Genomic DNA, 143214 nt, shown 5'->3' on the forward strand with positions numbered 1-143214 from the left:
GGGAGGCTGCCTCTTTGATTCTCCTGCACACTGTTATCCTCCTGTACATTAGCCCAGCTCTGCTAATGGGGGTTCCTGGGCACCCCGGCCTTATGGGCTATGCATGGCTCCAGCCATCCCTTTACCACACCCCAAGCCTCACAGATGTACCGGACGTCGTTCAGTCAGTCTTGCTCTCACAGCCCCCCTTCTGCCTCAGGACGCTTATCATGTGGCCCCCCTGCTCTGGGGTTATCATAGCCTTGGGGCTCAGGTGGCCATAGCCATACCTGGCCTCAAGTCTCCTCCTTGGGGTCTCAACCCCCTGCTTGGCTCAGGTGGCCTCAGCCTTACCTGGCCTCCAATTCTCTGCTCCCCTTTGCCTTGGGGCTGGGGTCAGTACACCCCCAGATACAGCACGCTCTCTGGTGTCAGGGTCCCCACACTACCATGGAGCCCCTATGAAGCCTCCTCCAACCCCTAATAGCCTCACCAGGTCCTCCAGTATAAACCACAAACACAAAGCATAAGCCCCTGGGCTATAACACAAATTCTAGGCACCTAGCTGGAATATTCTTCAAGCCACCCAACAAGTACTCCATCTCTTCCCTAGTATCAGCCTGCTCATGCAGTCCAGCTTCTCCTCTTTACTGTCATAGGTAGAGGTTTTCTCTCCCTTAGCAACCGCACACACTGGCCTCAAATTTGTGGTTTATAGATATAGGTACCAGGCCCTGCCCCTTCTGGTCAGCTGACCAGGCAGGTGTAAGTCCTTATCCTCATTAACTGGTTGGCCCTGGGTCCTTATCTCTGCTTTCAAAGTAGCAGGCACCTTAGTGTCTTGCTACATACTGTTTTAGTATTGCCAAAACTGATGCAATATTATGTTAATAGACAACCAAGGGATATATCTTGATATGTACTGCCACCCAATGAAATGATATAAAACTACAACTCTACATACAAATCTGCTGAAGTCTATTGGTAAAGTAATGTCACACAGATGTGCCCAAGGCACTGTGGTGTTACTGATATGATTACTGATTTCTTTAAACTTTTTCAAAACTATTTGGAAAATTTATATCTAGGAAAGCTTTCCCTGTTATACAGTAAAGCTTTTCTTTCAGGAAAATAAAAAGTGTGTTCTGCCTCGAACTCATTTACCTGCTGTGAGCTTATAGAAATTTGCCTAGCTTAAAGGCTTATCTTTTAAACCATTCTCTTGTGCCCTTCTTGGTGGAAAGTGAGTGCACAGGTACTCATAGTATGACATGTCCCTTGCTTTCTTATGTGCTTCGATGAGCTGTGATAAAGTTAGCACCCCCATGGGCACCTGAGTTAGCAGATGCTGAAATGAATGGAGTAGATCATGCTTCAGAGCTATTACTTCAGGCTCTCTGAAAATTCAGGTAGGCATCACAACTTCAGTTGCAGATCAGACATACCTATAAGGCTTTCTCCAGAACTATGATAGCTAGAAACTCAGGGCTATATTTTATTCCACTTGGCATATCTAAATGGCATGGATATAGCCCCAAACTGAAGTTTGCGGGCAACTATGAATAGTTCACAAGTCAGAATTGTTCATGCTGGTCTATTGAACATGAGGAAGAGAAAGAAGTGATTTGTAGCTCAATAGTCTTATCGTTCAGACACTTGTCCAAAGAGCAGGAGGTGTAAATTTTTGGTCTGCCTCACCTAAAGGGGGTTTTCATTTTATGCTTCCCCATTAAATACTCTAGTCTCCAGCCTGCAGGCCAGGCATTGCCCATACCCTTCTTCAGCTCTCCCCTTGAAACTGACCCACTGGCCAGACAAAACAGGGAGATATGTAGGGTTAGGAGGAAGAATGCAGGCCAAAGGGTGTGTGCCTCTGTGAGATGGTAGTTGCCCTAGAACAGAAGGGGCTTTGGTCCAAGTATAGGCCCTGTTCCCAATCAGACAGGATATTTTTTTCTATGCTGATTGTCCAGTAATATTGAATGCAAGGTACAAAAGGAGGAGTTTCAACAGGAGGGCTAAAGAGGGCTTGGTCAACATGTGACCCATGGTGTGGTGGTTGGACAATACCTAAGATTGCATTGAAGGGGAGAGGTATTCCCTGGGTTTCCTGATCCCCAGGCAAGTGGCCTGAATTGTGGGAGGCCTGCCCCTCCTCCATTTTACTTCCAGCATGTATGTGCGCAGGACAATTCTATTTCACCACAGTGGGAAATAAAATCTATAACTAAAGGTAAATCCCCCAGTAACTGTTTTTACATGGCTGCCAGCATGTCACTTAGGCATGTAAAATGAAAGTTTTAGCCCTTACTTTTTAAAACAAATTAAAGCTGAGGTTCTGCAGAATAACTGTTATGTCTGTCTCTAAAACTTTCTCTGCTGGCTAGTCTGTTATTTCAACCCTAGATGGTGTACCACTCATTTGGGGAAACAATGCTCATGGGGCAGATAATACTGATATTTATTCCCTAACAAGTAAAGACGCTTCATGTAATAGTGTAAAAATGGAAACCCAGTACCCTAATAGCATGATCTGTGGCCCAAAATTGTGTTAAATGTAATTATTCCTAAAAGATCCATTGAAGTGTATTTTTATAACATTAAGAAGAAGGGACAGCATCTGTTTTTAGATTGATTATATAAAGTCTAGGGATTGAGGGAGAAGAAAACTCATTTTTTACACAAGAGTGTTATTGAAATAGTTCAGATTTTGGGAATATGCCCAATGCCCAGTTGATGGAATGGGCAAAGCCTCACATTCCTGGTTGATTCCTTGTTGCCTTGCGTAATCAGAGAACACCAGCTTCCAGAAATGTTCCCCTTTGCCTCCAGCTTGCTTGAAAACTTAATTCCTTCTTCTCAGACAAGGACATGCCCAGTAAGTTATGCATTTGGCACCTTCAGGCTGGGTTACTGTAACTCCTTGGATCAGAAAGGAAAGGGGAACAGGATGCTCAGGCTTCTATGGGTGAATAATTTTGCTGGCGACTTTCTTCACTTTCTTATAGTTTCATAGTTTCTAGGGTTGGAAGGGACCTGAGCAGATCATCTAGTTCGACCCCCTGCCATGGCAGGAAAGAATACTGGGGTCAAACGACCCCAGAAAGATGTTCATCTAACCTCCTCTTAAACACCCCCAGGGTAGGAGCCTGCACCACTTCTCTTGGAAGTTGGTTCCAGACCCTAGCCGCCCTGACTGTGAAGTAGTGCCATGACCTAGGCTTCTGATCAGCTTCTGAGTTTGTGGAACTCTGACCCTAGTTCTTAAAGGAGGTAATGGATCAAATTCCACCTAAATCAAAGACTTTATTTTGGTCTCTGAACTCCAGTGAAGCTGCACTCCTCTGGGACATACCGCAAAAGCTAAGGTAAAGGATGTGAGAGCTGAGGACAACACTTTTGCTCAAGGGGTCCAACTATGGAACAGTCTTGCAGAGATCAAATCAACCCAGCATGACTGTCTTCAGGAAACATTGCAAAACCTTCCTCTTTGTGAAAGCTGTCCCACCATAAGAAACACTCATATAACATATACCCCTTCCATTTGCAGTCCTCCACCAAAATCTACTGGAACTCTCCCAAACCCTAACATCTATCCCTAGAAGAATTTTAACCCCCCAAAAGGGAGAAGTGGAGAAAGTACTAGGAGGTAATTTGTGACTACTATTGATTTTTATCTGGATGGTGTTCAGGTCCGCAGTGATGAGTGGCAAAATAAGGTAAAGTCTGCTGATGGACTGGTACTTGGTCCATCTTCTCCCACTCTCAGAAATACTAGGACCAGCCCTTTTACTATGTTGATGGCAAGATACTTCTGTAATTTTGCCTGTTGGACAAACCTGGATCTGTTGTGCTAGAACCACTATAGCAGTGGTTTTCAGTCAGGGTGCTGGGGCACCCAGAGGTGCCTTGAGATCCTTTCAAGGGTGCTGTGGGATGCCACACTATTAGCACTGTTAGGTGCACAAACATGATTCATAAAACAAGCCCAGAGATTTCAAATCAGAATCATCATAGTGTTAAAAATGTTCTGACTTGTAACCTTTCTTGCTCTATAACTTTTCTTTAGTCCAAAAGGAATGAAAACTAAGAGCTAGTATTTTCCCAGCAGTACCCTGAATTTATCAAGGGATGTCTGTAGTCTATCAAGGGGTGCCTCAAGTCTTAACAGAATCACTGCTCTAGTGCAAGGAAACCAGGATTTTGCTCTCCCTTCCCATCCTGATACTTTTTCTTTCTTTCCTATTTTGTGAACTTTCTGTTCTCCTTTCTTTTAAGAGACCACCAATTTTAATATCATACTGCTGTTCAGAATATTTTTCTAATGCTGTTGCAAAATACATAAAAATGCTGTTAACTGAAAGAGATTTTGAGAAAGATGTATTTACTGCATTTTTCTCAATTTATGCATTCAGTAGCCTGTTAAGCTATAGTCAGTGTCACCATTTGCCCTGTATAGTTAGTAATACCTTCATCCTGCTAATGCTATAAAAGTACATGTGAGTTGTCTCACTGAAGCCAGAGTTAATAGTGTGCTTGCAGACCAAGGGCTTTGGTTAGTCAGTTTGTGCTGAGCTATTTATGTCTGGTGGAGCAGCACCAGGCCCTGTTGATAGAGGGAGGCCCTGTCTGCCTCTTCCTTTCTAGAAAGATGCGTTTCCCTTTCCACTGCTCTCTTCCCTCCACAGGCCAAAGAAGGAAAGATCCTACTGTTTCCAGCTCTCCCTCTCATCAGGGGAAATGACAGACACTTCTGGATCCTACCTCACAGCCAGACTCCACAGGAAACAGACTGGCTCTGTCAGTGCCTATTGATGCTTTCCACTATATAGCTCCATATTTAGTATGTGCAAGTGGCACGCACACACACACATTTGTCTGCATCTGGATCTTTATGTAGACTCTTTTTAGATCCCTCCATTTCCCTTCTCTCCATGCTCTTCCCCCTGCCCTATGCCATCACACAAAAATATGCATTGTGTCAATCTGCCTATTCTGCTAGTTGTATGTAATGTCACACTCCGACTCCTTTTTTAATCTGCTTTACCCACTGGTGGTGTAGACATTCCTTACTTGCAGGTAGGTCCAGCCTGTGGAAAGACTCATCTGAGTTGGAAGTGTGCAACAGACAGTGTAGACAAGCACAGCTGAGGGAGATTTACATTCATTTCATAATGAGATGCAGATGAGTGTGGTGTTGCTCGACATTTTCTGGGGCTCTCTGGGTAACCTGTTCCAGGTTTTACCACTCTTCCAGGGAGAAAGTTTCAGTGTTGCCAACTCTCATGATTTTTGGCATTGTTCTTAAAGTCTATGCTTCAGGAATGTGCAAAACTTAGCTCTTTTATCTAGATAGGTAGAAGAAAGAGCTGGCTATCTAACTATCTAAGTTTTTCAAGCTCCTGAAGTGCAGACTTTAAGAGCAATGCCAAAAATCACGAGAGTTGGCAATACTGAAGTTTTTCCTCATCTCTAACCTACACTTCCCTTGCTGCAAACTTGAAAGCGTTGCTCCTTGTTCTGTCATCTGTCACCACTGAGAACAGCCCGGCTCCAGCCTCCCTGCAGCCCCCTTCAGGTAGTTCTCTCTTCGCTCCTCTGGCAACCATCACATACCAACTTCTGCCATCTGCTCTTCTGGCATGCAGGCAGGTGAAGCTGCAGTGAACCGTGCCCCCGCCTTCAGTCCCTCCTCCAGCCTCAATGAACGCAGCTCAGAGCAAAGGAGAAAGGGATCCCCGCCCTTGTGGCCGCGTCCCTGGTGCCAGGCTAGAGCCGGCCCATTTCTGCCGCCCGCACCGCGGGCAGGGCCGGGGCCAGGGCCAGGCCGAGCGACATGTCGCGCTGCTGGGGCGCGGGCTCGTGCGGGCAGCTGGGGCTGGGGCCGGCGGCGGCGGCGGCGGCCGTGTCGTGCCGCCCGGGGCCGGCGCTGCGGGAGGCGGCGTGCGGGGAGCGACACACGCTGCTGCTGCGCCCGGGGGGCACCGTGTGGGCCTGCGGGGACAATGACCGCGGGCAGCTGGGCAGGCGGCCGCCCCCGGCCCGCAGCTACGCGCCAGGTGAGCGGGCACGGCGGGAGGGGCTCGCGGGCTCCTGCGGCGGCTGCCGCCCTTGGGTGCGGGCTCTTCCCCCCGGCCTGGGAGCAGCAGCTCTGTGCGGATCCAGCCCCAGACATCCCTCGTGAGGATGATTTCATTCTCTTCTAAAGCAGGTGACATCTTTTATTAACCAGACCCACTAAATGGTTGGGAAAAGTCCTCGGTGAGCTTTTGGGCTTCTCCAGGCGTTGGGAGATTGCTTTTATTTTTGTTTGTTTGGGTAGTGTTTGTGCCCGAGAGCTTGCAAAGAACTTCCTCCAACTATTTAGTTGGTCTAATAAACGAGGCCACATCTACCCGAGGAACCTGGCCTGCCTGTGTCCTGAGACCAGCGGTTGGTTCCCAAACTCTGGCAGATTGCACACCACCAACTTAAAATGATACCTCCTGAAGTATCGCCAGCAAATTTTTTCAGTTCAGCCTTAAATATCACCAGCAAATTTTTGTCATATAGTCATTATACTCAATCTCTTAATGTGTACCACTGACAGGTTGTCTGCTTGACACTGGTGGTACATGTACCTCAGATTGGGAACTGCTGCCTTAGATCAACAGGGCTACAACCAACAGCCTCTTCTGAAGTGAAGGGTTGGCTCTCTTCTGTTCTCTACTAAAATGACACACAAAAAGTCTGGTCAACTGAAACTATTCACCTAGTTTGAGTTATGAAAAAAACAAACCCGTGGGGGCAGGAGGACATATCATTTCAATATATGCCAGATGTTCCAGGAACTGGATATACAGGAGATGGGTATCTTTCTGGAAGCTGGGGTCCCCACTAGTGCTGCTGATGTGCCAGCGGGGTGGCGCTGCCCAGAGGGGGCACAGCTGGGATTGTTTTCCCAGGCTCTGGGTATCCAGACACAGCTGTACAGGCAAAGGAAGTGCCAGGCACATAGAACAGCACAGGCTTTCCCAGACCCAATGCCCGGGGCGGGGTCACAGGTGGCCTTTTTTTTTTTTTTTCTTAAAACTCCTTTGCCAGGTTTGCCCACCAGCCAGCTATCAGACTGATTTTATTATTTTGGGAGGGGGATGTGTCATCACCCTGGAGCTCTGTACAAAGCACAGGGGCAGTCACTAAAAGCAGATGTATGGACCCACATTCAGTAGCTGCAAATGAGGAGGGCTCAGGTTGAGATTTTTTTTCTGTTCTGTTTTTTTCCCCCACTGTTTTGGTTTGTTTCCTCTCTCTTTTTGCATCTGCCCAGGAAGGGAAGGGACAGAAGAATCTGCTGCTGCTGCTGTTGGTGCTGCACTGATGAGTTTCGATTACTGCCTGGGCTGCAGGTTTCAGCTTCCCAGGCTCCAGGGTTTTCAGCAGCTGGCTTCTTTCCAGGGCCCTGCTACTTTCAGTTTCTTTTTCTTTTTCTGTTGCCTGTCTCAGTCATCTGCTGAGGCTCAAAACTCTGCGTCTGCTGTTGTCTTTCTTGCCTGTGTCTGTTGATCACTCCTCTTCTCCCCAGCACAGGCACAGAGGTGTAGTCCGACCTGGGAAAGGATGGATCCACCCCTAACTATAGTCTCACAAAAACTCTGAATGGGGCTCTGTATTAAATCTGCCCCATCATATTATCTCCTTCTTTTTCTTCCCTGAATGTATTCCAACATGTACTGTGTGTGTACATAATACACACACACACACACACATGCTAGCCAATTGCCCGTCAAGAATGACGGGAGGGGCCTGGGATGTAGTACCACCACCTAACGCCCCATGCTGCCGCTGTTCTGCTGCTGTTCTGCACTGCTGGCCCCTGCTCCCCCTCCCCCTTGCAGGGAGCAGGATGGGGGAGCCTTGCCTCAGGTCCCCCACCCTTTGTCCGGTCCTCAGCACAGCTTTGGAATCATGGCGGCACTCCCCAACACTTGGAGCACTCCGGCTGTTTCCATCAGCCAATCGGAGCGGGAATAAAGCGTTACAGACAAACAGGCGTAGGCTTTTATAACATTAGAATAATACACACACACACACACACACACACACACACACACACACACACACACACACACACACACAGAGTATATACTATAGTATATATGCATACAAGGTTCGTCGGGTGAATCTGATATCTCTTATTATACCAACTTAAAAGTTGGGAAAAAAATTTAGCAAGCTTTCAGGTTTAAAAACCCTTCATCAGGCTGAGGAAGTCTCTGTAGTTGGTGTGTGCTCTTCCTGGATGGAATGAATAGTAAAGAAGCCAGAGACTGAGCTGGTATTCATGCAAGATAGGCAGTCAGTGAAGATTTAAACTGAAAGAACCTTGCCTGCCTATGTCAACCAGTACAGCTACAACCTACACCCCTATACTATACACGCACACACACACACACACACACACAGACTCTTAATTAAAAAAGCACAGACACAACAGTAAGCATTAAGCAAAGAAAGCTCATATATCAATCGATAGATATTTCTGTCTACCTTTGCTTTCTTTGTTTTCTTTGCTTTCATATGTATCTATATTTATATAGATATATGAGCTTTAAGCAAAGAAAGCTTTTTCTTTATATATATATCTGTATATGTGTGTATGTGTGTGTGTGTGAGCTTTCTTTGCTTAATACTTGCTGTTGTATGCATGCATTTTTCTGAGTAAGGGCATATATGTTTATGCTCCACATGGCTTTCACCAACTTGAAATAATATCAGATGACAAGAGCATTTAACACTGTCATGCATATTAGGCCTGTGCAAAGTGGCTAGTATTTGCTTTCGATTCGGATTTGCCCAATTTGGAGGACAGTGATTTGATTCGATGATTCAAATCACTGTCCCAAATCTATTCAGCTGAGTCTGATTTGGAGATTCATGCTGGTACTTAAAAAAAAAAAAAAAAAAAAAAAAGCCCTGCCAGGTGGAAGGGTTGGGGGGCAGGGGAACGATCCTTGCTGCCCCCCACTGCGCTGCATGGGGGGTTCTGCCACGAGTCCCCAGAGGCCCTGATGGCCGCTGCAGCAGCCAGTGATTGCAGGGCTTTTTTTTTAAAGCACCGGGATGCTGGGGCTGAGCAGGGCATCCATTGACAGGGCTGAGCGAGTGGGTGGGAGTTGGGTGGGGGTAGTCTTGGGGGTTGGGAGAGCAGGCAGGGGATGGAGTCTGGTGGGGGGTCCCCTCCCTTCTCCTCCAGCCCCCACTTTTCCTACCACTTACCAGCACAGAGTACAGGTCTAGCTCCCTGCAGTGGCAAGTAGGGACTGCCCGAATCTCCAAATCTCTCTGAATCTTTTCTGAATTGATTCAGAGGCTTTGAATCAATTTGGCTGCCAAATCTGGCCAAATTTCCTCTGAATCGAATCAGCAACTGAAGCTTCGCAGAGCCCTAATGCATATACATATATGTGGGCGTGCGCACACACCCACACACACACAGAGTCTTATAGCTGGAATGTTGTCAAGTTTCATATAATGCAGACAAGATGACTCATATTTCAGCAGAGAGTGTTATGCTGTTAACCAAAGGCTGTGTCCCTAAAGATTAAAGCAGAGAAATCAATAGTTGCATGGCACCATAGACTTTGCTGTATGATTATGGATAAAAAACATCCAAACCACAGGGTGTCAGAATCATTCTAGTGAAACCACATGAAGTATAAATGTATATGCCCTTAGTTAGAAAAGTGGACACATACAACAGCAACCATTAGGCGAAGAAAGTTTATCAAAAAACATCAGTTGGGATTTTTGGTATAAAGTATACACATATATTCTCTGCTAAAACATATTAGTGATATTGAGGAAGATACGTGCATGAGGAGTTACAGTTTTAATAAAAATAAAGTCTCCTGAAAATTTGTATTTGGCTGAGATAGTAGCCATATTTGGCACTATAATGAGAAAAAAGGCTGCTGATAATCTCTTTTTTACAGATTGCCTCCTGTCTTGCACACTTCTATTGAAGTATAATTGGATTATACACTGTAAATCCCTGCATGGATCCCTCCTTTTTGAGGACTGTTGCATTGGTAATACCAAACTATTCACCTTTACAAACATGCTGTCAACTTCTCTGATTTACAGGAGGGTTAAAAACATGCCCCAGGGATCCATAATAACCTTTTTATACGGTTTTGAAATGCCTATTATAAACTCTTCAGTTTGTCTAGTCAGTAAACTGAAAGTCTTGTGGTTTACTATGGGTTATAAATAGCTCTCTGCCCTTGTTCATATGTTCACTGTTTCCATGATACCATAGGAAGTGAGTTTTCTTCAAAGAACTGAAGATGATTATGAGTTGAAATTCCTTCAACACAAACCCTGGAAGCATCCAGTGGAGCATCAGTGAGTTGGCATTGGCCTGAGTGGTCAAGTTTGTAGGTAAAGTGTCAGTTCGTAATTAAGGTTTCATATTAAGATGACTTGGTGCAGGGGGAACCAGATCGACATGTAGTCACCACAGTATCAGAGTAGTATAAACTTCAGATCAGCTCTTCAAATCTGCTGGGACTTAGGGCAGATCAGTGTTACCTTAAGACCCCAGACCTCCAAGTTTTTTTATTCCGGTAATCCAGGGTACCTGGCCTTCTCTCTATGTGTATCTTAGTTTGTAAGTAGAACTGAGAATTGAGTGATTAGACCTGGTTTTGTCAGGACCTGAAATGTTTCATAGCAACATATCCAGTTCCATGAAGCTTTGATGAACCACATGCAGGATTCCTACAGAATCATGGCTTCCAGGAAAATTTCCTGCTCCTGTATATTAGCTTTTCTGCTAGCTCATCTGGTGGATTGCTGGGGAACCAGATCTTGGATGCCATGGTTTGGGGTATTATGAACATATGATGAACTGTCTCTGGTATCAAAGATGAAAAGTTAGCTTTTTAAATAAAAATACTATACAATTTCTGATGAACAAATACAGAAAAAGAACAGAAAACTTGGGAAAGGTGAATTAAGATTTTAGTCTGATCACACTAAATATTTCTGTAGTATCAAAGTCTTGTAAAGTTCTTCCAACATTGCCACAATATTCTTTTTCTTCTAGGCGCATAACTAATCTTTTGCTGTAAGAAGGTATGTTTTTTTAACATGACTTTTCTTTTTGTAACTTGTATTTTTGTCTCCACTGAAAGAGCAAGTCCAAGCATTGGAAGCACAGATTATTACTCGTGTGAGCTGTGGGAAAGAACACTCGCTAGTTGTTAGCAATGAAGGAAAGGTTTTTTCCTGGGGAGCTGGGTCTGAAGGACAGCTGGGCACTGGAGAATTTAAGGAACAAAGTTTTATTCCCAAGTAAGTAACCATTTAAGCATAACACTTCCGACCCACATCATGGTCCTTTTTTTTGTGCTCATTGCTCAAGCCACTCTAAAATCTGACAGTGGATAACATTGGTCACAGTTAAACAGGCAAAACCGAGAATTTAGGATGGAATTCTGGAGGTAAGTTTGCAGAGTATTTAATATCATTGATAGTTGTCTTTAAAAAAGGTGTGCATGAAATGAGGCCCTCCACACAAGTTTCCACACCTGAGAAGTTTGTGTGGATCTAAGGGGAAAGAAATTGTATGCAAAGAGAAAATTATCATAAACTACCAATTAGAGCAACACGATAGAACCTGTATTGCTTGTAGCTTGGTTGGAAGAGATTTTTCTGCTGCATACAATTCATTTAATTTAAGATGCCTAGAGGAAACAATTGCTTGAGGATTTCACGTATTACACTTTTTTAAAATGCACTTACAAAACTTACTTGTAAGTCATTTTATCAACTTGTGAGTATAGGACAATACTGGGCCTGATACAGGCAGATATCATATGAGTAAGTGTCTTAGAAATGTAGAAGCGCAGAACTGGAAGGGACCTTATGAGCCATTGAGTTTTGGCAGGGAGCTGCTGTCAATAGCAGCCGCACAATATGATCCCATTTACTGTATTTACTCAATTGTAAGATGAGATTTCCTCCCTCCATTTAATATGGGGGGAAATCCCCTTATCTTAGAAACAAGTATGAGGGCAATGGCAGAGCAGGTAACTGCTGTGGCTTGGGCTGTAGCCTCTACCCAGGGTTGTAGCCCCCACCCATGCACCAGACCCCACTACCTCTGCACCCTGTCATCTGTTCCCTGCAGCCTCTTTCTCCTATCTTCTCCCCACCATCTGTGCAGCTTCTGCTCCCCCACCTGCCTCTCAGCAGAGGGCGGGGGCAGGAGGGGGAGCAGAGGTGGATTTCATAGACATTAGGTCTGAAAGGTACCTCAGAAGATCATCCAAGTCAGCTGGGGTCATAGGATCCCAGCAAGATAAGCATCCAAATTTCTCTTGAAGGCGTTCAATGTGGGTGCTTGAACCACCTCTGATGGCAGGCTATTCCAGACCTTGGAGGCTCGGACAGTAAAGAAATTCTTCCTTATGTCCAGCCTGAAATGATCTTGATGGAGTTTATAACTGTTTGACCTTGTCATCCCTTGCGCTCTGGTGAACAATTGTTCCCCCAGATCCTGACAAAGTTTATCCATGATAAACTTATAGGTAGCCATCAGATCACCCCTGAGCCTGTGCTTTTCCAGGCTAAAGAGCCCCATAGCAATGATGAATTGTACTATCCTCACCATGAACATTTGGTTTTAGAAAAGAAAAAAAAAGTACTTCTGATGGGCTAGGTACAGAAGTTACATATAAACCAGTTTAAGTCATCAGAAACTCATATAAACCTGTATCAGAACAGAAGTTTAGTGCACATAAACCAGTTCCAAAATGGCTGAAACTGGTTTAAGATAAACCTGGTTGAATGTAATATCAGACTTAACTGATTTGTGTCAAACTGATTTATATCCCAGATCCCTCTGTCCCAGACCCCTTCCTGGTTCATGTTAAATCACAGTCCCTCAGCATCCCAACATGCTCTCCAGCCCTGGTCTGGTCTGTACGATCTGCTCCAACCAAGAAGGATTGTGGGGGGAAGGGGGGAAGATAGGGACTGCCCTCCCTGTCAGACAAACCATGGCTGGGGGCTGTGGCCAATGGGGCGGGTTAAACACCTCTTCCCCCACTCAAACTTACTGCTGGCTGTAACTGGAGACTACAAATCCCTGAGGCACCTGGAAGCAGGAAGAGGAAGTGATGAGCAACCCTGCAGAGTCCTACAGCTGTAATTCTGGACTGTAAATCCCAGAGACCTTGGAGGTAACAGGAAGAGGAAGAAACATACAGCCTATGTTGGCTATGTGCCAAAGAGCCATGCACCAGCGGCCCACAGCTTCTGGCCTGAACCACTGGAGGCTGCAGGGAGAGAAGGCAGGGGACAGAGGTGTTGTGAGGGCAGGGGCAAATTAGTTGACTTCCCCATATCACCTGCCTCCTGCAGCAGTTGGGGGTGGAGGATGAATTAAAGACAATTCTCCAATAATTAAATTATATACATAGAAAATTATAACAGAATTATAAATTTTCCATGTAAGAATCTAATCTAGTCTTAAATTCATTGTTACCTTAGATTCAAGTAAATGTTTATCAAGTTAATGGGAATTGTGTCAGAGCAGGATTTGTGCCTTGACTTTTGGGTCACAAGTTAAAGCAGGAGATACCAGTCTTATTTGCATACCCAAATTAGTGATCCTTGAAGGTTAAAAGTTTTCAGCCTCTGTGAATATCAGAAGAATGGATGTATGCAGCAAAGCAAGGTAACTTCACTTATGTGATGTGTGATTTACATTACCATTCCTGTTAGTGCTGAATTTGACCCAAAACACGTACTGTAAAACTTGTGGGCACCTAGGGTGTTTATACACATGCTCCAGGAGTGTGTGTGTTTGGGGGGGGGGGGGCTTTAATTAGAGTGGCCCTCTGAGACGCTCTAATTAAAGCGCCCCCTCCAACACCCCTGGAGCACATGTAAAAGTGCTCATGATAGATTTTTATCAGATCACAAAAGAGTCAGACCCATGGCCAGTCTTCAACTAAATTTGAAAATTTTATCCCAAACTGGTAAAACACCAGATCTCTTCAAAAGATAAAAATAAGGCTCATGATGGTAAAAACGCAGCATATTTATTTTCCCCACTTTTTTACAGTAGATTAAATATCAGAATCATATTCACTTAAGTATTCCTAAATATATTCACAGTTGGGCAGAAGCCAGAACCTAGAAAGCTTAAGCCCTAAGGGTGAAAGCTTGGCAGAGCTACAGGCAACTGAAGGGACACTTTTAGCATGGCAGCATGTTGACAGTGTTTAACTCTAGCTGCTGCTGTACCCTCCAGCTGTAGTGCTTACAGAGTTTATCAAATGCTTGTCAAAAAGACTACTTAGATTGCTGTGGTTAAGTAAGCAATCCATTGTGAATGCTTGTGGGATATCATGAGCTAGTGCCTGCTTATTTCAGCATGAATATCAGACAGCTGAACAACCGGACAAATTACATTATAAAGAAAGTAAAAATATTATGCTTATATTCATGTTATCATCTAATAGTGAAACAACTACATGCAGAAAACTCTGACTGGCTAATGAGCAGGCTTGGAGGTACTGCAGATTTAAATTCATAGGTCTTATAAAGCCTTTTTATTTTTTTTAAACATAATTGAGTTTTTCCTATTATCTAGAAGCCAAGTTAATCTGGTTATCCTGTGATCTGTTGCAGGAAAATAGATGTTTTATTGAATCACAGAGTATTACAGGTCACCTGTGGACACTATCACTCACTTGCACTAACACAAGGTAATAAACATTTTATTTTTAAATTACTTAGAGCAGGGGTGCTCTACCTCCAGCTTGTGAGCTAAATGCAGCCTGTGGAGCTTTGGAATCTGGCCCACAGGTCTTCTGAAGGGTTGGGAAATTTGGTGTCACCCCTCCCTGCTGCCAAAATCCCAACTCTGGGGAGTGGGTGAAAGCAAGGCCATAATCCTTCCCCTGCACAACTGAATTGGGACTTAAATGCTCTTTTGCGCCCCTTTATTAGTTTTGCTGTTTGCATGTTTGGTGGTGTATTCTGCTTTAATGCCATTGCTGTTTGCATGCTCAGTGGCGTGTTCTGCTTTAAATGGGTTCGGTGTGTAGCAAAATAAAACACCTCCGAGGGGCTGTGAGACCCAGCAGCTCCACAGAAGAAAAAAATTAGAAAGCAGCAAGCCTGATCTTTTTTTTCCCTCTTCCTGGAGCCTGCCTGAGCTGTGCAGGAGCCCAGTGCTTCCCTCTGTGGCTGCAAAGGGTGCTTCCCCCCGTGGTTGCAGCGACCCCCAGGACCGCCTGGGTTGGGTGCCAGTGGGCAAGTGCCACCTGGGGTGCTCCTGAGCAGCTCAGGAACTATATGGAAGTTAATGTGGGTGCAGTTTACTCCTGTGGGTCCTGACTGAGTGATACAACTTTACTCTTGTAGTTCATTTAGTTCATCTTAACATCCTACTTTTTCATAGCTCTTATTGCAGTAATTCAGCGGATGTCAGTAGGGGTGAACAGATAGAGATTTTGAGGGCTGCCCAGCCAGGCAGAACAGAGCGTGTGGGGCGGAAAACATGTGCCCCTGGGTCTGCATAGGGAGGGGTGGGCAGGCTGAAGCTGTGGGCAGGAGTTGTCTGTGCCACGTTCTTCTCAGTGGGGGCTGGGCTGGGGTGGGCAGTGGCAGTGCTGGGAGGAGGGCTATGGTGTGGGGGCTGCAGCCACCCCAAATTTTGCCATAGGCCCCCCTTACAGCGTGGCGCCGCCCACCTGGAAGGCAGCTCTGGCTCAATGCTCCACCTCCACCCATGCACTGGGAAGAGCTAGGGCTGCACCGAGTGGGCAGCAGAGGCACTGGGAGGGGAGGCTATGGCAAAATTTGGGGTGGCTGAAGCCCCCCCCCCCGTAGCCCCTTCCTATCACTGCCGCTACCTGCTGAGTCCAGCCCTCACCAAGAAAATCCCGGCACAGCCCCAGCTGCAGCCCGCAGTTATAGCCCACCTGCCCTGCCCTATGCAGAACCAGGGGCACATTTCCCCCTCCTTGCACCCCCCGGATGAGCTGCAGTTCCATCCCGTGCTCTACCCTGCCCGGCTGGGCAGTGGCTGCCCCTACCCTTGCTCCACTCCCTTCCTTACCGTGGGAACGTTGATCTGCCCCCCCCCAACACACACACACTCCTTCCTTCCCCCTTCCACCACAACAGCCTTACCAGCTGCATGCAGCTCTACACATTGCTGGGCTGTGCTCCTTGCCTACATGCTGCACTGTGGCTGCGTGCATGCATGGGCATTTATCGGCGAAATTAAATTCCGGGCCGATTTCTAATACAGACAATTTTTTTTATATCGGTGCCGATCCAATATTGGACTGATATATTGGTACACCTTTAGTTGTCAGCCTTCCTTAGGTTCAGGGCACCCTCCCAAAACTTTTCAAAATGTAGTGGCACTCCATTAAAAAACTAATATAACTATATTATGAATAGTATAATATAAACATTAGAATTATATTATTAATTAATGTGTTATTCATAGGTTAGATCATTATAATTCTGTTCACTCCACTGCCACTGCCACCACAGCCAGGTGAAATTGCACCACGTGCCTTCTTTAGAGCCAGATCAGGAAACTGATCTGGCAGGAGCGCATGCTTTTGCTGCATTCCTTCTCAGGCCAACCCTGGACTAGGGATGTAAATACCAATTTAAAAAATATCCATTTAACCTGTTTTAATTATACTGATTTAACAGTAAATCAGTATGGCAGCAGAGAAGAGGGGACAGGGAGAGAAGACTAGTACTTATAGCTAGACTTTGTGGACCTCATTGCAGCTACTTGGAGGCTCCCTGCTGCTTGCTGCAAGCAGCTCAGGCTCTGTGGCAGGCAGCTGGGGGCTGCCTAGAGCCAGGCTGCCCATGGCAGGCAGCAAGGAGGCCGCAAGCAGCTGCACCAGGGTCCACGAAACCTAGCTATAGGTACTTGTCCCCCCTCACCTCCTCCTCACTTCTCCCTCCATCTCTTCCTCCTTGCTGCCTTCTGGTTCCCTCTTGGGTTCTGCATGGCTTCCCTTCCCCACCTTCCCTGCTAGTCTACACCCTACCCCATGCTAAACAATAACCAGTAATGTATCACTGATCTTACTAGTTAAACAATTAATCATTTAATCGTTCACATCCCTACCCTGGACTGTGTCTCCTGGAAACACATGGGGCAGGTGGAATTTTTCCACTCAGCTGTGTTTTCAGAAGGCATGTGGGAGCTGAACTGACAAGCATCTGCAGCAAAAGGTGTTCCTGCTTGCATTACAGGCTTATCTGCAGGCTTATTTAGTCTGCAGAATTGAAGACTGAGGGGTGATTTGATAGCAGCCCTCAACTACCTGAAACGTGGTTGCAAAAAAGTGGTTGCAAAGAGGATGGAGCTAGACTGTTCTCAGTGGTGGCAGATGACAGAACAAGATGCAAGGGTCTGAAGTTGCAGCAAGGGATGTTTAAGGTTGGATATTAGGAAAAAAAACTTTCTCCCTAGGAGGGTGGTGAAGCACTGGAATGTGTTACCTAGAGAGGTGGTGGAATTTTCATCCTTGGAAGTTTTTAAGGCCCAGCTCGACAAAGCCCTGGCTGGGATGGTTTAGTTTGGGATGGCCCTGCTTTGAGCAGGGGGTTGGACTAGATGACTTCCTGAAGTACCTCCCAACCCTAATTTTCTATGATTACAGCATGCAGGTAGGTGCGTTGTCCTGCTGCAGCCCTTTCTGGTTTGGCTCTTATGGCAGTGGCAGCCTGGAGATCAAAGTCACTGCCACCAGGCAGAACTGCTTGAATAACGTAGGATGTGCTGCAGCAGAAAATAGCATGCCTGCCTGAATAACGTAATGCAGGCATGTGTGCCTTTCTGTTGTGGCCGCTTCTCAGGTTGGCTTTGATGTGCCTTCTGAAAACAGAGGCACGTGAAACAGCTTCACTTCACAGTGGCAGCAGCGGGGGCACCACTGGCAGGCTCTCATGACAACCCAGTTAAGAACTACTGAACTAGTCTGTGTGACTCTTACCTGAAGGTGTGGATGTCTCTCTCTCTCTCTGTCCTTCTCCTTTTCCCCGCCACTTTTTTTTTTTACATAAAGATGGCAGAGTCTTTTCCTGGGGGCAGAACAGCCATGGCCAGCTGGGTCTAGGGAAAGAATTCCCTTCTCAAGCCAGCCCACAGCAAGTTGCATCTCTCAATGGAATCCCTTTGGCACAAGTGGCTGCTGGCGGGGCACACAGCTTTGCCCTGTCTCTCTCAGGAGTTGTGTATGGATGGGGAAGAAACAGTGCACGGCAGCTGGGATTAAACCAGGCCAACACCAAAGGTAATGCAATCCTTTCTTTTCTCAAGGAGATGCCATCTTAACTTGGATTTCTACTTGCTGTATATACTTCCCTGTGATAAGAGGTTGGAATAGACCTAGACTGCTCACTAGAATGAATCATGATTTGAGTTTGGTGAAGGAAAGAGCATGCAATTTGTAATTTGTATCTGGAAGGAAAGGGATTCCATGCTTTTCTTAGCAAGTGACTTTACTAGCAAAAAACTCAACAAAACAGCAAACCTGAAGCAATTATTCTACTATATTTGCTGGAAGCATATATCCCATTCAGATCCAGGCTGAAAACCCAGTTTCAAAGTTATGCCCCCCCACCCCCACCCCCCCAAAACAGAATTTGTAATATTGAGCTTTCACAGGGAATTCCTTACAAATAACCTACAGCGTAAGACTTCTTGCAGAAGTGAATTATCAAGTAATGTAAATAGCAATATGAGAAAAATAATAGGAGAAAGGGAAGGATCTTTTGGGGCAATATCTTTTATTGGACTAACTATGTAGTTGGGATAAAGTTAGACAAGCTTTTGAATGCAAAGATCACCTGAAGAAGAATGCTTTGGATTCAAAAGCTTGTCTGACTATCCCAGCTATGCAGATTGTCCAGTAAAAGATATCACCCCAAAAAATCTTTGCCTTTTGCATAATTCCTAGACCATCGTGGCTACAACATCACTGTAATGCTACCAAAAATAACGTAAGAAAAGATAAGATGAAATAAATAAATTCATCCAACTTTCACCAAAACACTTCCATGGCTCCTCTGAAAGGCCCACACGTCAAGCAGTTGTGGAGACGCTACATCTTTTCATAACTAGAAAGGATGACTAAATTATGTTCAAAAGTGGAAATATAAAAACAGCAGAATAATATGATGGTATTCTGCTTATAAGCTATGGAATTACCTTAGTCTGTGTGTGTGTGTGTATAAACTTGATAGAATGTGGAGGTGTGTTGGTTTTCAGTCCAGGTAGCTATTTCTGCAGTTTTCAATCGCCAGAGCCCTCTTTCAATTTTATGTTCAGCCTGTGAATTTTTCCCATTATCAGCCCAACTTTTCTCCTCCGTTACAAAGCAATGACAGAGACCTCTTATGTTTCCATTTCTGACAAGGTTCAGTACCCCTTACAGTAGTTGGAGCTATATATCGGTATTTATAGGAGGAAACTAAAGCACTGCTGATCTTAAACTTTTGCCTTAAGCATCCCCCAGATACTCTGAAGTTTTAAATATTTTTAATGTATTAGATTAAATGAAATTTCAGAGGGCAGGATCCTGGAATGCACCATCAGAGTAACTAGATAGCTGGTGCTTTGAAAAAGAAAAAGGCATTTAACATGTTGCAGTAATCTTGTTTCTCCAACAGAGCAAGTCTTCAAGCCTTGGTCAGTAGCTGCCCTGAAGAGCATTGGTGTGATCTATATAAGCTGTGGAGATGAACACACCGCAGTCCTCACGCAGGTATCTTCCCAATCCTCCTGTGTGCCGATAGCGGAAAGCTAGGCCACCACTGTTTCAAAAGGAAATGCATTCGTTTAGTTTGTCCAGTTGGGCTTACAGGTGTTTAGCTGAGATATTTAGTAGGGAGAAAAATACAGTTGTCTGGAAATAATTGCTGCAGTAACTGACATTAGAAACACGTTAAAGTTTTTACATGACAGAACAAGGGGCAGGTTAAGCTTATGAGACTGTAGCAGAATTGTCTGGCTCTTTAAATCGGGTAACCAGCCCCAGGGTAGAAACCAAACTGTGAGTGATTAGCTGGCATTTAAAAGCCCAAGTGGGGAGGGAGCTGGGGCCTTGAGCTGGGGAGGGAGCAGTTTGCAGCCAGGAGGCAGACTGAACCTAGAAGAGCTCACTTCCAGGAAGGGCCAGAGCTCAAGGGCCCCCTCCTGCCTTCTAGAGAAAAGCCAAAGGTTTTTCTTTGCTTATTTTTTTTGGTGTTTTGCACGAGGATTATTGTTTGTTAAGGACTATTGTTTGAACTGGAGGAGGGGCTCCTAAGGGGAGCAGGCACCCCAACCCACTTGCAGAGTGCCTGCTCCCCATAGGAGCTCCTGTTCAGCTCTGTGGAAAGATCTCCAAATATCCAGTGGGACTACTTACGTGAGCAGGGCAGCAAGCAGGATTTGGGTTAGGGGCTATATAAAACCTACAGATCTTTGTTTCTTGTAGTTAATTCCTGAAGCTGAGTTTCCTAACATGAGCTTTGGCAAACGCTGTAGTTTGAGCTGCTGTTTAACTGTTTATCCCTTAATGCATAACCATTTCTTTACATTAAAAGACATTTATAGTAAGGTTTTTTTCCCCATTAAAAGCAAAAGAGCTTCTGGAAGTTTAGAAAAGAAGACGTAGTTCACTGATGAGATTAGAAATGGAATAGCTAATTTTCTTTTCTGATTCTAAAAGAAATGCTAGCTTGTGATTAAAAACAGCTGTTATCTGATGAATAATCAGACATAAATGGAAAGCATGTGAAGGAATGCCTACACCACTGCACTCCTTCCAAGTCAGAGAGGTTCTCTGGCATTGCCATGAATCTGTTCAGCAGGCTGCTTCTCCACACATCAGTGTGCTTACAACCTGCATTAAGAAAGCTTGTTCCCCTGTCAGTGGTTCCTTCCAATTAATGGTTTATTAGTATCATAGTACTTAGGGTCTGAAGGGACCTAAACAGTTCATTAGGTCTGACCCCCTGCCCTGGTCAGGAATGGGTGCTGGGGTCACATCACCCCAGTCAAGTATCTGTCAAGCCTCCTCTTGAAGACCCCCAAGTTAGGAGGGAGTACCACCTCCCCTGGAAGCCCATTACAGAGCCTGGCAGCCCTAACTGTAAAGTAATGTCTCCTGATGTCCAGCTTGAACCTTCTCTCTAACAGCTTGTTGCCATTATTCCTAGTAACCCCAGGTGGTGCCTGGGGGAACAGAGCCTCCCCAAATTCCCACTGGCCGGTGAGTTTGTAAATGGCCACCAGATCCTCTCTCAGCCTTCTCTTATGGAGGCTGAATAGGTTCAGGCCCTCTAGCCTGTCTTCGTAGGGCTTGCCCCGCTGCCCCTTGACCATGTGGTGGTCTTCCTCTGGACCCTATCAATGCTAGCCACATCTCTTTTGAAGTGTGGTGCCCACAACTGAACGCAGTGCTCCAAATGTGGTCTGACCAGTGCCGCATAAAGGGGAAGGATCACCTCCCTGGACCTGCTTGTGATGCATGTGTAGATGCACGACAAGGTATGGTTAGCCTTATTGACTGCTTCCTCGCATTGGCGGCTCATGTTTATCCTGGAGTCAACAATGACTCTAAGCTCCCTTTCTGCCACTGTGTTGACAAGAAGGGTATTCCCCAGCTTATAGGTGTGTTAATGGTTCCTTCTCCCTAGATGCAGCACCTTGCATCTGTCTGTGTTGAATTCCATCCTATTCTCATCTGTCCACCCCTGTAATTTGTCTAGATATAGCTGGATTCTGTCCCTCCCCTCCAGCGTGCCCATCTCGCCCCAAAACTTGGTGTTGTCAGTGAATTTGAACAGTATGCTTTCCATACTCACATCCAGATCACTGATAAAGATATTGAACAGTACAGGCCCCAGGACTGAGCCCTGGGGGACTCCACTGCCTGAATCCCTCCAGGTCAAAAATGACCCATCCACCACCACCCTCTGGGTGTGACCATCTAGCCAATTTGCCATCCATCTGACTGTGTAGGCATCACTGCCACAGTCACCTAGTTTTTTTAAGAGAATGTCAGTAACCATGTCAAAGGCCCTCTTAAAGTCCAGGAAGATGACATCTACCCTGATGCCCTTGTCCAGGGACTTTGTGACCTGATCATAAAAAGAAACCACATTTGTCAGGCAGGATCTGCCCTCAATTAACCCATGTTGGTTGACCCTGAGCATTACCTCCCCTGCTGGGCCCTTGCAGATGTGCTCCTTGATAATTTTCTCAAAGGTCTTCCCAAGGACCAAGGTAAGACTGACTGGCCTATAATTGCTGGGGTCCTCCTTTCTCCCCTTCTTGTAAATGGGAACCACATTGGCGCTTTTCCAATCCTCTGGTACCTGGCCAGTGCCCCAGGAGTGCTCACAGAGCTGTGCCAGGGGCCCTGCCATGACCGCTGCCAATTCCTTCAGCACTCTCAGGTAAAGAGCATCTCAACCTACTGATTTAAACATGTCCAGCCCCTCCAAAAGTTCCCTAACTAGGTTGTCTCTGACCCTAGGCATGGCGGTGCCTCCCCTGTGTCCATCCGCAATTCTAGTGGGGGAGATGTCCTGGTCCCTGTTCAGGAATATGGAGGCAAAAAATTTGTTGAAGAGGTCAGCTTTTTCATTTGCAACAATCACCAGATTGCCAGGCCTATCCTGTAGGGGGCCCATATTACCCGGTGCCTTCTTCTTACTTCCTATGTATTTGAAAAAGGACTTTTTATTATCCTTAATTCTGGTCGCTAGCCCTAACTCCATCTCTGCCTTGGCCTTCCTAACAGCCTCCCTGCAGTCCCGAGCAACGGAGATATAATTCTCCTTGGTTATAGCCCGTTGTTTCACTGTTTGTGTGACTCCTTTTTTTGTCCTCAGGCATCCCTGGATGCCTTTCCCAAGCCATGGGGGCTTCTCAGCACTCCTGCCCCCCTTGGTGCACATTGCGACTGACTACTTTTTTGCTCAGAGGATATTCTCTAGTGTATTGCTGCTTTCAGTTTGAAGGGTTAGCCCACTAGCTTGGGGGTGGCATCATATGTCCCATGGGGTGGATCTGGATCCAGCCTGTGGAGCCTGGGGTTTTTCTGCAAACCATGCTGTGGGTAGGGGAGGGAGTGTTGGCCATGCCACAGCCAAGTGGCAGGAAGGTCTGGCATGCAGACCACTGCAGCTGGGTAGCAGGGAGAAGCAGCAATGGGTGGGGTTGGGATCACCTGCCTGGGCCCTGGGACTGAGTTGATCCAGCCCAGGGCTCCAAAACCTTGCCAGCAGCTGTTTTTACTCAAGCAGCAGAGATATCCCAGTTGAGATATCCCAGGCTCAAGCCATGCTGATGGTCCGTGGTGTTGGTCCAGTATCTGGGCATCTATCACTATACGTGATCTTACCTTCATTTTTCTCTCTCTCTTTTTTTTTTTTTTTTTTTTTTTACTTTTCCCAAGAGTGTTTAGGTTTTTTTCAATATCATTTGAGGTTTTTTTCCTGAAGCCACTGTAAGTGTGAAAAGCTGCTTCTACTTTTGTTTTGCACAGGATGGCAGTGTATTTACATTTGGAGATAACAGTGCTGGACAGCTGGGGTATCATTTTTCTGCCGTGAAAACTGGTCCACAAAAGGTTGAAGGGATAGATGGTCCTGTTTCCCATTTAGCATGTGGAAGGTGAGTATTGTAGCTTGTATCTTGTTAAACCAGTTATATTTTGCCAGAGAGAAGGGGAGTATTGTTTTTGAAGGAAGATAGACCTTGAGCATTCTTAACCAGAAGTGACTGTATTGAAATAAAATACACCAAAGCAAAGCCAAGGTTGCACAGTGAAACCCACAGGGTCAGGAAATGCAAAAAGTGCTTTCCAGTTGTGTGAGACTATGAGCACAGAAAAACACTCCAGCTAATCTGGCCCTTAGGACATAGGTACAGCCATTTGTACATGCAGACTAGGTACTCATGGATTCTGCTTTCTGGGGTTTTTTTGTGGATGATCTCCAGACAGCAGTTATTAGAAGGTGCTCAGGCCAGAAGTGTGCTATAGTATGACACAGAAGTATGCAGTCTACTTTTACGATGTATAGAGCACTTCATTAATGGGTCCAAATGCAAGCCAAGGGAAGTCAAGTAAGTAAAGCAAATGAGATCTGATAAGGATGCAGTAGTATTTGTAATGGATTTCATAGACATTAGGGCTAGAAGGGACCTCGGAAGATCATCGAGTCCAGCCTCCCGCCCAAAGAGCAGGAAGTCAGCTGGGGTCATAGGATCCCAGCAAGATAAGCATCCAATTTGCTCTTGAAGGTGTTCAGTGCAGGTGCTTGAACCATCTCTGATGACAGAGTGTTCCAGACCTTGCGGGCTCGGACAGTAAAGAAATTCTTCCTTATGTCCAGCCTGAAACGGTCTTGCAGGAGTTTATAACCATTCGACCTTGTCATCCCTTGGGGCACTCTGGTGAACAAACTTTCCCCCAGAAACTGGTGGTCACCCCTGATAAACTTATAGGTGGCCATCAGATCACCCCTGAGCCTGCGCTTTTCCAAGCTAAAGAGTCCCATGGCTCTCAGCCTGTCATTGTAAGGTCTGTTTTCCTGACCTCTGATCATGCGCGCGGCTCTCCTTTGGACTCTCTCAAGCTTCTCCACATCCCTTTGTTAGAAATGCACAGCTTGCATCTTGCTCCTGATAAGAAAGAAATACTGTCCAAGGCTCCTCTCCCCCATCCTCCTTAAACTTTCTCATACTGATTACAGAGACTGGAATTTAGCTGTATGGCCTTGGGGTATAAACTTTTGAACTCTTGTAGCATTGAGCAGGCTTAATGAACTATTACGTTTTTACCTCTCCGCCCCGTATACTTAAATAGCTAATTATACTATACATGCGATGTATGTAATGATGTAGTTACATGTATGTTTGTATGAAACGGAAGTAAGCTGCAAGAATTCCTGTGTCTGCACACGTGCCCAGGAGAGAGAAGATAAATACCTCTTACAAACACATTTAGTTTGCCAGAGGTGATCTGAGCTTCAAAGCTCCACTCTCTGACCTTTGTTTGCAAACAAATACATCCTTTTGTGTCGACTAATGTCTGTGTGTCTGTGATCTCTGCGTTGCCTCCAGGGAAACGAACCGCCTTTGTGCAACACCTTTTTGAATTGCGGAGCCCAAAACTCGGAGCCCAAAACTGGATGCAGTACTCCAGCTGCAGCCTCACCAAGGCCGAGTACAAGGGGAGAATGACATCCCTGGATTTGCTTGAGAAGCATTTATGGATGCAAGCCAGCATTTGGTCACTTTTAGTAGCCACAGCATCGCATTGCAGGCTCATGTTCATCTTGTGGTCAATGATGACCCCCAAGTCTCTTTTTTCCATAGTGCTAGCCAGTGTAGCACTGCTGAGCCTGTAAGGATGCTGCACGTTTTTTTTCCCAAGGTGGAGAACCTTGCATTTTTCAGCGTTTAAACACCATCAGGTTCTTGTCCAACCATTTGCTGAGCCTGTCCAGGTCAGCCTGGATCACCCGCCTGTCTTCTGGTATGGATGCTTTGCCTCAAAGTTTGGTGTCATCGGCGAACATGGCCAGTCCGCTCCTGACTCCAATGTCCACATCATCATTAACGAAGATGTTGAACAGTATGGGTCCAAGAACAGAGCCTTAGGGGACCCCACTGGTCACAGGACACCACGATGAGTGACTGCCATCAATTACAACCCTCTGGGTCTGACCACAGAGCCAATATCCCAGCCAGCGGATCATGGTGGACCCAAGGCCACAACTGGGCAGTTTGGCCAAGAGGTGATCATGGGATACCAGATCGAAGGCTTTTTTGAAGTCAAGATATATGACATCAATCTCTTCTTGGTAATGACCAAGGTATTCCACGGCATTCCACAGCCGTGGTTAGAACAGGGTTGCTGCCAGGTCCACACTGGAGTTAGAGGACTGTGGAGGAAGCTGCACAAGAATTGGAGGAAAGGCTGGGGAGCAACCAGCAACAGAACCAGTACAGAGCCAAGTGTCAGGCCTTAGGTCTGGAGTCAAGAATCAAGGCCAAGAAAGACCACTGCCACAAATGGACATAAATACTGCCCTGCTATGCCTTTCAGCTATCAGGTCACTCGTTTTTGAGGCTGAGTCTTCCTACCTGCCTGTGGTTTCCTTTGGCAAACAGGCACACGGCAGTGCAGTGAGACTGACTTCCCAAAGGGCATGCAGGAAGTTGGCTGTTGTGCAGAATACAGACCACAACATTTGACTCCCAGTAACTGACTTTCACCACTAGGTGTTGCAGTGGATTTGTATTTTTAATCATGTTTCCAACACTGATGTAGAGAGAACACAGTGGTTTCTGTAACCAGGTTGTGACATATCTGCACTTCTCTTTGGCAGCTACCACACCCTGGTTTATATCTCAGCTTCTGGCCAGCTTATGTCTTTTGGACGTGGACCTCAAAGACCTGCTGAAAATGAAACAACCAATAGCCAAGGAGTGCAAGTGGAGAGTGTGGACATCAGCAGCCTGGTTTCTGCTAATGGTATTAATCATAAGTGGGATTATATTTTTTTATGCTGTGTATAATTAACTCTTGGAGCTTACTGCTACAAGATATAATTGAAGTCAGCCACATAGTTGGTTTCAGAAAAGGGTATGACATTTACCTGGATAACACAAACTTCCTCAAGAGTATTCAAATACCTATAGCTAGAAATATAATATCCTAATATTGTAGAGCAGGGGTGGGCAAAATACGGCCTGTGACAACTCATCAAAACTCTGTGGCCCCCAGGCCCAAATAATTTCCCACCCCTGCTGTAGAGCTTAAATCAAACACTAGCAGAGACCAGAAAGAAACTTCAGCTGATTCCATAATTAGAAAAAACTTCTCCTGATTTTTCCGTAATTGTAATACAGTAATTCCAGGTAACAGGAACTCACATGAAGGTATATCCGGGGTTAGGTGTTATGGTGCTTCTGCCCTGTATATATCTGAAGCATCCCCTGGAGCAGTAGTTCCCAACCTGTGGTATGGGTATTACCAGTAGTATGCAGACAACCAGCCAGTGATATGCATTAACAGATTTATTATAATTACAGGTTTTCCTCACTTTATGCTGTATGTGTGTTCCTGGAAAACAGCACGTAACTCAAATTTGCATAAAGGGAACCCATTTTACAATGTAACATAGGGATATGTTCCAAGACCTCAACTGTACTGACCCCCCAGACCCATTTCTACCACGTTTACAAGACAGTTTTGGTACTTACCACCAGCAGACAGTACAAACAAACACAGGGCACCATCATAATGAGGATGGCAACTGCAGAAACACACGTCACAGACAACAAGTGAAGAACACAGATCCACAGAGGAGACTATATTTTGGTGTGTGTCACTCCTACAATGCACTGCACAAAGCAGCTGACTGCAGGCTTCCGCCACATTGATTGCATAAGAGTGAATTTACCTTGCATGTAACAAATTTTTGGTCTAAAAAGGGTTATTGCATACGAGTGAATTTGTACATACAGAACCTGCATAAAGCGAGGAAAACCTGTACTTTATATGACTAAAAATTGCTGGTGGTATTTAAGGTTGTATGTAAATTGGTGGTGTGCAATCTTTCAGAGTTTGGGAACCGCTGCTCTAGCATCTAGTCTGGTCAGAGGTGTAAAAATCAGCTTGTGCCTTGGGCAGTAGAGGCATCTGGACGGGAGGCAGTTGCTACTGTTCTTGTTCCCTGTCTAAGCAGGTGTCTTGGGCTAGTGCCCTGGTCACTCACTCCTAATTACATTATTGCAGGTGTTCCCAAAGTTTTTATGCTGTGGCCAAGCAAACTGCAGCCTGGAAGTGGCCTTGGCCTGGCAAACCATGGCCTAGCAATCACAGTCAACCATGGCAGGAATTGCTGGCCAGACGACAGGTAAAGATACTCCCACTCCCTCAGGCTGGGGGGTGGGCCAGACCCTGTGCTGCCACAGATCCTACAGAAGAAGCCACGGCCTCTCTGCCCAGCTCTGAGGGTCCACGGTTTTTCTGTCCACGGCCACTTCCAGTCCGGCAGCCGACTGTGCTGTGGACCAGCAGCTGGCCTGTTGTGGCCTGGCACCGGGCTGTGGCCCAAGGATTGAGAACCCCTGCATTATCGTGTCACATACTTGCTTCTTCCTAATCTCTCAACTGCCTTGGCTTGGGCTGGGCTTTGTTGGATCAGTACACAAGAGAACAGAGCAGCAATATAAACTGCAGGAGGAACCCAGAATCAGCTGGGGTTGATCAGATTCATGTCTTCACAGATCTGTGTGGCATTGGGGTGAAAATGATTTTTGCTGGAGCATATGTCAGTTTCATCAGCATTCTTCAGTCCCAGGTAAAACTAATTTCTCTTGGAGATTTTATTTCATCTAGCTTGTTTTTTCCATCATAGAAGGCAGTACTGCCAGCAACTGTTCAGTACCATGTTAACACCTTTGGTTTTGACTCATTTTAACGCAAAACTTACTTCTTTCTAAATAAGAGGTTGACAGCAGCAATGGTTTTAGCAGGAACCAGGTAAAGCAAGCAAAGCACAAATAGAAAAGTGAGGTTTTGTAGCTAGTTATGACTTGTCTAGACCTGAACAGAAGGCTCCAGTGCTATTCCTTCACAAAATGTTAAAGTGCTCTTGGCTGCAAACTATAAAGGCATTTATTTTCAAACCATAAAAACCTTAATTTTGGGAAGTGTTCAGCTTTAATAAAGGGGTTGCTACCTCCTCCCTGAAAATCTGTACTTTGCCTTTTTCCCCGAAATCAAACATATGTGCTCAATCCTTAGATGCTGTAGGTAAGTACCAGTTTCTTGATTTCAGTTAAACTATGTTAATTTGGTATGAGACATTGGCACAGTATTTTTTTTTTATAGAAAATAGCAATCTACTCCATAATTGGTCTTGAGTACATGAATCAGTATTGTTTTAAAAGGAAATGTGTACAGTAATAAGTTTATATCCCCAGAATACACCAAGAACAGTAGATAGAACACCGGGCTTAATTCTTACCATAATACTATATAGAGGGTGAGCTTGAAAATCTTCAGTATGAGCTAACATTTGGTCCATCTTCAGAGTTTTTGGAAGCACTAGCTACCTATAGAAACAATGATAATTCATGGCTTTGAGCCATATGGTATAGACTGATGGTTCAGAACCATGAGCCCTTCTCTGAGAAGAATAAAGTTCATGTGAGGATGGAAGTAGTGTAAGGACAGTGTGAACCCAACAGGTTTATCTGTGTTGGCAGGACTGGTCCAGAAGAGACAAATAAGCAAAGATGGTCCTCAGGCTGTCAATTCAGGGATTTCTTAGGCAGCTCACTTTCATAGTCAGAGAATCAGTATCCATAAATACCAAGTAGATAGGGAGGCCCATGATGGCTGATTGATAAATGTATCATGTATCATAAATGTATCACAGATACATTTGTGATAGATAAACCTATAATAAAAGATGAAATCTATTTATCTGATAGATAAAAGTTTTCGAATCCTTTCGCACTAAACGTTAACAATTTTAATACTCCAAGGCTCCCTCCTTAAAATCCCTCTTTCCTCTCTTTAGCACTCTATAGATTACTACATCTGAACTTACTCACATGAAAGTCAATAACAAAACTCTCATTGACTTCAGTGGGAGCATGGCTAAGCTCTTACTTTTGCCAGCTCTGGCACAACATGCCATAAGCTGCCCTGTCTTTAAAAGATCCTCCAACCACTTCCAGCTATGACCTCTGAGTTTATCATTTGTTGCTATCTCAAAGATTATGTTGCCATAAAGAAGCTAGACTGACAGTGCAGAATTCTCCAAACTGTCCAAGCTTTTCTTTTTACCAGTAACTGGGTACACAGAAAGGGATACTGTCAACTAAGAAAATGGGACCTCAAGAAGGAAAAGTTAAGTTTTGGGAGTCCAACCTCTAAAAGTTTGTTCCACCTCTAAAAGTTAATTATGTTGGTCTTCTCTGCTTCATATTCCAAGTAATTCAAGCCAAAAAGGAGTTGCACATTCTATTAGTCATCTTCTGACTATCACAAGTGTAATTCAAAATAAAAATCACTTTAATCCATTTTTCCTTAGTTTGGGGGTGCCAGGGCTTATTTTGCTTTGTATTTTAAAAACAAACAATTAAAACAAGTTTACTTTAATCCCAGGAAGTTTGTTACAAGACCAAGAGTTAGTTCTTTTACATACCAGTAACTTGTTGCATTTTGACCTGCCTCCAGCTAATATGTCAGCTGCCGTTTTGAATAGAAGCATCAATAGATTGGATCAAACTGGTGGATTATACCTTTGTAAACTCTGGTAGGAAATTAGACTTGCATTAGATTTTATTACTGTGTTTTTGCTTTTGTTTTCATTTTTAAGTCCCCTGAGCATGCAAGTGGAATCTCTTTTATGGATGAGTTGCCAAAGATTAGCAAGATTGATCGGACTTGGATTGAAAAATGGCTGGGAGTGACATCTACCAATAATGAATTGCAAGAAGCCAAAAGGTTGTTAATTGTCATTTTCCTATATCATTCCTATTTTGAAATCTTTAGAATCTGTGTACAAAAAAAGAAATGTTTAAATAAAAATAGGATCTGATCCTACTGGCTTTATTAGGTCCTTATGAAACCCAACACAGGGTTGTTTAACAATTTAGCCAGTCACATATGAACTCTATTTGACTACAGTCGAGTTACAGCCATGTTCACTTCCCAAAGTCCCTTCTTTAATCTCTTTTTTTAGCTTAGACTGATTTGCTGCTAAATGAGAATGGGAGTTCCCATTTATAATAATTGGAAAAACTCCCAATAATTTTAGAATGTGTCAGGTTGCTCTGTAAGGATGTGATGCAAAGCCTAGTTGCTGTACTGGGCTTTAGATCATGATCTGAGAGGGAGATAAAGATAGTAAAAACCATGAAGAAAATAGTATCTTCTGTTTTATGATGGGGCCCAATTTGGAGCATCTTTTGGCAGTAGAAAATTCATCATTCAAAGAAGACAGAAACAAATATGCTTAAATGACAGAGCTTAAGTAATAGCCTAACTACTTTAAGGGCACATATACACGTCACCCTACAGTGACGTAGCGATCAAGTGGGTCTCTATGTGATCACAAGCTACGTTGCCATAGTGGTGCACTCCCTGAATATAGTGTGCCACTGTGGCAACACAGCTGGAAATATAAGCATGCACCACCCACATGGTGCAGTAACAGCCTGTATTGTGCTGTGCTTTAGTACATCCAAAAGGAAATAGTAAAGTGTGGCAACGTGTAGATGTTCCCTAAAATCTGTAGTTACTTGAGAATGAAATTTGAAAATGTCTGGGTGTAATGGCAGATTACACAAAATAAGTGTTTCAGTCCTACTTGCTTTGTTATTATTCCTTTTTTTGTAGGGAAATAGAAGAAATATTTTCTTCTCCTGCCTGTTTAAGTGGAAGTTTTTTAAAACCAAGGTAAGTAATATTTTTAGGTGCAATACAAGGCTATGAAAAACACTTAGGCAAAACTAAACAAGAAGTCAAAGTTATAGATCAATTGAATTCTTAAGGCAAAACCTTGCCCTCCTTTGCAGTTGTGGGAGTTGTACATAGTAGGGTTGTGGGGAAGATGAATGCACAGCATTTTTGAGCTCCTAGAGTTGTAGTGCTGTCATAGGCTAAGATGAAGATCTACAGGGTGGTGTGACAATGTATGCTTCTTTAAGAAAAAAAACATACAGCAAATTGCACCATCTCCACCCCATGCCACATACAATATCATACATAGTAGGTAGCAGGGGACCCAAGTAGGCAGACCATGTGCCAGTGACTGGTCAGATTACTGGGCATCTCATGGCCTTCCCAGGATTGTTAAGTGCCAGGTGAGAATCCTGACTGACTGGCTGCCTACTGTATGGGAATGCTAGGTGTCTATCACAAAATGCTCCTCGTGCCCCTTCCCACTTGTGCCCTCTAGGCAGTACAGGTTTTAGTTCACAGAATTCACTTGAGTTTACTAACGACTTAATTTTTAAACACCATTGTAAGAAGTGCAAAATGACAGCTGATATAAAATTTGTAATCTTATACCACCTAGGAGCCTATGACAGCACTACAACTCTGTTCTCCTGTTCTTTCATGTAACATAGCAAACCTAGGGCTCTGAGACAAACATAAATCTTTTGACATCTAATAATTGTTTTCACAGACCTGCAACAATTTGAAGTTTGTTGATAAAAGCAGGTGTACTCTGATTTTTCGTGGAGTTGTTATTGGATCATTGAGCCTAAGGAATCACTAGCTCGTTACCAGTCTGTGTAATAAACAGTAACTGGAAGCTGCCATCTGAAGACTCATGGCATAAGCCGTAGTTCATTTCCCATTGGACACTGGTCCAAGTCACAGTTAGAACTGACCCTCTTTAACCAGTCTCAGCAAAGAAGCTAAGTGTTGAATGCATTTAGAAACTCAACTGCCTTCTTGTTTCTTTAGGTAGTCCTTGATTAAGGCACACAAGTGGGGCATTGTGGGAGAGTTTGTACTGCTCTGGTCTGTGTTGCAGATGCAAAAGGGCATATTCACATTAAAACCAAAACAAAAGCTCCATCCATGCTTATTGCATAGAATGATGCATGTTTTTTCCCCCCCTTAATCGTGCTAGATCTGCTCAGGGAGCAAGTCCTTTTGATGTTGATCTACAGAAGGCAAGGGATGTGTTTGATGAACTAACCAAAATGGACTGGATTGCTAATACGGTAAAATAGTTGGCAAATTTGTATACAAAGTACAGCCAGCCTATAACTACATTTTAATATGGCCCCACTTCTTAATTTTGCTTCATGATGTGAGTGAGTATTTCAAGTGGTTGTGTGCATGAGCACACCCTTGTACAGACACATGTCTTTTGAAGGAAACACAAAGAATCTGTAGAGCTATCAGTCAAGGGAAATCTTTAGCTCCAGCTCTCTTCCCTGTATCATGATGCACTGTATTTGTCCTATATTCCTGATAGGCTACTAGTCTCATTATGACTGGTTCATTAAGCCCTGAAAGTTCATGTCCTGTGTATGAATAACTTTTTAAATATGAAAATGAGGCAATTAACAAGTACTCCAATCCCAGAGTCTGATGTAATTTCAAAAGTATTTGAATACAAAGTAGCTATTTTGTAGTTTTAGAATTGGGAGATAAACAAGAAACAAAGTAGCTGCCCAAACACATTCCAGATACTTTGGATAGATTGGCCAAGTAGTGTAATAATAAGTGTAAATAAGCATATTACAAAGTAATACTTGTAGGGTTCAATTTTAATGGATCCTTACAAGAACTTGTGCATAACAACTGTAACAAACACATGCCCTGCTTTTTCCCTTTATATCCCATTATTAATGTCTTTCTGGTCAGTTTAAACCACATCTGAACTCTGCATATCAGACCTTTCTGTAAAATTCCAAGACCAGCAATATGCCAAATTAAAAGGTCTTGTCTTTATATTACACTGCAAATCATAGTCTAATTGCTTTATCTCTCTCTCTCTCTCTCTCTCTCTCTTTTAATTTCATGCAGATAAGTTGCTGTCTGAGGGAACATCTGATTCCCAGTCTTCCACTGCACTCAGTTCACCAAGAGGCTATGTCTATTTTCCTTCTCCTGCCAGAATGCCCCATAATGCATGCAGCAGAAAACTTAGAGTCTCTGGTTCTGCACTTGGCAAAAGCCATTCATAGCATGAGTGACCGTTCTTCAGACCTTCTGGGTAAGCTTGGTTTGCTTCGCTTTGAGCAAAAGAAGACACTGCTTAAGATAACTAGAGCACATGTTGAAAAATTACTTAGGACTATGGCTCAATTATCTGTGCAAAATTACACACTGGGAGTTTCTCTCTATCGCTTCACCATTTGTACACCTTGCTGTCATCCCAAATTCATGCAGGTAAAAGCTTTGAGGCCACAGAATTGGGACATTGTGTGTATTTTTATTCTCCTCAACACATTTTTTAGCATTTCATAGACATTAGGGCTGGAAGGGACCTCGGAAGATCATCGAGTCCAGCCCCCTGCCCAAAGGGCAGGAAGTCAGCTGGGGTCATAGGATCCCAGCAAGATAAGCATCCAATTTACTCTTGAAGGTATTCAATGTAGATGCTTGAACCACCTCCGAAGACAGGCTATTCCAGACCTTGGGGGCTCGAACAGTAAAGAAATTCTTCCTTATGTCCAGCCTGAAATGGTCTTGCAGGAGTTTATAACCGTTCGACCTCGTCATCCCCTGGGGCACTCTGGTGAACAAATGTTCCCCCAGGTGCTGGTGGTCACCTCTGATAAACTTAGGGGTGATCTGATGGCCACCTATAAGCCTGCGCTTTTCCAAGCTAAAGAGCCCCATAGCTCTCAGCCTGTCATTGTAAGGTCTGTTTTCCTGACCTCTGATCATTCACGTGGCTCTTCTCTGGACTCTCAAGTTTCTCCACATCCTTTTTGAATTGTGGAGCCCAAAACTGGACATAGTGTTCCAGCTGCGGCCTCACCAAGGCTGAGTACAAGGGGAGAAGGACATCCTGGGATTTGCTTGAGAAGCATCTATGGATGCAAGCCAGTGTTTTGGTTGCTTTGCTAGCCACAGCATCACATTGCAGGCTCATGTTCATCTTGTGGTCAATGATGACTCCCAAGTCTTTCTTCCATAGTGCTAGCCAGTGTAGCATTGCCAAGCCTATAAGGATGCTGCAGTTTTTTCCTCCCAAGGTGGAGAATTGCATTTTTCAGTGTTTAAAAACCATCAGGTTCTCATCCGCCCATCTGCTGAGCCTGTCCAGGTCAGCCTGGATTGCCCTCCTGGCTTCTGGTGTGGATGCTTTGCCCCAAAGTTTGGTGTCATCAGCAAACTTGGCCAGTCTGCTTCTGACTCCAATGTCCACATCATTAATGAAAATGTTGAACAATATGGGTCCAAGGACAGAGTCTTGGGGGACCGTACTGGTCAAGATATATGACATCAATCTCTTCTCCCTTGTCCAGGTGATAGGTCATCTGGTTGTAGATGGAAATGAGATTGGTTTAGCAAGACCTACCTGCAACAAACCCATGCTGGCTATCCCACAGGATGTGGGCGTCGGCCAGTTCATTAAGGATGGCCTCTTTAATAAACTTTTCTATGACCTTCCCCAGGACAGAAGTCAGGCTGATGGGCCTATAGTTAGCTGGATCCACTTTCCTCCCTTTCTTGAAGATAGGCCACATTGGCCTTCTTCCAGTCTTTGCGTACTTCACCAGAGCGCCAGGAGTTTTCAAAGATCTGTGCCAGGGGCTGGGCTATGATGCTCGCCAGCTCCTTGAGTACTCTGGGGTGTAGATTGTCAGGGCTGCTGACTTGAAGGTATCCAGCTTCTCAAGGTGTTCCTTCATTAATGGAGGGCAGGGGATCTCCCTCACCCAGACCTCCGTGTCCCGTAGCGGGCCTGGGCATCCCACGGGACTGATGAAAGACTGATGCAAAGTACCGATTTAATAGCTTGGCTTTTTCCTGGGCGTCAGTTGTCCCATCTGGTTTAGCAGGGGTCCAATGTTGCCCTTGCTTTTCCTCCGGCTCCCCACTTATCTGAAAAAGGACTTTTTATTGTCCTTGATACTCAAAGCTAGTTGGAGTTCAGTTGCAGCCTTGGCTTTCCTGGTTTGCTTCCTGTAAGACCGGACCAGTGCAGAATATTTCTCCTTGGAGGAATCCCATCCTCCGTCCTTTGTAGGACTTTCTTTTTAGCCTCAGGAGGTCTGCTAGGTCTCTGGCAAGCCAGGGGGGCTGCTGTGCCCTCTTGCTGCCTTTCCTCTGAGATGAAATAGACTTAGCTTGTGCATTGAGGATCGCTTCCTTGAGGAGCAACCACTCTTCCTGAACTCCCCTCCCTCTGCAGTTGAGGTCCCTTAAGGCCTCACTGATAAGCCTCCTGAGCTTGTCAGAGTTGGCTTTCCTGAAGTCAAGGACTTCTGTGTTGCTGACTGACTTACCAGCTTTACGGTGGATGGCAAAGGTGATCAGCTCGTGGTTGCTGTCACCCAGCTTCCCATCGATCACTAGGTTGCCGATTAGGTCATCCCCAGTAGCCAGTACCAGGTCAAGCAGCACTTTACCTCTCGTTTGCCCGTAGACTTCTTGAGTCAGGTAGAGGTCATCCACACATGATAGGAAGCTTTGCGACTGCTTGGATTTTGCTGAGTGGCATTAAAGTGGCATACATGCTGGTGTGCGGAGGGAACTGCTTGTCATACTGTCTAGTATTATATCACTTTTATTCTCCCTCAACTTTTTGAAGCTATCAATTTGTCTGTCACATATCTTTGATCATAAACCCTTTGGAGCTTTTTAGGAAGCTACTACAGGTCTACTACAGACCTCCCACTCAAAGTCCCGAGCTTGACCAGGAGTTCGCCTGGGAACTGACTGAAGCCGCTTGCTCCAGGACCTTGGTTGTCATGGGTGACTTCAATTACCTGGACATCTCGTGGGAAGATCACTCAGCTAAATCTGAGCGGGCGCAAAGCTTTCTCTCGTGCGTGGATGACCTCTACCTGACTCAAGAAGTCTATGGGCCAACAAGAGGCAAAGCACTGCTTGACCTGGTACTGGCTACGGGGGACGACCTAATCGGCAACCTAGTGATTGATGGGAAGTTGGGTGACAGCGACCACGAGCTGATCACCTTCACCATCCGCCGTAAAGCTGGCAAGTCAGTCAGCAACACAGAAGTCCTTGACTTCAGAAAAGCCGACTTTGACAAGCTCAAGAGACTAGTCAGTCAGGCCCTCAGGGACCATGACCACAGGGAGTTGGGAGTTCAAGAAGAGTGGTTGCTTCTCAAGGAAGCGATCCTCAGTGCACAAGCTAAATCTATTCCAACACGGAGGAAAGGCAGCAAGAAGGCACAGCGGCCCCCCTGGCTCTCCAGAGACCTAGCGGACCTACTGTGGCTAAAAAGGAAAGCCTACAAAGGATGGAGGACGGGATTCACCTCCAAGGAGGATTACTCCGCGCTGGTCCAGTCCTGCAGGGAGCAAACCAGGAAAGCCAAGGCTGCAACTGAACTCCAACTAGCTTCAGGCATCAGGGACAACAAAAAGTCCTTTTTCAGATACGTGGGGAGCCGGAGGAAAAGCAAGGGCAGTGTTGGACCCCTGCTAAACCAGATGGGGTAACTGACAACTGACGCCCAGGAAAAAGCCAACCTATTAAATAGGTACTTTGCGTCAGTCTTTCATCAGTCACACGGGATGCCCATGCCTGCTATGGGACAGGGAAATCTGGGTGAGGGGGATCCCCTACCCTCCATCAATGCTGACCTCGTGAAGGAACACCTTGAGAAGCTGGATACCTTCAAGTCAGCTGGCCCTAACAACCTGCACCCCAGGGTACTCAAGGAGCTGGCAAGCGTCATAGCCCAGCCCCTGGCACGGATCTTTGAAAACTCCTGGCACTCTGGTGTAGTGCCCGAAGACTGGAAGAAGGCCAATGTGGTGCCGATCTTCAAGAAAGGGAGGAGAGTGGATCCGGCTAACTACAGGCCCATTAGCCTGACTTCTATCCTGGGGAAGATCTTAGAAAAGTTTATTAAGGAGGCCATCCTTGAGGGACTGGCCCAGGCTAACATCCTAAGGGATAGCCAGCACGGGTTTGTTGTGGGTAGGTCTTGTTTGACCAATCTCATTTCCTTCTATGACCAGGTGACCTATCACCTGGACAAGGGAGAAGAGATTGATGTCATATATCTTGACTTCAAAAAAGCTTTTGATCTGGTATCCCATGATCACCTCTTGGCCAAACTGCCCAGTTGTGGCTTTGGCTCCACCACAATCCGCTGGCTGGGAAATTGGCTTTGTGGTCGGACCCAGAGGGTTGTAATTGATGGCAGTCACTCATCGTGGTGCCCTGTGACCAGTGGGGTCCCTCAAGGCTCTGTTCTGGGACCCATACTGTTCAACATATTCATTAACGATGTGGACATTGGAGTCAGGAGTGGACTGGCCAAGTTCGCCCATGACACCAAACTTTGGGGCAAAGCATCCACTCCAGAAGATAGGCGGGTGATCCAGGCTGACCTGGACAAGCTCAGCAAATGGGCAGACGAGAACCTGATGGTGTTGAACACCGATAAATGCAAGGTTCTCCACCTTGGGAGGAAAAACCTGCAGCACCCTTATAGGCTCGGCAGTGCTACGTTGGTTAGCACTACAGAAGAAAAAGACTTGGGGGTCATCATTGACCACAAGATGAACATGAGCCTCCAATGCGATGCTGCGGCTAGTAAAGCGACCAAAATGCTGGCGTGCATCCATAGATGCTTCTCGAGCAAATCCCGGGACGTCATTCTCCCCTTGTACTCAGCCTTGGTGAGGCCGCAGCTGGAATACTGCGTCCAGTTTTGGGCTCCACAATTCAAAAAGGATGTGGAGAAGCTTGAGAGAGTCCAGAGGAGAGCCACGTGCATGATCAGAGGTCAGGAAAACAGATCTTACGATGACAGGCTGAGAGCCATGGGACTCTTTAGCCTGGAAAAGCGCAGGCTCAGGGGTGATCTGATGGCCACCTACAAGTTTATCAGGGGTGACCACCAGGATCTGGGGGAACATCTGTTCACCAGAGCGCCGCATGGGATGACGAGGTCGAACGGTCACAAACTCCTGCAAGACCATTTCAGGCTGGACATAAGGAAGAATTTCTTTATTGTCCGAGCCCCCAAGGTCTGGAACAGTCTGCCAGCGGAGGTGGTTCAAGCGCCTACATTGAACACCTTCAAGAGTAAATTGGATGCTTATCTTGCTGGGATCCTATGACCCCAGCTGACTTCCTGCCCTTTGGGCAGGGGGCTGGACTCGATGATCTTCCGAGGTCCCTTCCAGCCCTAATGTCTATGAAAATCTATGAAATAAATCTATGAAATCTATGAAATCTACCCATGCAAGGACTTCACTAGAGAACATTGCAGTGAAGCATGATGTACTTGTGCAAGATGCACCCCAAAATAGATGTGACATAGCCACCTAAATGAGGCTCTAGCCATAAGTGCCAGTGAGCTCACACTCTCAAGAGTGTTTATGGGTATATTCCCAGTGCTGCATGAAGGCAGCTGCATTACATCTCTTTCAAGTGGTAGCATATCCAGAGCAGAGATGCTGTCCTTCACTGCAGCAGTCCTTCTCATTTCTTTAAGGCTGTTAACATGCCCTTCCTTTCTTTCTCTCAATACATTATGTGGACAAGATTTTCCACAGATAATGACTGTTCCCTTTAGCTAAATTCAGAATAAGCCACTATGGGAATGCAAGTCAAAAGTAAGCTTTTTGTCAGGGTGTCTTTTTGCTCTGTATTTGTATAGCACCTAGACCAGTCGGGGTGCAGGCCCATGACTAGCTCTCCTTTGTGCTGTGGTAGTGGAAATAATAATGATAATCAAGGAAACAAGCAGATAAGTCACTACATCCGTCTGCAGAGTGAACAATCGTAGGTGAACGAAATCGCTGGCTCATCACCTCTAGTTCAGTAATATCTCTTTAGTCACTCACAGATCACATACTTCCATCCTCATCCTGAACTAACAGTGGGCACTCTTGATGTCTGACCAGGACTATTGGTCATATGTTCATGTTTTTGGTCAGTGTGTCACAATTTATTACAGTTTTTTGTGTGTCTTGGTGATAGAGCATGTAAATGGGTGGTGTATAATGTCTAACTGCAAATAATGGTTGCATGCTTTCCCTCAAACCATTTACAAACACTTATCAGTATATTTCATGAAAATCCTAGCTGAAAGGTAGATGAGCATTATTGGTGCCTCTTAGGGTGTTTTATTTTGGTTTTGTTTTTTCTGGCAGAGAAGTTTCATTTACATGAATATTTTTCTTTTACGTTTCAGAAAAATGTTGGTTGTCCTTGTCAGCATCATGTTTGGACAATATGGTACAGTTGTTTAAAAAGGCAGTAGTTTCTCAGTTAAAATGGTATTATACCTACCCTTTCTGTCAAAATGCCAAACCTCTTCTGGAAGTGCTGAAAAAGCTGTACCGAGTAAGTGTGTTAATATGAGCAAAGAGAATGGTCTGATTCTAAGCCAACACATGCATCCTAACTCAAATTTTATTCCCATTGAAGGCAAACAAGAAAGCTAAGTCCACCCTGCAGTTAAGTAATTTTTACATCCCTGAAATCTCCAGCACAGTTAATCTTCAGGAGGATGTAGCCAGGTGGCGCAGATGGCAAGCTACAGCTGTAAGTATGAGACTGGTTTCCTGAGGCAGGCAGATGCTTACTTAAGTGGTTATTCCCTGTGTATAATTATTAACTTATTGGTGTTATTGAAGTACTTAAGTGTCTCCAATTAGCATGAGGCCCTTGTCACTGTACGGATCCATAAATAAAGATGGTTTGTGCTCCAGAAGGCTTACAGTCTAAATCAAAATAGGCCATGCGTGGGAAGGGAAACTGAGGTATAGGGTGGTGAAGTGACTTCCTCAAGGTAACACCCCTATTCAGTGACAGAGGCAAGGGAACAAAGGCCCTGTGCCCGTGGTGCAAGAGGTTTGGAGAAGGGATGATAATTCTTTTCTTTCAGGCATCATCTGGGTAAGAAAGGGAAGGAAGCTGTATGTTTACAGCTATAACTAGAGCTTGGGCAGGAGAATCAGTAGGTCAAGAAAATGAAAACTGGAACTAACTTTGCATCCCATTCTCTCTTTGGTAGAATTCTGCTGGTGATGACAACACGCTTGTCACATTCTGCCGCTTTCCTTTTGTCTTTAATTTGGTTTCCAAGATTCAAGTGTTCCGCACTGATTCGGTACTCCTCCAACAGGTATGACCTGGTCTTACAATACTCTGAAACACACAGTAGCATTTTTAGTTTGTGGATATGAAGGTGGTAGAATTTTAGAATTTTAACAGCTTTTTCCTGTATCTCACTCCTTTTCCTCAATGGAAACGATTTGGGTTAAGTATACTACACCTTTAGGGTAAAAATAGATGTTGGTTTATCCCAGGTATGATTGTCCGAGGCTTTGACTTGCATCAAAACAAGTATGGGATAGTCATTTATATACACAGCTTGAATGACAGTTAACTCAAGTTAATGCCCTCCCTCTCCTCCTTGCATGTTTTTAAGACCGAGCTAGACAAAGCAAGCTTTGGCTGTGATGATCTAGTTGGGATGGTCCTACTCTGAGCAGAGGGTTGGACTAGGTGACCTCCTGAGGTCCCTTCCAGCCCTAATTTTCTATTATTCTATGTTGTCCAGTACGGGGGAGAGGAGTGTTATTTTGGATACTTCACAGGCACTTAAAAGAGCTTGTAGGTCTCTGAGGATAAAAGGCTTTGTCCCAGAAGAAATCTGATCCGTTTTTAGCTCTACTGTTCTGAAACTGAGGTTGAGAGCCACTGCCTTAATCACTTCTATCAGATTTACCTGGACATTGACTCTTCTTGTAATGTAACTCATTCACATGTTTATATGATTCTTTTTATTAAAGACGTTCTAATTACACAGTCTGATATGAATACCACTTTCTCCAAAGAAGGTACACTTGACATAAAAATGCAAAGTAGAGGGGAAAATACCATGGTCCATAGAGAAGAGGAGGAGGTTTGACTTTATTGGCAATGCTTTTTTCACAGCAAGGGACTGAAAACATTGCTGTATTTATTAATGTACTATTTTTCTTTTAGGGAGCAAAGGTAATAGCCCAGAACATAATCATACAGAATCAGCTGCTGAGAAATAGTGACCTTCCCGACTTTCCTATATTTCCTCTTGAGGTTAATCGCAACAACTTGGTTGAAGATACTTTACGCAAACTATGTCTGGTAGAGGATAGCACTCTGAAAAAGCAATTGATGGTACGGTATTTAGTCATACTTCAGAGGGTTCTTTTCAGTCAGTTACAGTAAGGGAATTTGTTGGTGAGCTTGGAAGCTTGTTAGAATTATGGCTGGTAGAAAAACTATCCCCTGAAATTGTTTCTCCATAGAAAATGGGGTTTTCAATTTCCAGGAATTATTTATAAAAATTTTGTTTTCTGCAGAAATATTTTAAAGCATCGTAGAAAAATCCAAAAGTTGTTGGCCAAAAACTGGAAACTTTTTGATTTCTGGCCAAATATTTTCAAAATTTGTTTTTAATGAAAAATCAAAATCTTCAGGGGTGACAATCAGTATCTGGGGGAAAATTTGTTCACCAGAGCACCCCAAGGGATGACGAGGTCAAATGGTTATAAACTCCTGCAAGACCATTTCAGGCTGGACATAAGGAAGAATTTCTTTACTGTCCAAGCTCCCAAGGTCTGGAATGGCCTGCCATCGGAGGTGGTTCAAGCACCTACTTTGAACGCCTTCAAGAGTAAATTGGATGCTTATCTTGCTGGGATCCTATGACCCCAGCTGACTGGACTTGATGATCTTCTGAGGTCCCTTTCAGCCCTAATGTCTGTGAAATCTTTTGAAATCTATGAAAATATTTTCTGAGCGGTTCTAGCTATAATACATCTGACAACACCTGCCTAGTGGGGCAGGCGCAGATCACAACACATTAATGTGGTTCTAAATTATAAATTGGATAGACTGCTTCTGAAATCTCCATGAGGCTTTCAAGACTTTAATTCTATGACCCTCATAAGCAAAGACTAATGCCACAAGTTTAGTGACTTCAAGTGTGCATCACTCATATAGGGAACATTTACTCCATGTGCTAACGTTGCCTAGCCCTGAGTTACTGTGGAACCAGACCTTGTGGTCCTTCATTGGAATTTAGGTTAATCTGGTGTGGCCTGGCTGTTGCTTGGGACTGCAGAGACAAGGTGAATCTGAATGGTAGTTCTGGTTGTCTTGAGAGTACAGGGAGCAATATGGAAGTTGGGCTTTCAGCCTCTTAGCAGGCGTAATACATTTGACTATAGAAATTTGTCACCAGTATCACTTTAGAAGTTGAGAGGTATAAGTGGCAGTTTGAAAGATCAGGGATGATGAAGACCTCCTAAATCATCCCTGTTCCTGTTTTTTGGTCTGCAAAAGGTCTGACTGTTACAAACCCATGAGCTAAGCAGGCAGTTTGTCTTCACGTGGAGAGATGAGTGTTATTTTTCCAGTTGTTTGGGAATCCTTGTCCGTTAATATCTTCAAAACAGTAGCCAAGGGGAACATCGGTCTGTCTGTATCATTGCAGGTGGCCTTTAAAGGAGAGATTGGCCTCGATGCAGGAGGAGTGACAATAGAATTCTTCCTTACCTTGTTTGAGGAAATGGTTCATCCGGACTATGGACTGTTCATGTATTGTGAGACCACGTCCCCCATGTGGTTTCCTACCAATGTAAGTCAGCATCAGCTCAAACTGTTTTGGCCCAAGAGGCCAAGGGCATGTGAACTTTGATTCCAGACTTTCTTCTCTTTTGCACAGAGGTTGCTAGCAAGCTTGTTGGAAAGCAGTGGAAATTTCCAAAGGAGTGAGTCTGCACCAGCTGGATGTTTGTTTGTGTGTAGGATTTGAGGGGATTCAAAGGAGAACAATGACAATGAGCAGAGGTGTGCAAAACTTGCATGAAAGGAGATTGAAAAGACTGAGATTGTTCACCTCTGAAAGAAGATCAAAAGGAGGGGACAAAATAAGAGAATACCCATAAAGTAATAGTTTAGGGAAAATAAATTAAGTATTTTTTTATAGCAGGGTAGAGATTTTTATGTCATGATAATTACTTTGCACATGGCCAGGCTAAATTTATTGCATGATTTACTAGTTAATTGCATGATAATTAATTGGTACTTTTGGGGGGTCTTAATTTGCATGTGTGACCAGTTTAAATTTATTGTAATATATGTATCATGTGGCAGGGGCCTTAGAGAGCACCACTCTATCTTGGCAAAGTTTTTTTTGAACAGTTTTACCTCTTGTATTGGATATTTCTCTTCTACTGGAAGGATCATTTTAGAAAGGCATGGTAAAAAGTGTTATATATTTTACCTTTGACCTTTTCCAGCTCCATTTAACCTGGCCACTAACATTTTTGATGCTTAGAAATGAACTAAAAGGTTTCCTCCTTGTATGTTTGTTTTCAGTATGTTTGTTTTCAGAGTTTCTCAGATCTGGTTTGCCTGTTTTCTTTTCCACAATGATCTTTTAATAAGTTGGAATAGATGTTTTAAAGGTGCAAAGTTTTGGGATTTTTTTTTTTCAGCCTTCAATAGAGAAGAAAAAGTATTATCTCTTTGGGATCCTGTGTGGGCTAGCTCTCTTCAATGGTGTCATTGCCTATATCCCTTTTCCACTCGCTGTTTTTAAGAAACTTTTGGATGTGAAGCCGTCCTTGGAAGATTTGAAGGAGCTGAGTGCTGTTATAGGGAAGTAAGTTATTTTGGCTTTGGCTTTGGTTTTGGTTAGCTGTGTAAGGGGTTGTGTGCATTTCCCACATGTATCAGTAGGCATGAAAGCTTGTTCATATTTACTATATGTTTATATAAAATTGAGGCAGGATGGTGTGCAGTGAAGTGGGCCTTGAGATAGGATTCATTTTTCAGCTCTGCTGATTGGGGAAGTTACTTAAGTTCTCTGTGCCCCTATTCTCTGTGGGCACTATTTCCCTGAAGAGTGGTTGAGTGGATTAATTGATGCATTGATTAAACTGGAAACGGAACCATACAAGAACATAAATAGCTGGAAGCACTGGTGCAGCTGATGTTTGTTTTTATGCTTTTTCAGTGCTTGGTTTTTGTCATACAGTCTGCCAACCTGACGCCCACACTGGAAATATTTTTTTAGGACCCCCTATTTCTCTTACAGGAGAGTAGATTGCAGCTTGGATCAAGTGGAGTTTTATATGCAGGGGGCTGTTATTTCAATTGTCTGTGAAATAGTCAAACTGAAGATTGCAGCAGGGAATATAATAGAACTCACACTTTAGTCAATGATGTCTGCTTAGTTCTGATCTATGATCCAATATCTCTGTGAGAGTAGTTTTGGACTTGTGGATTGAGAACATGGCTTGTAACTGGAGGAGGTGCTTTTATGAATATGTATCAACCCACTGTTTAGGGAGATATAGTACCTTCAGTTATATGTCTGGAGTAGTACATCCTACTGTAAATTCTATCTTGTACACTGTGCTGTCTATTTGGAGAGGAAGAGGAGAATACAGCGAAAAGCAATCCTGAAATATATTACATGTGTTTCACTATTGGGAGTCTATCAGTGTAACTAATAGTGCAAAGGCTGAATCGCTTATATTGTCATCAAAACCTAGAGATTGTCAAGGTTCATTGTTAAGACATGAAGAATGGACAAATTACTGTTACTAATAATTGATGTGAACAATAGCAACATGTATATAAGCACGTGTATTTTATATTGTGGAATTCCTTTTGGCTGCTAAGAAATAAATACTAGATATTCTGGGGGAAAAACATACTTGAGATGCAGGTTTTTGCTGGATAAATATTAACAAAACAAAAATTCTTAGCTTGAGCTGAAGTTATGGAGAAAACAGAGACTGGTAGGAAAAACAGAACTCAGGACATAAAGCTGAGAAAATGCAATAAATGGAATAGAGCAAGAAAGCAGGTGTAGGTTTTCTAAAAGTTTTGGTGGCCTTTCTCCCTGACCAGGTATGAAGTCTACCTTTTGAATATGCACTTCACAAAGTTTGGTTTCTGCAGTTAGAAGTACTCTTACTTTCAAAGGTTGTTTAAGTCAGGTAACTGTGGCAAGCTTTATGCAGTAAATAATTTTGAACAGTGTCATATTTGAATGATGGCAGTTCATAGTCGCAATCAGTAATAAATGTTTGAAATTTCACTTCTCCAGATGCAGGATAATTTGTTGTGTGATCTGTAATCTAACAATTTGTAAACGTATTTTGTTTGTTTTAGGAGTATGCAGGCAATTCTAGATGATGAACATGATGATATTGAAGAAAATCTTCAGCTAAATTTTTGCGTGAGTACTGCTGGAAACTATCATGATGCATGTCCATTTAATTTACTATATACAAAAGTACGTACAGTTATCAGTACTTTTGGAAATATTCTTTACTTCCCACAATGGACTGAAGTATTGCTAACTCTCATACTGGGGCTGGGTCCTTTTTCTATTACTGGACTAGTTTTGAGGAGCTTTTTATTAAATTGCTTTCATTGCTTATTCATGTATTTCCCCAACGTGCTATCGAACTAGGTTAATACCCAAATTGTATGCTGTGGGAATACAAACAGTGATACTTAGACTGTAGCTTTTCAGTTTATCCCTAGGGGCTTTTTGAAATATTATCAGAAGGAGTTTTTTGCCCTGTGCATTGGGTATGTCGTTTTTTAGAGTAATTGTGTATTTTTGCAATGTAATGCAGATGTTTGATAAAACAGTGCATTAGTAATGCCTGGCCATTGATTTGTAGTTTTTTAATTTGAAACAGGAGTGTCCAAATTAACAGATCACATAAGGGTATCATGTTTTGGCTCTCTGATTAACGGTTATAGCTCGGGTGGCTCCAGAGCCAGTAAGAACTGAAGGTCACTTGTTTTTGTCAAGCCCTTTTGGGAGACCTTTTCTCTTTGTACATAGCCTCTCATTTAAAGGGTCCTGGGCCATGACTAGAGGCTGTGGGAACTTCTGCAACACTAAAGGCCTTGTTATACCTTATGCTGTAAACCAAACAAATATTAATCAGTTTAGTATTGTTCAGCTTAGTGAAGCAGTCACACCTTAAGACAAAAAAAGCTGTGACTGTCCTTCACCTTCACAGCTGTGACTTGCCATTGGAGGCTCAGTCAGTAGGGACTGGACTAGGAGTTAGGGGCAGAACCAGCTCATGGCTTGAGCTCCGAGCGGCCTGATCCTTTTTTTCTTCACGGCCTGCCCACATGCGCTGCCCCTTCCTGGCATGATGGCCAGCTGGGCGCCACCTGAGCTCTGAAAAGGATCAAGCCCCTCCAAGCTCAGGTGGTGCACATTCAGCCCAAAGCCCAGCCGGTGGTAGCATAGCGGGGTGAACTCCAGAGAAAAAAAGGATCAGGCCCCCAGGACCTGGATACTAGGGCTGTGCAAAATTTTGCTATCCATTTCATTTCAACACTGTTTCAACTTATTTTGAGGTTGAAACAGCAAAATCAAAACGAACCAAAAGGCTTCAAAACAGCCTCGAAACAAAACAAAGCTAGTTGAAATGTTTCAGTTATAGCACTGGGGATGGGAAGTCAGACTTCCCATCCCCAGCGCTAGATTGGGCAGGGGACAGGGAGTCAGCCGAGCTGGGATGACTTCTCATCCCCAGCGCTAGATCTGCCAGGGGATGGAGAGTCAGCCTTACTGGGCTAACTTGCCATCCCCAGCACTAAGATCAGGCTCGGGAAAGGAAGTCAACCCAGCTGGGCTGAATTTCTCCAGCCTGATCGTGGTCAGGCAAAACACTGAAACAGCATCAAAACAGCCTCACTATTTCGATGAAGCAAAACAGCGAGGCTATTTTGACTCAAAATGAAATTCGATATAAAACAGTGTTCCGGCCAGACCTTGAAACTGAAGTTGGAACGGAACAGTGCCGTTTCGCACAGCCATACTGGACACGTGCCAGTGGAGCCAGATGAATGGAGCAGGGTAGAGATTGATAGCTGCAGTGCAGTAGCCTGAGACCACTTCCCACTAGCCCCATGCTCTGTCGGACTGTACAGGGTCCAGCCACTAGCTCCCTCCTCCTGCCTTGCCTGATAGCAGCTAAGGTTTGCAGGCACTTGAAGCCCTTTAAACCCCCATAGCAGCTGGGTGGCTCTGAGCATGGAGCGTGGGGCTCAGTACCAACCACCTGGGCTGAGGCTGCACAGAGCAGGCAGGGAGGCTTCACCATTCATAGCAGCTTCCCAAGCCTGGCAGGGGTAGGAAGTCCCTTCCCTGTACCTAGAGGTGAATTAAGAATTTTGGGGGCCCTAAGCAAAAGGACTGGGCCCCTCCCTCCTGCAGGAGCTGGGCTTCAGCAGGGGAAGGGGCCCCTTCCTTTCTTCCCTTCCTGGTGCTGTTGCTGTGGTGGTGTGAGAGAGACCCAGTTCTCACTCTCAATGGCAGCTATGATGAGCAATATAAGGTAAACAAGAAGAGGGCTTATTTGCATATTTTCTGGGGTATAGAGATGGAACTTCCTGCCCCTGCCAGACTTGGGACACGGTTGTGAGCAGCACAGCCTCCCCAGCTGCTCTGTGCAGTCCAAGCCTGGAAGGGCAGCACCAGGCCCCAGGTTCTGCTCCTGGAGCCACCCAGCAGCTATGGGGGTTCAGGGGCTTCAGATTTACTAATTGCAGCTGCTGCTAGGTGACCCAGCCAGGGCAAGCCAATGACTGCACCTTACACAGCCTGGTGAAGCACAGGGTCAGAGGGAACTGGCCTTGGGCTGTTGCACTGCAGCCATCAAGCTCCACCCTGCTCCAGTTGCCTGGCCCCACCTGGGCATGTGTGCAGGTGATGGAGGCACAGGCACTGGGTGGGGGCATGCTGCAGCAGAGCACAGGACTAGGAGCAGGTTCAACCATGGCTCAGTAGGAGGGGCCAGTACCAGCCTGCTGCCCTCCACAGGTACCATGGACCAAGTCCACCCCAGGCATTCAGAACCACAAGCCAGTCCAGAAGGCACTGAGGCCTCTGGGCACTCCAAGGCTGCAGCACTGGCTTTGCCCAGTGGGAGCAGTGGCACAAAAGCACGATGCCCAGCCCCAATGCCCCCCCGGCATCACTGCCCTGATTTGGGAGGGGTCACTGCATGCTGGGATGTTGGATGACTTCAACTTGGGTGGAATAGCTGTGGAGCGTGGCCACACCTTAATGGAACAGGAACAAAATTAGGTAGACTAGAGATAATTCTGCCTTGGAGTGGCATTATTTTAAGCTGAATACCTAGTGCTTTAAATCACTTAAGGGGGTTAACGTGCAGCCAATGAAGAGCTTAAGAGCTACAGAAGCCACCTAAAATTACTGTGTAAGAAGGCCCTAATATACACTAATAGTTTTTCCTGCTTTCTGCTCTTTCAAAATGAAAGCCCTTTTGAAAAATGTGAAGCCTCTAGGAGCAAACAACCATTGGATTTCATTGTAATTACCTTAGCCTATAACTGTATGAATGATTCTGTTCCACTCAGTTGTCCAAGTCTGAACCTATTATAAGCAGTTGCAATTCCATGGACTTCAGAGATTCTAAATGTTGCCTGTTTATATCTTTTTGGTCAATGAGAGAAAACTCTGCGGGGAGGGGGGTGCGTGTGTGTGAGACATATACGCACGCACGCACACACACACACACACACAAAATTGGGGCTAAAAATAAAGATGACACAAGCAAAAACTCAAGGACATAAATTGTGTGTTTCTAGGCATTAAAGAAAACGAGCATTTCTGCAAATATATAGAAGAGTACATTCTTGTATTCTTGGTCTCTGTGTACATTCTTACAACAGTAATTTCCAGCAGCTATGGAAATCATTGTCACATTTGCACCCATCTTTCTCTTGCTGCTGTCATGTAGTTTTGAAGGTTTCTGTAAACACGTACCACATAATCACACTGAATGATTTAATAGGGAACTGCTTATCAGGAAGAAGATTACTGTGCTTCTTGCCTTGAATACTTTTTCATAAAGCTATTTTTATGGTTTCAGATATCATGGGACAACAAGGACATAGACCTGATTCCGAATGGCAGTTCCATTGCTGTGACCAGTAAAAACAAGTATTGTGATACTGATCTTTTAAAAAATTCTAGCTAGTGAGTCTTTTGCAACCAGGCCTCAAAGCAGCCAAGGGCCACTTAGGGAGTTCTGGTGAACTTTTGCAGGCCAGTCAATACCCTTCCCCCTAGCACCAGCTCACCAAAACTCCCTTAATGGCTCTGCTCTGCACTTGGCTGGGTGGTTGGGGTGGGGCTGTGGGTGGGCAGGGAGCAGCATCTGAGATTAGAACCGGTGGACAGGGTCAGGGCTGGGATTGGGATTTGCTTCCTGCATGCCCCTGCCCACAGAACTGACACCCATCACAGGAACATGCAGGCAGTGGATCGTGGCTCTGCCCTGGGCCCCAGCCTCGCACTGTCACTGCCTTGTTATCCTGGCTCCCAGACACCGCTCCCCACCCAGCTGTGGCCCCGTCCCATCCACCCACCCACCTGCTTGCTCTGTCAGCTGCCCCCCAGTAGTGGGTGTGGGGTGGAAAGGCCAGGGTGCCCAGGCAGTAGGGCCAGATCTGGCGGTGGTGGCAGCTGGAAGGATCTGCTGCTGCTGGGAAGTGAGTCCAGCTGCCATGCTATCCTAGGCCTGCTGCACACCCAGGGATGGTAGGACTGTCTGCCTAAGTCAGGTGGGACCAAGCAACCAGACATGGGCCAGACAAAGTCCCTTGGTGGGCCAGATTTGGTGCATGGGTCATATTATGCCCATCCCTGCCTCAGAGTGAGAGTGATACTGCTGCTTTTCATGTTAGGATTCTCTTTTAGGCAGTCCAGTTCCTAGTACATATGTGGGGATTGGAAATAGGTAAACTCTGAGATAGCTTAGTTGACAGTGAAAAATGTGGGTGGGCAGATGCAATATAAACCACAGATTTATGAATTTGCATAGAAATCTGTCAACTCTGCCCATAACACTGTCTTCTGTATATTTAAGTCCTGGTGTGGTTATGTGTCTCCTTTGTACTTATGTTCAGCTTCAGTCCCTGTCTCCTTTTCATTCACTGAAGAACTCAGAGCAAAAATGTATGAACCCTTAACCTACCACCCAGACAAGCCTGTTGGAAACAGCTCATCTTTGTGCACATGTCTGAGAGATGTGCTAACATTTTTTTCCAGCAAGTTTGTGAAATTGCAAAATATTGGGTTCCTCCTTCTAGAATTCAGAAATCTCAGGACACTTGTTTATCCTCTATTTCCTTCTCCCTCCTAGTGAAGCAATAATTCTGAATATATTTTTTTCCCTTTTGTTACAAATTCTTGGGAATATGTAATGTAGCTCTTCCTGTTGACTTGACACATGCCAGATCAACACTTGGGATCTCAATAATGCGGTGTTAGACAGGAGGGCGTGATACAAAATTATATACATGCACACAAAACTACACAAACACTGCATGGATTCATACACACATGCACATACACAAACATGCACTTCTGTGGCTGTGTGTTAACAGTAGGGGCATTTGGGGTAACTTGGGCTCGGGGTTACTTGGAGTTAACTGGGGCCCCGGGTGGAGGTGAGTGAAAAAGCTGGGGCTGCAGTGAGGAAAAGCAGCGGAGCTGGAGGTAAGGGGTGGTGGAGTAAAAGCTGGCATAGAAGCCAGGAAGAGAGAGATACTGGACAAGGGTCAGAGGGACAGGGATCAGAGATTAGAGTGAGGCAAAGACAAATCCAACTGGGGTTCCAAAAATATCAGTTTTTATTAAACAGGCAATGCACTACACAGAGTGCAAAATTATTAGTACAGACACAGACAGCAGGAGAGGAAAAGACTTGGTAGAAGGATTGAAGTCAAGGTATGTAGGGACAGAGTTCAGGTCCTTTGCTTGGGGAAAGAAGGTAGGTGATAGCTACCTGTCCTAGGCTGTGAGTTGACCCTCGATGGCCAGTCAGGGTCTTCTCCAACAATGTGTTGTCCAGGGAGAGGTTACCAGCAGGGCCTCTGGGTGGATAGGTGATGTAGCGTAGTGCTAGTCCAGATGGAGAGGGCGTCCCAAGGAGATCACACTCTATCACGCCTTTTATAGGGGCGGGCTACCTGTGTCTCCTATGGGAAGGACCTGCCAGTCCTGCTGTGATGCACACGTGCAGATCCAGGTGTCCTCATTGTCTGGTGGGATACAATGTAGGGTTGCTGGTTTCTGTAGGGTCTTTGTCTTCCAAATGTTGGGTTCCTGTAGGTTCTTTATCTTTTAAATGCTCAGTTTTGTCTCTGTTCTGGGGTAAGGTCTGTGGTTCATGGGTGAGTCAATGCAAAGCAATGGTCTGGTCATTCAGTTGATGGTTCTGTCATTACTGGTCATTCAGTAGAGGCCTGCTACCATTATGTCTCAAGTGCCCTTGTTCATTCAGGAACCAATGTACATAGGAGAGGTAGGTATGAGTCACAGTTGCAAGATACTGTACAATAAAGTATGCCCGGGCAGGGGACACAAGATGGAGGCTTGACATTACAAAATGGAAACTTGACATTACCTTGGTTAACTTTACAGACACAGGCCTAAATCATACAATATTACTATGAAACAATAAAAATTGATGCAAAAATGATAGGAATACAATATAATACAAAATAAAACAGTAAAAATCAATGCAAACATAACAGAACACTATTTACAATATAGAAAAGGGTTATTACAATAATAGAACTTAGCTTACCTATGACTGTTTACCTATGACTACTTATAATTACTTATAAGGGATAGAGAGGGCAGAGAGTAAGTCAGAAATGGTTGGAGAAGGGGAGGGAATGTATTTTTAAGTTAAAAAAAAAAAAAGAAAAACCTGGGGGGGTTGCTACGTTCCTGCTATGAGGAGTTGGACTGTCCTGGCTTCAGTGAGACTACTAATGCTAGTAAACAATCAGTTTGATTAGGATCAGACTTCCTGGCCAGGAATACAGAGGACCAGGAGAAGCATTTTTCTTATAAGAGTTTTATGACTGTGAACTTTACCATTAAGTGACAATCTTCTTTTTCACCTTTTTCTAAGAGGAATATAATTCTCGTTCTCGGAAGGAGAAAAAATACCTTTTTAAAACTATTTTTGTTTTATTTTGTTTCTAGTACATTTCTGTGAGCAAGATGGATGTATTTGCTGACCTGTGTGTTCAACGAACTCATGTATAAGCTAACCAAAATTTCTCTTCATGTCTGTAAAGGAGGGACTTTATCAATAAGTACATTGATTACATCTTCAACAAGTCAGTGGAAGTGGTGTATGAGGAGTTCAAGAGAGGATTTTACAAAGTCCTGGACAAAGATATAGTTAGATTCTTTCATCCTGAAGAACTGATGGAGGTGACCATTGGAAACACAAATTATGACTGGAACAAGTTTGAAGAGGTTTGAGGGGAGAAGTGGGAGAATATTCTTCTATATTAAGTTGATTTACAGGTTTCCCTCACTTTATGCAGGTTCTGTATGTGCAAATTCACTCTTATGCGATGACCCTTTTTATACCAAAGATTTGTTATATGAGAGGTAAATTCACTCTTATGCAATTGGTGTGGTGGAAGTCCACAGTCAGCTGCTTAGTGCATTGCATTGGGGGAGTGATGTGTACACCGAAATATAGTCTCCTGTGTGGATCTGTGCTCCTCACTCATTGTCTGCAACATGTTGTCTGTAGTTGCCTTTCCCATTATGATAGTGCCCTGTGCTGTTGGTGAGTACCAAAACTGTCTCGTAAAAGTGGTAGAAATGGGCTTGGGGGTCAGTATAGTCAATGTCTTAGAACGTATCCTTATTTGTTGCATTGTAAAGTGGGTTCCCTATATGTGAATTTGAGTTATGTGCCGTTTTCCAGGAATGCATGTACAGCATAAAGCAAGGGAAACCTTTATCCACCCAGTTTCATTTCTTTAGAATAAAGCGCTCTCTCTCTCTCTCTCTCTCTCTCTCTCATAATTTGATCAACTTTGAAGAATGCAGAGTATCATGGAATATACACTCCATCACATCCCACCATCAAAATGTTTTGGGAGGTTTTCCACGACCTACTTCTAGAAGAGAAGAAGGGCTTTCTTTGTGGGTATCATTTCCATGAACAATAATTTTGTTTCTCCTTAAAATGCAGCCAATGGAAAATCTTTTAAAATATGATAAGCTATCATGAGTCATTCTTCATTGGCACAGAATTGGGGATCTACAAAACAAAATTACTGTAGAGTAAAAATGATATCTGAATGAAATACTGCCATTACTTTCAATACCCTTTGCCTCAAGCCCTTTATGCACATGAATAGTCCTTCTGGTATCCTTCTATCACTGAGACAATGCATATGTGTAAACCTGTGGTTCTTAACTGACCCCAGCATGCCACAAGACCTTTAGATGCTGTGATGCAGATGCTGTCACGGCTGCAGCAACAGACAGGTAAAGCTGCCCTGTGCACTTGCAGTCCTGTGTTAGGGTTCCCTTGTAACTAAAGTAGGCAGGAGAGCCAGTTTATGCTGTAGCCCTTCTCAGGCTGTTCCCCCATTGGCAACATGTAGGGGGTGCATGAGGGTGCATGTGCATCCCCTGAGATTACTGATGCATCCCCTGAGAGAAGTGCTGTTGACACTGCCAGCGGTGCCTGCAGGCAGTTGCCACTTGCTGCCACTGCCTTCGGATGGTTACCGTGCCCCCCCAGCCTCTGGAGGCACATGTCGTTCATGTGTTTTCCCCGACACTCCTGGTAATGCACGGACAGTTTGACATGTCTCATAAACTTCTGTTTCTGGGAGACACTGTACAGAGTCAGATTGGGAAGGGCTATAGCACAAGCTGGCTCTCCTGCCTGATTTTAGGATTATCAGGACAAATGCAACCATGTGCCACAGGCCTTTAGTCAGGCTGTGAATGAGATGCACAGGGCAATTTTACCTGGCAACAGTAGCAACCGGTTGAGAGCCACTGAGGCAAGTTGAGCACAATGGTGGTTCTCAACTGGTTAACACTGCTGCCAGGTAAAACTGCCCTGTGCATCTTGTGCACGGCCTGACTGAAGGGCTGGCACATGTGGGTGCTCCTCCTGGATTAAGGTTCCCTGAAAACTCAAAAGCAGGTAGGAGAGCCACTGAGATAAGTTGAGCACAACAGTGGGGATGCCGGCACATTTCAGAAAAGTTATGGAGGGGTTCTCTTATTCTGAAAAGTTGACAACTGCTGGTGTAAGTGTTTGTAGGACTGAGGCCTTGGGTTGCAAGCATTTCATAAGGGCATTGTCTGTGTGCCTTACTAGCCAGGCGTTTGGTGCAATGCACCATAAATAATTGGAATATCATTCAAAAAAGCATTATGAGCAATAGGTTCCTATGAAACATGCTGTCTTTTTGTCAATGATAATAAATATCATGTGTAGTATATCTATAATACTAATTCTTAAAATTTATATTTTTAAAAGGTAATTTGAAAGTACAATTTAATATGTCCAGAAAAATCTAATCCTGTTCTGCTCTGCAGTGTTTCTTACAGGAAGTGACCGGATCCCTATACTGGGAATGAACTGCATAAGGATAAAGTTCTGTTTCAATGGGGCTCTGTCAGAAGATCACTTTCCTCAAGCACAAACTTGCTTTCAAATCCTATTCCTTCCACCATATTCAGACAAAGAAATTCTCAAGGAGAAGCTTTTTATCGCTCTCAGGAACAACCGGGGGTTTGGAAAATAGTGAATCACAAACTTGCATCACAACCATCACTGAGAAACAGACTGTTCTCTAGTCTCATGACCTTGGATTCCATATGTATCAAGCCTCCTGTTGAACTTAATCCAGTAATAGATTACCTTGAATTTTGGGGTTGTTTTTTTTTTTAAGGCGTTGGTGGCAGTTCCGTTTGATCAGTAGTGTCAGAATTAGTTAAGGTCACACTTCTAGAAAAACACAGGTTAATTACTGTATCTAAATGTACTGGTTGGACTGAGTCTCTAAAAACCAGAGCAGTTTTAGAGCACAGCCTAAAATAGGTTTGATTACAGAAAGGATGAAAGACACTCTAGTGTCAATCTAGAGTCACTATTTTACAGAGTGATATTCTGTCTGCTATCTAATTATTGCACCAAGCCAACAAACTATGTTCAGTTACTGTGACAGCACATAATCTCACATTCAAAATATTCTGATCATTCAGGCTACAGACAGACATTACATATAAAATGGTTTAAATGATCAAAAACTGGTTTAAACCTGAAACAAAACATACATTCAGTGCATTTAAACCAGTTTAAAAATGGCTGAAACTGGTTTAAGATAAACCTGGTTGAAAGCAGTATCAGACTTAACTGATTTGCGTCAAACTGTTTTATGCAATGTCTGTCCCAGACCCCTTCCTGGTTTAAGTTAAACCAGAGACTCCCAGCATCCCGGCATGCTGTCTGGGCTGTGCTCTGTGCTCCAGAGAACAGAGCTGGCCTCACCCTCCTGCTCCCTAGCCAGAGCTCTGGCAGAGATTGCAGGTACAGCAGGGTTTGCCTGGCTTCCCCCTGCCCCAACCCCACTTGCTGCTCGCTGCTCAAGCAAGGAACCCCCCTCCCTTCCATCTCCCACAGCATAGACCCCAGCCCCATGGACCCTAGGCATGTGGTATGCTAACTAATGTTGAGAGGTGTCTGTGTGTTTGTCTCCAATTTCACTGGGGCAGGCAGACAGAACAGTGTCCACTTAGGGCTTTTTGGAGCTAATCAACAGGTCAGAGAGGCTATTGTTTTGCTGATGGTGTGATAAACACTGTTATCGGCCCCCTGCTGGCTTGCTTGCCTATCAGTTTGGTGCAGACAGTATAAAGAAGCAGGGAGGGGGATTGAAAAGCTCCATATCATCAATAGATGCATGCACTACACACTCCCTTCTCCCCCGCCCCATTCCCCCCACCCCCAGTCCTTGCCTCAACACTCCCACCCCTTGAGCAGCCAGTGGGGAAAAGCCTGGGATGGTGCAGATAGAGTTCTCTAATCAGAGGTCCTGCTCAGGCTTGTCCACACCCCACCTCAGCTCAGCATTGTTCAAGGGAAGAGAGGGCTGCTTTAGCACCCCCTGGCTTCTAGCCAGAGCCACTGGCATGTGCCTGAATTTCCTCAGTCCAGAGAGAATGTTTATGACATTACAAACTGGTTTAGCCTAGCCATGTTAAACTAACCTGCAAAGGTTGAATCCATTCAGGCTCAGGCTTTTAAATATGTGTCCCTAGACTCAGGGAAGAGGTGTAGTGTAAGATACTTCGTCAAACATGGTTTTGAAATGTGTAAGAAGAAAAAGAGAATATTTTCTTATGTTACAATCAAATATAAGTAGCCACTGCCCACTATTAAAAGAAAAGTTCACAGAAAATACAAAACAGCATTTCATGTCCTTAGACCTATTCTCTAATCCCTCAAAATATATAAACAGAACAACCTGTTTGCTGCACCCAAAACATAAAGCTGGCCAGTTCCTATTTATAATTTAACTTTAATTTGTCAACTTTCATTAACTCCGTGACTACACTGCTAGTTATTGAAACACGATTTGTTGCCTTTCTCTTAATGAAAGAAATTTCTTGGACTGTATTTCATTGTGAGAAACTTAAAAGTGTTAATATATGCAATATCATATATGATGCAAGAATGTTGCTGTTTCTGAATAATTCTCTGGAAGATTGTGGTTCAACAAGGAAGTGGACAAGAATGTTAAATATATTTGATGGGAAACTTCTGTAATAATGTCTCAGTAAAATGTTTCTTCTGTACTTAGATACACACCAAAATATGTTTCAGACCAATATTATACTAAGTAAAACTTATTCATGAAATCAATGTGATCTGCTTAGAAAATAAAAGCATTATGCAGCTATCTGTACTTAGAATTTTGTTGCACAAAACTATGATTTTCTTTTATTTACTCTGATTTACAGGCCCAATAAAATTGCATCCTGCTTTTGTGTTCATGTGGCTCTAATTATTGCCTTCATTCTACACTCTTCTTTATGAAGATGTAAAACCACTTACTTGGTCATGTGCATGCTCTGCTAGTGGAAAAAGGGAATGAATGAGCTGACTAGTTTTTATTCTGAGGGGCACCTGAAGTCTAACAAGGGGTGCCTTGGGTGTTAAAAGTTTAAGAACAATTGCACCAAACTATCTGTTTTTTATGACAGCCTTTACATGGAGTTAACACAAACCATTGTTTTTGTGGGAGTTTTTCTGTTTAGCTTAGTCTGTGTCTGCTTCTTTCCCAGAACTGAAGAAAGGTGCTTTGTGTCCAGAAGCTTGTCAGACCAGACTTCTATCCCAGCTGTACAGTTGATCCAATAAACTCTCACTTCCTGACAAGACAGTTTAGTGCAGTGGTTCTTAAAACTTTTAACACCCAAGGCAACCCTTGTTAGACTTAAGGCACTTCTCAGAAAATGCCAGATCTTAATTTTCCCTTGTTTTTTACTACAGAAAAAATGTTCTGTTGCAATGAACTCAGAATAGAAAGCCCACAGCAGGTTAGAATGTTTTAATATTGTGAATTCTTACTGGAAATCTCTTGAGTTTATCTTGTAAATCATATTTGTGTCTTCTCCTGATCTGGAGGGCTGCTGTTTCTGAGGGATGGGAGAATGAAAACCCAGAAACTGCACCAAATGCTTGGAAACAACACTTTCCTTATGGTTGGTTGCATTTACTGAAAGGACCCAGGAGAAAAAACAATACTGGAGAAAAGCAATACAGCTGTCCCATTCAATTCAGACAGGGGGATCAGCAAGGCTTTGCTGACACCACCTGGTTCAACCAGTTGTTACCAGGCCAGATCTGGCTGTATCCGCTCAGCCGGGCAGCTGGTGAAGAAACCCAGCTGCAGAGCAGCAGTGAGGCTCTGCAGTGCCTTGGAATGGGCTGATGGCTGCCTCTGTTATCCTTGACGTTCCCGGGTATGCCTTTTGCCTGACTTCAGACTAACGTGGTTAACCACCTCACACTGTCTGTCATGCGCAAATTTTGCTTTCCCTTCTCCCTCCTCCTGGGGAAAGCCCAGTTTCAGTTTCCTGCAAGGACACGCCTCCTGCCTGCTTCCTCCTCCAGAGCAAGGAGGAGCCTCCCCCTTCAGCTGAGCAGTATTTACATTTGTTGCCAGCTGGAGGAGGAGAGGCAGCATCACCCAGAGCTTCAGTGGCACTGGCAGAGCCTGTCAAAACTCACAGCTGCTGCTAACTCTTTCCTGCATGTTCTTGAAGCTTGTCTCATCCCAGTTCCTTGCTCAAACACGAACTGGGAGACAGGAGGATTGTATCCAGACCTGACTCTACTGGACTCTGCGGGGTTTGCCATCTGCATAGGTTAAAGCAGACCGTCTGTCCCAGATCCCTGCCTGACTCAGGTTAGGTCACAGTGAAGACAAGAATATCAGGATGCCTAAGAAAATGCCAAGGGACTGCCAGACCCCCAGGCATCACAGCAAGAGGAAAAGGGGTTTGTTGTCGCCTCTGCCACCGCTGCCGCCACTACCCCCACCAGCTGCACCATCTTCATCATCCTTGCCTTCATTGTTTTTTTTCCCAGTGCAACGGTGCCATCCCAGTCTCTTCAAAAAGTGTGCACAAGAAATCCGGCAGATACACTGCAAACAGGACTACTTTGCAGTAGTGGAGAAAAATGGGAGTGTTCTCATCTTTGACCAAGGAGATGAACGCCAGGGTCATCCCAGGAAACCTAGTGAGTATGTTTTTGGGGCAGATCTTAAGGGAGGGGGAAATGAAATTGTTCCACTGATGTCATCAAATCACGCTGATCTGAACTAGCCATGAAAGTTTCCCTCTATGGTTGTTAGATGCCCAGATCTATCCCAGTGAGAGTTAAGTAGCTGCCCCCGGTGTGATATTCTTCCTAAGTCTACACTTTTTACATTGAGTTACTCTTCCTTTTCAAATTAAATTGATCTCAGGATCAAGGGGATTCAGACTGATCTTCACAGAAGTCTTTGGGTGACTTTTCTACTCCTGCTGTTTCAGGTCCAGTTCTCTGACATCTGTGTCACCAGAACAGTTTCCTTTCTGTGTGGAAACACTCCAGTTTCAGTTTCCATTCTAGAGAAAGCAGAATGCGACCCAGGGAAAACACAGGGTGACTGGCTCAGGGGAGACCCAAGTCCAGACTCCTCCTCCTGATACAACACCTGATACAACACCAGAACTTTCCAGGCTCCTAACACGGCCCCAGCCAACCTACAATATCAATAGCACCTTTGTTTCCAGCCCCCCACACCCCCTGCAAGGAATGTAGTGGAATGTAGCACAAAGTAATTATATTTTATAGACTGATTTTGAAAGGTGCTGAGCACTTGGCTCTTTCTGCAAGTGCTGTTTTGCCTGAAAGTCAGACCACCAGATTAATGCATGTGAAAAAGACCTTGCAGATGTTCACATTTCCATCCTACCAATTCTGCTGGCTCTTTCACTTGTGTGCACGTCCACTTACACAAGGGGAAATATATTAATCAATGTCACAATTGCATTCAGGCTGGCTCTCCAGTTTGGATACACAACAAGCTTTCACCCAAGCATGCACCCAAGGCACCCCTTGTTAGACTTCAGGTGTCCCTCAGAATAAAAACTAGTCAGCTCATTCATTCCCTTTTTCTACTAGCAGAGCATGCACATGACCAAGTAAGTGGTTTTACATCTTCATAAAGAAGAGTGTAGAATGAAGGCAATAATTAGAGCCACATGAACACAAAAGCAGGATGCAATTTTATTGGGCCTGTAAATCAGAGTAAATAAAAGAAAATCATAGTTTTGTGCAGGGCCTCAGCGTAAGCAGGCCCTGCACAGCCAAGCTCCAAGGGCCACCAGGGAGAAGTCACTTTTGCAAAGGCATCCAGTGTCTGGCAGAGCAGAATGTCCCTCATGCAGCGCCTTACCCCACCCATGCGCAGCCCAGCATCTCTACAGCAGCCATTGCAATGGCAGCAGCAGCAGTAGGATCTGTTATGGTCCCTGTGTTGCTGAGCACAGCACCCTGAGACTGCTTCTGGTGCCCCCTCCCACTGCCCACAGGGACATGTAGTCTACTGTAGGCTTGGGCCATTGGTGTGGTGTAGGGACCAGACTATGCTCACCAGGGTGCTCTAGGCATACGGCTGTAATTATCTGCTACAACAACCAAAAAAAGCCAATAGCCAATAACATTATTTCTCCTTTCACTGGTGCCAGTCCAATAGCCAACTGATATATTGGTGCACCCATAGTTGTGTTGAATTAAAAAAATCGTGGTTCGTTTCTCGGGAGGTGGAAAAAAACTTTCAGCTTCAGACACACTTTATTAGCAATACAAAAGGTATATATTTGCAAATAGGGTCAGAGGGAGAAGACAAAAGATCAAATCCCTCTGCCCCCGAGCATAATCATTAGCAGGCTTTTATCCCCTCTCTCCTGACCACGTGTGCAGAAGGAGGAATTTTTACAACTCATTTCCGGTTCATACAAACATATATGTAAACATGTCGCTTCATACGTCCCATGTGCATTATAATTAACTACTTAAGTATGCGGGGCGGGTAGGCTTAATATGCATTAGGTTATCATGCGTGCGTGGATGGGACTCAAGATTACTCAAGGTTCAACCTGAAGGCAAAAATGGCATTTGCTCTTATCTTAGCCTTAGGAATGTGGGGTCATAAAAGAAAGTGTGATTTAGTGTGACAAAGAGATAGTAAATTTGCAGGACAGAGAGGGAGTGATGCCTTAGTACAAAGGGCCTTTTGGTGGCTTTTCCCTTCAATTTCCACCCCCCCCCCCTTCCCTCTCCCATTAAGGAGACAAGGATGGGTAGCAGCTGTGTTTTTTTTTTTTTTTTTCTAAATCTGCTATTGATAATGCATTTTTAATAATATTTCTAACAGTTGCAATGACGTTATGGCTTGAAACATTTCCTGCAGACCTGGGAACACCAACAAGAAAGCTTGTTGTGTATCCAAACTGGAGAGCCATCCTGAATGCAATTGTGACATTGATTAATATATTTCCCCTTGTCTAAGTGGACATGCACACAAGTGAAAGAGCCAGCAGAATTGGCTGGGGCTGTGTTAGGAGCCTGGAAAGTTCTGTCTGCAAAGCGTGTGGTTGCACTGGACCACAACCCCGACTCAACGTTAGACAAGGAAGGTGGGGCTATTACTGAACCCTAAGGTGGGTACCACTTCAGGTGCTTCACAGCTGTCTGTATTCTGTACCTACCTTTCTGCAGCACAGCCATATATATCTGTTTAGTGACTCACTGTTCAAGTTTATACTGAGACAGATTTTCATTCTGAGAGCATTAATATTTCGTGATTTTGCCAGGTATTAATATTATTTAGATTTAGATTTATATGCCACCCTATCCAGAAAGGCTCAGAGCCTTGTCCACTGTCTTAAAATGATGATAGTTTCTATCTCAATTTTCTTTGTAGGATATGTTAATTTAAGAAAGAATACGCGGGTGGATTGCTTGGACACTGAAGCTACCCATATGCTCATTCTCTCCTTGGAAGGCAAACTTTTTGAGCACAGTATTTCAACCACAACAAATAAGTCTGAAATAAGGTAGGGAACATGGGTGACTGGTGCCACCTTAGTTGTGGGGGCACATCATCCCACCAACCGGGGGGAGTTCCCTGCAGCCAATCTTGCTGCCTGGGGGGACACCTGCAGCCAATCCCGCGATGGCTGATCACTGCAGCCGCTTCTGGGAGCAGCTGCAGCGATTGGCTGGTGCTTGCAGGGGGACACTGCCTGCCCCCCCACCCCCCTGCCAATTGCCTAAGGGGTGAGTGCGGCTGGTCAGGGGGTTCACTGGCGCTCTCAGGGGGTGCACACCCTATGTGTTGCCACTGGTAGGGAATGTCTCACTGGATTGGAGTGAGGGTAAGGGTGGGGATAATGGTTGGATGGTGAGACCAGGGTTTGATGCAGACCAGAATCAGAGTGATCCAAGAGAAGGAGCTGGTCTAGAGCTAGTTTATGGCACAGAAGGTAAGGGTAAGTGGAGATCAGAAGAACAGTATGATGGGGTTATTGAGGGCTTCTAGGTCAGGCTATCTCTGCCCCTGTATGTCTGCCCAGGCAGGAGGGAGGAGGATGGAAGTGGGTAACCTGGCTCAGACAAAGGAGGACTGGCAGATGAGAGTTCTTCTTTATTATCTTTGTAGCCCTGAGGGATGCCAGGGGAGCAGATGTAGGCGGAGAGCTAGAGCTGAAGGAAAATCACTTAGAGTTGGGTGCCCGGGCATTTTCCCAAGCCTGGTGGTAGTGATGGGATGAAGGAAGAGTTTGAGGAAGAAGGTTCTGAGGAGAGGAGGAGCCCCTCACAGTTGCCTCTTGGGGTAGGCTGTGAGAGCAAAGCAGTTGTAGAGACAAGGACACATAATGGCAGAGAATGAAGCACTGGTTTATTTTCAGGTGTGTTCCCCTTCTGCCTAAGGGTCTTTGACAACAACAGAGTATTTTAGGAGAAGCTTTGTCTGTAACAGTGGCACTCACAGGGCCCCTCTACAGGCCAGAATATGCTCTGGGGCTTGGCACTGCCTCCTGCCCCCCTGCACACAGAGAATGGGTCTTGGGGACCCAACACTTCCCCCCCTCGCCCCCCACATGCCAGGATTGGGCCCTGGGGCCCAGCACCTCCCTCCCCCCTGTCCCCCCCCCTCCCACATCTCCACATTGGGATTGGCTCCTGGGACAGCACTGCCCCCACCTGGCTCTGCACATTGGTATTGGGCAGCAGATCCAGTGCACAACAGGGCTCAAGGCTTCCTGTGGGCTCATGGATTTGGCAGCAGGAGAGCAGCACTATTACACCCCTGCCACCAAACTGCTGGTGCCATGGGGAATCCCACGGGATGGATGACACAGCACATCTTATCTGTAGATTAGAGGTTGAGCACCCCGATCTATATCATTAACGCCCAGCCAGTGTTAATTCCTGTATGGTAGTGCACTGGGGACAGCTTTGTGGTTACAAGCAAGGCTCGCTTATTTTTCCTAAAATTGGCAGGAAAAGTAGAGTAGTCTGAGAGGTGTTTCTGTCACAAAGGAGGGAATAGGGTAGAATCCCCTTTGGAGCCTACAGACATTTCTTTTTAATCCAGAAAGAAATGGGGTATTTTGAGGACCATTCAAGCACTGGATCACATGCATTATCAAAGCACTGTATTCTGTCATGCTGAGTAGTAGAAAGTATGGGAGTTGTAGTCTGCGAATAGTCAGACTTTTCTGAGTGGGACAACTGAGAGGCCAGGAACTGAGGCCATATAAAGCATCTCCTTTTGTTGAACTGTGTTCTTGACTGAGCTACAGGAGGTCTGTAACTACAGTATCATTGTATGGTGTTGGTTTCTGTAACTGTGCCCATAGTAAAGTTTATATCGTTAAAGATCTGGGCCTCCGTTCATATATACACTGGTGCAAATTGGAGTCAGCTCAGTTGGACCACAACAATATGCAAAAGAAGAGTGGGGAATGTTAGAATTCGGCCATATTTTTCCAGTAGCTCTGGCGAGATGAGCTGAAAAACATAGAAAAGATTACAAATTGGATCCTTGGGCTGGCTCCTACGGAATTAAGACCAGGGTCCTTTATGTTGGATTCATAGTACTCTCTGTACTTTTTTCTCCTCTCAGACTATTGGAAGATTTAGTAAACAAGCCTATTGTTCAGATTGCATGTGGAGACCATCATTCTATGGCACTGTCTAAAGGTAAGCTCCTTCCTTAGTGCATTCTCTAAAATAAGTCACATTATTACATCCCTATCCTCAAAAGCAAGCCCTTTAAGTATCACCATTAGACAAGAACAAAATCATGGCATGGTGATCACTAAATGAGAAACTGTTTACAGGTCTTGAATGGAGAAGATGGTCTAATGATTAGATTATTAGGGTAGAATTTGAGAGACCTAGGTTCAGGACCAGATATTTAAAGGTATTTGCCCATCTGATTATTATCAAAATTATTGGGTAATAAATGACCAAATACCTTTTAAGTTGCTGAGCTTTTGTCAGCAGTTTCCTCATCTGTGAAATGCAGATATTGTATCTTCTGGAGGTGTTGCATCAATAAATAAATAATTGAATATGATACAGTTGTAACAGGGCTGTATAAGGGTCTAAGATGGCTACACTTCACCCATTTTGACATGTATGTATTAATCCGTGTATCTCAGGCTGTGCTGTTCTCTAACTGCACATGCTGGTTTCCTATGAATGACATGAGACAATGTTTTCCCATGAGATTAGGTTATTGTTTTACCACCTCTCACTAGATGTTTTCCTGTCATTTATTCCTGCCCGTGAAAGTATGAGAGGCCTCTTGTCGTGAGTGACTGGTGCCTGCTGAATCTAGAGAGGCACCCACTGAAGCCACCGATGGCAGAGGCCCTGTTGGGGGGGGCACCAGTCCTACCAACAGCATCAGTGTCAGCCGTCAGGGGGCACTGGCCACTCCAGGGAGGGCATGTGCACTCCCGTGCACCCCCTACCAGTAGCCTATGCCTCTTGTTCTGAATTCTACTCACTCTGTTTCTAACGAAGCAATGCCAGAAGCTTTTGCTTGAGCAAAGATTACAGGATTGGATCTTTAAGAGATAGCAAAAGACAGCTTGTCTTATAGATTGAGCATCAGGCTAGAAGTTAGGAGTTCCTCGTTTTATTCCCAACCCTGCCACTTTATGGCTAGGGACAGAAATTACACATAAATCAGTATAAGTGATCGGAAACCAGTTCAAATCTGTAACCCGACCGAAATTCAGTGCACATAAGTGGAGGTGTGTTTTAGTGTCCCCTGGCTTCTGGCTTGGCCCCCTACAGGCATGTGGCTGCATTTCCAGTATCTGTTCACTTGGTGCTTGCAGGTTAGTCTAAGCTGCATAGACTAAACCAAAGATTGAATCAATTCAGCCTTGGGCTTTTTGACTGTATCTAGCTTGTGCCATTGAGTAAATTACTTTCTCTTTCCATATGTGTAAAATGGGGATGATCAAGTTCTATGATGATTGCTTTCATCTCTGGTTGAGCTGTGTTACAAAGCACTGAGGATCAGGGAAATTTCTATTCATCACAACATGTAGGGTATAGTTTTTGATTTTCAGAATCAGAATCCAGCTAGTCCTGAATTTATTGTTGGTGCTTCTTTGCAACCTGATATCTTGTCCCTACATGGTAATATCATTTGATTGTTGACAGGTCTTGATGGAAGGTCATGATATGAAGAAAGGGGAGGCTGGACCCAATCAAGTGCCAAAGCTAAACTTACTGTTGGCACCTGATGGGTCTGGGAGCTAGGTTATCTCATTGTCATGTCTTATGTGGGCTCTGGATTCATGCTCACACACTTGGCATTTCAATAGATGGAAAACTTTATCTTTGAAACTGAGGTGTACTCATGGTTTTTTTTGTTTGAAGGAGGTGAGCTCTTTACCTGGGGAAACAATTCCCACGGCCAGCTCGGATCCGGAAGCCAGATCACATTCCTCAAGATGCCACAGCTGGTGAAGGACCTCCAGGGCATCCCTGTAGCTCAGATTGCTGCAGGAGGAGCTCACTGTCTTGTCCTATCCCTGTCAGGGGCTGTCTACTCATGGGGAAAGAACAGTTTTGGACAGCTGGGACTGGGGCACACAAAAGGTAAGGAAAGATTCACAAAAGCTTTTAAGTAAGATTTTGCCAACCTAGCTAGGAATATGAAACACTAGCAGAGCAATTATACCTGGAAACCGCAACCCCCACTGACTTTTGTGCATGTACAAGTTAGTCTAGGTCAGCTCCTGAATACGGAAGGAAGAGTTTGATGTTCAGCTTTGGAAGGGAAAATGAATCATTGGGCAGTTGGTTATGTGAGCTCATGAAGCCGTCAGGCCTGAGAGTCCTTTTCCATTATCCATCAGAGTACTGTAGATTGAGGAAGTCCACGTTATGCTATTCATCCTCCTTTAATTTTCTGTTCCATGACATGCCACCTTTCAGTATCCTGGCTATGTAGTCCAGAGAAGACAATAACGATAATGTCACAGAATAATGGATATTACTTTGAAGGGTCAGCCAGGAAAACTAAGTCCTAGGCTAGCTATCTGTAAATATAAAGTGAAAGGAAAACTAAAGACCAACCACCCCATTCCAATATGAACACAGAAAGCTGGGTTAATTGAGTATCATGTTATTCATATTATAAGCCAACTGTGTGTTTTCTGTTTCAATTTTAGGAAAAATGCTTTTCCCTAAATATAAATTGATAACTACAGATAAAGACTGCTATTGCCCTTACAAAATCCCATGGGAGAATCAGTTAACCAAAGAGAGGGCTTAAGGAGTTAAATGCACTAAAAATAGTAGAATAAAAACTGCTTTAAAAAGTTTTTGACAGTATTTTTTATGGCATGCACAAGCATATTGCAAGTATGCAAGTCAGGACTGTAGGGGGTCCGATTATAGGTTAATCCTGTGTATAAGTTTATATGGAGTGTGGGGGTTAATGCTTCTTTTGGAGGGAAAAATAAATAGCCTTCTAATCAGAACAATACAATATATATGACATGATTTTTTTTCAGAGGTACTCAATACCCACAAAACCCCACCAAAGTCAATGGGAACTGCAGGTGCTTAGCACCTTTGAAAATTAGGCCAAAAATGTAAGTGTCTGAGGGCACATCTACATGAGATGATACTGCACAGTGATTACTGCACATTTATTTAGTACTTGTATAATAAAGAACTAAATAAATGCTCATTTACCAGAGTTATTGTACAGTAGGGCTGGTGAACGCTTTTTTAGTAATGCTACTGTGCAGTAGCCTAATAATACTGTGCAGTAGTGTATTAGCACTGTTTGTGCTGTGATGCACTACTGTGTGATATTGTTTGGCTATTGTGGAATTAGTGTCTTGTGTATATGCATCCTAAGTATAGATTTTTGGAGCCTGCTTTGAGGCCCAAGTGTGAGAGTAGTAGCTCATGTTTTAGTCTCAGTTCTACCATGAATATATGGGCAAAACAGCTCAAAGGGTAGGACGGGGCACGTCATCTTCTAAGTCAGGGTGTACACCTTGTGAACAAACTAGCTATATTTCAAGAAAAATGCTATTAAAAAAGAGCAATAGCCAAGATGGTTGAAAGTCCTTTTCTAAAGCTTTACTTCCTCATAGCAACCTTGTCAGTCTATATTACCTGTTTGTTTTCTTTCTAGACATGGCTCTCCCTCAGTATATTACAGCCCTAGAACACAAGAAGACTGTGTTTGTCTCGTGTGGGGGTGAGCACTCTGCTGTTCTCTCAAAGGTTTGTCTGAATTTGAATTCATTCAGTTCTGCTCAGCCCAGGAAAAATGACATACCATATTCCTTCAAGAACAGTAAATTGTGTAAATTCTGCGTGTGCAAATATTTTGACTCACAATTTAAGAAAGAAGGCAAGCATCAAATAAAAAGTCATATATACAAATACAATTTTTATGGTGCTATACAAGCTTTTAATTTTTTTTTTTTAACAGCAGATACAGGCCATTTTTAGAAGACATAATTTTAAAAAGTGGATCTTGTTTTCAAAGAAATAAGGTATTAGCTGCTAGACTTTAGTATTTGTGCCATAGGATGGAACTACTTTCTTTCATGGGGGTTTTGAAGATGGCCTGTAAGAGTTGCTAAGTGAATTTTGCAAGATTAGTTACTCAAAATCTTGCACTCTGTGTGCAGAGTTTTGTTCTCATTCAGTGGTGGATGACAGAAGATGGAACTTTAAATCCAGGTTTGCAGGGTCTGGGGCAAAGTTAGTAAGATGCAATTAAGTACGCAGTGGGTGAGTTTACACATGTCTGTATGGTGCACCATACATGGTGTATGGTCTGCACCGTCATTTAGGGCTTTCTTTTCGAAGTCCTAAATGATGGCACAGTAACAGCCTGTACTGCGCCATGCTGGAGGCTTGCAGTTTTTTTTACTGCTGCATTGCCGTAGCAACATGCTATAATGGGGAAGCACATCACTACAGAGATGTAGATGAAGCATCATGGTTCGTGATCCCCAGCACTGTGTCACCATACCACAGTGTCCAGTGAGTGAGTCTACGTGTGCCATTATGGCACCTAAATAAACTGTGGAGCTTATTGCTCCCAAGTGAATTGCTCCTGGGTGCACTATTTGAATGTGCACCCAGAAGCAATTAACTCTGGAGCAGTAAGTTCCACAGTTTATCCAGGTACAGCATGGAGCCTGGGCAGAGCAGCTCCAGCTGGCAGGGGTCCAGGGATCAGCCTAGCAGTCTGGGGCTACTCCGCTAGGCTCATTGTGCTGCGTAAAACCAGCAGGCAGCCCCACACTGAGCACCCTCAGGCCTCAGACAGCTGGGCAGTATCTACACATGCTGCTGCAGAGTTTTTACATCAAGACAGGATAGTACAAATACTATCCTTCTGTGGAGTAAATTAGTTTGCTCCAGCCTAATAGCGGCACACATGTAGATGCCAAGATGTTTAATGTGCAGCTAATTAGTTAACTGTGCAGTAAACGTCTTATGTAGATGCACCCAATGCTGTCATAATATCTTTTACTCTTTGATTGCTTATGAATGGCTTCAGTGAATCAGAATAGCAACTTGTTTGCTATGTTTACTCACATGGATAAAATCCTTTAAGCAGTAAGAGTACTCTCTGGGCTAAAGTTAATCGCATATACAAGAAATGCAGGATCAGGCTTTGCATATACGGTGTTTCACCTATACTCATCACATAAGGTTATAGCATGTTATGTGTTACATGGATCAATGTGGGACTATTTACATGAGTAATGTTAAAAAAATTGCATATGCATTTTCAGGATCTGGCTTCTCTCTGTCAATGCCTTTCTTAGCATGTGCTTCTCTTTTGGGGCTACATGCCTCTGATGTTTGTTTGTACCTTTCCAAGGATGGATTGGTGTGCACCTTTGGAGCAGGAGGGCATGGGCAGCTTGGTCACAACTCCACCAGGAATGAGCTGACACCTCGACTTGTGGCTGAACTTTTTGGAGCACAAGTGTCTCAGATTGCATGTGGAGGGTAAGAAACCACCACTTCCTCTAAGGCTGAAAACAGCAATGAGATGCTTATGGGAAACATGGAAGGATGGTAGAAAAAGAAATCTCTGAGACTCATTGTTCAGATGCCTTGACTCTAGTGGATAGATAGAAAATTAGAAGCAGAGTAGATTGCAAGCAATAAAGAACAATGGAGAAGCAATGGACTGTAGTCTCTTAAACTGAAGAGGCAAATGTTGTTCTTTATTTCCTCATGTTCATTTTAGGCAGTACCTTCTGGATTTGATTACAGACCTGCTGTAACCTGGTTCCTTATATCTTTAATGGGGAATCAGACAGGTGAATTCCTCTGGAAAAGTAGCTGTCAGTGAGCATGTCTACATGCACTATTAATGCACATGAATAAACTGCAGAGCAAATTGCTCTGTAGTAAACTACTCCCAGGCACAGCATCTACATGTGTGTCCAAGTCAGGAGCAAATTATGTTGGGGAAAAGCAGTTTAGGTCAGGGCTGCTCCTGCCCTGCTCTGCCCCCTTGCAGCAGCCAGGGGGAGCTCCAGGCTCTGGCTGCAGCTGCCCAGGTGCCAGCCTGAGTCTGGCAGGGGCTCCGGGATCTGTCCCAGGCTATCAGGGGGCTCTAGGGTCAGCCTAGGGCTGCCAACCCTCTACGATTGCCCTAGAGTCTCCAGGACTTAGATATAAATCTCCAGGAGACCTCTGAGAGTCAACTGGGCAATAAATGATAGGTCATTTATTAAAATAAATATTAAATGCACAACCTATATCCAATGTATATAGTAATCCAGTGGGTTTTTAAAATAGTAATGTGCATTTGCTTTCCTGACATAAAGTCTACACACTGTAATCCGTAACTGATATATGGAAGCATGTGGGCATGCTCGCACTGTGTGTTGAGAGCATGCAGGTGTTCAGAAGCCTCCCGGAATAGTTTCAAACACAGTTGGCAACCCTAGATCAGCCCTGAGCTGGCAGGGGGCACAGGGGGTCAAGCCCATGTTCTGGGTGGTTCTGTCAGATGGCAGAGGAGTTGCCTGTGCCATGAGGCTCCTGCAACTGGCAGGAGTGTGGCCTCCTGCAGGCTGAGCTGAATGGAGCAATTTATTCCCAGATCAGGATCTAAGTGCATTGTTGCACAGTAAATTACTCCGCAGCGGGATAGTGCTTGTATCTACTCCAGCCTAGTAGGGGCACACATATAGACAGGTAACGTTTACTGCGCAGTTAATTAGTCTACTGCACAATAAACATCTCATGTAGGTGCACCCAGTGTTATCCTAACTAGCTCAACTTCACTTTCATATTTGATTTAGTTTCTTTCTTTGAACAGATGGCACACCCTCGTCTATGTCTCCTCCTTGGGAAAAATCTATGCATTTGGTTCCAGAGAAGAAGGGCAGCTGGGAAGCGGGGACAAGTCATCTCAGTTAATACCACTTCCCCTCAAGCTCCCTTTGAATGAGGAGAATGGTAGAAAACACAACCAGGGTAATTTACGTACTAGATCTTTGCAAGTTGCATTTCTTGGTTATGGATCCCAAGCAGGGAGGCTTGTGGGTTTGGGGATTTGGGTGGTTTGTTTTTGTTAAAAAGTACATTTTATTTAATGATGAGATGGAAATGAGTGGTTGAGAGAAGAGATTCCAGAGAAAAAGCTTCTTCTACAGTGTCAATAGCTTTTGAAATGGTTGAACCTTACATTCAAGGAAGAATACAATGGAAGAGAGTTTCTGGGGGATATTTAATCCCAGACCAAGTCAAAGTGCCTGACTACCAACTTCCTCACCTTGGGCAAACTCAAAGTAGTCACTCTTACTTCCAAAGGCAAAACTACCCTTCTTTTTCTCTGGTTGGTGTGCATTTTCCCTGATGACATGGGAAAACATTCCTACAGTTGCTTAGCAAAATGTCGTCTTCACCTCCCAGCCTGACCTCTGAGAGGTGTTGAGAAATCTGGCATCTCTGTATTTAGTTTATCCACCATTTATTCATCTTTGGACAATCTACTGCAAGTCATTTTTTTGCTTTTGTTCCATTGACTCCACTGAATTCTCTCACATACCCTTGCTCTAGCCTAATACAATTCTAAAAGGAGCACCACACCTTAAAGTTCACTCGCATTGTTATTTCTACTGCCATTCAACTAGATGTGCTGCAGGTGGGATTTTTTTAATTAAGTAAATTTAAAATTAGTATATATTATATTTTAAAAGTTGCATTTAAACCTACCCTATTCACTTTACCTATGAACCACTGGCGATGTTTAGTAATGTTAGAGAAGGTGAAACCAAGCAAGTAAAGAGCTATCTATTCAAGTACTAAACTCAATTTTAAGTTCTTGAACAGCAGAATCTGCTTAAGCCTAGACAGTTCTTGAGATCATTGCAACAGTTTTCACTGTCATTGTTCATTCTCAAAAATTTGTAGCTCTTCCAGACATCTGAGAAATGACCAGACATCTTGTGTGTTTTATTTAAATAGGAAATGTTGACAAAGAAAGATCTAAACATTTTTTTAAGTTGCCTTAGAAATAAAATACCACATCCAGTTAAGTCAGAAAAAATACATTAGATTTTGCTAACAATGGAGTCAAAATGTAAGTAACAAGTAAATATATGCCAAGTGAGAAACACCAGGCCTACAGCACAATAAAAGCAGTGCAGGAACACAACTCTAATATTAAACATAAACTAACACAAATTTGCCCATAACATTATAAAAGTCTAACTGGGAACTTGCACAGGGCTGTTAGTTTCACATGCTGCACTCTTGCAGAGGCTGAGTATACAGTATCCCATTGCTGCTTGTGGATTCCATCACAGATGTATTTACCACTTACTTTACCATCATAACTAATTGTCTTGTAGGAGCACTTTCAGGATGGATGACTTCTAACTTTTGAGCTTTGTTTTTTTTATATCCTATGTTCTTGCACTGAACTTTCAAAAGATAATGAATAGCTCCTCTACTCATCTTCTCTCTTTTATCCTTTCACAGAGAATGGTACTTCAGGCAATGAGATTAAAATTATTGCAGAAGGAAACCAAAGCATTGTGCTGTTCTTGAAGGAAAAGGTAGATGAAGTATTTGGTATATTTCTAAATAGTTGGTGACCCAGGCTTCTACTTTCTCATTGTTCCCATATAATAGGGGCCTGGTCTGTTCAGCCAGCCTCATAGTAGAATTTTCTTCCAAAGTAAAACATTCTCCCCACCTCTCTCCATCTCTACATGGACCAAATTATGCTTGACAAGCAAAATCTTTCTCTCTTTTTGTCATGCCATCATTGCTCTGTACATGTAGTATCACCTACTGGTTGTTCAGTGGGAATGCCATTTGTTTGCTTGTAGTTAGTTTGCCAAAAGCAGGACTGGCTTTATGCAAAGGTCTTCTCCATTGGACTGTGAACCTCGTATAAATTTCTTCCCTATTTTACACAGGATCCATATATTAATCTAAATGGAATTGCTGTGGTTAACAATGAAAAGTTGGACAAATGGATTTCTTGTTCAGATGCTCAGCAGTGGGAACATATAAAGAAGTAAGTCAGAACCCTAGTGTTCTTTTTCATTAATACTGTAAACTCTGAACTTTTTTAAAATACTTTTTTGCCCCAGTACAGTTCTCTCTGTTCAAAAACATCTTAGAGGAAACAGTGCAAAGCATATGGCAGATGCAGAATTGAGCATTTACTTGCTTGCTGTTTGGAGGCTCTATCTAGCTCTTCTTTATTGCTTTGCTAAGGGAAAGCTCACATTGACAAATAAGGACTCTAGCATTCGTCCCGTTTGCAAGTATAGGGAGCGCTCATGCTGCCCAGTTTTACTCTTTTCTTACCACATATATATAAACCACCAACAACTTAACTGGGAGTTAAGACAGCAATTCCAGAGGAAGATTCAACCGAGATGCTCACTTGTTTAATCTAGTCATAATCAACCAAGGTACCATTGCACCCTGGGTTGCCTTAAGATTCTTTCAAGGGTTCCATGGAGTGCTATGCATTGTTAGGTGTACAAACATGATTCACAAGATAAACCGAGGGATTTCCAATAGGAATCTATAGCATCAGAAGCATTATGATCTGTTGTGGTCTTTATATGTTCTTTACAACAGTTAAGTTAGTATGCATCCTCTTTATGGAGTCAAACTGAAAACTTGTCACTACTGTTCTTGTTGGAATGATGATTTTTTTTTTAAATCAACAGGAATATTAGATTGATCTTTTCATCTGTGGCTTGTGTCAATGGAAGCTTTTTGGAAAAAAGGTAAAGTGCAATAATTTGGAGACAAAATAATAAATCAGCTGTGTATAAATTGGCCAGAAATTATATATTGCAGGGCTTCCTGATGTTGTCTCTGCATTCCTGAACAATATCTTATACTGTTCCCTATTCATCGGTCCAAGCTTCTACTTCTTGTAAGCTTCCTTTTTGTGTTTAAGGTCACCAAAGAGTCCTCTGCTAAACCAGGTTGGTTGCCTGCCATATTTGCTATTCTTCTTGCATATCATAATGGTTTGTTCCTGCACACTCAGTATGGTTTCTTTAAAACACAGCCAGCTCTCCTGGACTCCTTTCCCCCTCAGACTGATCTTTCAGCGGATCCTGCCCATCAGTTCCCTGAGGGTCTCCCTCAGGTCCATACTCTGCTCTCTCAAGGTCCATACTCCACTGCTCTTGTTCCTTTTTGTCAGGATCCTGAAATCGATAATCTCATAGTCACTTCTGCCTAGGTTGTCATCCATTTCTACATCCTCAACAAATTCTTCGCTGTTTGTAAGCAGCAGCTCAAGAAGAACATAGCCTCCAGTTGGTTTCTCTAACACTTGTCCCAGGAAGTTGTTTCCTGGATTTCCTGTGCACTGCTGTATTGCTCTATCAGTAGATGTGAGGATGATTAAAGTCATAGGCACCTACTCCATGGGTGTTCCGGGGCTCAAGCACCCACCAAAAAAAAATAGTAGGTGCTTAACATCCATGAGCCATGGCTATTTTGGTTTTATATGATACATGTTAGATCTCTGTTATGCTGAGAACTTTGCCCTGAAATCAACCTTTTACAAGCTGGTACCAGTAGGTGGCAGAAGCACATTATAAGGCTGCACAAGAAAGCAAAATTAAACCAGTGCACCAGGATTCATGGTGAGGTAGTGGATGTGAGTAGGGCCAGAGGTAGGGTTAAAGCACCCACCAGCAATGACCAAAGTCAGCACCTATGATTGAAGCCCCCCATGAAAACCACAAATGTGAAGCCAGCAAGGGGCACTGTTTCAGTGAGCAGCCTAACACCTAGACCTCTCAGCCACAGAACACGCCTGTATTTAGATAATCAGCCTGATTTTTTCAAGATGCTAAAAAGCCAGCTTTTCTTGAAATCAGTAGAAATCACGTGTGCTCAGCACTTCTGAAAATCTAACCTTTTACTTTGGTATTTCATAGGGAGTTAGGATCTTGCCTTTAGGATCTCAAGAATTTTCCTCTTTCTGCAATGTTCTGATCTCTTGCATGTATCTAACTCTCATTGATGTAACCAATGTTTTAACTATATGGAGAGAGCAGAGGATCTGAGCTGAGATTCACCATGTAGAATGTGTCCAGACAAGTGTGCAGGCACATTTCCCTGGGGACAGATAGCAGTGGTAGTAGTTGTGCTGCTGCTACTTATCCCCAGGGAATTCCCATGAATCCATGCTCTGGGACAGGACATGTTGCCCCGGCTGGCCCAAGCAGCCTTATCTGGTGTCTTGGGGGCCTCCTGAGGCTCCAGCGGCAGTGATCCAGGCACACGTAGCCTTGCCAGCAGCTAGAGTGTGGCTCCAACCAGCCAGGCTCTAGTTTCAGGAAGCATACACTGCTGTCATGTGTGCCTTTCCACTTTTTTGTGCTGGGGTGATCTCTGTGTCATAAAAACCCTCCATGCTGCTAATTAGAACTGCAGCGAATGCCTGTATGTGTGATGCATGTGATTTGCGGCACTGGAAACGGGCCTGCAGTGCTGCAAATTGCATGTTCATGCTTATCTGAACATGCCCATAGATATCAGAAAAAACATTTTATCTAAAAAGAAAAATAAACTGGTTAATTTGGATACTGACGCTGATAATAAGCTTTATTTAATGGTATTTAACATCCAAAATCATTCAACAAAATGTTACTTTACCCATCATTGTTCTGGGAGGTAACATGGGAAACAACTGATTAATGATGCATGCCACACTGAACAAGAGTTTAGGGTAGCAAGTATAGGATGTCAGTCAAGTGTGGGAGTAACAATTTAATGGGTTATAGACTATAACTACAGTAACTGGTATTAAAGTAATGCTTCTCAAAGGTATATTCCTTGCATATTTAGGGAGAGTTAAGATATATTAAAGCTAGCCTTGTAATAAGAAACCTCTCACATCCTTGTTTTTTCCCCTTCTACTAGAGACAAACTTTTTGGAACGTCCCATAAAATATCAGGTGTAGATGTATCAGAAGTGCTGCTTTTTTATGAGAAGATCAAGAAGAAGCCAAGAGTCTTTCAGCAGGTAAGATGTAACATATAATTTCTGATTCCAGTGATACTGAGAAGTTCTAGTTCCTGGCACTTTTTTCTCTAAAGGGATACTGGCAAGAGGTGGGTCTAAGTGGGTTTTTTAAATTTACATGTTTAAAGTTCGCTTTTAAGTGTTTTATAGACTGTAACAGGAAGAGAAGGAGAAATATTCAGGCTACTAGTGGAAAAGGAGAGTGTTTTGTTTGCTGTTGATATTATGGTGAAGAAATATTATGATATTAAGATATTATGGTGAAGAAAGCCATATAACAACCTAGTGCTAGACAGTGGTTGGTGACGTTTTCCTGTAGTGAGCTGAAATGTTTCAGCTGGAGTCTAAGGTGGGCTGGCACTAGGATCCAGCCTGTATCACTGCTGCCACAACTTCTCCCTGCCACCCAGATGGTGTGCAGCACCAGACAGCTCTTTGTTGGTCAGATGAAGCACAGCATGGCAGGGACAAAGTCCCCTGTCACTAGAATGCCACTGAAGCCTCCCAGCTCTGTGGGCTGGATCCATTGACTCTACAGGTTGGATCAGGTCTGCAAGCCGTAAGTTACCAACTCCCGACTTCAACTGATGAGATATTTTCCTCTTTAAATACTTCTTGTAATTCAAACTTGGCCCTCAAGGGCACAAGCACTGAAATATGAAACTGGGGGCATGTCCACAATTACAATTATAGCATCTGAATAAACTGTGGTGCTTATTGCTCAGAAGTAACTGCTCCTGGGCATGCAATCTGAAAATGCACCTGGGAGAAATTAACTTGGGAACTATAAGCTCCACAGTTTGTTCAGGCATAGCATGTGGAGCCCAGGCACAGCAGCCCTGACTGGTAGGGGGCCCTAAGGGGCTCCCCCACAATTCACCGTGCTGCAAAGGGCCTGACTGGGGCATGAGGGAGCTTCAGTGTGGGTCTAGCCAGCAGATGCATTCTGTTCCCGAGCAGCCATGACATCAGTGCTGCCCGTGGGAGCAGTGTCTGCACCTGATGTCCCTGCACCTGCACCACCTTCGCTCAGTCCAGAAGTGGGCACCAGCAGTGGAATCACTGCCTCTTCCACCCCAATTTCAGCTCTCAGCATGACCCTCCCACTGCCAGAGGAGGAGCTGGAGCTGGAACCAGGGATGCTGAGCGTGCTGGCTCAGGCAATTCTGGGGACTGGGGGGGAATCAGAGTTTGTGCTCCACACCCCTCAAGTTTCCCCTAGACCCAGGTCTCCTCCAGAAAGCAGCACCTCAGAGGAGGCTGAGGTTGTGGAGGCAAGTGGCTCAGCTGAGGCAGCTCCTCCTGCTCTTCAGCCTCAGCCTGCTGAGAAGGGGGAAAAGGCAGGATCCTTGCCGCAGCCCAGAAGTGGAGGAGTAGTGTAGTGTGGGATCATTTTGAGGTGGCAGATGATCCCAGGTTTGCCATCTGCCAGCACTGCCAAAGGCACATGAGACGCTTCTTCATTGCGGCCATGCTGCTGCATCTGAGGAGGCACCACCCCCTTGCCCTTCTTCCTGCTGCTCAGCCTGGCACCAGTGTGAGTGTGCTGAAAGGGAAGTCCCCTGGTTGCTCCAAAGGCCCCTCACCCCCAAAGCAGAGGCAGGCCACCCTGGACCAGTGGGGGAAAGGTGGACAAAGTGGGGTGCATTCTCAAGGCAAGCAATATCACCCAGAGCACTGGGGAGATGCTCTGGATAGCCAGCCCTTCTCCCTAGCTGAGCAGCCAGGGTTCAGATGGTTCATAGCCTTTAGCAGGGCAGTGGTACCCTCCCTGTATCAGGCATGCAGGGGACACTTGAGGGAGGAGCTGCGCAAGGCAGGGCCGTAGGTAGCTTGCTGGAATTCACCATCCAGTGTAAGGTGGCAAAGGGCTGCAGCAAGGCAACAGCCCTAGACTTTAGGAGGGCTGACTTCAACAAGCTAAGGAGGATCATTGGGGAAGCGCTGAGGACCCAGAGGGGAAGGGAATCAGATGTCGAAGGTGAGTGGTTGCTCCTTAAGGAGACGATCCTCCATGCCCAAAGGGAGGTAATCCCAACAAGGGTCAAAGGGAGCAGGAGGGCACATAAACCCCCATGGCTCACTAAGAGCATCCGGGAATGTCTCCTTGCTAAAAGGGAGGCATACACCCAATGGAGGGATGGGGTCATCACCAAGAAGGACTATGTTACAGTCGCCCGAGGATGTAGGGGGGCAGTCAGGAAGGCCAAGGCAGAGATGGAGATAGGACTAGCTTCCCGGATTAAGGACAATAAGAAGTCCTTCTTTAAATACATAGGGGGTAAAAAGAGGGTCCCGGGTAATGTGGGGCCCCTGCAGGACACGATGGGCAACTTAGTCATCACGCCAGATGACAAAGCTAACATATTTAACGATTTCTTTGCCTCTGTCTTCCTAAGTAGGGACCAGTTCAGCCACCTCCCTGCTGGGCCCCCCTCGGGCCCCGGGAGAGACACGCCTGGGCCAGGGGTTAGCGAGGAGTTAGTTAGGGTACTTCTGGAGAGGCTGGACGTGTTCAAGTCCGCTGGTCCGGACGATCTTCATCCTAGGGTTCTACAGGAACTGGCCGAGGTCATTGTGGGACCCCTGGCGCGGCTCTATGAGCACTCATGGTGCTCTGGCGAGGTGCCGGAGGACTGGAAGAGGGCCAATGTGGTCCCTATCTTCAAAAAGGGAAAAAAAGAGGACCCGGGAAATTACAGGCCAGTTAGTCTTACCTCAATCCCGGGTAAGCTCTTTGAAAAAATTATCCTGGCACACATCCAGGGGGGTCTTGCGGGGGAATGCATGCTCAGGGGCAACCAACATGGGTTCATCAGTGGCAGGTCTTGTCAGACCAACCTGGTGGCCTTTTACGATCAGGTCACCAAATCATTAGACGCAGGGGTTGCTGTGGATGTAGTCTTTCTGGACTTCCGGAAGGCTTTCGACACTGTCTCTCACCCTGTCCTCATCAAAAAGCTGGGAGACTGTGGTGTCGATGCCCACACGGTCAAATGGGTCGCCAACTGGTTGGAGGGCCGCACCCAGAGGGTGGTAGTGGATGGGTTCTTCTCGACCTGGAAGGACGTGGGCAGTGGGGTTCCGCAGGGCTCGGTCCTCGGGCCCGCACTGTTCAACATCTTCATCAGTGACTTGGATGAGGGGGTAGAAAGCACCCTGTTCAAGTTTGCTGATGACACTAAGATGTGGGGGGATGTGGGTGCACTAGAAGGGTGCAATAGGCTACAAGCTGACCTTGACAGGTTGCAACGGTGGGCGGATGAGAATAGGATGGGGTTTAACACTGATAAGTGCAAGGTGTTGCACATGGGGAGGAAGAACCGGCACCACACTTACAGGTTGGGGAACTCCCCTCTTGCCAGCACGGAGACGGAAAAGGATCTTGGAGTCGTCATTGACTCCACGATGAACATGGGCCAGCAGTGTGGGGAGGCAGTCAAGGAGGCCAACCGTACCCTGTCATGCATCCACAGATGCATCTCGAGCAGGTCCAGGGAGGTGATCCTCCCCCTCTATGCGGCACTGGTCAGGCCGCAGCTGGAGTACTGCGTCCAGTTCTGGGCGCCACACTTCAAGAGGGACGTGGACGATATGGAAAGAGTTCAGAGGAGGGCCACTCGTATGATCAGGGGTCAGCAGGGCAGGCCTTATGAGGAGAGGCTACGGGACCTGAACCTGTTTAGCCTCCACAAGAGAAGGTTAAGGGGGGACCTTGTGGCCTGCTACAAACTGGTCAGGGGGGATCAGCAGGTATTGGGGGAGTCCCTGTTCCCCCGTGCGCTGCCAGGAGTGACCAGGAATAACGGTCACAAGCTGGCGGAGGGTAAGTTTAGATTAGATATTAGGAGGCGCTACTTCACAGTCAGGGCGGCTAGGGCCTGGAACCGGCTTCCAGGGGAAGTGGTGCAGGCTCCTAGCCTGGGGATTTTTAAAAGGAAGTTAGATGAGCACCTTGCCGGGGTCATCTGACCCCGGTGCTCTTTCCTGCCAAGGCAGGGGGTCGGACTAGATGATCTACCTAGGTCCCTTCCGACTCTAGCTACTATGAAACTATGAAAATTAATCTCTGACATCTGGAGCAGCCAGGTTGGAGATCATGCCTACCTCTCCCTAATGGGGCACTGGTGCGATCAGTCAGGCCGTTGATGGACTCTACTGCAAGCCGAGGTGCTGGATGAGTCTCACAAGGCAAGGGAGATCACGGAGGCCATGAACCGCATGGTGCAGGAGTGGCTCGTTAGGCTAAATGGAGAAGTTCCAGAGGATCAATGTTCCTGGCCGGGGCAGGCCGCTGTCACCAGACATGCAGGCACTGGTGATGGTGGGCATGTGCAGCCTGAGGGTGAAGAGGAACATGTGCACTGGCAGCCCCCAAACCCTTGATCATTGGACGCAGGTGCTGGTGAACAAAGTCAGGGAGGCTGAAGTGCAGAGGCAAGGGGATGTGAAAAAGGGGGATCCACTTTCCTGTGCCAGCACTCCCAGCACCAGTGCCAGCACCAGCCAGTCTTCTCCACGCCAGCCACTGCCAATGTGGGCCATGGGCATGGCTTCAACGCTGAGGTCCAAATGCACCAGAGGCCAGCCTGAGGGAGGTAGCGCCAAGGTTTTGATGGTGACCTATCTCGCTGAGGATGTGGAACCACTGGAATATGACCCCTTGGCCTACTGGGAAAGCCACAGCCAGATGTGGCAGGATCTGGCCACAGCTGCCTGGTAACACCTGTCCTGTCCACCCACCAGTGTTGCAACTGAGAGGTTGTGCAGCATTGCTGGGGATGTTGTGCCACCTCACCACACCTGCTTGGATCCTGGTTTGGTGAAGCAGCTGATGTTCCTAAAGGTGAACCTCCCGCTGCTGGGGGTCCCCCAGCTCCACCTGCAGATGGACTGAGTGCCACCCTCCTCACTCTGTCTGCACCAATTTCCTTTTTTGAATTTTTTAAAAGCCGAGTAAATGCCCTGCTCTCAGCTGGAGGGGGCACTAACTGCATCACCAGCCAGCACAGGAAGAACATGTCCCTGCTGAGCTCATTCCCCTGCTGGGATGAACTTGGAGAGATTGGGGCTATGGGGAAGAAGGAGGCCCCAGGTCCTGGGCATGACCGCTAAAACTGTACCCTGCCAGGGTAGGGAGGCCTGGTGGGACTGCTGGCGGTGCAGCAGCCCTGTAAATGCCAGGACCAACGATCCCCTGGTGGAAGGCGGGGAGGAGGTGCCATAACCTCCAGCTAACTCATGCACGCACAAAGTCCTGGCTGGGGAATGCCGAGACCTGTCATGTCTTTGACAGGCCTGATGCTTGATGGCTGTAGTGCAGTTGTGAGGCTCCCGGTGAGCTCAGCTTAGCTGCCTGGGATGCTAGGTTTCGGGTTGAAAACCCCTTTGTCAGGCTGAGGAAGTATCTGCAATTGGTCCTGGATGGAAGGAATAATAAAGAAGCCAGAAGCTGGCCTGGCCCACAATGCAGGCAAGAAAGCCAGCAGGTGAAAATGGAAATGGAGGCGTCAGGAGGGGAGGGACAGGCTGGGGTGGGAGGAGGGGGGAAAGGGGGATGTAGTAGCACAGGGAAAAGTGCAGAGGTGCCTGGGGTGTCCGGCAGGTCGCAGTGTGTCAGAATTCTACTGTGTATATTGAGGCCATGAGTTTCTGTACCTACTACCTAGGAGGCTGATGAAGTGCAGTTCATAGGCCCAGCTCTGAAAAGTGGTTTGCATTGTAACTTGTTCCCACTCAGGATCAGGCCTGAGAGACTGGAGACACAGTGCGTTTTTGGTGATGAATGTGCCCCAACAGGTAGTTGGGTATTGTTATCTTTGATAGGTTCTGGTGTGCAGTTTGTGGGATTACTGGAGATAGTTGGCAGGTTTTATGTTTTGAGCTGTAGGAAGTTGGCTTCAGTTCTGGTGATGAGGTTAAGTGCTTGTTTGAATGTACAAACCACTTTTCAGCGGATCGCTGCTGATTCTCACGGGCCTACTAATGAGTCAACTCTGCAGTAAATGTCTCATGTAGAAACACCCTGACTAAAGTAAACTGATCAATCTAGCGGAATGACCTGAAAAATTTAAATGCAGGTCTGCAAAAGTGGGTACTAGCTTGGATCTTTTTCACCAGACAATTTCCTGTGAGAACAGAATAGGAAATAATTCAGGAAAGTTTTTAATTCTATTTTTAAAAAGATATTCTCATATGTAATCCCTTCATCCCTGTCACACTTCAGTCCTTTCCATCTCTGAGTGCTGAGAATTTCACACCCCTTTGCTTGACATAATTTCTGTGCTCCCACAGCACATGTATGAAGCTGCATTGGTCTCCTAGGTGAGAACTGAAAGAACTTTCAAGTCTAAGAACTATGAATGGTCCAGGTTTTTATCCTGATGTTGCAAAATTCTGTTGAACATCAAAGCCAGTTATGCCTAGGCAGGGGACAGTGGCTTATTAGACAAAGATCCTGTTGCACAGGAATTCCAGTTTCATCTAGGCTGAATACTCACTGTTGAGAATTGCCCAGACTTAACATGCTGAGCAGCTTTCGTGACTCCTGCCAAATTACAAAGTATAAATCAGGACAGAATTTGGACCAAGATTTGTTCCTTCTCTTATCAGATCCTCAGATGAGACGGGCATATAGAGAATGAACACTTCAGAGCAGTTGACTTCTGAAGAAAGGAAAACTGAAAGATTCTTTTACTTACTATTTTTATTATAGCAGTACCTGGAGAACCCATCTGAGTTTGGCTCCCATAATTCTAGTTGTTGTTCAAACATGTAATGAGGCATGACCATAACTGATGTTCCCAAAGTCGCATAGAAACTCTGTGACAGAGTCAGGGACTGGACTCAGCTCTCCAGACCAGCTTATGAAGGGTGTGTGTGTGTGTGTTGCAAGTAAAAGGTTATTGTAGCAAAGCTCTACTGCTTTTTAACCTCTCATTCCTTCTCCCCAGGTGATAAAGGAAAGTGAGAAACTGCTGAAATCACTGCCTTCCTCTTCCCTCTCACCTGAGGCCCTTGGAGTCTACCTGATTATGCCTGTCCTCTTACAGGATGACCAGTCTAATCAGCTCCTTGGCTTATTAGCAGAAGCCATCTGGAGACTCCAGCACAAAGACCTGCAGGTTCTAGGTAGGTTTTCAACGGAATGCAGCTGGGTCACTTGAATTCTTGAGTGTTTTAGACATAGGCGATGTGCAAGGAGGACATAGGGAGGGGTGGGAGGGTTGTTGGCAATCAGCCACTGGTGCCCCCTGCCCAGAGCCAGGAAGCACCAGTTGCCCATGGTTTCAGGATTGGGAGGTGAAGGCATGATTCAGGCCACTTCACTGGGGCCAAGATCTCATCTCTGATATCTATATCCAAAAAAATAATTTGCTAGTTCTTTTCTGCTGCAATAAATGCATAGGGATAATCTGTCTGGAGCAGCTTACAGATAAAGGCATTACTCTGAAGTCTGAGATGTCATTCGTCTTAGTACTTTTAAAGTCAAACACTTCTTTTGACAACAAGATACAATACTGCTTCATCAACAAGGGAGAGGTAGTAGCATGCTGACGTGTAGAAACTCAACATCTGTCTTTCTTGCAGAATCCTTGTGGTCAAATCTAGAAACACCTTTTTTCAAGGATCTTGTGAACCTATATCAAAAGCTTTGTGGAATCAGTCTCTCTCGCTTAATAATTCAAGCCAAAACATTTAAAGAATTGACCTATGGGCCACAGGTGGAGATGACCTCAAGAGTCCTACAGATTCTTTATCAGGTAAGAAAATGTTTTAGCTCTAATAGGTTAAGAGATATTTCCTGAATATATGAGCTGTCTGAATTTCACAGATTTCGTAGACATTAAGGCTGGAAGGGACCTCATAAGATCATCGGATCCAGCCCCCTGCCCAAAGGGCAGGAAGTCAGCTAGGGTCAAAGGATTCCAGCTAGATAAATGTCCACATGTTTCTTGAAAGTGTCCAGAGTAGGTGCTTGCATCACCTCTGGGGGGCGTCTGTTCCAGGCCTCGGGGGCTTGGACAATAAAAAAGTTTTTCCTTATGTCCAGCCTAAAACAGTTTTGCAGGTGTTTGTGACGGTTGGACCTTGTCATCCCCTGGGGTGCTCTGGTGAACAGGTGTTTCCCCAAATCCTGATGCACACCCCTTATGTACTTATAGGCTGCCACCAGGTCACCCCTGAGCCTGCACTTCTCCAGGCTGAAGAGTCCCATAGCTTGCAGCCTCTCTTCATAAGGCCTGTTTTCTTTCCCTCTGATCATACACATGGCTCTCCTCTGGACTCTTTCAAGCTTCTCCACATCCTTCTTAAATTGTGGAGCCCAGAATTGGACATAGTACTCACCAAGGCTGAGTACAGCAGGAGGATGACATCCTGGGTCTTGCTCAAGATGCACCAGTAGATGCAAGCCAGAGTTTTGTTTGTTTTGCCAGCTGCAGTATCGCATTGGTGACGCATATTCATCTTGTGGTCAGTCATGACCCCCAAGTTTCTTTTGGTCATGGTGTGCCAAGCCTATAAGTGTGATGCAGGTTTTTATTTCTGAGGTAGAGCACCTTGAATTTCTCCATATTGACTGCCATCAGGTTTTCATCCACCCACCTTGCAAGCCTATCCAGGTTGGTCTGGATCATCATCCTATCCTCAGGTGTGGAGACTCTCCCCCAAAATTTGGTGTCATCAGTGAATTTGGCCAATCTGCTTTTGACACTAGTGTCCAGATCATTTATGAAGACATTAAAGAGTACAGGTCAAAGAACGGACCCTTGGGGGATACCACTAGGGCTGTGCAAAGCTTTGAGTGCTGATTCGATTCGGAGGAGATTTGGCCTGATTCAGCAGCCAAAACTCTGACTCCAAATCAAATCAAATCAAAGGACCAATAAAATGATCTTAATCAATTTTGGCAGTCTCCGCTCACTTCCCCAGGGATCTGGCCCCGGACTCTGTGCTGGTAAGTAGGGGGCGGGGAAGGGGGGCTGGAGGAGGGGGAAGAGGACCATGGGCCTGGCCTGAACTCTCTGTTCTTTAAAAAAAAAAACCCCACTCACCTGCTGCTGCAGCAGCCATCAGGTCTTCTGGGGGCTCATTGCAGAGCCCACCTCCCCTGCAGCACAAGGCAGTGGAGACTGCTCTTTGGGGCTTTTTCAATTTTTTTAAAGAGCCAGGGGCTGGGGCAGGCAGGGCAGCCATGAAGGGGGGAAGTTGGGAGAGCAGGTGGAGGTCAGGGGGCTCATAGCTCACACCCCTCCCCCCCGCCTGTCAACAGCCATTTAGTGGGGTCTTTTTTTTTTTAAAGAGCTGGGAGATGGGGCTGGGCAGGGCAGCCATTCATTGGGGTGGGAGAGCAGCTGGGGAATGGGGCCTGTCCAACTAGGAGATTTGGCCACTGCCAAATCAGCCAAATCTCTGAATCAGATTCAGCTGAATCGATTCAGGACAGTGATTCGAATCGCTGACCCCTGCATTGGCCAAATCCTAATTCAAAGTAAATTGGCCAAATCCTAATCTGAAGCGAATACTAGTCGCTTCGCAGAGGCCTACTAGTCACTAGTGCCATGTTGATTCGGTTCCATCAACCACCACCCTCTGGGTCCAGCCTCAGAGCCAGTTCCCCAGCCATCAGACTGTGGAGTAGTCGAGGCCGCAGTTGCCCAATTTTTCCATGAGGCCATCATGGGACACCAGGTCAAAGGCTTTTTTAAAGTCCAAATATATGATATCAACCTCTTCCCTTTTGTACAGGTGATACATCACCTGGTCATAAAAGGAAATGAGATTGGTCAAGCAAGACCTACCCGCAACAAACCCGTGCTGACTATGCTTCAGAATGCTGCCTTCTATAAGCCTGTCAAGAATGGCGTCTCTGATCATTTTTTCCAAAATCTTCCCAGGGATTGAGGTCAAACTGATTGGCCTGTAGTTTCCCGGCTCTTCTTTCCTCCCTTTCTTGAAGATGAGCACCACATTGACCCTTTTTCAATCTTCAGGTACTTCACCTGAGCGCCCCGAGTTCTCAAATATCCTCTCCAGTGCCTGCATTATGATGTCTGCCAGTTCCTTTAGCACTCTTGGGTGCAACCAGTCTGGGCCATCTGATTTATGGGGGTCTAGCCTCGCAAGATGCTCCCTCACAAGATCCATGTCAGTGGTGGGCATATATTCATCTTCCTTCTCATTCATCCACTCAGGAACACAGGCCTTTGTCTGTCAACTTGAGTCTCTCCAACCCCTTGGCAGCATAGCGCTGGAGGAATTGTATTACCATGGACTTCCCTGACCATCCTTACATGTCTCAAGCCTAATGTCTGACTTGTACCTAAGTGATTCCCCTAAGAAGATACTAAGCCTTTTAAAGCCCCTGTGAGGAGCAGTTGGATCAAGAGAAGAAAGGGGCATACCAAGTAGCCACTACCTGTGCCAGAGCATGTGGATGTGCTCTTTCACTCCATCTTGTGCCACAGCCTCATTCCCCTCCATTTTGTAGCATCTAGATCTCATTGCCTGCACATCTTGTGTACAAGTGTCATTTATGTTCTCCATCTAGTACACCTAAGCTACTACATAGCACTGCAAGGTACGACCCCTATGAAGCAGAAAAACATGTAGATGATATTTTTTGAGAAAGAGCTTGTGACAATGTGATTAGAGATTCTATGCACAAAGGGAAGAAATACGATTGTATTGAGTCTCCACTTGTGTACTGTTTTTAATTTAATGAGAAGATTTCTGAAGAAACTTACAGAGTTAGAAGTTCAAAGTTGCACCCCCTTAAAACACTGGGATTATTACTGATTTTAGTAGGTATGAAATTAAAATAATAGAATCATAGAAAAGTAGAGCTGGAAGGGACCTCAGGAGATCATTTAGTCCAGCTCCTTGCTTGAGGTAGGATCATCCCTAATTAAACCATCCCAGCTGAGCATGTGTCTAAACCACTCTTGGGTATTTCCAAGGATGGAGATTGTACAGCTTTGCTGACTAGCCTGTTCCAATGCTTACCCACCCTCTTAGTGAGAAGGTTCTTCCTAATCTCCAGTTTAAATTTCCTCCTGCTGTAATTTGAGATCCTTGGTCCTCACCCTGTATCCTACAGCCTCAGAGAATCATATCATAGAATTTAAGGGTTGGAAGGGACCTCAGAAGAACATTGAGTCTAACCCTCCTGCTTTGGGTCAGAATACTGCTAAGATCAAATGATCCCAGCAAGATGTCTGTCAAGTCTTCTCTTGAAGACTTCCAAGGTTGGAGACTGCACCACCTCCTTGGGAAGTCTATTCCAGTTTCTGGTCACCCTTACTGTAAAGAGGTTCTTCCTTACATCTGACCTGAAACCATCCGTTAACAGTTTATGATCATTGCTCCTTGTCCTCCTCTGTGGTGCCCTAGTTTACAGTTTTTCTCTCAGCTGCCAATGTTCACTCCTTACATACTTATAGATGGCTGCCAAGTCCCCCCGTCTTCTCTCCCCAGGCTGAACAGTCCCAGATCCCTTATTTTTTACTCATGAAATACTCTAATTCAAAGGTGGGTAATTATTTTGGGCGGAGGGCTGCTTACTGAATTTTGGCAAGCCATCAAGGGCCGCATGATGGGCAGCCAGGGGCAGATAAATATTAATTTTCCAAATTTTTTTAGGGGTCCCACGAGCCAGATAGAACGGTCCAGCAGGCCGCATTTTGCCCACCCTGATCTAATCAAAACTGTTGAGTTAATGCACCAGTTCTCAACTTTTTTAGATTCAAAGCGCCTCTCTTTCTCTTTGCATTTGAGAACTACTTTTGTTCTACCTCAATTTACCTCAGTGCTTCACAACTGGGTGCAACTGCCTTGGGTGCTTCATACACAGTCAGACTGGGAAGGGCTAAAGCAGGCGTGTGCTTCCTGCATTAGTATTATCTGATCAACATACAGCAAGCAGGATCTCCTTGTCTGCTACAGCTCTTACTGTTCTTATATGCTGGAGACAGATGTGCAGAACAGGATTGCAGGTAGGAGTGCACACACCTTCCTGCATGGGCAACTGGTGCCTCCTGAGTTGGTGGGGGGGGGCACCAGATCACAAACTTGGGGGCAGGGGAACCACTACTGATCACTGATGGGAAGGTGGGTGGGTTCCCCAGTGGCCAATTGCTGACTGAGGGTGGGGCCCCTCACCTACTGATCACCAAGCCAGCAGTGATACTGGAAGTGCAATTCTGCTGGCACTGCCAGTTTCATGGTTGGGTTTCCAGGGGTGCACATGCACCCGTGTGCAGCCCCTATGCGTTGCCAATGCCTTCCTGATCTAGCTCTCTCCTTTTATTGCTACATCTCACATTTCTCTGGTGTATTTTTATAAGGAACATTCACCCACCATTTTCCTAATTCTCTGTTAAGGGACACATATTGATACTGGGAGCATTACATTCAGCCCATTCCCACTGAATTTTTCTCTCCATTGGCCTGGCGTTGGACTTCAGGAAGAGGGGAAGCTGAAGGACATGGGTTATTACTGGGTTATCTCCAGCTGCGCAGCATAGGAGCTGCAGTGTAATCCCTCCATGGCAAGGCCTAGATTTGCTTAAAAAGGATCCCTTAATTATTCCTCCATCTCTCTTTTTACTGACTTGTTCACAGTTTCTTCCATCCCTTGGCAGTGGGGAGGCAAAGTCAGGATGAAATGGTTTCCCATTCCAGCCATCATCATATTTAATTAGGGCATCTTCTATTTGGTATTTGGTAACATAAATGTGTGCCCTCTCCTTGTGCTCCCTCAAGCAAAAGGCCTTGTTTTGCCCATTGTCCAGTGTAGATAGAATTTTTATCCCTTAGGTTATCTACATGGCAAATTCATTACCTCAGTTCAAGACATGACATGATACATTAGGCCTGATTTTCACTTTGGCAGCAAGAATGGACTTAATGTGGATGGAAGCATATCTTCACTGCCAGCAGGGCCAGACACAGGCATGGGTGAACTGGGCAGCCACACAGGGCTCAGACAGAAAAAGGTCCTGAAAATGGTCATTTTTTTTCCCATTGTCCAATTATTATTATAATTATCTCTGGTGAAGTGGGGCCCAATACTAAAAGTTTGCCCGGTGCTGCCAGGAGTTTATGTACGGTGCTGACTGCCAGAGTGTTGTAAAGGTATCTAGTGTCCCTGAGAATTGACCTCACAGAATTCGTAGGTTTAATATATACAGTTTTCTATGATTCTCAACTGTCTGGTTTTATATTTATAGTACTCCTAAACTTCTCTGTTACTTTGTGAAAAGTGCTGTTGTACATTGCCTGTGCGGTCCTCTTGTTCATATCTTTGCTCATGGTCTCCCGGCTCTTCCTGTTAATGCAGGTGAATTGCAAAGTTGGGTTCAAAGTACAAGAAAAGAATTTCTATGTACCCGAAGTGAAAGAGATTTGGTGGCAAGATTGGTGTACTGATCCGTTCTTAGTAAGTATAAAATCTTTCCCTAGAATCACCATATGCAGTCCTTTCTACTGTACTGTTTTTTTGAGAGGTAAACATAGTGAGGGGGACAAATGCATGGCTGAAGTCTAGCAGCTCAGCAGGGTCACCTGTACACTTACACTACTGTTTGTAACTTGGGGTGGGCAAGTGAGGCAGCCAGCCCCAAGCAGCAACTTAGTGGGGCGGGTCTCCCACTAAGAATGGCAGCACCCTGGGGAATCCATGCCATGGCAACAGCAGCAGGCCTGCACTGTGCAACAGCCAGGTGCAGGGATCCCATGCTGCTGCTGTAGCAGCAACAGCCAGAGCAGGCAGACCATGCCACCACAGAACCAGGGACTTTGAGCACCTGGAGCAGGTAAGATTCCTGTCCCTGCCTCCTGCTTGGCATCTTCTCCCTTCTGCTACTTGTGGCACATGCCCCCTGCCCTTGCTCCCCCCCCCCTACTCCCTAGCAGGATTTTGCCCAAGGTGCAAACCCAGCTAGTTATGCCTCTGGTTACAAACACTGGATTAGGAATTATGACTCGGGAAGAAATAGCCATGGAAAGGACCTCTTGCATTATTAAATGCAATTCACTGTTAGCACAGACAACCATCTCACATAATCCCAGTCATAAATGTAATAAACTGTATTATCAAAATGAGTCAAAGCAGACACTAAATAACTCATGGTTGTAGTTTTTGCTTGTTCAGCATATGAACTAGTGTGAGGTTCTTTTTTGCTTGCTTAATTGCTTGTTTTATTGTGACACCTTGAATTTGAATATTATTTTTTAAACACCAAATATCTATTTTTAGATATTTTCTAAATACACAAATAATAGTAAAAACCATTCTGCTGCATATGTGTGATGATATACCCTTGGTTCACATGTTCATTCTGTTAGCAGTAGGTAAGTTATTCTGTTGCTGCAGTGCTTAGGGGTAGCTGGAAAATGAAAAGCGCCATTAAAATCCTTTTCTATTTTAGTACTCTGAAGAGTTTGAGAGACTAATTGCTTCAAAGTCCAATCAAATGGTAAGTAATATGTTTACCTCCAAGTGAAAATAGGCGTCTGACTTTTATTGAAGTCCAGCAAAACCATGATACTCATCCTCCTGGACTTTAAAAGAATGCTCAATCATCTGAAAAGACAGCTGCCAGAGACAGTACTGTGCAGAGCCGTAACAAATGCAGAGTAGAGTAGTGCAGAATGTGTGGCTGGCACACTGAACCTGCCAGCACTTAGGTCCAAACATCTGCTTAGCTTGATTTATAATTTAGCTGACCTAGCCACATGTCTTGGTCTACTTACTTCTTAAATCAATGTAGTTTTCACCAGGGTTTGAGACTGACTGGTTCCTTCAGCATCTTCATGGTGTCCCCAAGAAACAGTTACTGCTCCTTCCAATTCCTACAAGGGACATTGGGCAGGAGGTAGCTTGTCTAACAGGTTAGCAGAAGCAGGGGGAATATTGCAGCATGTTGTAGAAAATCGAATAGTAAAATTCAGCTGTAACATGGTCTGTGTTCAACATCCCTTTAATATTTTCCTTTCTTACCTGTGTTATAGCAGTTAAATGATAACTCATGCAGAGCGTGGTCCTTTTCCTATTGACACATCTGGGTGCCTTTTCATTATTATCTTACTAGGAGCAGAGACGGGTTCTTAGGCCGTGGGTAGACAAAATGAGAGGCGTGTGTGCACAACACTTTAAAGCAGGCTAAATGCTTTTGCACCACTTTAATGGTGTTGGTGTTTGCACACGTCGGTGGCATATTGCACATTAATTCCAGCCACTGTAGGAAGTTCGGCAATGTAATCAGCCTTAAATGATTTGGGGCGCAGCAAACTAAAACTCCCCTACAGACCCAGAGCGAAGCACCGGGCTCCATACAGCTCCATGGCTCTGCAGAAAGCCCTGCAGGCAGCTTAGTAGTGGCCTAGGAAAGCAGGCTCCACCCAAGAAAAGCAGTGAGCCTGATCTTTTTTCCCCACCCCCTGGAGCCTAACTGCCTGCCTTCCTGAGCTGCACAGGGACCTGGTGCTTCCCTCCACGACTGCGGTGCCCCCAGGACCGCCTGAGCCAGGTGCCTGTGGGCAAGGGGTGCCACTTCTGTGAAGGGAAGCACCAGTCCCTGTCCTCCCCCCCTCAGCTCAGGGACCACTCCGCCCACTGGCAGCTTGCCTTCTGCTCTGCGCTGGAGAGGCAGGTAAGGTGTGTGCACAAAACGGGGGTTTAATCGGTCATAAATTGAAGCGGTATTTTTAAAACACCTCCACTTCAATTTAGGCCTCCTGTTTTGTCTACACGTGCCCTTAGTCACAGGGCATTAAACTACAGTCAGCGGCAACATCCACCCACAGTGGTAGCAAATGCCCTAATTGGCAGAATTTTGAATTAGAAATCCATATGAACACTGTCCGTTTCTAGACTTTTCTATACAGTGCTGTCTGACCTCCACTATCTTTACAAGGATAATGGTGTAATTTATATCCCTGCCTTATTTTGGATTATTAACTCTTAAGATGATTTTGACCAGTTAACCACAGAGATCAAGACGTTGTAACTTGTTGCAGCAGACTGGCCCTTGCTTTGTTCTAAACAATTTGGGAAGTACACTTGATTGGATCCTTCTCCAGTACCTTACCCCAGAAATAGTCAGATAGGCATAAACACTGTAAAAGAATCATAGAAAGTTAGGGTTGGAAGTAGAGGTGCACTGATATATCGGTTGCACATCAGATCGGCACCAATTAAAGGAAAATTAACATTATCAGTTTTGTGTGGCTGATTTAGCTGATAATGTTCAACAATAAATATAACATGCCTTCTGGCTGGGGCCCCTGGATGCCATGTGCATGTGCACAGCTGTGGGCATGCATATGGCCAGGAATGCAGCATGGAGATCAGTACCCTTTAGGCACCTCTGTGGAGAGGAAGGAGCATGGGGGAGGGAAGAGGTGTGGGGGATGCAGATCGAGGCCCCATGGTGAGGGAGGGAGTGGGGCAGGTGCAGGGGCTGGGGCCACTGCCCAGCCATGGCAGCAAATGTGACCTGGAGCTAGGGCTGGGGCAAGAAATGGGATGGAGCGATGGGCAACTTATCCAGGGGGCACAGAGGACTTGGGAGTGGGGGCACCACTGCATGTGCCCCCCAGGGGAAGCATGGGGGAGCATGTGTCCCCCCAGATTTGTGCATGGGGTAGATGCAGGCTGCCTGCTGTTGGCTTGGGGCTATCTGTTTTGCTGCCTCTTGCCCTGAGAGCCCTGCACCAGCCGTGCATCCCCTACTCACACAGCAGCAGTGGGGGTGGTGAGTTGTGCCTTCTACTGCCAAGGGGGCAGGAGACACTTGCACAGTACGGGGTTCCCAACTCAAAGACAGAAGGGAAGACAGCCCTGAGCCTGCTGTGAGCAGCCCACGTGTACCCTCGCCCTGGTCAGCTCTTCTCCGGTTTAAAAGTGTCCCTGCATTTAAAAATGGCGGCAGCAGCACTTGAACTAAAGTTCATTTGACGAGCTTTAGTTCAAGCACCCCACTACCATTTTTAAGTGCTGGGACACTGATCCCCTGGATGAGCCACCCGCAGACCTGTCCCACTCCCCACCCTGGTCCTGGGTCCCATTCACTGCCCTGAATGGGCAGCATCCCTGCCCCTGCCCCACTCCCTCCCTCACTGTGGCAGCCTCAGTCTGCACCCCCCATGCCCCTTCCACTCCACAGACTTACCTGCATGTAGTTGCTTGCCACACTGCCTGGCTGCATTCCTGTAAATCCTGTAAATCAGTTATCAGGTGGATATCAGCCGATATGCCTGGTGAATAATCAGCTATCAGTACTGGCCAAGAAAATCTTTATCAGTGCACCCCTAGTTGGAAGGGACCTCAGGAAGTCATCTACTCCAGTGATTCTCAACCTTTTTGTAATGTTGACCCATTTGTAAACATCGATGGCCAGTCCGCACCCAGTGCTCTTCTTGAGCTGCTGCCGCCAGGCCCCAGCCCCCCAGTGTGCAGGACAAGGGGGGCCCAAGCAGCCCCTTGCAGGCTGGAACTCTGCCAGTCTGCAAGGGAAAAGCCAGAGGTTCCCACATTTTTCTCCGTTAAAGGAGAATCCATTTGAGTTTGTCGATCCATTTTTAAAATTTGTTCATGACCCTTTCTTGTGACCCACTTTTGGGCTATGACCCACAGGTTGAGAAACACTGATCTAGTCCAGCCCCCTGCTCAAAGCAGGACCATGCCCAGCTATATCATCTCAGCCAAGGCTTTGTCTATCCAGGTCTTAAAAACCTCCAAGGATGGAGCTTCCACCACCTCTCTGGGTAACCTGTTCCAGTGTTTTACTACCTGCCTAGTGAGAAAATTCTTCCTAATATCTAACCTAAACTTACCTTGCTGCAACTTGAGACTGTTGCTCCTGGTTCTGTCATCTGTCATCACTGAGAATGGTCTAGCTCCATCCTCTTTTGAGCCTCCCTTCAGGTAGTTGAATGCTGCTATTAAATCCCCCCTTCAGTCTTTTCTTCTCTTGACTAAATATGCCCAGTTTCATCAGTCTTTCCTCAGAAGTCATGTGCCCCAGACCCCAAACCATTTTTGTTGCCTTCTGCTGGCTCTCTCCAATTTGTCCACATCCTTTCTGTAGTGGGGGCCCCAAACTGGACACAGTACTCCAGGTATGGCCTCACCAGTGCTGAATAGAGAAAAATAATCACTTCCCTTAATCTGATGGCAATGCTTCTACTAATTAAGGCCAGTTAGCCTGCTACAAGGGCACACTGCTGGCTTATATATTCAGCTTATTGTCCACTGCAATCCCTAGATCCTTTTCTACAGAACCGACTGCCCAGCCAGTCTACCCCCAGCCTATACTGGTGCATGGGATTGTTTTGTCCTAAGTGCAGGACTCTGCACTTGTCCTTGTTGAGTATGTGGTACCATTCGGATCTTTCCATACTAGACGTACTTGCAAATTTGCTTTAGAAATTACCTATAAAGTGGTTCCCTTTTCAGAGACTTGGGTTACATCCTGCATGTTTTCTAGTCTGGGTGAAATCCATAAAAGTACGTTAATGTGATTGTATTTACAACCTATGCTCACTGTCCACTGTAACTGGTTATTTTAATGTACTTTATAATAATGTCTACCACTAAAATTTGAGAGCATTGAAAAAGAAACCCCATTTGTGAAGGTTCCTTTTGGGAAGCTACCTTGATACTGGTATCTTCTAATGTCAACATTTGTCATATTAAAAGCTACTTACCTATCTTGTAATTTCAGGTGATTTTACAAAAGCTGACAAAGTACCCATGCATCTTTGACATGAAAAATAAGATTGAGGTTCACAAGGTGACCTGTCAGTGGGTAGGTATTGCTGAAGTCATGTTTTTATTATTAAAAATAAAGATATTAAAAGATTATTAACAATAAAGTTTATAAAACATAGCTTTTGGGTTTTTCCCCGTTAGGTACACTTTTCAAGACCCACTAATCCATTGGTTTTGCACATTAGAAGAGAACACCTGGTGAATGATGCCTTGCAGACTCTAAGGTTGAGAGTGCCTACAATGTATGGGGGACCTTTGAAAGTAAGAAATCAAGGTTTATTATCTGATTAGCTCTGAGAGTATTGTCCTGGATTGCTTCAGCCCCTCAATATAATTAACAACCAACAATGAAATCTTTTTTTTTCAGAATTCAGCAGCATTTAAAATCCAGTAAAAAAACTAGATTAATAGATTCATAGATTGTAAGACTGGAAGGGGCCTCGGAAGATCATTGGGTCCAGCCCCTTGCACCAAGCAGGAAAGATAACTGGGGTCAAGGACCCTAGCAAAGTAATCATCCAGTCTCCTCTTGAAGATTTCCAGAGTAGGCGATTGCACCACCTCTGGAGGGAACGTAGACACCCTGACTGTGAAGAAGTTATTCCTAACGTTGAGCCTGAAACAGTGTTCTAGGAGTTTGTGGCCGTTACTCCTGGTTTTCCCCAAGGATGCCCTGGTGAACAGTTTTTCACCGAGCCCTTGATGTACTCCCCTAATGTAGTGGTAAGCTGCTACTAATTCCCCCTCAACTGTCTCTTTTTCAGACTGAAGAGTCCCAGATCCCTCAGCCTTTCCTCATATGGCTTGCCTTTTAAGACTCTTATCATACAGGTGGCCCTTCTCTGGGCTCTCCCAAGCTTTTCCACAATGTTGTTGATGTGCAGTGCCCAGAACTGGACACAGTACTCCAGCCATGCTTTCACCAGCACTGAGTAGAGCGGAAGAATCACTTCCTTGGTTTTGCCAGAGATGGAATTGGATCAATTGATGCATGCCAGAGTATTATTTGCCCTACTAGCTACAGCGTCACACTGCCAGCTCATTTTCATATTGTTATTACCCCCCAGGGTCTGTTATTACCCCCCAGGTCCCTTTCATTCACAGTGCTGGTCAATTTGGTGCCACCAAGCCTGTAGGTGTGCAGGGGGTTGTTCATTCCCAGGTAGAGCACTTTACATTTCGCAAAGTTGAACTTCATCTGGTTCCTATCCACCCAACTTGCTAGCCTGTCTAGTTCCACCTTTATCTGTAGCCTATCTTTGAGCATGATCATGCTCCCCCATAACAGTGCCATCTGCAAACTTGGCCAGAGAGCTCTTCACCCCCACATCCAAATGATTGATAGAAGTGTTGAAAAATACTGGACTAAACACCAACCCCTGCAAGACACCTCTGGCTACTTCTTGCCAGGATGACACAGTTCCACCCATTAGGACTCTCTGTGTCCTACCTTGCAGCCAGTTTCTTACCCACCTGACTGTCTCAGAGTTAAGCCCACAGTCTTCCAATTTTCTTGCAAGGACATTGTGGGATACCAGATTAAAGGCTTTTTGGAAGTCAAGGTATACAGTGTCAACTTGTCCAGGTGGCAAGTTACCTGGTCATAAAAGAAGATGAGGTTGGTAAGGCAAGACCTGCCCATGACAAAGCCATGTTGGGTGTCATTCAGACTCCTGCCTTCTGCAAGCTTAGCACAGATAGACTCCTTGATGAATTTTTCCAGGATTTTCCCTGGGATAGAAGTTAGGCTAATTGGCCTATAGTTACCTGGGTCCTTCCTCATCCCCTTCTTGTGAATGGACACAACATTGGTCCTCTTCCAGTCTTCAGGGACCTCTCCAGAGCACAACGATTTGGCAGAGTTTTGCCGGGGGTTCCACGATGACTTCAGCCAGCTCTTTCAGTACTCTTGGATGAAGTTCATCCAGTCCTGCTGATTTATATATGTATAATTTTTTTAATTGCTAACACACCAATTCTACAGCGATAGTAGGAAGGCAGTCATTCCTACCCTGCTCATTCTGTACTCTCCCTGACATGATTTTCCACTTGGCCGTGAAAAGCCAAGGCAAAGTAGTCGTTCAGGAGTTCAGTTTTCTCCTGAGTGCTGGTAACCAGCTGTTCTGAGTTGCTGAGCAATGGCTCCACACTCTCATTTGTTTTCCTCCTGTTCCCTATGTACTTGAAGAAGGACTTCTTGTTGTCCTTGATTCCCATTGCTAATTTTAAATTCAGTTACTGCTTTTGCCTTTCTAATCTGTTCCCTACAAGTGTGGACCATTGTTGTATAGTCCTCCTTGGAGCTTCCAGTGTTTATAAACCTCTTTCTTCTTTCTTAAGAGGACCATGATTTCCCTGTTTAGCCAAAAGGGCTTCCCAGACCTCCTGCTACCTTTTCTCCACATGGGACTGGACTTGCTTTGTGCTTCAAGGATTGTATCCTTAAGGAACGACCATTCTTCATCAACACCTTTCACTTGTAATGGAAAGAGAAAGTACTGTGCCAACTACTTAAAAGCATGTTCCATATAGGCTTAGGGCAAATAACAAAAAGCAGCCAGCAAAAGACAGGGTGACTTATTTTTATTATGAAAGCACTTTGAAAGATAGGACTGGTTGGCTAAACTGATAATGGATAAGGAAGTGTCACTTCTTTCATGGCTCTGCAGTGGTTTCCTAGAGGTGAAATGACAGGTGATGAACAAAATACTAGTCTTTGCCAGCAAAGTGTTCTCCATAATTGGATATAGGCCAATGACTGACTTCTACAAGAACTGAACTGCTGTCTCACTTCTTGTAGCTGGTCCCTGAACAAAAAAATGAGGTGTATTGGAGTCACGGCATGGGCATGACAATATGTAGCTAAATAGCTAAATAGCAGATTTTAAGTCCCACCTGTCTTGATCAGAAAACAAGTATCCTAGAAGAACAAGGAGATGATTGAGGAGTAAGGCCCTACTCTTCAAGTGAGATATGGTTGAAGGATGGTAATGGGGCTCTGCCTTGTCCCAGCAGTGCACATGCACCTTGCTGCCAGATCAGTAGCTACACACTTGACTCATGTTATAGAAGCGCTGTTTGGTGGAGTACTCTGGCTCTTGTCTCTGGTCTCAGACTCATCTCACCAAGAACTGGTTAATGCCTGAATTCATGTTGTCCTATTTACTTCCTTTTGGCAGTCACCCATCTTTCCCTGTCTTAAGGTAGTGACCCTGCTGCCCTACAACAGTAAATATCCACAATACCTTGCCTATGGTTTTGTTGCTTCACTAAGCAGCATATCAAAAGATAGGAAAATCTGCTCAGATTAGAGTTATCTGGATTGTGTTTTTGCCTAGAGCAGTGGGCGCTTCAGTGGGTCAGATGCTCAAACCTGACTTGTTCCCAGTATTGCATCTCCTCAATCAATGTAAAGCAAGCAAGAAGAGTGTTAGAGGGCATGGTTGAGCCTGTTGCTTTATTGTCAGCTGTTATAGGCCCCTGCCAGCTGGAATAAATTAGAGCAGCTGCCAAACTACTATTTCATGGCACTTCTTGCCTGAATAGTTGTGCTAAGCCTGCTAAAGTAGGGGGCAATCATATTGGACTGACATGGATGACCCACCTTGTTTTTTTTTCTCTCTAAAATCAAAGGTGTGCTGTGTTGGATGTGCATGAATGACTGCCGTCAAAACATAGCTGCACTGATCCTAATAATTCTAAATCTCACAGACAAGTTCGCTGTTGCACAATGTTTTGATTTATTACACTGCATTTTCATAGCACAGTGGCAGAAGCATTTCATGAATAAATCTGCTCAACCTAGCGAGGCACCTAAAGATGGACACTGCCATCTTTAAAGAGCAGCCCACATAACCAGGTTATTATAATAAGCAGTAAAGTAATTAAACTATATCTCAGTGCATAAAGTAACTCAAGGCAAAAACAAACACCCATTGTACTACGCTTTTATACTATTATAGTGCATCTCTGGATTTTGAGGGACAAGGGCAAATGCACTTAATTATCTTTCCTGACAGAAATTAAACAGTCATATGCAAAGTCCTCTGTAGAAGATTGGTGTGAAGTGCCAGGAGGAGCGTGATGCAAAAATATAGAACTCTTGGTTCAGAGATGATACCTTTTATTAGACCAATTAAGGAATCTAAAAAAAAATGTCTTTTTCTGGCTCAGGGAAAAGATGGTAAAAAGCCTCTATAGGTAGGAAATAAACTTCATTTTTGCACAGAGGGAGTTGAGGATGGACGTCTGGTCCCTCAGGGTCCATGCAATTGAGAGAGAGCAAGGGAGGAAGAGACTATTCCAGTTACGTGGAACATAATATTAGTGTACAGCTAAGATAAGCTACACAACTACCGCAGAGAGGCCCTGTGATCAATGAGACCACTGGGCAGTGCCCTTGGGCTGTCTGCCTGCCTGCCTGCCTTAGTTTTGTCTAAAAAGTTTAATGCCCATCCAGGTCCACAGGTGGAAGAACGCGTACACGGGGATCGTAACAGGAAGCAGCAGAACTGTAAAAACATAAGCTGCTTGTGCTGGTGCAGCCCTGTGGGAAGTTTTCATCCATGGTGGCTGAATTAAACAGGCCAGCCAAGGACAAACACTGTCAGCATAGGCAGTGACAGAAACATGATTACTCCTTACGTGTGCGCCTTCTGGTCTCTGGCTTTGCTTTCTGGGAGAGTGCTATCTAGCTCTGCTTTGACTCCTCGCGCATTGGATGGGGAGGCTCAGTCTTGATCTTCCTCGCTGCCTGTTGTATCACATTAGAAATACCATCCACCGTAGTGGTATGCGATGCCCAGGTCTTCATTGATCAGCTCATTGGTGGATTCTTTCTACCTGCATGAAAAACGAATGGGTCAGGGCTGTGAACACAAGGAGGGGAGCACATGCACGTGTGTGTACATATGTGTGTGTGTGTGCACATGGGTATATGTACATGTGTGTGTGTATGTGAGCATATGTGCACATGCATATGGATGTATGTTTGTGCATGTGGGCATGTGTGTGTGTAGACCCATGTGCATGTGTGACATGCAAATGTGCATGTGTGTGCATATATATATGCATGTGTATGGACACGTGTGCATGTGCATATGGGCTCATGGCCTTATGCATGCATGTATGGGGGGCAATGTGTCTTCTTGCAGGCAGGATCTAGAAAAGGTCTGGCATGTCCCCTACCCCATAACCAGGGCCTGACCCACAGTGCCTATAGGCATGGAGAGAGGAGCAGGGGAGCCCTACCTCCATGCAACACAGTTGATCATTAGTAGCTGTGAAACTGGCAGTAATGAGTGTGTTTTGGGGGTCTGTGCAATTGTTTGCAAATGCTGTTTTTGATTAGGGTGCTGCCTGGCCTTAATCCAGGACCAGTTTTGCAAATGAAAGTCCTACTTCAGGGAATCACTGGGGATGCCAGACAATATTCCTGAAATTTAGGACTGTCTCAGAAAATCCAAGACCATTGGTCACTTCAAAAGCAATGGATAGAAAGGTGTGCATAGTGTAGGGAAAGAGTCTACCTGAATGTATTAAAGATTTCTGTGAGGAAATCTCCTAGGATCCTTTTAGACTTTTTGGGTTATGTGACTGCCATATCAGTCTTCTGTAAGATTTGCTAATTCATCTTTAATGATATTAATGATATAATATAATGGGCCATAAACCTGATGTCTATGTTTAGTCCTTGGGTCTTAGTGTTCAGCCAGCTTATGGATGTTTACAATTTTATCATGTCTGTACCATCTTGGCTAAAATATCACTCTGACACTACCAAAAGAACAAGTGATTTGTTCTTATCTCCATAACAAGAAGAAGGAAGTCTAACTGTATTCAGCAGCTCACATTCTGGGAGTACAATGTTTGGTTCAGAAGAGTGAAAAATACAACTCACATGGTCACAGCACAGTATAATATATAAAAGAACAATTTAAAATGCTGAGTATGTAGTGCATCAAATTAAAAAGTGCTAACACCTGTAGGTTTCCAATAGATAGCATCACACCATTTATAAATTAAGGTTTAAGTTTAACTTTGTAGACACTTATGGTGATGTGTCTTTAGCATTCTGGAATGGTTAGTGTCTCCAACCCATTCTTCTCCTCCAGAAAGATGCTAGACCAAAAACTTTGGAAACACAGTCTTATGCTTATCCATACAGCAGGAATCTTCACAGCAAGCCACAGAGCAGATTTGTCCCTTGGGTAGTCATTTGCATTTGGGTGTAAAACACCAGGCTAGAGGGGTGACATCCTGGCTTCATTCAAGGCAGTGGGAGTTTTGTTCCATCTTGGACTAATCATGAAATTAGCTTGAAGAAAAAATTGTACAATAATACCTTTAGAGTCTCCTGGCTTTGGAGACTTTAGGGTTTACATTTTCAAACTGACCTTTCCAAGTCAAAAGCAAGATATTTATTTTTGTGCAATGAAGGCTGAGATTCATGAGACTCCAGAATCTGGGACTTTAAGAAAAACACCAAATGCTATGAACCTTGTAGGAGAGTTATGACAGCTGGACAACACTGTGATGGTATTTGTACCTCTTGCTTTTTTCCATCTACTCCATTCCATCATGGTTGAAGGTAGGCACACTGAAGAGGCTCAGACTTTATGCTGAATCTTATGCTGTTAGTCTATAGTGTTCTCATCACAGGAACTGGACCCAAGGTAACAGTCTAGTGCTGAGAATTTACTGTGTAACAGTACAGGTTATTGTTTAAATGTGGAAATTATAGTAGCTGTTTCTGGGGTTATTCAGGTGATATTTCATGGTGAACCAGGAACAGATGGCGGCGGTTTGTCTCGAGAGTTCTTCCGGATCATTACCAAGGAGCTATGTGAACCAAAAGCACAGATATTCAGACGTTTTGAGTGCTCCAATTTGATTTGGTTCCCCAGCGAGGTATGGGTTCAGATGATCCTACTTTGTTACCACTTTACAAAAAAATATTCCATATAGCTGGCCTTTCCCCTAATAACTTTGAGCCCACATCACATTTGTTAATATTTATTTCCCCTTCAGTGAGGAATGCTGCAATTTTCCTTGGAGTCATTGTCTAGTTAGCGCCGGACAAGCTCAGTTTCTGGCAAGGGTCTCAACAGGATGCAGACTCTTAGGAAAAAGAATTCCTAGCTCCTGTTTTAAATAGGATCTTATAGAAGTCTTTGACTATGCAGCTCATGCCCTGTTTGGCCAAAGAGAAGGGATTCTTGATGGCTGCATAAGGACTTAGTAGCAGATCACTGAGTTTCACTCTAGTTTCCACACACCCAATCTCCTGTTCTAAACCAAAGCTCCTCCCCACTATATTAAAGTCCTTCAAATCTTTGTTTTCTTTCATTTCAAAATCTAGGTACCAGGACATCAAGACATCTTTCACCTGGTTGGGGTCCTCTCTGGAATGGCACTGTTTAACTTTCACAAAGTTCCCTTTCCTTTCCCGTTGGCTCTGTACAAGAAGATACTGGGTATCCCACTGAGTCTGGAAGATTTAAGAGAGCTGTCCCCCACAGAAGGGAGGTATGACAAAAATGTGTATAGCCATAGCTTTTGGCTATAAAATAAAAGTTGAGCCAACAGCTTTTGAACCATAATCAGAATCCTGTTTATCCATTGAGCAGGAATTTGCACAGCAAACCACAATGCAGATTTGTCCTTTGCATGTGGGTGTAAAACATTACGAATTTAATTTCTGCAGGTATCAGTACTCCACCAGGTTCAGTCTAAGTAGTGACTTCTTGTGCTCCAAAGTGCCCAAGCATGCTGTGCTGCTCTGAACAGCCTGTTCCCTAGACTGGAAACACTATAGCTGCATCTGTTCAGTGCCACAGGCAAGTTAGTTAGGGGAGAGCAGGTTATCTGGCAACATCACTTAGCAGTACTAATTAGTTAGCTTGAAATACTCAACAAATGTAGCCACCTGAAGCAGTGCAGCCTGCCTGAGGATGTGGCTCTGGAGTCTGGTAAATGTACTGTTGTAGATATGGTGTAGCCATCCACTGCTGAAGTGAGGTCATCCAGGCACAAGCGTGGGAGCCCATGTGTTGAGAGATAGAGACTTGGACAAGAGTTGGGTTCTTCCAGCTCCATGATGAAACTGCCTCCTGTGCCCTGGGGTAGGACAGTAAGGGTGAGAGTGACCCCTTGTGACCCCTTGACAGAGGGGTAATTCTCTAGTGGTTGGAGACTGAGAGGAAAACCTTGCCTTTACTGAGGCCAGTGGCAAAACTCCCATTGGCTTAAATGGAGTCAGGATTTCCCCCAAAAATAGTCATTTGCAGAGTAGGGGGATGTTGACTGCCATCACTGCAGGTGGATAGGTAAAAAATAGTTTTGACTATCAGTGAGACCTGCCTGAAACAACATCTCCTCTCTCCTAATACTTTTCTGCTATATGGGTTATCTGCTTCCGCTGTGTTTTCACTGTGGCCACCTTGCATGATCAGCAATGCAGCATTTCCTTATGCTTTGATCATGTCAGATCTAAGGAACAAGGCTTTTGTTGGACTAGTCCTTGCCTAGGAGATTTCAGACTGGTGTTATATGAAGTAGTGCTGGTAGCAACTTATCTTAGGCCCATGCTGAACCAATGTCCCGTTGTGATGTTCACAGAAGATATGTTTCTAGTTCTGGCTGTGATGGATGACTACAATTGTGATTCCTTTAAGCTTATTTGGTGGCTTATTTTGTTTATAAGAGTATCCCACTGGTCCATAAGGCACTGTCCTTAAACATTATAAACTCAGCAGTTAAAGGTCTTGCACCTGTTCACACACGAGTAACATCTGTGGGATTATTCAGTTGTTTAAAGTCATTCACATATACAATGCACGCAGAGTTGGGGTGCAAGGACTGGAGGATGCAGACACATTAAATGTTTACTCTGAAGTAATTTCCTCTAGATTTTACTCCATAGTAAATTTACTTTGTCATAAGGAGCAGACTTGCAGTGCACTCTCTGAAGTTGCCTGAAGTAGGTGCAATTATAACACGTGACCACTGTATGGCAGGGAAGTCAATTTGCCTTAAGCAAATAGCAACCCCAAGAGAAATTGCTTTGGGTAGCAGACACACAACATGTACACCAAAGTCACTTCCTTTGCAGGTGACTTTTGACTTCTTCAAAGTTAGCTTTACACTAGAAAAGTGCATTTCCTCTGAAGTAAATGCTGTATGTCATGTGTCCACTCTACTTTTCCTTAGCAGTAAATTGAGACTACTCTGGAGTAAACATCTCATGTGACTCAACCCTTAGCCTCCAATGAGCTGAGTGCAAATTGACCTACGTGAAATGCCACTGAAGTCAGTACTCATGCAGGGAGACTGCTATATGGATCTCACTGCAGAATAAGCTTGCAGGGCAATCGCAGATCATATGGCACAAAGGGGACTCTATGAATAAGACTGCAATATGTTTATACACATCTAATCAGCCAGATTAGGAAAACACTTTCCCCAAAAAATTCTACTGCAGGAACTAACTTTTATTGTGTCTGTCTCTTCTTCCTTGTCTACTAGCAATCTTCAGAAAATGCTAGATGAAGAGTATGATGACATCCTGGAGGAAATGATGTTGGATTTCACAGTAAGACATTGTCTTCCTGTTTATGGGTCCAAGTCTATAAACACTTAGACAAAGAAATAGATTTACTCATGTGAGTCTTAGAAAGGGTAAACGTAGGTGGCCCATCCCATACATGTTTAAGTCACACATGGGAATGAGGCGGGTAACATGAGGCCTATCCACCTTTGACTCCCCAGAGCAAATGACCATTTACAGCAAGGAAACACAGGGTTGCTTTTGTGATCTCTTTTATTGGAACAACAGTATAGTTGGGAGAGAAGTTAGGCAAGCTGTTGGGCACCAGGTACTCTTCTTTAGGTCAGCCCATGGCAGGCAACAAATTGCAAAATCCTTCATGCTGTAGTGGGGTTGGAGTGGTGTTGTAGCCATGATGATTCAGGAAATGTGAGAAGCAAGGGGTTTTGTGGTGATATCTTTTATCAAACTGTACATTTGGGAGTGAAGTTAGGCAGGCTTTTGGGTACAAAGTGCCCTTCCTTAGGTCTGCAGAAAAAAGCAGACACAGTCTGAGCTAATTATCAGATAAAACAATGGCTGGTGTTTAGCTCTGCATGCAAATGAAAGCTAAGTTAAACACCAGACAAAAGAATGGCATGTCTGTTTCCACACACGCAAAAGAAAACAGGTACCCAGAAGAGTGGAGGAGAGCTGCAAACAGGAGCAAAGAGAGATTGTTAGAAGTCACTTCAAAGCAAAAGAAGAGAGAACCAACTTATGTAAAACAAAGCCATTTTGAAGGGAAAGAATCATTACTACATGTGGAGTATAAGAGAGGTTAGAAGAGACCTGTTAGATTATAATGAGTCAGAAGACCAGTGTCCAGTAAAAAGTTCAAAAAAATACCCTGCTTCTCACATGCTTCCTGAACCATCGTGGCTGCAAAACACTCTAACCTCATTTACAGGATCAATCAATGAGAAGTAGTTTTCTATACAAGCATAGAACAAGGCTCAAATTCTCACTTCTGGCCCCACCTTTGCTCGATTAGTTCCAATGAAAGCATCAACTAGCCATAAAAGCAATGGGTCGTTTCAGTGCGTGTTCATTGGTGATTACAGTTTCAAGCCCTGCATCAGGAAAAGAATGTGTGACCCAGCATTCAGGACTTTCTTTGTCTGTCTAGGTAATGAAGAAAGAAGGAGAAGCTATAGTTACTGTTGAACTTAAAGAAAATGGTGCAAACATTCCCATCACTAAGCATAACAGGTAAGATCCTGAAGCTCTTCTGCACATTTCTCTTTCTAGAATGCTCTGCCATATATAGTGCACATGTACTCACTTGTACTGATTTCTGTGCATATGGTACACAGAAAATTGTTTTTAATGAGTTTAGTATTGAGAGTGTTACGCAAAATGGGACATGCATTACCAGACAGAGTTCAAGCATTATTACCTTTACAGTGCACAAAGGATAGCAGCGATACAGAGGCAGCTGAGTGAAATCTTACAACATGTGTTATGCAAATGTTCTAACAAAGCCCTATGGTCCGAGACTCTGTCAATTTGTGAAAGCTCTATTTACAAATTTTGTGCATAATTTGTAAAGTGTGTTGACTGTCTAGGACTATCATATAATTAGACTATTCCCATCATCAGTAGAAAGAAACCGAACCATGCTGCTTTACATCTGTGTCTATCCGAATAATGTTGTTGATTTCAGAAGCAGTTACCGTGGGTTGACACCAATGTAAATACATTAGAGTAGAACCTGGACCAGAGATTCATGTACACATGCTGTACCAGATACAGGACACCTATCATGTCTTACTTTGGGGCCCTGGGATATTCCTATTGTATACATGTTCCTGTTGTAGTTGTTAATGGCATTAGCTGGAATGAGAAATCATTCCTAAATGCATTCATGTAAGGAGTTGAACTGATGGACATGTGCAGGTGACATTCTCATTCATCCTTATAGAAGTAATCTTGCTGAACTCAATTGTTAGGGACAGACATTACACATAAACTTGTTTAAGTGATCAGAAACTGGTTTAAACCTGTAACATAACAGATTTTCAGTACGCATAAACCAGATTGAAAATGGCTGAAAGTGGTTTGAGATAAATCTGGTTGAATGTAGTATCAGACTGCACTGATTTGGCTGAAACCGGTTTATAAAAAGTCTGTCCCAGACCCCTTCCTGTTTTAAGTTAAATCACAGTCCTCTAGCATCCCAGATGCTTTGCAACTCTGGGCAGGGCTCTGCTCTCTGCTCCAGCCCAGGAGGGCCGGCCCTTCCCTTCTGCTCCCTGGATGCAACTCTCGCAGAGGCTGCAGGTACAGCAGTGTCTGCCTGGCTTCCTCTTGCTCCCCCCTCTCCTCCCCACCACTCCATGCTCAAGCAGGAATTCTGACATCCCCTCTGCCTTACACAGACAACTCTCAGCATTAGCAAGCATACACCAGGCTGGCTACAGTACATGCTGTGGGAGATGACGACAAAGGCAGACAGGACAGTGTTGGCTTAGGGCTTTTTGGAGCTAATTAACAGGTAACTGGTAATGTCCCTCCATTCCTTCCTTTGAAAAAGTTGTTTTAGAAGAGCTTGAACTAATGAGGGTTGTTTTAATGAACTGTTGTTTTGTTTGATGGGCTGACAAATGCTAACAGCTCCCTGTGTAACTCCCGGCTGTGTAACTCAATGCTCTGTTATCAACAGCAGGGCTGGGGGGACCCCCTCCCTAATCAGAGCATCCTGCCAGGGCCTGGCCACGTCTCCCTCATCTCAGCACTGTGGAAGGCTTCTAGCCTTAGCCACTGTAGGCCTGTGCCTGCATTTCTTCAGTCCAGAGGGGAAATCTGTGCAGTTACAAACTGGTTTAGCCTAGCCAGATTAGACTAACCTGCAAAGATTGAATCAATTCAGGGTTGGGCTTTTTTACTGTCTGTCCCTACCCAGTGTGATAACTAGTTACATGCATGGGATTTGCAGGATTGAAAAGTTAAATAGTATATATTTTCCCTCTCAAATCACCTCTCACACTGCTTCACTAAAAGCTAAAAAGCGATAGCACTGCATCTATACCTTTGCAGGAAAGAATATGTTGATGCCTATGTGAATTACGTATTCAATGAATCCGTGAAGAAGCCATTTAAGGATTTCATGGATGGATTTTTAAGAGGTTGCCCAGCCAACAGTTGGAGAATCTTTCTTCCCACTGAACTGCAGACCGTTTTCCGTGGACATACCAAATACGACTGGCAGCTGCTGGAAAAGGTAACTCAGCCAGGCAGACATGTAGCTGCTCAATTGGCTGGACATACATTTCCTGTGCCTTGTTCCTTTTTTATGTTCATGAATGAAAAAATAGCTGACTTGAGGGCAGATAGAGATTTTCATTTTGGGTCACTAGTTTGAAACCATTTTTGATTAAAGTAGTTACTAGTCATTTGGGGCCTAAAGTGGTTGATGGTATTCCCTGAAGTCCTATCAGATTATGGTGCTTTCTTATTTTAACAGTCTCTATAGCCAAAGAAACAAAATGGTCAGGAAATGCATGCTGCAGAATATAGTCCATACCACACTTTTTGGCACTCCCAATTAAACTAGAGAGTACAAGAGGGAGGGCCTTTGCTTACTAAATATGTACAGCACCTAGCACCCCCTTGACCAAGGTCATTAGACCTTACAAGAACAATCATTCTCAGAGCTGCACCATTTCTGAGAGAATTAATAGATACGTATAACACTACCTTTTGATTTTGGTAGTCCTTTGAACCCAGGTTGTACTCCATGCCACATAGATAGGAATTGGGCTAAAGGGTGTTGTTCTGAATTTATAGCTGAACTGTTGAGATCAGAACTGAGCTTTTTAATTTCATTTACTTTTCACTTAAGCAAGATTTTCCTTAAAGTCAGTGAGGGAAGGCCTGAATAAAGAGAAGCAGGAATTGAATAAGAAGCTCAGGTTTATTACACAGTCCATAAAAAACAGACAAGCAGATTCCACCTTAAAGAAACTAGGGCAGATCTCAACCTGTAGCCACAGGATTATTTTATGTATTTGCTGCATAAATTATTGTTTTATAAAAATTAAGAGATCTTGGAGGATTAACTGGCCAGTCTATTTTTATTCTCTTGTACAGAATGCAAACTACATAAATTATGAAAAGACAGATCAAACCATCAAAAACTTTTGGGCTGTTTTTCATGAACTCCCAGAAGAAAAGAAGAAGAATTTTCTTGGTAAGAAAAGAGTCACTTTAAGCAGTCCTTGGAGTAGTTAGCTCTGTATTTAAAAAAAATACATGTTTTGAATTATTTTATTTGGAAAATAAGTCTGCCTTGACTTTTTCTTTGCCTGTACTATCATCATTTCCATGCCAGAGCCATCCCTGCCTTGTATCAGCAGGCACAAAGGACCATGGGGCAAACTTAGTTCTGTTCTTCCAGGCCTCTGTCTTGAAGGTTGCCCCAGGGCTTCTGACTTGTTACGGTTATATTATGCAGCCTAGCTTTATTTGGTCTCGGACCAATCTAGAGCCTGTGCATGTAATGGATTGTGAATCAGCATGAAGGTGAGGTAGAAGGCATTTGATTAGCTTCACAGCTATTGCCCTTTAAGCGTATTTAGTTCATCTGAATAAACAGAACTGTCCATGTTATCCTTTATTAGTGCAAGCCCAATAAACTACAGTCTGCTATAGAGCTGGACTCCCTGCTGGTGGAACTGGTTCCACATATAATAAGTAACCTGGTGTTTCTGCTGGAAATAATTTGGGAGTGTGGTCAAAGAAGAGGTTTGGCAATCCAGACACATGCCTTCTTCCCAGCTCTGACTTTGGCTTACTTAGGTGGCTAATTAATAGAGCTGTTCTAATATTTTAAACTAGGATGTTTTAGATTTTCAATACCAAATTCAATTTTTCATGGGAACAGTATCAGTTTTGCCAACATTTTAAAGAAAATCTGAGGAGAATATTTTGATTTTGGTCATATGGCAGAAACTGAACTACTTTGAGGGTTTATTTTCCTCCACAATTAATTGAATTGTTTTGTTGCAGGGCAGCATAATACCAGCCTCTGTTTGACTGAGCTGCCATGGTGTATTATAGGAGTTGTAGTTCAAGTCGCAGCTGCCCACATCAGTCAGGCTCAGTCTCACTTTGGTGGTAATTGTGTACAGCCTGAGTTCAATCAGCAGTGGCGGCATTTTTATTTATTTTTTTTAATATTGATTTTTACTGATCCTGAGAATGCATGCAGGCACCTGAATAAACCTCAGAGAAGGGAAGAGGGGGTGCCATGGTGCCCATGGGCACTGCGTTGGGAACCACTGCTCTAGTCACTTCAAGTAGAGCGGCTCTAAGATCCACTGTAATTAAAGTGCCCCCCCACCCCCCCCATGCTGCCACTCCCAGGGCATGTGTATAAATGACTGACTAGTGTCTGGTCAGTCCTCCAGTCATCCCATACTGCAACATTTCTCAGTCCCCCTATCCCCTACCCCAACTCTCACATAGCAACTGGCTGCTCTAGTAATGCTTCCTGCTCAGGTGGGTGGAGTGCCCCTATTTCTGGACAAGGAACATTTAACAATTAATGGGCCAATGCACACTGGCTGAGTATGGAATTGAGAGGCATTCTGTGGTAATAAGTGCCCGTTGCGAAGTGATTCAGTTTTCCCTCATCCAGCAATCATGGGGAAATTCTGGGCACTTGCCCTGTGAGGCAGTGCCTCACTCCCGTCCTGCCATGAGGATTCAGCAGCACTGCAATGCCTGAAAAGTGATTGTCCTACTTGGAACCCTTGGCAGCGTACATACGGACACCTCTGAATCACAATAGTTGGGAAGTGATACCCAATTAGTGGCATTCTTGGAATGGTTCAATTTTACACATGCCCACACCACACTGGGTTGTAGGATTAAGCCCATAGTTAGTAGGTAGCAGGATTCAAAGTATTCCAGCTGGTATACCCAAGAACAAACAAGCAGCATAAATCAGTGCCTCTAAAAATCTGAGTCCTTCCTGTGATGTGATCTCAGTAAGCTTTCTGTCTGTATCCTGCTAACTGTTTTTCTCTTCCCCTCTGCAGTTTTTCTGACAGGAACCGATCGAATTCCTGCTGAAGGGATGGAGTACTTGATATTGGAAATTGACAAACTTCAGAAAGAAAACCCAGATGAATACTATCCTATGGCCAATACCTGCTCCCACATTTTGGGCCTTCCAAATTACAGCAGTGAAGAGATCCTGCGGGAGAAATTCCTGATTGCCTTGGAGAATTATGAAAAATTTGGCTTATCATAAATATTGGGCTTTAAAAAAAGAAACATTCTTCAGGTCTTTCTTGCACTACTCTTCTGTCATAGCTCCTATTTGAGGGTATCTCTTTGTATCTTGTCTTTTATTTTTACTGCCTCTTATTTGACTTTGTTCATGTTTTGGGATTCCATCTGGAATCTCCTCCTCCAATAATGCACCTGACGTCCAGAGAGGATGTTGGTAAGGAGATGCTGAACTAACAAAAAAGGACTGAAAGAACTACAGAGGCAAGGCCTGACTCAGTGTAATTTGGTACTGAAGAAATGACTTTTTCCTTGCACAGTCCATTGCAGTGGCGAGAATATGCACATGTATATAATAGATTTATAGTTACATAAGAGGTGCTCATGTAGTATAGGTACTTGAGGTATCCTAATGCTCACCTTCTCTTGAATTTCATTTGGATTTGAGCATCTGAACTCTGAGCCTTTAATATGTTTCTAAAAATAAATTTGTGATGAATATCATAGGTGTGTATATATACACTTCACAGAGAAAATGAGAACATGGTGATACTTACAGAGTGCCTGCAGGAGCCAGCAAAGGAAAGAAGAGCTCCCTGGGAGCTGCGGTTCTGGAGGAGTTGCTCTATACAGGTACAGCAGCCCCGGAAGGAGGGGGGAGAACAGAGAGGACCTGGAAGAAGGAAGGAGAGGAGCCATGCATCTTAGAGCCCAAGAGGATGGGCTGGAAGGTGATAGCAGCTATCACTCAGCAGTCAGCTGGCTAAAGAGTTCTGCGGATCTACAGTAAGCCGGGAGACACCGGCTGGGGAAAGCACTGTTGGGCATGTGGTGCTAACAAAGAAACTACAGACCAGAGGAGTAGGGGTAGCCGGGAGAGGGCAGCAGAGCACCTACAGATCCAAATAAAAGTTTTTTCCTTTTGTTTCTATTTGAGGATGCGACGTGTCAGTGTTAGTGTCCAAGCAAGTTGGCAAAGTTGTCTGTAAGAATAGTCAATGTACTGTGCCTGTTTATTGAACCTGTGTGTCTCAAGAAGAATAAAAAGTTAGAGGTTGTAGCCTGGAAAGGTTCTGTTTCGCTTCATTTGGATTGAATTATTTTACTTCTTCAGTTATAGGAAAGAATGAATTAGCACTAAAGAGACTGGATGCTAGATTTGCCTGAGCCAGATTAGGCTGGCTGGCAGTCCTCTGTGACGATCATCAATACGAGTGTTGACTAGAGAAGAGAGAACTGAAAACACAAAGAAAAGAAAGTTAATAAATAAAAGCTAATTATTGAAAAGAAATTTCATTGCGAGTCTCAGTTCAATGATAGTTGACCAAATTTTCTGAGAGGCATTAAGCTGGGTTGTGTGGGAGGTTGGGGTCACAGGAGAAATTGACCCTAGATCCCAAGGTTGAGTGGTGTTTAAATTTAACTCCTCATGATAGAAATCTTCTTCCAACATCAAGATGTGGCAAGACAGAGTCAGGATCACCACTCAGATATCCTCGCAAGTGATCACTATACATATGATCTAGGTTAAGAAGGTTTCAATTAACTCCACACTCCATTAAGTTAACTGGCAGTTCTACAATATATCGCGTAGGTTATTTTTGTATTTGTTTTGAATAGGTTTTTTTCCTGTTTAAAGGAACATGCAATGCTTTCTAAGTTGAATGCTGCTAAATTGCTCTGTGGGACAAAACCAAGTCCCCTGCTCACATTTTATATTTTTTTGAATCATGGCCCTTTCAGGAGTCCTGATGCTGCCCATGTGTTTATAGCTAAGACTGGCAAAAAAAGCTGACGGTGGTTAGAAAAAAAACTGAAACCCACTGAATCCTAAAGAGAAATTATGTGTTTGGGCAATGCTGAAAGTCTTCTATACCTCCCTGCTTTTCTGCCATCTGACACCACCAGGGAAGGAATCCTGCCTTTACTAAACATGAAAGAGCAACTTACTAAAACACTCTCATGGACTTCCACTTTCAGCTTCCTCTGTGCAAAAATGCAGTTTAATTTCTACCTATAGGGACTTTTTGCCATCTTTAATTTTCCCCGAGACTGAGGGAGGGTGTGTGTGCCCAAAAGCTTGTGGAAAAAGATTTTTTTTGTGTGATTTATTAGTTGGTCTAATAAAAGGTATAATCTCTGAAACACTAGTTCTAGAGTTTTGCATTTCTTTTTGTCTCAGACCAACATGGCCCAGCTTTCCCTTACTTTAAGTGAGCAAGAAGTGAATGGCATACTAAGAGAAGGTGAGACAGTAAAGACAATGATGAACCAGTAACTGTAGGGGACGTCAAGAGACACTGACTTGCTTCTTGCTCAGCAAAATGAGTCACCGGCTCTTCCACTTGCTGAAAACAGATTTGCCCTTGGCTGGTGCCTTTGAGAAGTCACTAGCCTTATTATTAACAATAATTATCAATACTCGTCCTCTGGGTTTCCTGCCAAATCCTGTCTTCATTGTTTCTAGTATTTAGTTTAGACACTTTCTGGGGCAGATTGTCCACATTTTGTGTTCTGTATGGCAGCAAGCAGTGTAAGGCTTTTTTTCAAAGTCATAATTACAAGGGGAGAAGAGAATGAGGTTTCTCTTGATCAGAAATACTGGCAATGGGTTCTAAAGTCAGAGAGCAAATAACCAGAGGGGGATCCTCTGTACACAAACACAAATCATGACAAACATATTTTTCACAATAAAATTAAGATATGTTATAGTAGATGTTTGGCATTTAGTGTATAATTTTTTTTCTGGTTCTAAGATGGCAACCCCAGCTCTCAAAAGTAGTATTTCGGGGGGAGCAAAGGGAGGGACTTTGTGTGGCAAAGGTCAGGGGTTAGGGGGTGGGACTTCCAGTCCCAAGATGGCAACTGGGGTGCAGAACAACTGCCAAGGGGTGGAGCTACCCATGTGGCCCTTGACAGCTCACCAAAACTCGTTAAGTGACCCCCCACCTGAAATAATTGCCTGCCCCTGGGTTGCAAGTACAGGATGTCAGTCAACCGGCATGGGAATAAGAATATAACTACAGTAACTGGAATTAAAGTAATGCTTCTAAAAGGTGTATTCCTTGCACATCCAGGGAGTGTTAAGATGCTTCAAAAGCTAGCCTTGTAATAAGAAACCTCTCACATCCTTGTTTTTTCCCCTCCTACTAGAGCCAAACATTTTGGGACATGCCAAAAAATATCAGGTGTAGATGTATCAGAAGTGTTGCTTTTTTATGAGAAGATCAAGAAGAAGCCAAGTGTCTTTTAGTGGGTAAGATGTGTGCTGGGCCAGTAGGGGGCACTCCTGCACTGAGCCACCCACCTCACTGCACTTGACCAAAAACCAAGCTCTGAGTGTCTCCCCTGGGGCGCCTATAACTGGCCAACCCCTTTCGCACAAGCCTGGGGTAACCACTACCACCACCACCACCGGGGGTCTGGTCATTTATTGGGCCCAGTGCTCCCTGGGGTACACAGGCCTTGTAGACCTTGAGGGTGCTTGACCCACTACAACATCTTGGGGTGCTTCCTTTAACCTGAAGCTTATTGCTCTGAAGTTAATTGCCCCCAGGCATGCCATTTGAACATGCATCTGGGAGCAATTAACTTCAGAGCAATAAGCACCTCAGTTTATTCAGGCACAGCATGTGGAACCCAGGCAGAGCAGTCCTGGCTGGCAGGGGACCTGGAGGGTTAGCCTGCCAGCCTGCAGCTGCTCCCCCCTGATTCAATGTGCTGTGGAGAGGCTGGCTGGGGCACATGGGAGCTTCAGTATGGTGGCTAACTGACAGGCAGCTACCACACTGAACCATCCTTGTGCCCTAGCTAGATAGGCAGCAGCTACACATTCACTGCTGTGGAGTTTTTTTACTCTGCAGCAGGGTAGTAGTAAACTAATTTACTTTGCAGCAAGATAGTACTTGTATTTGCAAATACTTGTATTTGCAAGTACTATCCTACTGTGGAATAAATGAATTTACTCCAGTTACTTAGTCCACTGCACAGTAAACATCTCGTGTAGATGTGTCCTGACTAAAGTAAACTGATCAATCTAGTTGAATGGCCTGAAAAATTTAAGTGCAGGTCTGCAAGCTTAGGTGCTAGCTTGGATCTCTGGGTGGTTGTATGCCCAATGGAGGCTTAGTCCTCAGGGTTTTATTCTATGCTTCCTAAATTGAAATGGTGGGTTTTTCATTGACAACCAGCATTTCAATTTTTCTGTCACATTATAGCAAGGGACCCAATCCTTTTTTTTGTTTGTTTTTTGTTGAAGTCAGAGCCTGTCAACCACTGAGGGATGACCTGCTGGTGGGCCAAATGGCCTCTGAGCTGCGGGGGGCCCCAGTTCATTGCTCCATAGTGGCAGCACCCCTAGGGCTGCTCAAATGGGCTGCTAGCAGGCTGGATGCTGCATACCCAGTCACCCTTCTGCCACCTTCCCACACTGCCCCAAGGGCAAGCCATTCTGTTCCTGAGCAGCCCCAGGCATCCTGTCAGCTGCAGGAGCCTGTTGAAAGCAGAAGCAGCAAGGGCCCCAATCCTTTTATTCTGCAGAGCCTACCCACCTCTCCCACAGTTGGAGGCAGGAGTGGGGTGAGCTGACAGCTACATTGTTGCAATTTATAATGTTGCAAACTAAACTACATGCCAATGTAGTTTAGTTTGCAATGATGTAAACTCATCTAAAACCCTCAAAACTAGCACATGTGCAATGTGTGACACCATTAAGCCACACACGACATTTTCATCTCGCATACATTGTGATGACTGTCACATGTACAAGCACCCTCTTTCATTAGACAATCTCCTGTGAAAATATAATAGGAAATGTTTTTAGTCTATGAATGGCCTAGGTTTTCATCCTGATCTTGCAAAATTCTGTTGAACATCAAAGCCGGTTCTGTCTAGGCAGTGGACAGTAGCTTATTAGACGAAGATCCTGTTGCAGAACAGTGAACCATGGTGCAGGAATTCCAGGCTAAACACTCACTATTCAGAATTGCCGAGGCTTAACACACTGGGCAGCCTTTGTGACTTCTGCCAAATTACACAGAAAATAAATCAGGACAGAATTTTGACCAAGATTTGTTTTTTCTCCTATCAGATCCTCAACGGAGGCAAGCATACAGAGGCAGAACATGGGCTTCAGAGCAGTTTACTTCTGAAGAAAGGACAACTAGAAGATTCTGTTACTTACTATTTTCATTACAGGCAGTCCTTGATTTACAACATTTCGAGTTACAACATTCCACACTTACAAAGTTTATAAATTGACACCCTGTTTCAACTTTCTGACTCAGTTTTGACTTTACAGCGCTTCTGATCTGATGACACACCACGCTAACAAGCAAGTTCATTGCATTGCCCATCTCCCTGGAGCACATCTGTCCAAACTTCCTTGGACACCTTCTTTAAGAAAGCAGACAAGACTCCAGAAAAACTTGCAGCCAAGACTCCTAAGAAGATTCCAGCCAAGAACCCTTCAAAAAGTCCAGCAAAGACACTTCAGAGAAGTCCTTCCAAATCAAAATGATTGCTTTTTACAATATAAATACATTAATGTAGCTATATTACTCATCTATAATTGATTGAATACAAAATTCTGGATTATTTTTGGTGAAAATAGGGTATCAGGCCTTGGTTCAGGAAACAATCCCCTATTTATAACATTGTTTCCTATGGGAAAATCAGTTCCAAGTTACAATGATTTTTTTACTTCAGATGGGGTTTTCAGGAACCACTTGTGTCGTAAGTCCAAGGACTGCCTGTATAGCAATACCTGGAGTTCCCATCTGAGTTTGGCTCCCATAATTCTAGTCATTGTTCAGACATGTAGTGATGCACAACCTTAAGTGATTTATCCAAGGTCACACAGAGTCAGGGACTGGATCCAAATCTCCTGAGCCCCAGCCCAGCTTACGAAGAAAGGATGCATGTGTGTGTGTGAAGCTTGGAGAGCCAGGACTACTGCTGGAAATAAAAGGTTATTGTAGCAAAGCTGTACTGCTTTCCTCTCATTCCTTCTTCCCAGGTGATACAGGAAAGTGAGAAACTGCTGAAATCACTGCCTTCCTCTGCCCTCTCACCTGAGGCCTTCAGAGGCGGCCTGATTATGCCTGTCCTCGTACAGGGACAGGATGACCAATCTAATCAGCTCCTTGGCTTATTAGCAGAAGCCATCCTGGACTCCAGCACAAAGACCTGCAGGTTCTAGGTAGGCTTTCAAAGGAATGCAGCTGGGTCACTTGAATTCTTGGGTGTTTCAGGATTGGGAGGTGGAGGAATGATTGAGACAGAATCCTTGTGGTCAAATAACTAGGGAAGAATATAAGAACATTGCTCAGGCATGCAGGGATGATAGGGTTACCATATTTCAAGGTCCAAAAAAGAGGACACCTGTCACCAGTGGGGAGGGGCAGGGAGGCAGGCAGAGGGAATATGATGGTTGAGGGGAGGCCAGTGACATGCCGGTGCCCTGCCCCTGCCCATTCTGTTGCCCCTCACTGACAAGCCCCGCCACCCCCAGCCCTGCTGCTGCCTCTCACTCCGGACCCACTGACCTCAGCCCTGCCAGTGGCCCTCACTCCCAAACAGCAGTACCCTGGCTCCCACCCCTTACTCATGCCCCTCACTCTCAACCCACAGCCCTCAGTGCTGCCAGTGCCCTGCACACCCAATCTACAGTCACCTGTCCCATCTCCCATGCCCTTCACTCCTGATCTGCACCCCTACTCCCTGCAGCTCCCAGCCCTGCTGGTACCCTCACGCCCAACTCACAGTCCCCTGCCTCTCAGCTGTGCTGCCCAAGCAGCTCCCGCATTGCGAGCGCACCTGCTCTGTCTCTCTGTCACTCTCCCTCTCTCTCTCTGTTTACCTGGCTTGTCAGAGTCTGTGTGGGGTGCATGTGACCCCTGACAGCCAATCACCTTGCCCACTGCTCCCAGTTTGGAGCAGTCAGCCCTGGAAAGCAGAAAACCTGGACATTTGCTGTTATTTTAAAAATCCACCCAGATGCAGCACAGGGATCCAAACAAGAGGACATATGTGGGACAAACCCGGATGTATAGTAACCCTAGGGATGAAGTCAGGAAGGTCAAATTGCAGTTGGAGTTGCAGCTAGCAAGGGATGTGAAGGGTAACAAGAAGGGTTTCTTGCAAGTATGTCAGTAGCAAGAGGAGGATCAGGGGAAGCATAGGCTCCTTACTGAATGAGGGAGGCAACCTTGTGACAGAGGATGCAGAAAAGGCTGAACTGCTCAGTGCCTTTTTTGCCTCAGTCTTCACAGGCAAGGTTAGATCCCAGACTACTGTGCTGGGCAGCACAGTTTGGAGAGGAGTGAGCAGCCTTCAGTGGTGAAAGAACAGGTTAGGAACTGTTTAGAAAAGCTGGACATAAACAAGTCCATGGGGCCAGACAGGATCCAGCCAAAGGTGCTGAGGGAGCTGGCTGATGTGGTTGCATAGCCACTGGCCATCATCTTTGAAAACTCATGCCAATCAGGAGAGATCCTGGATGATTGGAAAAGGGCAAACATAGTGCCCATATTTAAGAAAAAGGAAAAGGAGGGTCCAGGGAATTACAGACCAGTCAGCCTTATTTCAGTCCCTGGAAAAATCATGGAGCAGCGCCTCAAGGAATCCATTTCTAAGCACTTGGAGGAGAAGAAGGTGATTAGGAACAGTCAGCGTGGATCCACCAGGGGCAAGTCATACCTGACTGACCTGATTGTCCTCTGTGATGAGATGACTGGCTCTGTGGATGTGGGGAGACGAATGGATGTTGTGTACCTTGATTTTAGCAAGGCTTTTGATATGGTCTCCCACAACATTCTCACAGGCAAGCTAAGGAAGTATGGGCTGGATGAATGGACTGTAAGGTGGATAGAAAACTGCCTGGAGCATCAGTCTCAGAGTAGTAGTCAACAGCTTGATGTCTAGTTGGCAGTCAGTATCAAGTGGAGTGCCTCAGGAGTCAGTCCTAGGGCTGGTTTTGTTCCATGTCTTCATCAACGACCTGGAAGATGGCACAGAGTGCACCTTCAGCAAGTTTGCAGATGACACCAAGCTGTGGGGAGTAGTAGATATGCTGGAGGGTAGGGCTAGGATTCAGAGTGACCTAGAAAAATTGGAGGATTGGGCCAAAAGAAATCTCACGGTGTTCAGCAAGGACAAGTGCAAAGTCCTGCACTTAGGACAGAACAATTTCATACACCAGTACAGGCTGGGGGATGACTGTCTGGGCAACAGCTCTGCAGAAAAGGACCTGAGGGTTACAGTGGACAATAAACTGAATATGAGCCAGCAGTGTACCCTTGTTGCCAAGGAGGCTAATGGCATATTGGGCTGCATTGGTAAGTGTGTTTCCAGTAGGTCAAGGGAAGTAATTGTTCCCCTCTATTCAGCACTAGGGAGGCCATATCTTAAGTACTGTGTCCAGTTTTGGTGCCCCCTACTACTGAAAGTACATGGACAAATTGGAGAGGGTCCATGGTCCAGTGCAGGGCAACAAAAATGGTGAGGAGGCTGGGTGATATGACTTATGAGGAGAGGCTGAGGGAACTCATTTAGTCTAGAGAAGAGAAGTCTGAGCAGAGATTTACTAGCAGCCTTCAACTACGTGAAGGTGGTTCCAAAGAGGATGGAGCTGGACTGTTCTCAGTGGTGAGAGATGACAGAACAAGGAACAATGGTGTCAAGTTGCAGCAAGGGAAGTTTAGATATTAGGAAGGATTTTCTCAGTAGGAGGGTAGTAAACCGCTGCAACCAGAGAGGTGGTGGAATTTCCATCCTTGGGGGGTTTTTTAAGCCTATCTTGACAAAGTCGTGACTGGGATAAACTAGTTGGGGATGGTTCTGCTTTGAGCAGGAGGTTGTACTACTAGATGCTACATAGTTGAGCATGCCTCTCGAAAAAAACCTTCCAAAACCAGAGGTGTACCTCTTATTTGAGGGGCAAGTAAATGAAGTATTTACTACTGTGATGGAAGCTCTAAGAAGATCCAGACAAAAAGACCTGTTATGTTACATAGGCATTCCCTCTGCCACAGTATGAATGAATACTGTACAGTACATTCTATAACTTGCTGAGTCTAGTTCTAAAATATTCCAAGTACGGGATTAGCTTCATACTGACAATCATTTAACTGAAAGCATAATCTGGCTTGTATGTAAAAAGGCTGTGTGATATTTTAATCCACCCAGTTTCATAGATTATAGAGTACTACATAACCTCCACCATGTATTCTGTGTGTTTCTGTAACTGAGTCCCTTAATTGCTACAGGACACCCTTGCCATTTGTGGGGGATATGTTCTCGTATCCCCCGCAAATGGCAAAATCCGTGAATAAGGCACTGTGTTCATGAAAGCTGTCTGGGGGGGCATGGCTGCGCTGGCAGTGGTGGGAGCCCAGGGGTGTCAGTGGAAGCCTGGCGGTGGCAAGCGCAAAGCTCCCAAGGAGCTCCTTTAAGTGTATTTAAGATGCAGGTTCGGCATTTGCGAATATTTGAAAATGCAAATGCCAAACCTGCAAATAGCAAGGGTTTCCTGTACTTTCATATACTAAATAGGCACTAAAGTATTGTATTTCAGTACTGTGAACTTGCCTTTGACTACAAGCACGTATATATTTTAAATATCTGCAGTGAAGGAGAAAAGAGTAAATGTAATGACTTATAAAAGAGGTTCTTAATTGGGCTGTTAAATACACATCCTCTAGTTTTTTCTTAATTTCTAGTTGAGATTTTTTTCTCAGCTGGCCCCTCCCTCTACCTTCCCCAGCATGCTGGGCTCACCCTGGGCTCCTTCCCTGGTTGAGGCTCAGGACGGGACTGCCACTGCTCACCCACTGCTTGGACCTCTGCCTGGCTCCCACTTTTCCTCAGCTGGCCCTTCTCTCTGCCTTCCCCGCTGCGCTGGGCTCCTGGCACCCTCCTGGTAGGAGCTCAGTAGAAAAAGCCCTAACCCCTGTTTTTTTCCCCAGATCTGTAAGTTGGGATCATCCTGAAATGGTCACTAAACAAATGCTAGGGTTTAGCACAGAAATTTCTCTGAAGATACAAATGTTCTATCTCAGGAGAGATGCATAGGGGGTGCACACAGGTACACGTGCACCCCCTGAATGTGGCAGTACACCCCCTACAAACAGTGTTGGTGGTGCCTATGCATGGTCGCTGCTCACCATGCCACCATTGACATCACCAGCGGTATCTGTGGGTGGTCCGCGATTCCCGCTGGCTGCTGATGCTGCTGGCGGCGGCTGTGGGCGGTCACCGACCCTTGGTCAGCATTTGCCAACCCCCACTCCCACCACCGATAGCGCTGGCAGCATCTGTGGGAGCTCCCTGCTGCCATGCTCCTGCTGCTTCCACTGCTGCCGTGCCCACCCAGCTGCAGTGGGTATGCGCCATTCATATTCTATCTCTTACAGTTTTCAAGCTATTTGCATTTAAAGAGTGTTACAGACACACAGATAGACACGCAGACAAACGGACTAAGCCCTTTATATATACACAGATGTTCACCTCACCTCCAGGGAGAAGAGCCTAGAACATGGGGAGGCAAAGTCTGGCCCACAGGCCACATTGGGCCCACAGCGTACTCCATTTCCTAGCAGCCCCTGTGGCAGTGGCTCCTTGCTGCTGGACCCAGCCCTGCTGCCTGGGCACCCCAGCCTGTTTCCTCCACACCCACCACTGGGGGTGGGACCGATGTGGGCAGGGCGCACAGCTGGGTGGCTGGGATGGAGTCATGCCGGGGAGTAAGAGAGGCAGGCAGGCCAGGGAGTCCCTGACATCTTGCAGTGATGACACCTTGAGGCAGGGCCAGGGCAGAGCTGCGATCTACTGCTTGCATGCCCCTGTGATGCGTGCAGGTTCCATGGGCAGGGAGTGGATCGTGGCCCTGCTGTCACTGCTGCAAGATCCCAGCCCCAAAGTAGCTCCCCACCTGACTGGATGTATGCCCTACCCATGTAACTTCTGGTAGGTCTCCATGGAGACTTCAGGAGTGCAGAGACATGCCACTGTGGGCTGTGACAGCTTGGGGCCTAGATGGACCAGGGCAGAGCCCCAGTTTTGTGGCCCTCTGCTGTCATGTCCCTGTGCTCCCAGAGTCTCCATGGAAACTGGCAGGCAGCTGCTGGGAAATGGATTCTGGCCAATGGCTGGATCCACCATTTTGCCCACTCCTGGTCTACAAGAATAATTCAACACTATCTAGGATTCATTAACCATAATAGATTTTTGCCTCTCATTCTTTCAGTTCATAATTTGCTTTATTAGTAGATTTAAAAAGACATCTTGGACATAATTTTACTTTGGTTTTTTTTAAGTCTTTCACAGGAGAACATTAAGATAATAGCCATGGAGTGAAGAAGCCAAGAAGTGAAGTTGAAGAAAAGCATAAGAAGTGGGGAGCAAGAAAGTTTGTCATTGTCATAAATCCAGCTTTACACCTGTCTGAACTGTTCCAGCCCACGATGTACCCTTTCCTTCCAGGAAATGAGTGGCCGTCTTTTTCTGTTGAGCAAAGGAACATCTGGGGTTGGGTGAGATTATTGTACTGAATGTTTTACTCTCTCTGAATACAGAAGCTTCTAAGATGATACTTGTTGTACTGATAAAGTTAGACTTTGATTTTAGGAAACCTAGTTGTCCAAGACTTTGATTTTAAGACACTGAGCTGTTAGAAATATTATTAAAAATGCATTATCAATAGCAGATTTAGAAAAAAAACACAGCTGCTAGCCCTCCTTGTCTCCTAATGGGAGAGGGAAGGGGGGGTTGGAAACTGAAGGGAAAACTACCAAAGGCCCTTTGTATTAAGTATCACTCCCTCTTTGTTTTGCAAAGTTACTATCTCTTTGTTACAGTAAAGCATATACTCCTCAGCTTTTCTCATGCAGATAAAAGTAGATTACAGTTCTAACCTTGAGGCAAGAAAAATTTCAGGCTCTTATAACCTCAGAAATGGTCTGCCCATGCGCAATAACCTAATACATATTAAGCCTATCCGCCCCGCATACTTAAGTAGTTAATTATAATGCACATGGGACGTATGAAGCGACATGTTTACAAATATGTTTGTATGAACCGGAAATGAGTTGTAAAAGTTCCTCCTTCTGCACACGTGGTCAGGAGAGAGGGGATAAAGCCAGCTGGGCAGTTTCCCTCGGGGGCAGCAGAGTGTTTGATCTTTTGTCTCTCTCTCTGACCCTATTTGCAAATATATACCTTTTGTGTTGCTAATAGAGTGTGTCTGTAGCTAAAGTTTTTTTCCTCCTCCCGAGAAACGAACCACGATTTTTACATCAAAATTGGCGCCCAACGTGGGGCTTCTCGAGGACTACCCCGGAATTCAGTGACGGAGCGCCCCCGGTACCAGGGGAAGTGCGCACCGAGCCGACTTTGGACTCGCCCCTGGAATTTGAGGTTTAAGTCCGAATATCCGGGAAGTTAAAGGAAGTATCCCATGTAAATTCTGAGTTTCTGGAGAGGCAGACACACTTTGGAATTTGGATCGAGATCTCTGGGGTATCTGAGTGAGTATACGAATTCCCTTTGCCCAATCTGGTGTACGGATCTAAAACAAAGGATGTGTAAGTTTGCTGAGAAATTCTAGGCTCAGCTCTCATTGTAAATCATCTGTTGTTGAGATCTTTTTGGTATTTGGTGTGCCTTGGGCGCATTTTTGTGGGCAAATGGGTACGAGTAGCTCTCGTGTAGAAAACAATATTGATACCCCTCTAAAAGTCTTATTACATCATTTTAATAAATTTGCAAAGCCGGCCGATTATGGAATAAAAATGAAAAAAGGTGATTTAACTAAGTTTTGTCAACTCGAGTGGCCAACATTTGGGGTCCACTGGACCCCGAAAGGATCCTTTGTGCTAAAAGAAGTGATAGCTATCCATGAAATTGTTATGCAAAATGGGTATTGGAATCAGTTTCCTTATATTGATTGTTGGTTGTGGGTGGTTCAAAATCAGCCACCTTGGATTAAGAATTACTTAGCAAAGTCTCATGTGATGCTTGTTAAGAAAAAGGCTCGGGGGGGGCCGCCTGTACTCCCTGAGTCTAATGAGGGGGGGGATTCTGAATTGGCTAAGTATCGGACCCGTGCTCCGGTTGCCCTGTCGGGTAGCGAAGATGAGTCAGACGCCTCCTCGGCATCCAGCCCTTCTGCACCACTGTCCCCTCCCTTAGAGAGACCACCACCGACGTACCAAGGCATACCTAATGAGTTAGAGCGTGAGCCTCAGCCAAGTGCCTCATCTGAATCAGGAAATAAGGGTTATTATTTGCGCAAGCCTGTAGAGTCACAGCCGGTGTTGAACTGTCCGATGCGAGAGGTTATTGGGGAAGGAGGCACTGCAACTTTTGTCTACACCCCGTTTAGCACTTCAGATTTATTTAACTGGAAGAATCAGAGCCCCTCTTTTCGTGAAGACCCTGAAAAGATGAGGGACCTGTTCCGATCTATTGGGCAGACTCATCGACCCACTTGGGCTGATGTCCAGATGATGCTCCAGACCCTCCTAACCCCGGAGGAGACGAGATTAGTGTTGGGGACAGCGGAACGTATTGCGATGGCTAGAGTTGAGTCAGAAGGTGCTGCTAGTCGTACTCTGCGTGATACCTGCCCTGTAGAGGAGCCAAGATGGGATAATCATACTGCAGAGGGCAGAGAGCTGAGTGCACGGTATCTGGGAATTATAGTGGAAGCAATGGGAAAGGCAGTGCCTCGGATTACCAATCTGTCTAAATTGTATGAGGTGAGACAGGGAAGAGAGAAGGATCCCTCAGCTTTCCTTGGGAGGCTGTATGAGGCGTTTCGCAGGTTTTCGGATCTGGATCCAGAAGCCCCAGATAACCAGCGCATGGTAAATCTTATGTTTATTGGTCAATCTGCTGCTGATATCCGTAAGAAGTTACAGAAAACTGAGGGAGGTGCTGGGAAACCGATTTCAGAGCTGGTGGAAATTGCATATAAGGTGTATGGGAATCGTGAGCAAGTGCAGGAGCGCAAGGAGGATAAAAAGGCTCAGCGACAGATGGCAGCACTAGCAGCTGCTATAACTGGAGGGAACCCTGGAAAGGCTGGGATACAGAAGAGGAAGGGAGAAAGAGTGGGAGCAGATGTTTGTGCTTATTGCAAGGAGAAAGGACACTGGAAGAGGGAATGCCCGAAGTTGAAGGAGAAGAGAGAGGGGGAACCGAGAGGTCACCTCATGCGGGCAGAAGACAAGGGTGAGGATTCAGAATGAAGGGGACAGGGATCTAAGACCACTACCCTTCGGGTTGGAGCCCGAGAAGATCCCATGGTAACTATTAGGGTTGGTGGCAAAAACTTTGAAGCCTTGGTGGATACTGGGGCTACATTTTCAATGATTCCAGAAAAACCCCCCTGTGCAGGAACTAGTGAACAGCATGTACTTGTAGAAGGGATTGAGGGAATGCAGACTCGACTCCCTGTTTGTAAACCACTCCTCACCAAGGTGGGAGACCATTTGCTCGAGCACTCCTTTGTGTATTCTCCAAGTTGCCCGGTTGCACTCCTTGGGCGGGACTTACTCACAAAATTGCAAGCTGAAATCTTTTTCAGAGACGATCAGATGGTGGTCCAGCTACCTGTCAAGCAGAGCTCGAACTATCAGATGGCTCTCCTGGAGGACCGACGCCCTGCAGTAAGTCCAGAAGATCACAGGACCGGAGTAGACCCCTCGGTATGGGCTGATGGAACCCCTGCGCGAGCTAAGTTCGTCTCCCCGGTAAGGATCGTACTCAAGGATGGGGAGGGGCCCGTTCGGGTAAAGCAGTACCCACTCAGCCGAGCGGCCAGAGCTGGACTCAAGCCGTTAATAGAGAAATACAAGAAGCGCGGATGGCTAGTGGAAGGGTCCTCACCCTATAACACCCCCATTCTTGGAGTGCCAAAGGCAGATGGGGTCTCATACAGACTGGTCCAAGACTTACGGGCAGTAAATAAGAAGGTCCTTTCAGACCATCCTGTAGTCCCGAACCCTCACACGATTTTGACACAAGTACCGGGGGAAGCTGAAATATTTTCAGTGCTAGATTTGAAAGATGCTTTCTTCTCTATTCCTCTTCACCGAGAGAGTCAAAAATTGTTTGCTTTTGAATGGGAGGATCCAGATACTTTCCATAAAGCCCAACTCATGTGGACAGTTCTTCCACAAGGATTTATAGCAGCCCCCCATATTTTCGGACTTGCCCTTCAGAAGGACTTGGAGGAGTGGAAGGGATCACACCCCGCAGTGACTCTCCTCCAGTATGTGGATGACCTGCTAGTTGCAAGCCCAAACTTGCAGCTCTGCGAGGAAGCCACCAGGTCACTCCTAAACACTCTGGGGAAAAAAGGATATAAAGTCTCTAGAGAGAAAGCCCAAATATGTCAGCCTGAAGTCACATTTTTGGGATATAAGCTCTCAAAAGGAGTCAGAGCCCTGAGTGCAGATCGCATACAGGCGATTCAAGGTCTAACCCCACCTAAGTCACCCAAGGAGCTGCGGGCATTCCTAGGGCTAACTGGGTTCTGTCGACTATGGATACCAGATTACGGTGGGAAGGCTAGACCACTGTACGAATCCCTGACTAAGGAGAGTCTCACTAAATGGAAATGGAATAAAGAAATGCAGCATGCTTTTGATCTGCTGAAGGCAGCATTAACCCAGCCCCCTGCCTTAGCCATCCCAAACAGTAAAAAGCCATATCGACTGTATGTTCATGAGAATCGAGGGGTTGCATCAGGGGTGCTGACACAGCCATCGGGCCCGACCTGGAGACCCGTGGGATATTATTCAAAGGTTCTAGATCCAGTTGCACTCGGGTGGCCAGCCTGTCTTCGGGCTGTGGCAGCCACAGCAGTGGTTGTTGAAGAGGCCCAGAAGATAGTCATGGGTGCGGATATGGAAATACTCACTCCTCATGGAGTTCCCCAGATCCTAGGGACTGAGGGAGGGAAATCTCTTAACCCCTCCAGACAATCACGGTATGAGATATTTTTGCTCTCTAATCCAGGACTTACTTTCAGACATACTACAGCCTTAAACCCTGCAACCTTGCTGCCGGAGCCAGGGCAACCGACGCATGACTGCCTTGAGGTCCTGAATCAGACCACGCAGGTGCGACCTGATCTTGCTGAGGACCCAATTGAAGACCCAGATGTTGAATACTTTGTGGACGGCTCCAGCTCTGTCATCGATGGGAAAAGACGAACAGGATGTGCAGTGGTAACCTTGGATAAGGTAGTATGGAGGGAGTCATTGCCGAGCTCATGGTCGGCACAGGCCGCAGAACTCACTGCGCTCACCCGAGCATTACAGCTGGGGACAGACCAATGAGTTAATATATACACTGACTCTCGCTATGCTTTTTCTACAGTCCATGCGCACGGACTATTGTGGAAAGAAAGGGGTTTCATTACTGCCTCTGGGAATAAGATTGCTAATGGCCCCCAGATTATCAAACTACTAGAGGCACTCCACCAGCCTAAAGAGGTAGCAGTCATTCATGTGCGGGCCCATGGGAAGGCTGCTGAGAAAAAGCATAAGCTTGGAAATGCAAAGGCTGATGCAGCAGCAAAGGAAGCTGCATTTATTGGGGGAGAAGCGGAAGAGGTATCCAAGCAGGCCATGTCCCATGCCATATGGCCATACGTTCAGGATTTAGTCCCACAGTATTCCCCTGAAGAAGATAAATTTGCACAGAAAGCTTGTGCAGAAAAGAACTCCCAGGGGTGGTGGATAGTACCAGGAGGGAAAGTCATGATACCCAGGCCATTACTTCGGGAGGTGCTGCAACAGCTCCATGCAAGAACCCATATGGGAGGTTTGGCCATGGGTGATCTAGTGATCCGCCAAGCCCCAGGGCTATATGTAGAAGCTCAGCACATTGCTACCAAGTGCATCACATGCCAGAAAGTAAACCCTCGAAGGAAACCCCCTGTGCCAATGGGAGGTAGACCCTGGGCAGCGTACCCTGGACAGGCATGGCAGATTGATTTTGCCGAGCTCCCACGGTCCGGACATCACGGGTTTTTACTTGTCATGGTAGACCAGCTCTCTGGTTGGGTCGAGGCTTGGCCCACCAGGACTGCCACTGCAGCTACAGTAGTGAAGTATTTATTACAGGAGATCATTCCCCGGTATTCCCTGCCTGAGTCCATCGAGTCGGATCAAGGACAACACTTTGTGGGAAAAGTGGTTCAAGAAGTCGCACAAGCTCTCAAGGTTACTTGGAAACTACACACACCATGGAGACCACAGAGTTCAGGACAAGTGGAACGCATGAATAGAACTTTAAAGACTTTGCTCACCAAAATCTGTATTGAAACACGCCTTAAGTGGCCTCAAGCATTGCCGCTAGCTCTTACTTGCATTCGAAACACTCCCCGACGGGGCCTCAAATTGACCCCATATGAAATTATGTTTGGCAAGCCACCTCGAGTCTTACCTCCTGGGATGCGAGAGAATGTAACTTTTGAATTAGGTAATAGTGAGCTTCATACGTATGTTATTGCCTTGCAGTCTGTCTTGTTTTCTCTTCACAGGTATGCAGCCTCCTTTCAGCGCCTGCCTTTAGACGTACCGGTACATGACTTCTCCCCGGGAAACTGGGTCTTGGTGCAGCGGTGGAAAAAGGAGCCTTTGACTGAGAGGTGGAGTGGCCCTTTCCAGGTACTTCTAACAACCCACACCGCTGTAAAGATTACTGGCCATGACCGTTGGATACACCATACCCGTGTGAAACGACATCCACAAGCGTCAGAGGACAACAACTCCCAAGACGAACTCACTCCGGAAGCTGAGTCGTCTTCGGAACAAGAAGCCAGCAAGTGGAGCTGTGAACCTACTGGTGATCTCCAAGTGCGCCTGAGACGGCTTAATCAAAGCTCAAAAAATTAGACAAGAAAGTAAAAGGGAAAATATGGTGGGAATCTTAATGTGCCTTGTTGTTATCTGCATAATGAAAGGAGCAGAATTGAGCAGCCTTAACCGCTGGCTCACACCCTCGCTTTCCCAAATTGCTCCCCCAGGGACAAATTTGTATGTTGATATGATGGAAAGAATTGCAGGTACTTTTAATCTTACCAACTGCTGGGCCTGTGGGGGGCTCCAAGAGGCCAGAGAACAGTGGCCTTGGAGGGCTTTTCCTTTGGCCCCAAAATGGTTGGTCAGTGACAAGGCGGATGTTAAGAGTACTGGTCAAGAATGGGATGAAAACCACAGCTGGGATCTTTCCCAAGTGGCATTAGGAGAGTACTGTATTAGCAGTAATGGTACAGGGAGAAGTTTGGGACATAGTCAGTGTACATGGACATCGAAATGGGCCCAAATATGCACCAAGTATGCTGATCAATGGAATTCTGCTGTTAGCATCCCAATCTCCCCGCAGATGCAACAGACCAAAAAGACAAGAATAGTGCCTTTCGATTCTAACCCTACCAGATGTCAGGCATATGAAAAGACCCGAGGTGAACGATTTACCTATGTCTATAGTTGGAAATGGGTACACCCGAATGGCACGGTGGCAAAGTTTAATACATATTGGAGTGCCTTAAATGACACAAATGAAATAACCAAGTGCGAGTATAGGGATAAAGATGACGTATGGAAATGTCAGTTTAAACGGAGTAACTATTACACTGACCCTTTAGGGCAGATGGGCAACAAATACTATCCCCTTCTTTTCCACAGCCGTGACCCCCTAGCCTTGGGAGGGGAAAACAGGGCCCTGAAAGGACATTATTGGATTTGTGGAAGGAAAGCCTATACAGTACTACCACGAGGGTGGACAGAAACCTGCTATGTTGGAGTAATTGTACCATCTTTCTTTTTGTTACCATCTGAGGTCGGAAATAAGCTGGGAGTCTCTTTGTATGATAATTGGAAAAGAGCCAAGAGAAGTATTGATGTAAGTTTGACACAGGGTGGCTCCCAAAAGTGGAAGGAGGATGAGTGGCCTCCTCAGAGGATTATTGAGTATTATGGACCAGCTACATGGGCTAATGATGGAAGTTGGGGTTACTGGACACCAATTTATATGCTAAATAGAATCATCCGGTTGCAGGCCGTCTTGGAAGTAATTACTAACCAGACTGCCACTGCTCTCGAGTTGCTGGCTCGACAAAGTTCCCAGATGAGGGAAGCCATATACCAAAATCGAATGGCTCTAGACTATTTACTCGCAGAGGATGGCGGAGTCTGTGGAAAGTTCAACCTTTCTAATTGTTGCCTCCAAATAGACGACAACGGAAAAGCAGTCTTAGAGATTGCCAAAGAGATTAGGAAAATAGCCCATGTACCAATACAAACGTGGGAACCCACGTGGAGTAAAGACTGGTGGTTTCAATTATTTGGAGGACCCTGGTGGAAAAAAGTAGGATTTGTGCTTTTGTGTGCTCTGACTGGTTTGATTTTTATCCCTTGCCTTATTCCTTGTCTCACTAGATTAATAACCACTACAGTAGAAGGAATGCAGGTCGCAGCAGTTCCTTTGAAAGCACAGACTGTAGCAAAAGTCATGGTCCTCAGAAAAATTCCTCGTAATTATCTTGATATGCCCAAATGAAGTAAAGATCAGAAAGCATCTCGAGGGGGGAGATTGTTAGAAATATTATTAAAAATGCATTATCAATAGCAGATTTAGAAAAAAAACACAGCTGCTAGCCCTCCTTGTCTCCTAATGGGAGAGGGAAGGGGGGGTTGGAAACTGAAGGGAAAACTACCAAAGGCCCTTTGTATTAAGTATCACTCCCTCTTTGTTTTGCAAAGTTACTATCTCTTTGTTACAGTAAAGCATATACTCCTCAGCTTTTCTCATGCAGATAAAAGTAGATTACAGTTCTAACCTTGAGGCAAGAAAAATTTCAGGCTCTTATAACCTCAGAAATGGTCTGCCCATGCGCAATAACCTAATACATATTAAGCCTATCCGCCCCGCATACTTAAGTAGTTAATTATAATGCACATGGGACGTATGAAGCGACATGTTTACAAATATGTTTGTATGAACCGGAAATGAGTTGTAAAAGTTCCTCCTTCTGCACACGTGGTCAGGAGAGAGGGGATAAAGCCAGCTGGGCAGTTTCCCTCGGGGGCAGCAGAGTGTTTGATCTTTTGTCTCTCTCTCTGACCCTATTTGCAAATATATACCTTTTGTGTTGCTAATAGAGTGTGTCTGTAGCTAAAGTTTTTTTCCTCCTCCCGAGAAACGAACCACGATTTTTACATCAGAGCTGTCTACATTTTGAATTTAGGACACGGAGTTGTCCAAGCTATTGGATTTTAAGAGTTGTCTGCACTGAAGTGGAACTTTGATTTTGGAACACAGAGTTGTCTTCATTCGTAATTCACGTTCCATTTAAGGGTTAACTGTGCTTTAACGATTCCCTAAGCATTATCTGGTGGACAGTGGTGCTAACACGCTGGCTGTATGAGAGTCCCAAACTCCAGCAAGAGTGTTTAAGAGCACTGGTACAGGGTTATTGTTTGTAGCTATGTCCGTCTAAGGACATAGGCAGGCAACTGGTAGAGGGTTTGATCCAGGGTGCAAGAACTTGAATCTGCTTCCAAGAACTCACAGACACTGATGCCGTGACTCGGGTCTTTTTCTGCCAACAGAATATGCAACAGGCAATCCAAGGCCACCACTGCATATGCAAGAACTTGAGGAAGATATTGTGGCGCTTGAGGCTACCTTGAGGCGTGCTGATAATGACCACAGCCTGTATGAGAACCTCAAGCTCCAGGAAATGTGCTTGAGAGAACTGACAGAGGGTTTGACTCAGGGTGCAAGAACTTGAACCTGCTTCCAAGAACTTACAGAGCCTGATGCCGTGACTCGGGTCTTTTTCAACCTAAAGAAAAAGTGCACAGAATAAGAAATCATGGGTACAATCCAGTGGGGCCAGGTGCTCACAGATCAAGATCTGAGAGCGTGCTGTTAACTTCTACAAGGAGCTGTTTAGAGTTGAGAATACCTGCCCAGAGGCCATACAACAGTTGCATGAGGGCCTCCCCAAACTCGCCATGCTGAGGCTGAGGAGCTCAGAGCTGTCCCTGGGCAAAACTGACTGCTGCTATTTGAAGACCTTGACATGGGGAAGGTGCCAGGCCTTGACTGATTACCCGTCAAATTCTCCAAGACGTTTTGGACTCCTGAGCCCAGACCCCCTGCCCATCTTCCAGGAGAGCTTCAAACATAGGATCCTTCCAGCCAGCTGCTGGTGAGCACCCATCACACTGCTGCCCAAGAAAGGGAATCTTGGTAACATTAAGAACTGGCAACTGCTATCGCTCCCGTGTACAGGACCCAATGCCCTGACCAACCATCTCAAAATGGCCATGGCCTCTGACATAGGCCCCAAACTGACCTACCCCATACCTGCCAGGACAACCAGTTTCTGCTACGTGACCTGCCGCCGGCTGTGAAGCTTTTTGGCTTGAACAACAATGTTGCCTTCCTGAATCAAGAACAGGCCTTTGATAAGGTCAGCCACAACTTGTATTTCATACTCTGGGCCTGCTTTCACATCAACCATCTGGCTCCTGTACTGGAACATCTCTCTGCTCCTGAAAGCGAAGCGAGAGCTTATGTGCCCCATTCCCAGCATGCAGGGATGTCCGACAGAGCTGCTCTCTCTCTCTGCAATGCTCTATGCCCAAACTACTGAGCTACATGGGCTACAGCAGTGGGCCTGATGGGCCTGTGTTGGCCACAGCCCCAGCTGCTGGCCCCCAGTTAAGTTGAGAGCATATGCTGGTGATGTGATTTTTTTTTGTGAGCAGTGAGGGTAACATCTGTAAGAGAAAGCTTGTTATGAGGGTGCCCCGCGGGGACGAGTAATAAACAGGACTCAACCTGCAGCTCCCGACGAGAGGCACACGAGGAGGAAGGAGGAGCCCGCGCAGCTCATTAGCTGCGCGTTTATCGGATTACACCCAGCTGGTGACATCATGGAGGAACGCTGGCCGGCGGAGCTTAAAATGGCAGCTGCAGCTGCAAAAGGGCCGGATGGCTCCAGCAAGGAGCACCGCCCAGCCCCATCGACTAGGGAAGCGGCTGTCGCTAGCATGGTGGCAGGAGAGCCGGCAGGGGCTCTAACGGAGCCAAGACGGACCTCGCAGCTGGGAACGGCCCTGGGCATCGCGGGCATTGAAGGCACAGCTCCAGAGGACACGCCGGACGGAACAAGTGGCCGGGCCTAAACTTGTACGACGGGCCTGAAGTGTCAGACCCCTGCGGTTGCTAAGCACCAAGGCACCATGCTCAGACTACTGCAAAGGCCTGAGGTGTCAGGCCCAAACTGTTGCTGGTCCTTGAAGTACCAGATCCAGACTCTCTTGAGACTTGAGAGTGCCAGGCCCTGACTGCTGCTAAGCCATTAGGCACCAGGCCCCAACTGCAGCCCTGGTCACTCCCTACTTCTACTGTACATGAGCGGAGAACCAAAGTGCCATGGCGTGCTCCTCTAAGGAAGATTTGCCCCTGTTTTTCTCTGGCTTTGCATGACCAAGGCAGGATGAGCTGGGGGCATTCAGAATATTCCCTGCGTCTTGGGAATGAATGTGTTGGACTGAGTGAGCGAGAAGGGAGGACTCGGGGCATGATCTGAAAGGAATCTTCTTTGACAGAGCAGCACTAGGAAATCACAGGGCTTGGACAACAGGCCTATCGAGTTTATGGCCTGTAGGGTCTGTGCGATCATCCAGTCTGACCTCCGATGTGAACTACGCTGCCAACTGTTGTTCTTATCACGGGTTCAGTTACTTGTGCTTGCCTGAGACACAGCTTCCAGAAAAACACTGGTCTTTGTAAGAAGATAGTAAGCGGTGAAGAATTCATCACTGCTGCTTCCAGTGGTCAATCACCCTCAATATTTAAAACCTGCACCTGGTTGCTAAATGCATTGGGTTGAACTTTGGCTTGCGCCCTCAGGCCCCTTCTGACCTCCTAATCTACAGAGCTGCACAAGTCAGGGTCACCTAGGCAAAGGCTCTGCTATATTAATGCATCTCCTGATTGGTGCCCAGAATCATGAGTGTGTGAATGGGGTGATCCAGCGCATTCAGGGGGAAATGACTGCAAGCTTTGGCTGGGCTGGCGAGGGTCAGGACATCAGTCCTGCAAGCTTTGTTCCACTGTGACATCATCAGGGCCTTGGCGAGGGCCTTAAGCCATTGGGCAGTGGGACGGTGACATCACAAAGCTTTGACATTATAAATGTTGGCTCCTCTTCACCTCCCCCTACCTGTTTTACTTCTGCTTTCCTCTGCCCTCAGAAGAGCAGTGATAGTGTGCCGGAAGTTTTCAGCTGGTGTGAAAATGAGTATGGATGAGCCTATGGAGTGCGAGGAACAAAGTTTTGAGTATATGGAGTGGGAGGAGCAAGGAGATGAGCGCATGGAGTGGGAGGAGCAAGGAGATGAGTGTATGGAGTGCGAGGAGCAAGGAGATGAGCGTATGCAGTGCTAGGAGCAAGGAGATGAGAGTATGAAGTGCGAGGAGCAAGGAGAGGAGTGCATGGAGTACAAGGAGCAATGAGTTGAGTGTATGGAGTGTGAGAAGCAAAGAGATGAGCCTATGGATTGCAAAGAGACGAGCCTCTGGAGTACGAGGAGCATGGGTATGAGGCAGCAGTGGGAAGGAACAGGGACAAGGCAATAGAGAAATATCAGCAGGGTTCTGAAGTGATGGAGAGGTAGCAGCACGAGGATGCGGTGATGAAGACAGATTAGAACAGGGAAGCCCAACCTGAGGCGTGGCTGCCACAAGTGGCAGAGGGAGCCTTTGTGTGGGGCATACAGCAAACTGGGGAGGGGATGGCCAGCTCAGCAGCAGGTAGAGCAGAGCAGGCAGAGAGGAGAGGTTGGGAGGAGAAAGCAGAGCAGCAGTTCAAGCAAGGGAAGGGGATCAGAGTGGCACTCAGGGTGGGTGTGGGGTACATCTGCCTAACCTGTTGCCCCCATCCCTGCCCCCCCAGATTACAACAACCCCGGCTCTCTGGTTGAAAATGGACATTTTCTTTACAAGAGGTTTGAAAAGGGAGGCCTCATTTTGTTTTCTCCTCCCCTTCATGGGGGACTGTGGGAGCTTTGCTACTAAGGGCTAGGTCTAGTCTGTGGGGCACCCATCCCTTTTCAAAGGGCCTTGACACAGGTCCCCAGCCTGTCCTTCTGTGTGTTGCCTTTCAAGGCCTTTATCATTTTTTCCTTTGCCTCTGGACCCTCTTTAAATTCTCCACGTCCTTTTGAAACTGTGGCACCCAAAACTGCATGCTACAGTCTAGATGAGGCCTAACCAGTGCCAGAGTGAAGAGGCACTTGTTATGTTTTTGATTCTTCTGCCCAAGGGGCAGCACCTTGCATTTCTCAGCATTTACCTTCATTGTGTTGGCTCTAACCTAGCTTTTCAGGCTACCAGGGCTCTTCTGCATCGTGCCCCCGTCTTCCATTGTGTTTTCAATCCCTCCCAGCTTCGTATCTTCTTTACATTTTCTCAGGAAGTGTGAAGAGGAAGGAAGAAGGATGATCTTGTTGCTGCCCAAGAGTGAGCATGAGCCAGCAGGAGAAGAGAGATCTCGCGGAGACTGGTGCTGCCTTAGTGCTCTGTGGCCACAGAGAGTGGCGGAGATGGGAAAAAACCCGGATGAGGGAAAAAAAAAAGGACTGATGTGGCACAGACTGGAGAGGAAAAAGACGAATGTGACAGTCAGAGCGAGAGAGTGCTGACAAGTGGAGTGGTGCATGATTTAGTAGAATTACAAGGGGCAGAGATCAAATCCGGTTGAGGACTCTTTGAGGGAAGACAGTGAAAAAGACCGGAAAAATTTGGGTGGACAGCAAGAACCCCACAGAAAATAAGTAAAGCTTTTCTTTTAATTGGTTTTTATTAAGAAGACAACAGGAATGAAAGTCAAGTGAAATTTTATTAATCTTTACAGATTAAAAAAAGATTTGTGTTCCAGAGGCAGATAGCTGGAACTAGTCTTGTTTTGTTGCTGACCTTAATTTTGATATATACGAGACTGGAAGAGAAGATTTCAGACTACAAGAAAAAGAAAAACATAATAATTTGTGTTATGTAATCAAAATAATAAAAGACAATTCACAGAAAATACTGTATTGCTGTGAGTTTTTAGAATGAGACTGGTGGAATTTATGTATATTTAGAAGAGGATTTCTATAGTTCAGTGATGGTCCCTGCACAATAAAAATGAGGTGTGTTGGGGGCATGCCATGGGAGCTGACAAGGTACAGCTAAATAGCAGGTTTCAGGTCCCACTTCTCTTGATCTAGCAACAAGTATCCTAGAAGAACAATGAGATGACTGAGGAATAAGGGCCAGTGAGATATGGCTAAAAAATGGTAATGGGGTTCTGCTATCCTGTGGGTGTACCTGAACCTTGCTGCCAGATCAGAGGCTATGCACTTGACTCACATTATAGAAGCGCTACTTGGTGGAGTACTCTGGCTCTTGTCTCTGTTCTCAGACCCATCTCACAAAGAGCTGGTTAATGCCCCAACTTTTCTTGCCCTATTTACTTCCTTTTGACAGCTACCCATCTTCCCACAGGAGGCCACCAGCTGTCTTAAGGTACTGACCCTGCTGCCCCACAGCAGTAAGTGTCACAATACCTTGCCTATGGTTTTGTTGCTTCACTAAGCAGCGTATCAAAAGATAGGAAAGTCTGCTCAGATTAGAGTTATCTGGATTGTGTTTTTGCCTAGAGTAGTGGGCACTTCAGTGGGTCACATTCCCAATCCTGACTTGTTCTCAGCCAGTGTAAAGCTAGCAAGGGGGAGTGTCAGATGGCATTTTTGAGCCGATTGCCTTATTGTCAGCTGTTACCGGCCACTGCCAGTTGGAATAAATTAGAGCATCTGCCAAACTACTATTTCATGGTACTTCTTGCCTGAATAGTTGTGCCAGGCCTGCTGATCTAGGAGGAAATTGTATTGGTGTGACATGCATACCCCACCTTGGTTTTTTTCTAAAATAAAATATGTGCTGTGTTGGATGTGCATGAATGACTGCCCTCAAAACATGGCTGCAGTGATCCTAAAAAGTCGAAAGCTCACACGGATTAAAAAAATTCTTTGCACAGACAAGTTTGCTGTTGCACAGTGTTTTGATTTATTACACTGCATTTTTATAGCACAGTGACAAAAGCATTTCATGACTAAATCTGTTCAACCTAGCAACACACCTAAGGACGAACACCGCCATCTTTAAAGAGCAGCCCATATTACTGTTTATTATAACAACCTGGTTAAGTAATTAAACTGTATCTCAGTCAGTACATGGAGTCATTCAGGGAAAAAACAAACACCCACTGTAATATGCTTTCACACCATTACAGTGCACCTCTGGATTTTGAGGGACAAGGGCAAAAGTACTTAATTATCTTTCCTGACAGAAATTAAGCACTCATACACAAAGTCCTCTCTAGAAGATCATTGTGAAGTGCCAGGAGGAGGGTGATAACGGTCATCATTACTGAGAGAGCAAGGGAGGAAGAGACCATTCCAATTACATGGAACATAATATTAGTGTACAGCTAAGATAAGCTACACAACTACCACAAAGGCCCTGTGATTGATAAGCCCACTGGGCAGTGGCCTCAGGCTGTCTGCCTGCCTGCCTTAGTTGTGTCGAAAAAGTTTAATGCCCATCCAGGTCCACAGGTGGAAGAAAACGTACACGGGGATCGTAACAGGAAGCAGCAGACTGTAGAAACATAAGCTGTTTGTGCTGGTGCAGCCCTGTGGGAAGTTTTCATCCATGGTGGCTGAATAAAACAAGCCAACCAAGGACAGCAGTGGGACGACCACTGTCAGCGTAGGCAGTGAAAGGAACATGACTACTGCTCACACGAGCCTCCCAGTCTCCAGCTTTGCTCTCTGGGACAGCACTATCTAGCTCTGCGTTGACTCCTCTCCTGTGGGGTGAGGGGGCTCAGCCTCAATCTTCCTCGCTGCTTGCGGTATCATGTTAGGGATGCCATCCACCACCGGGTAGGCGATGCCCAGCTCCTCATTGATCAGCTCGTTGCTGGATTCTTCGTACCTGCATGAAAAACGAATAGGTCAGAGCTGCGGACGCAAGGAGGGGAGCCCCTCCACGTGTGTATGTGTGTGCGCGCGCACGTGTGCTCATCTGCACCTATGCGCATGTGCGCACAGGTTCACACAAGTGCGTACCGCAGCGGGCGCTTGGACAGCGGGCAGACGAGCAGCCCCAGAAGCGCGGGGTCCAGCCCAGCGGGCTGCGCAGAGCCCCGGCCGCTGTCCGGCCCGCGCGTCCTTCCCGCCGCCACCTGCAACCCCCTGCGCAGCGCAGTGGCCCGGCCCAGCATCGTCCTGCGCGCGGCAACTTCCGCCCGCGCGCCCGCGCCGCTTCCTGTGCGCCGGGAACCCGCTCCGCCCGCGCGCCGCCCCGCGCTTGGGTTCCGGGGGCCCTATGTGCACTCCCCGCCGCCCGTTCCCTTCATCTGGTGCGTGGGCGAGCCTGTGTTCTCTCTGTCTGTCCTTGAGGTGTTTTCGGCTGCAGGCTGACAGGGCCCGGCTCTGCAGTTCTGTTCCACAGCAGCTTTGAAACGAGACCTACAGGTGTTTACGGAGGAAGGTCCTGCCCTGAGTCTGCACGGTGCTGGCTTGGATTCTGAGTCCAGTGGCTTCAGTCATGTTTTCCCTTTGATTCCCAGTGAATGAAGGTGTGAAATCAGTTGAAGCGTTCGCTGCGGGGAGCAGAGGCACAAGCAGCTGCTTTCACATCCAGACAGGATGGATTTTGCATATGCAAAGGGGTGTGCTCCCACATTAGTTGGGAAGCTACCCACATACTGGTATTTTCTGATGTCAGCATTTCTCACATTAAGAAGCACCCACTGAGGCAGTCCCTGTGTCCGTGCGCTTTAGTGTCGAGCCCCTGGAGCACTGCTGGAGGCAGCAGGGACTCGATCAGTGGGGCTCAGACTTTTTTTGGATCCCCTTGGAAAATCTCAGCTCTCTTCTTATGCCTACAGAAAAATAATAGAGCAGGGTTGCTTTTTTTTCTGTAGTCAAGAGCTCAGGAGGCCACAGTGGCAGATGCCTGTTTGACATCCCAGGGTTTATCTCATGAATGGTGCTTGCGTGAATCTCAGTGCTGGCATGGCGAGGTCCTCTGCGCCACCCTCAGAAGGAGCTCATGGCCCCTTGGTTGGGAATTGCATTAGATTGGGGTGCTCAGCTCCTAGCCAGTTGGCTGAATGTGGCCCATGGAATCATGGCATCCAGCCCATGGACCTCCACAAGGGTCAGGGAGGTTGGTGGTGAGGGTGCAGTGGCAATTAACAATGCAACCCCTCTCCCATGCCAAATTCCGGAGACCCATGTGGCCAGATCAGGGCTGGGTCATGCTCCCTCATCCTGCATGGCTGAATCAGGGAAATGATGTCCCCGCTGTTCCCTTCCGTGTGGCCAGGACCTACTGTTCCCACTGGATCAGGTCCACCATCCAGATCCAGCCCGTGTACAACCAGGCCCAGCTCATCTGGACCATGGGACAGAAAGGTTGAGCATACATGCACCTTGACTAGATGGAGCCCATCTTCTCAGTGACTGTCTATACTGTGCTCTACTGTATGGTCTACTATGTTCATGCTTCTGGGCTTTGCTGGTTGCCACATCGGGCTGGGAGGGAATTCCCCATGACCTCCCCCACTCCCTTTCTGCACTGGTCCAGTCCTGCAGGGAGCATACCAGGAAAGCCAAAGCTGCAACTGAACTCCAACTACCTTCGAGCTTCAAAGACAATAAAAAGTCCTTTTTCAGATATGTGGGGAGCCAGAGGAAAAGCAAGGGCAACATTGGACCCCTGCTGAACTAGATGGGACAACTGATGACCAGGAAAAAGCCAACCTATTAAAAGGGAACTTTGCGTCAGTCTTTCATCAGTCCCATGGGATGTCCATGCCCGCTACGGGACAGGGATGTCCGGGTGGAGGAGATCCCCTGCCCTCCGGAAATGCTGACCTTGTGAAGGAACATCTTGAAAAGCTAGATACCTTCAAGTCCGCTGGCCCTGACAATCTACACCCCAGGGTACTCAAGGAGCTGGCAAGTGTCATAGCCCAGCCCCTGGCACAGATCTTTAAAAACTCCTGGCGCTCTGGTGTAGTGCCCGAAGACTGGAAGAAGGCCAATGTGGTGCCGATCTTCAAGAAAGGGAGGAAAGTGGATCCAGTTAACTATAGGCCCATTAGCCTGACTTCTGTCCTGGGGAAGATCTTAGAAAAGTTTATTAAAGAGGCCATACTTAATGGACTGGCTGAGGCCAACATCCTGAGGGATAGCCAGCACGGGTTTGTTGTGGGTAGGTCTTGTTTGACCAATCTCATTTCCTTCTAGGACCAGGTGACCTATCACCTGGACAAGGGAGATGAGATTGATGTCATTTATCTTGACTTCAAAAAAGCCTTCGATCTGGTAACCCATGATCACCTCTTGGCGAAACTAGCCAACTGTGGCCTTGGGTCCACCATGATCCGCTGGCTGGGGAACTGGCTCCGAGGTCGGACCCAGAGGGTTGTAATTGATGGCAGTCACTCATCATGGTGTCCTGTGACCAGTGGGGTCCCCCAAGGCCCTGTCCTTTGGACCCATATTGTTCAACATCTTCATTAATGATGTGGACATTGGAGTCAGGAGTGGACTGGCCAAGTTTGCTGATGACACCAAACTTTGGGGCAAAGCATCCACGCCAGAAGATAGGCGGGTGATCCAGGCTGACCTGGACAGGCTCAGCAAATGGGCGGATGAGAACCTGATGGTGTTTAACACTGAAAAATGCAAGGTTCTCCACCTTGGGAAGAAAAACCTGCAGCATCCTTATAGGCTCGGCAGTGCTATGCTGGCTAGCACTACGGAAGAATGAGACTTGGGGGTCATCATTGACCACAAGATGAACATGAGCCTGCAATGCGATGCTGTGGCTAGTGAAGCGACCAAAACGCTGACTTGCATCCATAGATGCTTCTCAAGCAAATCCCGGGACGTCATTCTCCCCTTGTACTCGGCCTTGGTGAGGCCGCAGCTGGAGTACTGCATCCAGTTTTGGGCTCCGCAATTCAAAAAGGATGTGGAGAAGCTTGAGAGAGTGCAGAGAAGAGCCACGTGCATGATCAGAGGTCAGAAAAACAGACCTTACGACAACAGGCTGAGAGCCATGGGGCTTTTTAGCCTGGAAAAGCGCAGGCTCAGGGGTGATCTGATGGCCACCTATAAGTTTATCAGGGGTGACCACCAGTATCTGGGGGAACGTTTGTTCACCAGAGCGCCCCAAGGGATGATGAGGTCGAAACGGTCATAAACTACTGCAAGACCATTTCAGGCTGGACATAAGGAAGAATTTCTTTACTGTCTGAGCCCCCAAGATCTGGAACAGCCAGCCATCGGAAGTGGTTCAAGCACCTACTCTGCACACCTTCAAGAGCAACTTGGATGCTTATCTTGCTGGGATCCTATGACCCCAGCTGACTTCCTGCCCTTTGGGCAGGGGTGCTAGACTCGATGATCTTCCGAGGTCCCTTCCAGCCCTAATGACTATGAAATCTATGAAATCTACATGTGACGGCTGGGGGGGTTTTAAGGCTTTCTCAGAGGCATTGGTTACTGGATGTAGCCAAGACTGCGGACTTTGAGGTGTGTCAATACTCCTGTAGGAACTTAAAGCTGGAGGTTCCTGGCTAAAGAGTCATGCCCCTCAGACTGATCACCCTATTTGGGGGTAGGACAGAATTTTACCCCATGCTCAGACTGGTACTGACGGGGGGAGGGTTGCCTTCTTCTGTACCCCTGGTGGTCGGGGGCTGTATCTGGAATCTCTTGAGTATATATTAACAACCTTTTGTAGAAGCAGGACATTGGCTGCCTTGGTCCCCGTTTTTTATCCATGGCAGGTTATTGTATCATTCTTGTGTTGTGTCAGGGTTGATGGTAGTTTTACAAAGAGTTTAGATTATGGATTTGTATAGAATGGTTTGGATAGGGATTATTTTGTCTCAGGCAGAGGATTGGACTAGATGGTTAGACTAGGCAGGTTTTTCAACCTGTGGTCCACCGACTATGTCTGAGGGGTCCATGAAGATGACTGATCAATCAAAAGTATGTGAATAGCCACACTTACAATTCAAAGGGGTCCTCACCTTCATTTGAAATTTCCAAAGGGATCTGCACCTTCATTCAAATTGTTTTAGGGGTCCACAAATGAAAAAAGTTGAAAACCGCTGGACTAGGGAATTGGAAGGCACCATCCAGCCTGACTTCTCTATAATTCTATGTTATTCCTCCAGCACGGCTGAGGCCAGGATCTGAATGTCTCCAGGGAAAACTGCAGCTGAAAAGTCCCCAAGAAGGCCTGCTTGTGTGATGCATGCTCAAGGGCATGAGGGGCCGGAGACTATTCCTGCAGTTTTGATATTCATCCTAAGTTCCTAACTCCCTCCTGGCCAACACTGTGTCATGAATACTTGCTGGACTCCGGGACCAGGGTCAGCCCATGCTCCCTGATCCAGCAATTGTGTGAATGTTTTTTGGTCACTGTCCAGCTGGAGTTGGGAAATATAGGTGGGGGAGGATAGATTAAAATACACTCTGGAAGTGATGCACACAGATCATGACTGAGAGAAATTAAAGCAACTAACTTTGAAGGAGTGAAATCTGGGCCAGGGTCCCTGGAGCAGCACAGGTGGCTGTTAGCAGCTGTGAAACTGGCAGCAGTGAATGTGTTTTGGGAATCTGTGCAATTGTGCAGTTTGCAAATGCTGGTTTTGATTAGGATTCTGCCTGGCCTCAATCCAGAACACCTTTTTTCATATTCGAGATGAAAGTCCCAGTTCAGGGAATCACCGGGGATGCCAGAGCCGAGTCCTGAAACTTAGGACTGTCTCAGAAAATCCAGGACCATTGGTCACTTCAAGAGAGATGGACTGAATAGGGAAAGGTATGCATAGTGTAGGGAGAGAGGCTACCTGAATGTATTAAAGATGTCTGTGAGGAAAGATCCTTGGATTCTTTTAGACTTTCTGGCTTATGTGACTGCTACACACGCTATCAGTCTTCTGTAAGATTTCCTAATTCATCTTTAATGATAAAATATTATGTGCCATAAGTCTGATATCACTGTTTAGTCCCTGGTTCTTAGTGTCCAGCCAGCGTATACATTTTTATAGTTTTATCATTTCTGTACCTTCATGACTACAATATCGCTCTGACACTACCAAAAGAACAAGTGAGTTATTCTTATCCCCATAACAACAAGAAGGAAGTCTAACTGTATTCAGCAACTCA

General features: G+C 45.4%; 4 protein-coding genes and 1 pseudogene across 5 annotated transcripts; 2 read left to right on the top strand and 3 right to left on the bottom strand.

Annotated features, from left to right (window-relative positions):
- Positions 1–5716: 5716 nt before the first annotated feature.
- On the top strand, positions 5717–57643 carry LOC149870891 (putative E3 ISG15--protein ligase HERC6). Its single transcript, XM_090037056.1, has 23 exons — positions 5717–6038; positions 11157–11316; positions 14665–14741; positions 18087–18314; positions 19693–19787; positions 23562–23689; positions 26413–26558; positions 28319–28392; positions 30424–30551; positions 31446–31505; positions 32692–32785; positions 33597–33786; positions 39931–40082; positions 40167–40283; positions 40756–40866; positions 41733–41903; positions 43225–43368; positions 44231–44397; positions 45918–45984; positions 49679–49749; positions 52905–53088; positions 53670–53772; positions 55192–57643. Exons 1-23 carry the CDS (start codon positions 5816–5818, stop codon positions 55398–55400), a joined length of 3099 nt encoding a protein of 1032 aa, XP_089893182.1. The 5' UTR covers positions 5717–5815; the 3' UTR covers positions 55401–57643.
- A 1184-nt stretch (positions 57644–58827) lies between these two features.
- LOC149870892 (E3 ISG15--protein ligase HERC5-like) lies at positions 58828–111944 on the top strand. Of its 2 annotated transcripts, XM_090037053.1 has the most exons (24): positions 58828–59404; positions 62139–62271; positions 64347–64423; positions 66125–66346; positions 67902–67993; positions 69615–69745; positions 71073–71230; positions 72740–72816; positions 73183–73283; positions 73951–74010; positions 76172–76274; positions 83228–83405; positions 83865–84037; positions 89617–89715; positions 90707–90754; positions 95006–95089; positions 95194–95313; positions 101818–101961; positions 102413–102579; positions 104578–104644; positions 105768–105850; positions 107678–107861; positions 108731–108830; positions 110683–111944. In XM_090037053.1, the coding sequence occupies exons 1-24, from the start codon at positions 59101–59103 to the stop codon at positions 110895–110897; spliced, it is 3120 nt and encodes a 1039-aa protein (XP_089893179.1). In that variant the 5' UTR covers positions 58828–59100; the 3' UTR covers positions 110898–111944. The 2 variants fall into 2 exon arrangements, with proteins under 2 accessions (XP_089893179.1, XP_089893181.1); XM_090037055.1 differs by lacking the exons at positions 107678–107861; positions 108731–108830; positions 110683–111944 and adding an exon at positions 107020–107668.
- Positions 99217–99683, bottom strand: LOC149870893 (phosphatidylinositol N-acetylglucosaminyltransferase subunit Y-like; annotated as a pseudogene).
- A 25049-nt stretch (positions 111945–136993) lies between the features above and the next one.
- On the bottom strand, positions 136994–137742 carry LOC149870894 (phosphatidylinositol N-acetylglucosaminyltransferase subunit Y). The gene has a single exon (XM_090034776.1). The coding sequence runs from the start codon at positions 137740–137742 to the stop codon at positions 137527–137529; it is 216 nt and encodes a 71-aa protein (XP_089890902.1). The 3' UTR covers positions 136994–137526.
- A 57-nt stretch (positions 137743–137799) lies between these two features.
- PYURF (PIGY upstream open reading frame) lies at positions 137800–138287 on the bottom strand. The gene is made up of 2 exons (XM_090034775.1): positions 138085–138287; positions 137800–137950 (listed from the first exon to the last, which is right to left on the bottom strand). The coding sequence occupies exons 1-2, from the start codon at positions 138237–138239 to the stop codon at positions 137800–137802; spliced, it is 306 nt and encodes a 101-aa protein (XP_089890901.1). The 5' UTR covers positions 138240–138287.
- Positions 138288–143214: the final 4927 nt, after the last annotated feature.

Source organism: Crocodylus siamensis, chromosome 2, assembly GCF_052110815.1.
Source record: "Crocodylus siamensis isolate JL-2025a chromosome 2, ASM5211081v1, whole genome shotgun sequence".
Classification (NCBI taxonomy): domain Eukaryota; kingdom Metazoa; phylum Chordata; order Crocodylia; family Crocodylidae; genus Crocodylus; species Crocodylus siamensis.

Coding starts and splice junctions, on each gene's coding strand:
- PYURF (XM_090034775.1), bottom strand. CDS start 138,239: ATGCTGGGCCGGGCCACTGCGCTGCGCAGGGGGTTGCAGGTGGCGGCG. Junction 137,951..138,084: donor CTGTCCAAGCGCCCGCTGCG/GTACGCACTTGT, acceptor TTTTTCATGCAG/GTACGAAGAATCCAGCAACG.
- LOC149870891 (XM_090037056.1), top strand. CDS start 5,816: ATGTCGCGCTGCTGGGGCGCGGGCTCGTGCGGGCAGCTGGGGCTGGGG. Junction 26,559..28,318: donor CAGCCTGGTTTCTGCTAATG/GTATTAATCATA, acceptor ATGTCTTCACAG/ATCTGTGTGGCATTGGGGTG. Junction 49,750..52,904: donor GCTGTGACCAGTAAAAACAA/GTATTGTGATAC, acceptor ATGTCTGTAAAG/GAGGGACTTTATCAATAAGT.
- LOC149870894 (XM_090034776.1), bottom strand. CDS start 137,742: ATGTTCCTTTCACTGCCTACGCTGACAGTGGTCGTCCCACTGCTGTCC.
- LOC149870892 (XM_090037053.1), top strand. CDS start 59,101: ATGCCTAAGAAAATGCCAAGGGACTGCCAGACCCCCAGGCATCACAGC. Junction 67,994..69,614: donor ACTCTGCTGTTCTCTCAAAG/GTTTGTCTGAAT, acceptor TACCTTTCCAAG/GATGGATTGGTGTGCACCTT. Junction 83,406..83,864: donor CAAAGACCTGCAGGTTCTAG/GTAGGTTTTCAA, acceptor TCTTTCTTGCAG/AATCCTTGTGGTCAAATCTA.